The 144179-nt window shown below is 36.7% G+C and overlaps 4 protein-coding genes across 5 annotated transcripts; 1 reads left to right on the top strand and 3 right to left on the bottom strand.

Annotated features, from left to right (window-relative positions):
- The first annotated feature begins 761 nt into the window (after positions 1-761).
- LOC149792465 (amine oxidase [copper-containing] 3-like) lies at positions 762-27677 on the top strand. Its single transcript, XM_089971047.1, has 4 exons — positions 762-982; positions 6714-7468; positions 23867-25110; positions 27019-27677. Exons 2-4 carry the CDS (start codon positions 6744-6746, stop codon positions 27438-27440), a joined length of 2391 nt encoding a protein of 796 aa, XP_089827173.1. The 5' UTR covers positions 762-982; positions 6714-6743; the 3' UTR covers positions 27441-27677.
- Positions 27678-44979: 17302 nt separating this feature from the next.
- Positions 44980-62434, bottom strand: LOC149792466 (sulfotransferase 1C2-like). Of its 2 annotated transcripts, none has more exons than XM_089971048.1 (6): positions 62340-62434; positions 55055-55252; positions 52859-53188; positions 47428-47531; positions 47115-47289; positions 44980-45659 (listed from the first exon to the last, which is right to left on the bottom strand). In XM_089971048.1, the coding sequence occupies exons 2-6, from the start codon at positions 55239-55241 to the stop codon at positions 45547-45549; spliced, it is 909 nt and encodes a 302-aa protein (XP_089827174.1). In that variant the 5' UTR covers positions 55242-55252; positions 62340-62434; the 3' UTR covers positions 44980-45546. The 2 variants fall into 2 exon arrangements, with proteins under 2 accessions (XP_089827174.1, XP_089827175.1); XM_089971049.1 differs by lacking the exon at positions 62340-62434 and adding an exon at positions 56873-57036.
- A 6679-nt stretch (positions 62435-69113) lies between these two features.
- LOC149792467 (sulfotransferase 1A2-like) lies at positions 69114-79378 on the bottom strand. The gene is made up of 6 exons (XM_089969398.1): positions 79357-79378; positions 72837-73039; positions 72027-72347; positions 71400-71503; positions 70669-70849; positions 69114-69638 (listed from the first exon to the last, which is right to left on the bottom strand). Exons 2-6 carry the CDS (start codon positions 73036-73038, stop codon positions 69526-69528), a joined length of 921 nt encoding a protein of 306 aa, XP_089825524.1. The 5' UTR covers position 73039; positions 79357-79378; the 3' UTR covers positions 69114-69525.
- A 12009-nt stretch (positions 79379-91387) lies between these two features.
- Positions 91388-116269, bottom strand: LOC149792468 (hsp70-binding protein 1-like). Its single transcript, XM_089971050.1, has 6 exons — positions 115993-116269; positions 109954-110128; positions 105385-105609; positions 102875-103030; positions 95502-95710; positions 91388-94735 (listed from the first exon to the last, which is right to left on the bottom strand). The coding sequence occupies exons 1-6, from the start codon at positions 116122-116124 to the stop codon at positions 94658-94660; spliced, it is 975 nt and encodes a 324-aa protein (XP_089827176.1). The 5' UTR covers positions 116125-116269; the 3' UTR covers positions 91388-94657.
- Between the last annotated feature and the right edge of the window lie 27910 nt (positions 116270-144179).

Below are 144179 nucleotides of genomic sequence, written 5' to 3' on the forward strand. Positions count from 1 at the left end.
GTTGTCGTTAATAATGATATGTTTCGAATGACGCTTTTCACATTTGCTTTTTTTTTTTTTTTCTTGATTGGGGAATCAGAACCTGGCCTTGTATAAGTGTCCATTAAATCTATCTGATTTTATTCAAACTATTATCAGATCAACTTCTGGTGCTTCTGTGATCAATAACATGCTTCCATTGCTGTTCTTGTAAAATATGATACCAACACTAGAAATTATTCCACTCACTAACTTTATTTCTTAGGTCAGTACGTGGGGCCCCGAGTGGCCGAGTGGTCTAAAGCGCGCACCGTTACGGATCACTGCCATCTCACCTCTGTCTGCGTCGGTTCGAGTCTCGGATTCGGCTAATGTGGTTATGTGAGAAAGCTTGCCAGTAGCTTCTCGTGGGTCGGTGGTTCTTTCCGAGGGTTTCCGGTTTCTTCCTCCACCATTAATACTGGCCGCCATGTATAGCCTATCTTGTGCTGAAAAATGGCGTTAAGCCCTACAACAACAACAACAACGAAGTTCAGTACGTCTTATCCCGCCGCGGAGATGAACGATACTGGTGTTTATACAAATGTGTGGGAGAAATAGGACATAGCTGGCATCAAATACTGTATGTGTAGTCAACTGTGCACTCACTTTTATTACGCGTCACATTCCGTACAGATGGGAAGTTATAGTATTTTAAAATGAAACTTCAGCTCCGCTATAACAAATACTTAGGTTATACAATCTACCATACACCAAGAACATTTATATATATGCCCTTTCAAAAATTGCGAAATGGATCGGAGTTGTTTCTGGTACGCATATGTATGGATGAACGTCACCCTGGAAAATCCTGAGAATCGGCTGGCTTGACCTTTCAGCATGCGTCGGGAGCAATCCCTGCACGTTAAACTTTACAAATGAGTTGATACATCTGCCCGATTTCATTACATTCTACAAGGAACAGAGATGTTAGGAATCTCGATGGAGTAATAACTGCTTCAAGGTAGGTTTTGTCCTTATGTAAATTTTTCTTAGGCTATATTCTCAACATAGCATGTTAACTTTCTCATTGTTGTGAACATTTTTATATTTTTTATTCATGAGAGGTGATTTAACAGATTATGCATTTATATTCCTTCAGAACATAATATTTTGTGTGCGTGTGTGTGTGTGACTTTGGATTTTTAACGTAGCTTTAACAATGTTTCAGTCATATCGCTACGATGTCTGCAGTGTGTCAGTTTATAGTGATGTCTGGCACCGGGGCATCATGCCGCAGACATGTAGCATCATGTCCCACTCAGTCACATTATCCTGACATAAGGCCAACCATTCCTAACACTAACCTCTTAATGCTGAGCGCCATGCGAGGCAGCTGTTAGTACCATTTTTCTAAGTCTTTGGTAGAACATATTATTTTAAAGTCACCATTAAATGTTTTAAATGCTTTTTAAATAGCAGCAAAATGATTATAAAGTAGGGATAACAGGGAAAATTTAAAATATCATCTCAGGTTAATAAATATGGTATTTTTGAGAATTTCGAAGCATCACAAATAACAAATTAGCAAATAAAGTATACTCCTTTTCATGGCTTTTGCTCATAGCAAGTGCAAACAACTTATTGTATTGCCTGCAAAAAAGAATTCTGACAAAAGTGAGCATTTGTTGTACAGTGTATATATTGAAAACAAATCCAGTACTGGAAAGATTTTTGGGATTAATTAATGAAGCAATCACTAGAGAATATAATCAGACTCTTCTTGAGGCATATTTTACAAACGTATGTGGTATATAAAAGTAAATTTTGGGGAAATGTGCCTCGGTCAATCCAGAATTTGCAGCTTTAATTGCTCAGAATTTACAATTATGAGTGTATGTCCAATCGAAAAGCCTTCTTATGTGTAAAGCTTGTTTTTATTCATGTTTTATTCGTGTGAAAGTGAAAAACAAAAGGGATTGGTAACATATGCCTCCTTTCTTTTCAAAAGAAATATATAAGGACACTATAACAGGACAATCCAGGTATTTATTCCTTTTAAATGCCTACCTGTATACGAAAATATTTAGACTAATTCAATTAAATATTATTTCTATGACTGAAAGTTTACATAAAATATTTATATTTCTCTAATAGTTCCTGTAAAAAGTTAAACATTACTCTATACACTTTAAAATTTTTATTTATTTTGGTATTTATTTATTTTGCAGTTGCTTTATTGCACAGTTGGATTGTGCTGGCATTTTTTGTCATAACAACATTAACTTATTTTTTTAAAGAGTGTAAAATAACAATAAAATCACAGACAAATGAAAATATGTATGCTACAACAGCCTGAGCTGTGAATAACCTTAATGACTTCAAAAGTTTATTTAAATTATTACAGGGTGGGGGTAATATTCTTCAAACAAAAAAAGCCAATCACATCTCATCTGTGAAGATACAATTATATATTTTTATTAATCATTTTTACTACTACATTAATTTCATGTCCAAAGGTATCAGGCAGGCTTTATACTATTTTGTTGCAGTAATAATAAAAAGAAACTGCTGGTTACTGCTAGCGGTAGCAACGATATTTATATTCATTTAAGTATACCAAAGGAGTCTGACGTTTTGTCAGTAAAGTACCTTACAATAAATATCCTTAATGTATTATAAATATATGTATATTTATTATACTGAAAAGATGCTTTCGTGTTGTCGCAAAGTTCATTTTACTTAATTGATAAAACGTCAGACTGGTTGCTACCTCTTCCAGGTGTTCAAGGGAGAGAACTGACACAATTCTGGTTAAAGATGAGAAGGAGGGTATGTTATAATACAACCCTATTTCCATGAAACGAAGATAATTATGACAACATTTTTCTCACATTCTATATTTAGATACATAAATAAAACCTCTCCCGAATGAAACCCTCCAAGAAACTCGTTTTGTGGATTTTTCATGAAAATATTCTCTGAGCCGTATCAAATTCTTCCCAATAACGTATAGTTTAAAAGAAAAGCCAAATGGTTTCCTTTGCGCAGGTTATCGTGTAAAATGTTCCCTCTATTCATGAAATTATCCAATCAAAAATAAACGAATGATAGCCCCGTAAAGAGGGGTACATCTCTGTACAAAAATAGAAAGATGGTGGCACTTGGCCCAACTGAAGCGCCCTCTAGCACTTTGTTATCGCTATATACTGTTGATATTTTATTGTTTTAGTCGATATATTGAAAACCAATCATTATTATAGACAATGAGGGTCCTCCAACCCCTCATTACAGGGTCCTTTGCCAGTAAAAAGAAAGTTGGTAGATGGTAATTTTGAGAACCCACAAGGCCTGCTTCTAACTCTTCTCAAAGTTACTTGGGTGGCTTTTGAAACTGAAATATTTTATAAAATGACTGTACATGATATTTTCTAAAAACGTTTCACAACACACACACACACAGACACACACACACACACACACACACACACACACAACATGCATATATGTGTATAATATATTAAACCTAGGTATTTATTCATGATCCACGCTTCTAGCCCTACAAACATCACATAAGCTGGCTTTAATAGTATGGGGATTGAATACAACATTTTAAAACCGTTACACGTACTCACAAACATGTCCATATACATACATACATACATACATACATACATACATACATACATACATACATACATAAATCTATTTATGGCAATCACCTTCCATATTTAGAAAAACGCGTGTTCAAATAAAACGTAAGTGAAATCTCTCTCTCTCTCTCTCTCTCTCTCTCTCTCTCTCAAATGAGATAGATATAGGGATACAGATTGTGCCTTCAATTGGACAAAGATGAACACCGATGCGTTAACAGAATTATTGTTCAATCCAATCGGTGATTTTTAGTCAAAAGGAATGTCTAATAAAATTAATTCATGCCTTTGATTCATAAGACTGGTCCCTAAAACAAATTCCGTAAAAATAAATGTTCTGCCAAGACACACCTCTCATACTGCGACGATAGAAGAGTACTACGTAGATAACAATATCAGGGATAATAAAATCATTGGCCTTTTTTTAAGATAACGAGTTTGTACAATATGACAGACGTGTATGATGTGACAGACTTGTTCCATGTAACAGATATGGAAGAAGCAACGCATTAGAAAATCAAGGAGCTAAAGCAATGGCATAATGCAGATTGGTATTGATCACAAAACCAAAGGGGAAAAAGAAAGTACATACAGAAACATCGCATTTTACCATCCAAATGGTACAAATGACGTTCACGAAAAGGAAACTATATGCTCTGTCCTACATGGGTTATAATTTGTATCACGAATCATTAAGATCAAAGAGACCACATTAACAGATTTGAAGTTCTTGTTCACGATCTTTAGAATTTGCTGCAAAAGATACAACGTAAAAGATAACAAGCTGGTCTAGGAGGTCTTAAACACACAAAAGGTCATGAGAATTAAATAGACTTTGGTACAGTCAGCGAAACATTTAGACTGCTTTCAAATTTTCAATCGAAGAATTATATCAGCGATTCACACAGCAGCTCAGTTAAATATGCATTTTCGTTGTCAAAGTACGTGCCATGTTCAATTTAATTGCATCCATAGTTCCTTCAATGAAGAAGAATTAGCAAAATATGAACCAAACTCAGTTGATTTGGGAAGAATTGATTTACCTCATCTTGTTGCAGAAGAAAGTTATACACCTTTCTCAGTGCGTGAATGTGCATGTGTTAAAATTCGCTTTTCACAGACTCTTAGTTTAATGCTAAAGAGCAAGAATGGTTCATTTATAGGCGCCAATTACGATTGTGTTGTGTAAATGCTTTAGTTTATACATTTGTTTCAATGTGTTCAATTAAAATGAAGGTCCACCAGGAGCGACTTATATTTAGTCCTTTTATTGCTTCGATGATAACCATAACAGCTCTGGAAAATGTACACACACACACACACACACACACACACACACACACACACGCACACACACACACGTATATACGAATGTTTTTGACATTTAAATTCTATGGGTGTATGTATGTATGTTTGTGGGTGTATGTATGTATGTATATTTCAATCGTCAATTCATTGTTCCACGCTCTCTTAGTTTGTATTTCTTTATTTCTTTATTTCCTTCCTTCGTTCTTTCTTTATTTAACATTTTGTCTGCTGGTTACTTTAGCGACACTTTAAACACATTATTGGCTATAACGTGCAGAGGATTTGGGAGCCCGTGCCTCTCTCAAAGATACACCGAATCATCCCACCGGAGCTGGCTTAAGCTATTTATAGTAAGATAGTTGGATGAATATTGCGGATATGGCTTTCATCAATGTAGTTCGAACATTAATCGTTTGAATATAAAATGTCGTTGTGCTGTTGAAAACTTCTTGCCTTGGATTTCAACCCTGAAGAAGTAATTTACTTTTTAAAACTGCACGCTTACATAATCTGATGCCCTTTAGGTTAAATTTGAAAAGATGTGCACTGACATTTGTCTCGGATTATCACGATATACCAGCACGTTCTTGCGGTCATTATCGCGATATGCAAGCAAGTTCTTGCTGTCATTATCACTGTATAAAAACAAGTTCTTGTTGACATTGTCTCGTTATACCAGCAAGTTCTTGTTGACGTTATCAAGGTATACCAACAGGTTATTGATGTCATTTTAACTGTATAACAGCAAGATATTGTTGACATTATCACGGTTTACCAGCACGTTCTTGTTGACATTGTCACGGTATACCAGCAAGTTATGGTTGACGTTTTCATGGTATACCAACAAGTTCTTGTTGACAGTATCACGGTATACCAACAAGTTATTGATGTCATTTTAACTGTATAACAGCAAGATATTGTTGATATTATCACGGTATACCAGTAAGGTATGGTTGACGTTATCAAGGTATACCAGCAAGTTAATGTTGACAATATCAAGGTATACCAACAAGTTATTGCTGTCATTGTAACTGTATAACAGCAAGTTCTTGTTGACATTATCACGGTATAACAACAAGTTCTTGCTGTCGTTATCACTGTATACCAACAAATTCTTGTTGACATTATCACTGTATAACAAAAAGTTCATGCTGTCGTTATCATTGTATACCAACAAATTCTTGTTGACATTATCACTGTATAACAAAAAGTTCATGCTGTCGTTATCACTGTATACCAACAAGTTCTTGTTGACATTATCACGTTATACCAGCAAGTCTTTGTTGACATTATGAAGATATACAAACAATTTCTTGCTGTCATTATAAATGTATACCAACAAGTTCTTGCTTTCATTATCACGGTATACCAGCAAATTCTTGCTGTCATTATCACGGTATACCAACAAGTTCTTGTCGACATTATCACGGTATACCAGCAAGTTCTTGCTGTCATTTCAATGATATAATGTCTTGCAGATCAGCAAAATGTACATTGCTGTCGATAAACTAACCTTGTGTATGGCTGACATTTTCGTTTTCCGAGGAAGCCAAAGACTGCATTTATCTTTTGGTGTTGTTGTTGTTGTTTGTGTTTTTTTTTTAAACTAATCCAATGATCTGTTAAATATCAGAAGCACTTCATCCATGATTTTATTTGAGAAAAATCTAAAGATCTTATGTTGCGACGGAAACCTTTCTTACGACCGATCCCTTTTGATCAAGCCTTTCTTATATGTATGTAGGATATCATTTTCAACACGATAATAATATCTACACTTGATTTTAATTTTAGGTAATTGTAGATTGATTGCACGTACTCACCATGGTTGCGGATACAAATAAGAAGACGGCCAACTCTGACAGAATGAAAAGGACCTGCTGCTGTCAGTTTCTAGGTGCCCTCATCTTTGCAATCGGACTTGTAGTTGGTCTAATAATAGGCATATTTGTCTATCATGGAAACAAGAGAGAATCCCAGTCCTTTAGCTTGGAGCGGCAAACGCCACAGTGTCCAACTAAAAATCCGATCATTGATTCAGATTATGAATCGAGCGTCTTTGCCCCGCTCACAACGAGAGAGATGATGAAAGCAGCGCACTCACTTTTAAATCAATCCATTATTACCTCCCTCGATCCAGCAATCCATCTAACACAAAATTTTATCATCTGCATGTTTCTTAATCCACCAGAAAAAGTAAAAGTCCTAAATTATCTTGACAACGGCGGACCGAAAGTTGGACGTTACGCTACGGTGTACGTTCAGCGAGGAGCAGCGCATCCACCTGACGTCATGGAGTACAAAGTGGGTCCTCTTGGGAGTGATACACCTACTGTTACTCCCCTTACGAGGGATGGAGAAGTTCATTTTAACGCGAGGTCCTATGACACAGTCGAGTTAACACACTATGAGAAACTTGTGAAAAAGGACATGGACATTCTAGCACCCTTGATGGCCGAGAGCTTTGATGGGGCCGTTTATCCCAGTGATCTTTACGTTTTCTACTTCAACGGTCCACCTGGATTCAGGGCGGAAGAAAGAGAGACAAGGTATTAATTTTTCGAACTGTTTTCTCTTCGGTTTGTCACAATATTTTGTTTCATCATTAACCTGGTATGTATCCTAATCTAGTATGTATCACAACAATATCCATTGCTGTTCAGTCTACTGATAATCTTGAATATGTAGCTGAAAATAGCAGGCATTCTTTTCTTGCATGTATTAGTTTCATCTGACGAGTTTACCGGGACTTTGAAACGTATCCTTTTGCAGTTGTTGACTTTTTTAAAGTTTATTTTAAACTGATTCCATGGTAAGATAAAATATAAAACTGAGGCCAGGATGAAAAGATTAAAGGTAAACTATTCATCAAAAACTGAAGACACGTATGAGCTTTAATGTATATTACACGTTTTTAAGTTTTTTCAATGCGACTTTTGAGATGGTCTGCCAAAACGTACATATTTTAGTGTATTTATCTGTTTGAAATTATGTTTCATCATAATAATGTATGCTTTCATAAGAGATGAAATACATACAAACCGCCTAGACTCGCTTATAAGACAAGTCCAGCTACAATCTGTGTAGTTTGTTATGAATAACCAAAAAAACAAGTAGCATAAACCCTAATCTGCAGGGCATAATGCTACAGTAGATCAGGAACTTCGTTGCTTGCAGTGTTTGCTTTGACTTATAAGTGACAATATACGGTATTCAAATTAGACGGTTTGCTCTTGCTGCATGTGTCACCAGTTGCCACACGGCGTACACTTCTTCTTGAGCCTCTTGGCTGTTATCAGTGGTCGCACAAAAATAAAATGCATACAAGTCATGATTATTGATATTTGGCCAAAACAGAATATTTCAAAGAGTTAGATAAGTATGTATTATGTGATAATTGTCTCCGTGCAACAAATAGAACACATACATGTATTGAAAAGGACGCATAGCACGCAGACTTTTGACCAAGTATAAGAATATCACACAGTTTAAGCAGCAGGGAGGGCGAATCCTACAAGGGTCTAGAGACCACCAAATGATAAAATAAGCCTTAAAAAAAGCTAATCCTACAACAGCAACGAGACAAAAAAACGCGACCCCCCCCCCTCAACTTGTTGTCGCCGCCCGGGCTGCTCTCTTCGAGTTTCTCACGTTAACCATACAATGTATCAAGGCCGACGCGGTATCGTGTCCGCGGGTCGTGTAAATTTATTGTTACAAATCCGTGCGGGGAAATTAAATCATTGACAAATAAATAATGGCAAATATTGGAGAAGCACTTACTACTAGATTAGCTCGAGAACGTCTCGAAGCAATTCAGAAATTTCTTCCTGTCCGTGATAGTGTCAGACAAAAATTACAACTAAGACAGCAAGCGCGGGAAGTCTTTGCAGAATCCGCGGAGGAATTATTTAAACCCGTCACTGCAGCTACTGAGAAAGTTACAACTGTCATCAAAGAAGATCTTCTTCCGGTATCAAAACAAACTGCGACGCAGGCTGAAAAAATAGCAAGAAGAACTAAACAGACAAAGAAGATTTTACGAACACTTCCAGCTGATATCGCTGCGGCTCAACCTCCACCTGTCGGTGAAGAAATACCTGAGGGTACTGACGTCGCCGCCGGGGAAGAAAAACCAAAACCAGTAAAAGAAAACGTAGAATTAGCTGCAAGATTTAAGAAAGGTGTTGTCGAAGATATTAAAAATTCTAAACCAGAAGAATTAGTTAAAAAAATATTATCTAGTATATTTAATAAATCTAAAATTTTAAACCCCCCCCATGATAAAGTAACTGATGATAATCTTATCAAATGGATATATCGAATACGCGCAGACAAACCGCAGGCTAGAGATGATGATTTAGAGTATAGAATTCTTGATGAAGAAGTAAAAAAACTTTATAACGAGCAAATGAAACAACTAAAACAAAAACAACCCGTCGGGCATCAACTTCCTCCACCTCTGCAACAAATAGAACAACAGCAACCTTCTTCTCGGCAGCAGAAACAAACTCGGCAGCAGAAAAAACAACCTCCACCGCCGCAGCCACAACTTCGGCCGCAATCTCCAGAGGAAGAATTTCACGACGCACCAGCCGCTACTGGTAGTGGTCTTGGTGGTCACATTATTTGCCCTGATAATATCGTCAATGACGTATCACGGTTGGAAGTTCTCATCGGAGGAAGACGTGCCGGAAACAACTCTCCGGAAATTATAAATGAAGCCGCAGATATCTGTCAGAGACTATTTCAGCGTGGCATCATGGATATCGGCATCTACCGGGGACTCATTGATGAACTCGCGGATGGTTACTACAGCGACTAGTAAATTTAGTTAGAGAAACAATAATTAAATAAAATGATACTACACGATTCTTTTCGCAGACCAAGAAGTGTCAGAGTAGTAAACTCACGATTACCAGTATACGAGGTTGTTTACGGAGATGGAGTCGGTGATGTTGTTAGGGATTTAGTCACAAGAATCGCTCCGAAAGCTGGACCGTTAGTAAAACAATTCGCGATGAAAGCCGCTGATGTTGTCAAGGATAAAGCCATTGGCACTGTTGGTAGTCTTGCCGGAAAAGCATTTCAATCAATCAAGGATCGACTAGCACAGCTGATACAAAAAAAACCCCCAGTCAAGAAGTCCGCGCCAGTAAAACTACCATCCACTGAAGCTATGCCGGCAAATGTTAGTAGCGTAGTAAATAAGGCCGTAAATCAGAAATTAGCTGAGATCGCAACAGCAGGAATTACCTCCAAAGCGTTGCAAGATAGTGTAACTGCTAATTTGATAGCTGGTAGTGGTTTCCGGTGACGATAACATTTTAATTAGATCATCACGAATAATAATAATGTTTGTGCGAAAATCCAATGATGCATTTGATATGTCTAAACCAATACTTAAAGATGATTCTGTACGTGATTTTCAATATTATTCTTATGAAGCACGTGATCCTAACCAACGCGGAAGAATTGAACTACAGGTCCAGGATACAAGTAGATACTTCTTGCCCGCTGAGGCCTTCATCGAAGTTGAAGGTAGGCTTTTAAAGAATGATAACACTAACTACGGAATCGGCGACCGAGTTGGATTTGTTAACAACGGCATCATGGCGTTATTTAAATCCGCTATTTATATGATAGATGGAAAAGAAATTGAAACAATTCATGATAACGTCGATGTTGCCACAACAATTCTCGGGTTGGCGAGATACTCGGATGATTACACCAGATCAGCCGGACCATCAATGATGTTTGCAAAGGATATAACCGACAGCCCCGAGAACAGGAATGTAACAATGAATGCTGGTGGTACCGAAGTTGCATCGATGAACGAAAATTTTAATTTGGGTTTTGCAACACGTAGATCGATGTTAAGTGGAGATGAAGAGTTCTCAGGTGTGATTCCATTGTCTCACATCTTTGGATTCTGCAGAGATGTTCAAAAGGTTATATTCGGTGCCAAACACACAGTTATACTTGTGCGAAAACCTGATGATAATGACGCTATCTGGCGAGATGCTGCTGTTGCCGCTGGTCAGGTAATACTAACTAAACTGTGGTTGTGGATGCCAGTGTTGTCTCCGTCAATCACCGAAGAACAACAACTGTTGTCTTTTATGGACACGGGCGGTAAATCACTGCTATCCTGGAAAACAACAACCACAGACGTTATTCAGGGTGATCACGGCGGTTTGTTTACATGGCATATATCATCGCAACAAGGAGTATCAGCACCACGACATATTTTCATTGCATTTCAATACCGTGCTAGAACAGATAGCCAGGAAAGAAATCCAATGGTATTTGATACACTTGGAGTTTCTGAAGTTTCGTTGAGAATAAATGGGCATCAGGAGCCATCTGAGGATATATTAATAGATTTCGAACATCATCGTGTCGCACGCGCGTATCATCGTCTGATGTCATTTATGGGGCGCGACCTTAATGTAGACACTGGCCTGCAAATATCACAGCGAGACTTTATGAGTTTATATCCGATTTATTACTTTTCGCTGGAACATCTTGATCTGGTTAAACAATCTGTTGTCGACCTACATTTCCGAGCTCGTGTAGGTGCTCCTGCTGGTGGTTACAGAGCGATTGCTGTCATACTCTCCGATAAGGCAATGCTGCTTGAAGGTGTTGGCGGACGAATGAGGGTCATCGACGCTCCAATCGAGAATATGTAACGCAATTAAAATCAAACTTAGGATATAATGTCATACAGTCATGTTAATGTCACCTTGACTTCCGGTCAAACGAAGAAATTGCAATCAAAGAACGCAAGCACGTGCGGGACATCAATAACACTAAAACGAGATCAGATTACTGGTGGTCCAAACAAGCTGTCGTTGACGGCCACTCAGATTAAACATTTTAATAAGGCACTAACAGCAAAAACCGGTATCCGCCTTGATTTCTCTGCTGCAGCTATCAAGGACATGACTAAAACCGGTGGAATATTTCCCCTCATCCCAATACTAGCTGCTGCAATTCCAGGATTACTTGGCGCAGCGGCAAAAGCTGCAGCGTTAGGTGCAGTTGGAACCGCAGCTGGAATGGCACTAAAGAAGGCAACGGGAAAGGGATACAAGAAAAAAAAGGGGAGATCCACTCGCGGATCAGGTCTAAGACTACCGGGAACTCCACCATCATGGTATCCAAAAAAATTCTAACGCCGTTGAGCAATTTTGATTTATTAGATGCTGTTAAAAAATTGCGTATAAAACATTTCAGAGGAGTATTTATGCGAGATCAATTACCGACGCGGCCGCGAAATCCGGAAACTGGAATTATCAATCTCGACAACAAAGATGGTCCGGGAACTCACTGGGTTGCTTACGCGATCGATCCACGTGGAATTATCTATTTCGATTCGTACGGTTTAGCACCGCCAGTTGAGTTTCTCAAGTATGTCCGCGGAGTGCCTCGCACTCTCAACAGCAGATTTTATAATGTTCCAGTGTGGCAGTCGACGTTACCAACACAAACATTAATTGATCCGCCCATTTGTGGAAACGAGGTTTTAAATGTTCTTGATGCAATCTCAAGAAATCCAGCAACTCCTCCGCATCGAGCAGTGTATGAATATACCGCATCGAGAAATGCTAGGCATTTTCATGCTCGCATTTGAAAAACAGCAATAAGAATAATGGTGGATATTTACGGAAGACCTTTCACACGAGGAGGTAAACCAAGCACAGATGTTGATCTCTCAAAATATGCGACCCGAAATGAAGTCGATAATCTTTTGAATATAGCTGGAGTTGACCCAGATGAAGTTGCTATTTTCCAAGACAAGCAAGGAAAACTAAGAACGAGCAACATTAAGTGGAATGATATAATTCGCAGAGTTCTTGGAGCTACCAAGGATAACTTCGTTGCATTTAGTGATGGCGGCCGGATCAAGGACTCGAATATATCAATCGCAAGCATCAAAGACAGTATTGATAAAGGTGTTGATAAATGTGTGAAAAAAGCCGGTGACACGATGACAGGCGAACTCAGCATGAATGGAAACAAAATAACCGTACTCAGAGATCCAGCCTCGAACGACGATGCAGCAAACAAACAATACGTCGACGCGCAGTACAAACTCGTTGTTGACCTAGTCAGCGACAAAGTAACAAAATCCGGCGACGTAATGACCGGCGGACTTGACATGAGCGGCAACAAAATAACCGCGTTAGCAAATCCCGAATCCGACCAGGATGCGTCAAACAAACAATACGTGGACATCGTCAACGGTAAACTAAATACGCTGCGTGCAGAGTATGATGTTCACGTGGGCGCGTTTACAAGACTTCGAAGAAACTTCTCAAAAACTGATGAGACCGTGGATAAGTTCTTTGGGGATCCTCCAGTCGTCGACACGAAACTTTCTGAAATCATACCAAATCTTACTAATAACGCCAACGATATCAATAAGATTAATACCCGGTTAGGTGTAGTCAGAACGGAAAAAAGTTTTTCAGATCAAGTTCAGATAATAGAAAATAACATTAACACGATCAAACAAACACAGCAGAATATAGTATCGGGTATTCCTGAGATCGTTAACAAAACCAGTTTGTTTAAAGTTCCCACTGGAGTTACTCCCGGGCATATCACCAACATCGTATTCACGGTATCATCGGGATTCGCAACATGGTCACGACAAAATAGCACTATCAAATATACAGCAACAGCCACCGGTGTTTACAGGTTGTCTGTGTTTTCAGCCGCTAAATTTGAAATCTTCACAACATATCCTTGGAGACATTCCACCGATAAGTATTCCGGGGTTTGCACTGTAATACTAAACAGCGGAACCGAGGAAACATTTATGCTTGAAGCCGCCGACGATACTTTAACAGCAACATCTTACTGGTTTTGTTTGGAATTCGTCGCTGCAACGCCTCAATTGGTTACCGCGTAATTGAAAATCGCCAGCGATTTTAAATAATAATGTCAACGTTGAAATCCGAAACATTTCCAGATGCTCAACAATATCGATATAATCAAGTCCGTGAGTGGCAATCTGAGTTAAAAACTGTCATCGAAGTAACCAGTCAAAAAGTAAAAAAATACCGCAGACGCATAACAGTGTTAGACGTTATGGTTTATTCAGTATCCGCCGTTGTTGCATCCGCGGGAGTAATACTATCAGCGGTCACTCCAGTGACTGCAGTAGTCGCTGCCACGATTTCTGTTTCCGCTGCTACAGCAACAGCAGGAGTTTTCGGCATCATAGCAAAAAAAATATCCTCGTGCGCGGTCACAAAATTACACGATTACACGACAAAATTAAATACAGCCACGACCGCATATCAGAAATTATCATCGCTGATATCATCATCGTTAGACGCGCAATCCAGCGACGCTGCGTTGATATCAGATTCTGAATTCAAACTAATGTCAGATGTGTACAATGACTATTTGAAAACTAAACAAATAAATAATGTCACTGATGGCAACGCCACAAGAACTGCTTCAGCAAATAGTCACAAACACAACACCGGTAAGGACCACAATGATCTCAGTGTCCTCGACGACACCAGAATTCAGCATTAATTTTCGAACTCCAATTGCCGTGAATGAAATCGCGTTGTCGAAGCTCAGTGCGTATCACAGCTGGCCTAATGTCAGAGCGGAATCATTTTCCGGTCAGCAGCCGAATAATTCGTTTGTGTTTTCGTGGAAAACCAAAGCCGACTCTGACGAATTCGACTGGGATACAATTACGCTACCCACTGGGAGTTATCAGATCGAAGAAATCAACGCGGAGATACAACGCCAAATAAAACGAATCACCGGCAAGGAAGCCAAAATATCTGTGACCGCGCACGAACCAACGCTGTCTGCGGTCATTGAAATCTCAACACCGGGATACGCCGTGGATATTTATAGCAGCTCAATCCGAACAGTATTAGGATGGCCACGAGAACGACCCAAGGTCGAACCGGGTCCACCGCCACCATCGAAGTCGGATTTCGAGACCACCAAGGAAGAACTACACGACCTCGCGTACAGCAATTATTTTTCCCTTGCAGATAAATTACTATCAAAAGGAAAAGGAGATCTTTGGTCGCCAAATGATATGTTTAATTTTTGGAAGATCACGGTTCCACGTGATGATGGAACTCCCATTGCAGATAATTACAAACTCGACGACTTAAATTCTAAATTTTTTATTCCGATATCGACTGAACATCAGCAACAGCTACAATTGTTGCGGGGATATTTTCAGGATTATATTTCCGATACGTCAACGGGAACTAGAAACGCTAGCGTTTCTGCAAGCAGTTCTCGCGATAAAATTATCACCACCATAGAAAAACTAAACAAACTTGCATCCGCGATGGAAATCATAAATCTAAAAATAATTCAGTTGTTGTTGGATCTCGTGGATCCGGATTCGCTTAAGGAGGATCCTCGGAATGTCTTGGGGGAATATGGACAGCAAACTAGATTAAAATTTGCAACCCGATATGGTATTTCCGTGAAGGATATTCCAGATTTTAAATTTCCTGGATATAACGCACCTGCGCTACGAAAATCAGTCCAGGATCTCATCGCGGAATCTTTCGAAGATATTCTTGCCGCGTACACGAAAATAAAACCGCAGCCGGTTATTCTCAAGCACGACAACAGTACAGCATCCGATGGCAGACACGTATCTCCGGGGATCGTAAATATCACAGATGTGGTCGCGGTCAATCTTGTATGTGACGTCATCGACGGTAGCTACAGCGCATCAGATAATACGACGGCGACGCAGGGGTTTATCCTGTATACGTTCACACCAAGAGACCCCCCTGGTTTTCTGATTGTGCAAGAACCAATCAATGTGGTCTATCTGCGGTGTAATAATCCGTGGTTGTCAACGATAAATTTCAAACTCGTCGACCAACGCGGGAATCTGTTGGATTTGCGTGGCGAGACTGTGAGTATAAACTTACTGGTGAAGTCCTGAAACTCTTCGAGTTTCCACGCTCACGCATTTAAAAAATTACAGTTGTGTATAATGCGCGAGTATATCCATGTCCGAGTTCGCATACATGACAAACAAATTCTCAACGCGGCAGTAAAAACCGCATTTGATTTCCCGGAACAGTATTCGGATGTCGAAATAGTCGTTGACGACCACGGCAACGAAGACTTCTTGTTGACACGGCCGCAACAGGAACAGTTACAGAAGTATCACACGATCACAGTTTTTTGTGACCAAGAACACATCATGAACTATTCTCATTCGTGTATTGATGCTGAAACACTCAAGCAAATCTTAAAAATCTAAGGACTTCCTGAGAAATGCTTGCATATTTCCAGAAACGCTAGCGTTTCCATAGTAGAATTTCAAAGACAAAAAAAAAATAATACTTTTTTTTTACCCTTGTAAACTCACAATGGTGTTTCTGAAAACGCTAGCGTTTTTACGTTAGACTTCCAGGGAAGTCTCTGACTTCTCAGAAATGCTTAATGTATCCAGAAGTCCTTGCATTTCTGGAAATGCTTGCATTTCAGAGCAATCGGAGATTGACGCGTCTGAATTCTTTATTTGATTTTTTAACAATCTCACTCGGGAATTAATTAATTTTCGAGTCTCATACTCGTGTGATAGTGTGCGACGAATACTTTCAACTGCACGCGTCAGTGGAATAAATTCGGATATTTGTTCATTGGTGATCTCGGCAAGTGATCTATAAATGCAATTTTGCAGCATTTTAATAAACCTGTATCTGGAAGGAAGAGTATTCTTCTTCGTTGATAGCTCATTCAAGGATTCAAAATCCGACATAATTGTTTCAGGGTCTGTTAAAATATTAAAACCTCGATGTTTCAATTTTTGAATTTCATCAATTACGATTCTTATGTTTTCGTAATTCATATTATTATACCATTTTTTTTATCTAATATGGAAAAATGTAAACATTTTACACGTGTGAAATCAAAGATTTTTGAAATCAGAGATTTTCAATGTAGTTTTTGCATATCCGAGTTATCGTCAATGATAAGAGGGATATAACAAAATGTGATTTTTTGATTTAATTTTTTGGACAATGCTGTTTTGTTGATCCCGTCTGCGACATGCTGTACAACAGGTGGACAAATACCGAAATACCTACTGGCTGCGGCCATTGACTGGAATACAATTTCTTCACGAGTCTGTATATTTCGAGACCTAACAGCTCGTTTCCCAACTGTTTTACAACGCCCTGTGTTACCCAGTAGGCAGTTCTTGCTCTGAGTGACCACGCGAAGATTGTTTATAGAGTTATCAAGTATATTACCGTTAATGTGATCAATGACAAAACCCGGCTCGATTACTCCATGGAAACATTCATAGACGAAACGATGACATAAATACCTCCCTTTGGTAACAGTAAATCTTAAATAACCATTATTATCAACTGTACCAACTGGTCGTCTTCGCGTGCAGTGTCGCACCGTGCCATCTCGGTTTGCCTCATAATTTGGAATAGTTGGATGTGCAACAAATTCTTGTTCGGGAACAAATTCTTGTTCGGGGACGAATTCTTGATTCATTATACTATAAGCAAATCATTTGTCTAATTCATAATTTGTCTGAAAACTTATTTATGTAATCACGCTCATGAAAATCAACCGCGGAAATATTATTTTTTTTAGTATAATATCGTTTAAGCTCGCGGTATCGTTTCCCACCGCAACGTGCACATAATTGTGTTTTTCCTTTAACTCCAACGTGGCATCGGATACACGGTATTGGTCCTAAACTTCCATTTCTTACTTGTTGGGCGTGTTGTCCGCAGTATTCGCCCCTGCAGGGTTTGTTACACGGAGTTGATGAATTAAGTCGAAGCCAGCAACAATGGTTCATTATATAATATATTTGTCTATTTAAATACTTGTCGTAATTATAATAATGAGTTTTGAAAGACTATCCAGAATAAAACCCGTATCAGGTTCTCGATTCGATCTTGACCGGTTAACCGGCGATGTACGACGAAGAGAGTTAAAGGAACTGCTTGGTGTTATCAAGAATGCCAAGGAAGAGTTTCGTCGTGATGGTGCCGCACATGTGTGGTCGACATATAAAATTATCCCCGAAACTCGAAGAGTTTTTGGCGATGCTAGCATCGCTCACGCGAGCGTTATCATTGATGCTACCATGAACGATACAATCGCGCGTAACATAATTGGGTATCTCGACGATAGAAGATATTTCATACAGATAAAATTTATTGTCAAAGTGGTCAACGAAAACGACGATGACACGTGGATTATCCGTGATAAAAATGATCCTATCCTTGACATTAAAAGGAAAACTATTTTGTTGAGCAATAATTCTAGACCAGGAATGTTGACGGGGGTTGATATACCGTATTACGCCAGATCGTATCCAGTAACTGCAGTCGTTTACGGAATATATCCGATAAAGAAACCAAGTGTAGATAAACTCACGCCAATGAAAACATCAGTGGTGTTAAATTGTGTAGCTGAGCGAGTAATGGAACATTTTAAAAACGCAGCACGTGGAAATGGTCTAACTGAGATCAGAAAAAATAAAATAACAACATGGGCTAATCGAGTCAAAGATGTAGGGGCGTCAATTAAGGATGTTGCCGCGCTAGAAAAATTATTAAGATTTCCTATAACGGTATTATCGCTAACAGGCGAGGAATTGTATAAATCGAAATACAACCGTAGTGGAGCTTCAATAACAATTATTGATCATAACAGCCACGCCTGGACGGAATCAGTTAAAATATTTCCACGCGATCGTGTTATAAGGTATTATTCCGCGGGTATGTTTGATTGTATTTATCAAATGAGTAAAACCGATCCGGTATCGGTATGGTTGTTTAGAAGTTCTGAAGTTGGTGATTATGACCAGTTCGTGACCCCGAACGGAGAAATATATAGAACTGCGGAGTTACAAAATGAAATGAAAGCGCTCACAGAAAAATATTCAACTGAGCAAGTTGATCAATTACTAACTAATTGTTTTACTGTTCCAAGTGTTGCCGCACATATAGCACGACAAAAAAATAATTGGAAACCAACCATGAAGAGTTTTCTCGAGAATGTTCAGCAGAGTTGCATCGAATACGGACACGGCGGTTTATGGAATAGTGTATTTGTTAGTGATAATATGGTATCGGTGGATATGATTGAGTGCTATCCAGGAAGTTTTCTTGGCCGTGGTGAATGCGCTGAATACTTTGCGCGGTTTGGACATCCCACAAATTTAATGACAAGAGTAGCTATTAACGGACCTTTACCTGATTTTGACCTGACTGGATTTGCTCACGTGGAATCGTTCGAATTTGCAACACGGTTACATCCTATTAATTATGCTTGGTTTGGCAGACATTTCCACGAAAAGAAATGGGTACCGTTTTCGCTGTTGCGATTTATGGTTGATAAAGGAATATTAAAATCTATTACTGTCAGTACGGGGATTATTTGTTACTCAAAACAAACCTCAGTTTGGTTACCAACTGCGGACACGTCCGAGGAAGAGCGCAACTGTAAAGATCTCGGCCGAAGATTGATAGGTAAATTTACTCAAGGCGGAGCATATGATCATAAACGACATCACAGTCGATTAATTATGGATGAGGAAGAATTAAATTTCATTATCGCTGATACTACTGCGAAAGATACATTCTGCTCCCGCGAGGACATAATAATACCAGACGGAAAACGATTAGGAACAGTTGTTAGCTATATTGACGGTGATTCAGCTCAGTATACTCATTTGAGATCCTCTATGCTGGCTTATGTTTCTATAAATTTACTGTCGATGGTGAATAGAGTTCCCTTCGTGGCAAGAGTTGCGACAGATTCGTTTTATATTCACGAAGACGATTTGACTGTGTTAGATTTGCCAGAATCTGATGGTCAATGGGGAACATGGCGAGTAAAAAAAGAAGAATTACACTCGTACTGCGCATCAGCTGATGTCGAAATTAAAGATGAATATCGGAAATCAACAGGGATGTCATGGACACCTTCATCGGGACCTTCTGTGCACGATCCAATTGCTAGACACAGAACAGTTTATTTGAACGGACCTGGAGGCTGTGGTAAGACAACTCGTGCAATCGAACTATTCCGCGGTTCTGATTTGATCGTGCTAACACCAACACACAGACTTGCCAGAGAAATGATACAACGGGGAGTAAAGGCCTGCACTTATCACGGCTTTTTCAAATACAGCGGCGGTACATGGACTCCTACGCGAATGGGAACGAAGTATATCCCGGAGAAAATCATCTGGGATGAAATAGACACTGTGCCGCTGGATACATTACAACGGTTCCTGACGTGGTTGTTAACGAAAAATACCGCAGTTGTGATGTGCGGCGATCATGGTCAACCACCACCATTTGTCGGCGAATCTCCCCACGAGTGGTTACGAGGGTTTGTTGATTATTACGAGGAAATGCGTGATGACATCAGAGCGCTTGATGACACATTAAAGGAGTTTAAAAAACTAATTAGGCTACAAACCAATAAAGTCCAATGTGAAATAATGCGTGAAATAATTCCAGAGACTTCATTTGATAACTTTTTAACGGCGTGGAAACCAGATGATTTAATTGTTGCAAGTAGAAAATCAGTCAGAGATACACTTCAGCGGCGACTATTTCAGTTACAGCGGCAGAAATTTCCAACGTTGGAAGTGCCGTTATGTTATAGACCAGATGATACACGATTGCAGAATACTGATGTTGATATTCCCGGAAAACCAGAGAAACAAAATTTAGTATTGAATGATATAGTAACAGTTAACGTCGATGCGGTCGAAGATGCATTAGCAATAAATAAATCACCGTGGACACTAGGATATGCTATGACGATTCATTCAGCACAAGGATTAACTATTTCTGATACAACTGTTTGGATCGTTGATGACCGCATCGAATGGTCAAATTTAGTTTATTTAGCCGTGTCCAGAGTAAGAAAGATGGCTCAGTTACGAAGAATTGCATTAGATACGTCAACGAAGTCAGCCGTTGTTGAGTTAACGCAAAAAGATCAAATAAGAAAAAAATTAGACAGTTACCGACAAAGCGACAAGAAAAATAATAGAGAGTTTAACCTGGATATCAACGCTGTGTTGTCGTTACGTGAGCGTCAGAATAATCACTGTGCGAGTTGTAATTGTTTATTGCTGTGGCAGTATTCGAAAAACGACCCAAGACAATTTACCGTGGATAGAATAGACAGCAATCGCGGTCATACGCGTGAAAATGTAATGCTGACCTGTCTTGAGTGTAATCGACGCAGAGGTGTTGCTGCAGTTATTTAAGCGATCGAGGTGGTAATTGTGTATCCGTGGGAATCACCTGAAGTTGCTCGCGTGTGAATCCACGCTGAGGAGCAGTCGAATCTAATCTGTAGATTGCGTTTCTCCCAGTTGATCTGGTTATGCTGGATATCTTGTGTGTGGTAACACTCCATGTTGGATCGGTTGCTCTTTTTTTTCCTCCTTCGAGTTCGCCGGGTTCGTATAAATACCTAACGGTGACATTACCCAGCAACGGGGACGCTAGCGTCGTTGGCTGCGTTGAAACACGTTCACTGACGCGGGGTATATATTTTTTTGTGATTGCATTTACAGGCCTCATGTTTGTTGTTCTGGTAATTTCATTATTCAGTGCGGCTATCACGTTTGGCAGTCTTGCAACCCATTCACGAGATCTCGTATCGTAAATGAATTCCCTCGCGTACTGGTATCCGAATAATCTCTCAGCGAGTGTTCTATTAAATCGCTCAACAATTGCCTGATCGTGATGAATTTCAGTATGTCCTCGTCGTATGGTAACGTTATGCTGCTTTGTCAGTGATGATACCGCGCCCTGAAATTCCTTGCCAGGATCAACTTGTAATAATCGTGGCCAGCTTAGAGGTCCTCGCTGATAAATTCGCGAAAACGCAGAGGCGACTTCGGACGCTGTTTTAGTCGCTAACGGTTCTGCTTCTTTGTATCTACTAGCAACATCAACTACTGTTAGCGCGTATTTATATGTTTTTCTGCGGACAGTATCATGAGGCAGGAATAGTATGTCAGCCTGATGAACTTCATTGGGGACACTAACATCAAAATGTGCAAAGTTGATTTGTCGAGGTGGTGGTAAGTAGATTTGCCATATTGCTTGTTTTGACAGCCATTTTTTGGCAACCTCGCGTGTTACTGATGCCGCGTTGGCGAGTTTATTAATTGCTGAGTTACCTCTCCAATATCCGATTGGGGAATAATAAATCGCTTGCATGGAAACACTAGCGTTGGAAGTCCTTGGACTTGTCTGCATCGTTATTAATTATCCAGCGCCTAATGCTAATTTAGATTTCATCGCTGATCTTACTAACCAATTAGCGAGTGACTCCCTAAATGATTTATTTTTTATGGCGCTTAGTGCATGAATTAATTTCACATCCGCGATATGCCTGTCTTGTAGATCTTTACTTCGATAAGCAATATCATGTATGTGACACGCTGCGTCGATAGCGTTTATCGGATACTCGCCGGGTTTGGGCTGATCGTTGCTGTCAAGCCTGATATCTAGTCGTGTTCCCGGACCGCAGTAATTGTATCCTGGGAGATGTTTTTCTCCGGGATACTTTCCCCAAGGGGTACCTGGAAGTCGTCCGAGGGCGGCTGCAATGTCACCACCTCGTTTTTTTTTTGAAATTTAAATTTTTTTGTGCCACATCGCGTACACGTACCAGAAAGTGCTAGTCTGTTATTTTTTGTTGTAACCGTTGTTAGATCATTCGTAGGGGTTCGTGCCCGACACTTCACACAATATAGATCCATAATTATTATTCTTTGTATACAAATGGAAATTACAGACTTTTCTGCGACGCGGCGAAGGGAGCCAATCAAGCATAATTCGGTGTTGCCAAATTCTATCAGAATGATTATCATTGGACCGTCAGGATCGGGTAAAACGCAGTTGTTGCTGAACCTGATTATGAAGTGGATGAAGTGGGATAAGCTGTATTTGGTAGCACCATCTGTAGACGATCAGCGATGCTATAATGTTATAAAAGATTTTAATGAGAGTGCAAAAGCGCTGAGTGACGAGGATGTAGTTGAATTTATCACTGATATCGAAGAAGCTCCCAGCGTTGAGGACCTCGACGGGGAAAAAAATAACCTAGTAGTGTATGATGATGTGATGCTGGACAAGCAAAAAAATCCTGCAAGAATATTTTCCCGGGGTCGTCATAAAAACACCGATGTCATTTATGTTACTCAACGTTACACACAAATACCAAAAGTAATCAGGGATAACTGTAATCTTCTTGCGATATTCAATGGAGTTGATGTTCATACGCTGAGAAATATTCATCAAACCTGGTGTGGTGGCGATATGGATTTAAATAAATTTAAAAATTTCTTTAGTCGCGCTCAAAGAAAGCCTCACGGATTTGTAACAATAAATTTACACGACCCGCGGACACGATACCGCGTCGGCCTTGATACATTGTATGGTTAACGTGAGAAACTCGAAGAGAGCAGCCCGGGCGGCGACAACAAGTTGAGGGGGGGGGGGTCGCGTTTTTTTGTCTCGTTGCTGTTGTAGGATTAGCTTTTTTTAAGGCTTATTTTATCATTTGGTGGTCTCTAGACCCTTGTAGGATTCGCCCTCCCTGCTGCTGTTTAAGACTATGCATTAAGTCCAACTTTTTCCGAGTATTCCGAGCCGGAGAATTATTATTATTATTATTATTATTATTATTAGAGAATTCTTTTTAAGATTTGTGTAGTTTGCTTATAAACTTATAATTTTGTGTAATAAGATTTTCTCTCATAAATGACTCGACTTAATTAATATACAGGTTAATGAGAACTGCTCTGGCTACACACACACACACACACACACACAAATACGCGCACGCACACATGTATTTATTGTTATATTCCAGTTATGTTTCATCATATCATCCCGATTTAATTTTAGATTTGTCGTTGGATTTGCGGGATTTGATGACAGAAATGACCTGGACCTTTTCCATTTGCTTCCACTCTCTGGAACCATTCACTGCCCCGGAACTGATTCATCAGAATGGTACACCTACTCGTTTTATTATTTAAACCAGGGTCCTTACCAGAATGCCTCTGAATTAATGGAAATGTACAGTCACGGTATAATGAAAAAAGTCAAACTGTCCAAGGGATTCCGAAAAACGATCAGAAGTCGAGTATTTCCGATAAGAGACGAGCGGAAACCGTTCCGCAACTTTGCGCACCAACCTGGAAGTAGAAGCTACCAACCAGATGGTCCCCGATACACTGTGGCGGGAACTAAAGTCCGGTGGATGGACTGGCAATTTGAGATAGGGGCTGGTCAGATGAGAGGACCATCGTTATTTGATGTACGATTTAAAGGAGAGCGTATCGTCTATGAGCTTTCTTCGAGCGAAATAGTCGTTACTTATGCAAACGATGCCTCAGCGCAAAATGGGATTATTTATACTGATGCGGCTTACGGTTTATTAAGCGGCGATTTTCCCACATTGATTTTAAGGGACGTTGATTGTCCCCGTTATGCGACTGTATTAAATACATCTTACTGGTCGTCAGGCACGCAAACTCCAGGACAATTACAGTCTATATGTATATTCGAGGCTGATGGACAAGAACCTCTGTGGCGACACAATTCCTTCTCGTTTGCTGGGGCACTAAGAAATCGTTTTCTTATGGTGCGCGTTCCAACTGTGGTTGGTAACTATGACTACATATACGAATTTAAGTTTCAACTGGATGGAAAATTGTTCACAACTGTTTCGGCTACTGGATATATCCAGGCAGCTTTTTGGGATGCGGATAATCCTCATGTTGGATCAGATAAGACAAAAACTCCTTTCGGATATAGGATATCGGATTATGCCATGGGCCCAATCCATGACCACACCTTCGGATTTAAGGTTGACGTGGACATAATCAACAGTTCAAACACGTTCAAACTGATCAGTTGGAAGGCCGGAAGTATATTGGAAGCTTTGAGCACGCAGGTAAATATACAGGAAGTTCCGCCATACTTTGTATACAATCAGACAAGATTTATTAAATGGGAAACGTTACAGAGGGAAAAAGGACTGAAGCTTAACTACGACGACCAGAAGTTCTGGACTGTTGTGAATGAAAAGGAAAAGAACAAATGGGGAGTTGAAAGAGGAATCCAGATTGTACCTCTACAAACAGGTGCGTTACACCAAATGTCATATCGACACAATGGTAATAAACACATTTCAATAAGAACATTTGAAACAAAAATTAAATTCTTCCAAATACACGAAATCTTTGGAACAAATGTGATGTGACAAATTATAGCGCCTAATGGCACTACTTGTATATTACACAAGGTTGTAAAATTTGCATAGTCATATCTTACATCGAGAGCAATTTATCTTTATAAATATAGCACGAGTAAAAGAGTTAAATTAAATTTAAAACACCAATTCCGGCTCTAAATTTTTCCAGCCAATGATCCAGCATGTGCTCTAGTCTGATGATGACTTGTTGAAACAAATATACAAAAGAATGGGATATGCACAGTTTGGAAAACGTGGCTTATTGCTAATATATTTTAAATATTTAATTGCGCATGTCAACAACATTGTATCAGGTTACCAAACCTACATGAATAGCTTTGTTTCAGTGACAAATACATTTCTCATTTGCAGTACATATATTAAAGTTTCTCTTCTTCATTTGGCAATTAAATCTGAGAATATTTTGTCCAACTCAAATTTTGAAATCTAGTGGGTAATATATGCTCTTCTTCTTCTTTTGCTCACATGGTAGTTCTCATCATCCTCGTCACCTTTTTTTGTAATCATTATTTTATTTTATTATTCCGTTTTAAGTAAAACTTGTAATGTTTTAAAAAAACAAAATGATGGCCACATAAAAGAGTAGTTATTGACTAGGTATCGTTTGTGAACAGTAACTGTAGCGGAAATAGGAGTTTTCAATCACATAAGGGGATATTATTTCATACGATTTTATGACAATTCTAATTACTTTAACCTTGGCAAAATGATGATTTTAAATAATGCCTCTTTGTAACTGGGAACTTCAATGTATAATACTTCTTCCTGACTTCAAGGTTGCTGGTTTTGTTTGTAGTAACGTTTGAATAAACCAACAACAAAAACTAAGAATACAGTACTGGATCTGATATCCAAAACCTCACACATACAACACATTGTTCGTCCTCTGCAACTCTACTAAACGCTGCAATGAATTCTGGTTTTTCACTATTATTTAAAACGATACAAAATCTTCTATTGGTTTTATAGTCACTCTAAGATACTAACTCTGTTGTGTCCAGTTTCCTCGCCGGACCTGATACTTGAATTTCTGTATCCTTTTCAGTCATAAAATTTGCTAGGATTAAAACAAAGTTTGCTGCTATCATTACCTTTAGCTGTACAATTCGTGGTAATTGTTACAAACTTGGAACAGGTGGTTCTAACCTCTCGCCTAACTTTTGTAACTTTAAAATTTCCTCCATCAAACAAAGAACGCACCGTCGAGACTGAATGGTAGAACTGTGGGAGCTTGTAAAATCTGATAGAAAATTAAGTTTAAACTGTTAAAAAGGAGTTTTTCTTAAGAGCAAACGCCAATCCAATGGAGCACAAATCACAACGCCATCTATCAGCAAAGGTGAGGTGAGTTTGTATTGGTCAATGTATACATGTCCCCCATTCAGAATTGTCCTCAGCTTCAGTGTTTTCCTAATCCTCAATTTTGTTTTATTCAAAATTTAAACAAGAAGGAGCAAGATTTACGCATCAAACATTTCCAGACTACAACTGATTCAGGTCCATAATATTGGTTTATAAAGAGTCTTTATTTCAAGCAACATGAGCGATTTAATGTTTAGGAATCACGCCATAATTGTTAGGGTATGATGTTGAGGAGGTTTGTGAATCTAGGAGTTATGTCGAGGTTTGTGAATCTAGGAGTTTGTCGAGGAGGCTTGTGGCCATGTCTGTTTTCGGCTGATGAATGATGATACCGATAGATGCGTATTAATAATTTTACATGATAACCAATACTGTATCTATCATGCCCTATTTCTTGTCTAATGTATATTTGCAGCCGCTCAGACACTGACGGAAGCACATCCGGCAATGAGAGCGTTGTCTTTCACCAAATATCATTGCGCTGTCACGAAACGCAAGGAGGAAGAGCAGCATTTGACGTCAATGCACGATATCAATAGAATGTCTGACCCGAAGGGGCACTTGGACTTGATGCTGGACAAGGAAGGTATCGTGAACGAAGATTTGGTCACGTGGATCACCGTCGGGTTTCTTCACGTTCCATCATCTGAAGATGTGCCGATGACGACGAAAGTTCAGACTGGGTTTCTTTTGAAGCCCTTCAATTTTTTCGACAGGACGGCTAGTTTCGACATGCCGCAATATTTCGAATCAAGTAATCATGAGAAAGATGACCACGAACCAGCACCAGAAACGTGCTATGAGGAGAAATATAAGAAATTTTGTAAATACTGTTAATTATAAAATAACAGTATAAACGAATGGAACAAGCAGAGACAATACAAACTAATAGAACGAGTACGCAATATAATCATGCGAAATGTGTAGTTATCAGATAAATGCCTCAGAAAAGGGGATTTCCTGTGTACTAAATGATTTGGACCAGGTGTACAGCATAAATACGTACCTATATCTTGTAAATAAAATTTTCGATTCTTATTCAAATATTTTTCCTTAATAAAGGAAATAACTCGATTTCGTTTTTTTTTTTTTTTTTCCCCACCGCAGTAAATAACATCATCACTAAATCCACTGTATAGGAACGTTTCCACACAGGCGAATCCATCTACAACAGAGAGCCAATCTGTGATTTCCACAGTGCTGTAAAGTCATGCCAACCAGAGACAGATAAAGGCAAACATATGAGTTTTAAAACTGGTTATATTACAGAAGTTAGGCGCAAACGACATCAATTTAGAATGTTATATCAGTTAGAAACCAAACACTGGTCATATTAAAGTCTGGGCTGTAAATACGTTGATACGTTAATAAGCTTTGTACGTCTTTGCCCGTGGGAAACACGTTTTTCTCGTCTTACCAAGATGCAGACTTCTCTGGTATTCTATTTAGATTTCTGAAAAATTACATTTTTCTTCGAAACTAGTTTTTAAAGTCTGCGATGTTTAGATAATAAGTAAACATTTGATACATTTCACGATGATTGCATTTTTTGTTTTAATTATAGGACATTTATTTTCGTTAGTTGTTGCCTTTAAGTCATATTGATGATTATTATCGGTTGAAACATGCATTCTGTTATTCAAATTTAAATAAGATGCATCCATTATGTTATCAGGTTTTCATAGGTAATTAAAGAAAACGGTTAGATTGAATGTTATCAAAGAAATATTTTCCAGAAAAGAACGTGAAATATAAGCTTGTTGTACCTCACAGAGAGAGAGAGTGTTGTTGTTGTTGTTGTGGGTATTAACGCCATTTTTCAGCACACGATATGCTTGCAATACATGGCGGCCAGTATTAATGGTGGAGGAAGAACCCTGGAAAACACCGGAAAGAACCACCGACCCACGGGAAGCTACTGGCAAGCTTTCTCACATACTGACATTGGCTGAATACGAGATAGATTTCTCTCAAATCAATTTAATTTGTTTTCAGTAATATTGATGAACACTTCGAATTTCTGGCAGTAATAAAAAAAGAACCACCTGCCTGACAGTGATAACTGATAAGAACTATGTTGGATTCCAGGCTTAACAAATATTTATTTATTACCCATGTGGCTTGGCAGTTTGTGGAAGTTAATTGGCTATAACCGGTTGTGTTAGATTCACTTAGGCTGATGAGTGTTTACTTATTCCGAACATAGAACGCATATCCTCGCCCCATCCCTCCTTTCTTGTATATTACTTTGCACCTGTAACGGAAGTAATATTTGCTATTACAAATATTCCCATGTACATTGATGTATGTATGTATGTATGTATGTATGTATGTATGTATGTATGTATGTATGTATGTATGTATGTATGTATGTATGTGTGTGTCATTTAAATTTTTAACTTAGCCTTAACAATAGCAGCAGAGAGAGTGAACAGACCCACTTGCTGGAAGGTCCAGTTTTGAAAAATAAAGATTCCTACGAAAAATGAAAGTTAAAGGTCAATATCGTCAGACCGAAGCCTCTAACAAAAACCGAGAGTTTCTCTAATTGGGTTAATTTATTTGATCACGCTATTCTTGTCGTTTGTATTTTTAAAAATTTGAATGCATGTTTTGTTTACCCACCTTGACACTCATTTGTGGTCGCACCCTATTTACTGTTGTACTGTGTTAGTAATTAAATCATTATTATATCAGTCGAACAACCAAACATTTAGTCAAGACCTTTATGATATTGTTTTCGAGGATCATGTAAATTTCTTGTTATAAATCCGTGTGGAGTAGAGTGTGCTTTTGAAAAGAAGTTTTTGAACTTAATTATGTCCATATCCCTTGAACACCAAGCCTCATGAACATTTGGCCGAATACTTGTATCGACTCCGCTAAACACAACTAAAATATTACAGTGATCTCTGATCACTTTATGTATTGTGTATATCGCCGAGTAACATACATCACGTCTGTGTTTTATGCCTGCCTCGAGAAAATATTCTAGCTGGATTTGATTGTCGAACATTACATCATCTTATACTAAGAGATTATGAATAAATCTACAGATGGGGCTTCATCAATATCGGTAATATAATCAATAATATCAATGCCGTCCTCGTCCAACAATTTTGCATTTTTATTAAAATATGTAAGTACATCGTACCATCTCTGATCATCAACTGACGGAGCTACTAAATAGAACTTATCCCATTTGAGCCATCTCATTATCTTATTAAGTAATAATTGCGTATTACCAGGCCCAGATGGACCTATGATAATTACTCTAATAGAATTTGGTAGCGCTGGGTGATGTTTTACTGGCTCTTGCTTTCGTGTTGCTGAGAAATCAATGACATCCATGTTATACAAATATAATAAATAATATGGATTTATATTGTGTTCGATGTAGATCATCCACCCCCCGCATGTGGATTATCAACAATAATAACAAAAAATAAAAAGAGCGCACTTACAGGCAAGTGTTTATGATATGTGGTACAAATAAATACTTTTTTTTCCGTCTCTTATGAAGACAGGTGGTGAAATCGCTGCTTCATTAGGAAAATTACCAGGAGCTCCATGAGCTAAATACCCAGGAGAAAAACACCCTCAAGAATATAATTATTGTGTCCTGGAACCAGACTTGATATCCGACTTCACGAGAAAGATCTACAAATACATGGAGAGTATCCAGTAAATATAATTGGTCAAGCATGTCTCGTTCATGATGTAGCATATAAAATTAAAGATTTGCAACAACGACATATTGCAGATGTGAAGTTGATTCATTCGTTAAATTCCATAAATAAAAAAGAATCTTTCAGATAATCTCTCGCTAATTGGTTGATAAGATCTGCGATGAAAATTAAACTAGTATTGGGAGCCGGTAATTAATCTACCGATCATTATAAAATAATGGAATCGTTTAATTATAGCATAAGATGATATTGGAGGCAAAGAGCTGCGATTAGTAAACTTGCTCATGCAGCAAATGTTACACGTTCTGTTACTGCAAATTGTTTAGCACGACAGACAAATTTATCTACCACATTTTGAGTCAGCACGCCTAACGAATTTCATCAAGCAGATATTTTGTTTACACCACACAATACTGTTAAAATTGGAGACGTCAATCACGTACATGCAAACACACTATAACTGTCGTTGACGTTGCAAGTAGATATAAAGAAGCAGAACCACTAAAATAGCAGCTGAAGTTATATCTGCTTTTGAACGAATTTATCAACGAGGACTCATTCGATGGCCACAGTTGCTACATGTGAAGATATACCGCAATTCATCGCAATCAGGCAATTGTTGAACGATTTAATCGAACACTTGCTGCGCGGTTATTTGGATATCTATATTCAAAGGAAATAAGTCAGAAAGATATGAGATCTCGCGAATGGGTTGCAAGATTACCAAGTGTGATAGCTGCGTTAAATAATGAAATTACTCGTGCGATTTCTATGAAACCCATTAATGCGATTACCAAATAAACAAGCATATACCAATACAACGACATGACTTTTCAAAACAACCAGTACTAACTAATGCGACTGTAAGATATTTATATGAATCTGGTGAACTTGAAGGTGGTAAAAAGGGCGACTGATAGTATTTGGATTATTATAACACATACAATTTCCAGCGTGGTAAGATCTACGGGTAGACCTGCAATCTACAGATTAGATTCAACTGCTCCTCAACGTGGATTTGTAAGAGAGCAATTACAAGTAATTCCTGAAGACACACAATTACCATCTCATTCAATTTTGTAAACTAGCACCCCGACGTCGATTACATTCAAGACAGGTCAACATCACATTTTTTTGCGTGTAAGACCAAAATTACTAAAATTTCTGTTTACGGTAAATCGTCTTGGATTATTATTTGAATACTGCCACAACATTACTGTGTTACAGCTCGCACAATAATTATTCTGGTATTGTTTTAATGTCATGATAAATTCAGAACTGTGTTTAAAGTCAAGTTTATTTTTTTGTCACACTGTTTATAACTATCCAATGTTTTTCTTTAAAATTACTACATGATTATCAACTGATTCGTTATTGCCGGCTTCCTGAGGTGTAAAAGTTATAATAGCCCTCCGCAACTGAGATATTCTTCTGATTCTAGACACTGCGATATAAATTTAGTTTGACCATTCGATACGATCATCGACGATCCATATATTTGTATTAGAGATGGTTAATTCTTGTGATGAATGAATTGTCATTGCGTATCCTAGCCTCCATGGAGTTTTGTCCATAGTTAACGCGCTCTCAGCAACACTGACATGAACTAAAACAATATCATTTAACACAAGATTTTGTTTCTCTGACGATCCTGGTGTATCAACTTCAATATTTTGTCGTCGTATATCTGCTGAACGATAACACAATGGTACGGGTAGATTTGAAAATTTATCTTTATGTAACAAAAAAAAGATTGTTGTTGAAGTGTATCACGAACTATCTTTCTACTTGCCACTATCAAATCAGCTGGTCTCCATAAATTCCAAAACTTGTTTTAGGAGACTCTAAAATTATTTCACGCATTATTTCACGTTTTAATTCTATTCTGTTTTAGTCTCAATACTTTTTTAACTCTCAAGCGCTCAATGATCATCAGTTATTTCTTCTTAATAATCCACAAGTTTTTTTAGACATTCATGTGGAGATAATCCAACAAACGGCGGTGGTTGACCATGATCGCCACACATTATTACAGCAGGATGTTTTGTCAATAACCAATCAAGAAATATTTTAACGTTTCTAATGAAACGGTGCATATTTTATCCCAAACAATAATCCTTGGAATATATTTCTCTCCCATTCGTTCATGAATCCATTTATCTCCCTTCCATCGAAAGAATTTGTGATAAGTACATAAATATAATATTTGTTTCTTTCATTTCTCGAGTATGTGTGTAGGTATTAATACAACTATATAAAAATTCCGAAATAATTCAATCACACGAGCTGTTTTGCCAGAACCCCAGGCTCATTGAGAAAAAACATCTTATTTCCGTTCATAGGATCATATACCGATGGCGCAGATGACAATTTTAATATTTGATGTTTTGGGTAATAAATATCTTTAATTTTAACTTAGGTGGATTGAGAATAATTAAGTATATTTTTTTGTTTTATTCTTATTTCACCTCACGATGCATAAGTGCAGATATGGAGTTGTTCTAGCAATCCTGCATTTTTGTATTGCTATAAGATAAATCCGTAGCGACTCTGACAGCAAACTCAGAAACTCTTTTAATCATCGATAATAGACTTATCGAAACGTACGTGAGCATTGAAGATCTTAAATGAGTAAACTGCGGTGACTCACGATCAATATAACTCACAATTATACCTAATTTAGTTCCGTCTGATAAATTAACATTACTTCGACTTATAAATGTGTTTATTTTCATTGTATCAGCAATTATAAAATCGAGTTTAGCATCATCTATGATTATTCTTGTACAATGTCGCTTATGATCATATGATTTTCCTTGGGTAAATTTACCGATTATTTTTCCGCCAAGATCTTTTGCGATTTTACTATCAAAATTAGTCATATCGGAATATTTCTTGTGTTGTGGTAACCAAACTTGTTTCTGCGAACTATATGATATGACTGCTTCATTTACAAGCAACGATATCAGTATTTTTACATCGAGCATATATCGTAATAATATGGTTGGTGCCCACATTTTTTCTGACAAAGGTTTGCCAAGCCACACATAAAAAATCGGATGAAGATCTTCGGCAAACTTAAATGAGCCGATATAAGCGAATCTAGTCAGGTCAAAATCTGGTAATGGTCCATTTATAGATATTCTGGTCTCGTGTATTTGATGTCCAAATCGCTCAAAATACTTAGCACACTTTTCCATTCCAAGAAAACTTCCGAGATAACATGCAACCATATCAACCGAGATAACATCCTTATAATCGTATCTGATATTCCACAATCCACCGTGTCCGCATTTGACTCAGATCGATATTATATTATTGAGAAAATCAAACCTCGTAAGCTTCCACGAATTTTTCTCTCTAGCGAAATAAACCGCGACTGATGGAATCGTACAACAATTACTGTGCGATACATATCTCTATTAGGTCGTACAAACTGATCATAGTTTCCATCATCGAAACTCTGAAATAACCCTATTAATACTGTTAATAAAATCAAATATATATCCTTGGTAAAGTTTAACAATTCGATTTCGTGGAAATATTGTTACTGCATTAGTCAACGCATGCCCATTATGATCAGTAGTTTCAATCAAAGCTCCTTTCAATTTATACCTTAATTCGTACAATCTATCCGGTTATCGTTTCACCATTATTGGTTATTTTAATTTCTTTCATAGCTCAGCGACGTCTTTGATATACGATCCGGTATCTTTAACTATTTCTGCCAATCGTTTATTATTTTAAGCCTTATATCCGTTTAACCATTTCCACGAGTCAAAATTATAAAAGGTTACTCGTTCGGCTACACAATTTCGCTTTGACAATTTCATCGGTTTCAGATCATGAACGCTGGGTTTATCATTTATCGGATATATTGCATAAATAACCGCGGTTACAGGATATGCTCTTACATAATGGGGTTTGTCAATACCAGTCAACATTCCTGGTTTGGAATTTTTACATAATACGGTGATTTTTTTCAGTATGAAGTAAGATGAATAGACATTATTTCAGTCATAGGTTGGTCTAAGAATGTTTTCGGGGGACAAACGAAGACGGTCTTATGTTCGATCATATTAATGGCAAAAATCTCGATAACTCTTTAAATAACTTACGAACCATTACAAAAAGTCAGAAAAGCTTATTTGTAAAAAGCGGTAAACATTCAAAAATTGCTAAAATTATTAAGTCTGTAAGTGCAGAAACTGGCAGAGAAATAATATTTCATTCAATAAATGAAGCTGGAAAATGTTTTGATAATAATTCACGTTCGGTACAAAATATTACCAGATCGGCCTTTTCAAAGAAATATAAACAAAAAAATAATATTTTGTTATTGCTGAAGGGATATAATTCTGTCAAAATAAGCTCTCTGCGATAGAGTAATTAAGCAGTTTTCTCCCTTGTTACTACATAATTGACCGTATTATTTATCATCGTAACTGATTATATTCGAATATACACTAATTTAACCATCTGTGTGATAATTGATATCAGTGAAGTAATATCATTTTGTAATAGTTCAAATTAGTGAAAGGATATTTACATCTTTATTTCGTCACCCTTGGAAAAGCGGGAATCCACCCGAAGACCGAACTTCAACATAAGACATACACCCTCCCCACCATGTCACGAAATGGTGGGTGCTCTTTTGAACACCCCAGGGTTGATTATTGGGTCTGTTTGCAGAAACAATGTTTAGCGTAGTGAATGCCCTGTATATGCATTGTGCCGTCCTTAGAATTAATATTATATGCATTGTGCCGTTCATATAATTAACATAATTAAGTTAATGTTGTGACGTCCTTAGAATTAAGATTGTATAAAGTGCTGTAAATAGCTTAATACAATGCTGTCTTTATACTACTGTATGCATTGTGCTGTACTTAGAAATAAGATTGTATATGCGATGTAAATACCTTAAAATAATGCTGTAAATATGCTCCTATACTACTATTATTAAGATTATATATCGTTCCTTTCTTAGAAATAAGATTGTATATAATAATATATAATAATACAATAATGTTGTAAATGTGTTTTAAAATATATATATTTATTATATAATGAACAACGAAAATATTAATGTTATAATTCTGCAATTAAAAATTAAAATATGATAGTATAAAAATTCAACTTGCTCCGGAAAAAAGTTATTTGTTTTTTATCAATACAAACAAGAAAAGTCGAGGATTAATATAGACTACCAGCAGAGTATAAATTTATTAAGCTCATCCAGCAGTCTATGTGCCAATCCTTGGCTACGGTTAAAGATACAGAAGTTACAAATTCGTATCTCTCTTTCGCGCGATTGAAAAATTTAGATCAGAATTAGATGACGAATAGGAAACGAAAAAGATTATTAACACGTGCTTAAAAATGATTTTGTCTGATCGTGAAAATGAAAGTAATTGTGAAAGTGAAAGTACTGTTTATGGCTGTTGTAAAAACGTCACTAAGGGGAATTGTGAAAGTCAAAGTAGTGACACTGAAAGTTATGGCAACTTGAGTCCCTCTCTTGGATAGTAATTGTGAAAGTGAAATTTAATATTTATTCCAGACTTTGTCAAGAGATTCAGATTTATTTTTGTATTCTATTTGATAATTATTATGTAATTTTTTATATTTTCTGTTTTTGATGAGATTTTCATTATTTATAGTACCTATTACCCCATCAAATCACAAAATCTGACTGATTTTCATTATTTTGTCTATCCATTTTCATTATTTCGACTACCTATTACCCAATCAAATTACAAAGTCTGACTGATTTTCATTATTTATAATACCTATTACCCCATCAAATTACAAAATCTGACTAATTTTCATTACTTTTACTATCTATTACCCCATCAAACTTTCCTTATTTCGAGTACCTATTACCCCATCAAATTACAAAATCTAACTGATGTTCATTATTGTATGTACTATTTACGTGAAATCTGGAAGAAAATCAGTAAAAAATAAATTCTGTTAGAATATCTAAATATAAATGTATACTAAGTTTATCTTGTCTCAAATCAAGAAGGTGTCCGGTCTGGTCAGTAAGTTTCAAATGTATTCTTGACAATAACGGTATATGACAACATAGATAAACCGGATTAATGGGTTCTTGTACGACCAAATATCCAGGAGGTACTTGAGGTGTAAATGTGTACAAAATATATCCTTGCTGAGCCTAATTGGATGCATCACATGCAAGATTAACTGCAAGTGTTGCTGTGATATTAACAATTCCAGGTGAAATATAACGGCCTTCACCATGCTGATTATTATGTTTGAGAATATTTGCTGGCGGGTTAAGTGTTTTCCATGACTCAACAATTTTACAAAAATGTTCATTGACAATGTCATTAACACGTATTTTTTATTTCGTCAGTTTCAAAAATTCTGGTATTATAAATATTGCTTGATCTGCTTCAGTTATTTTATGATGATCGAGAAATCTTTCTTTATAAATAATAATTTTATTATCTTGCGGTACAACGTTTGTATAACATTTTTTATATATAATATCAATAGTTTTTTATTAATATATTCAAGATCTGATGTAATTTTATTTAAATGTTGTATTGTTTCAATGCTTTTTCTTTTCAGATTATTATTAGACTAATCCAGAATATAATTTTTAAATAACTGTTCTAATGCTGCAGATATAATTGCATGTACATTTTTCATTTTATCAGTCAGGGATTTGAGTAGGTTTTAAAACAATTTACGTATTATTATCCTTTATGACGATAGCAGAAGGACAGAGATGCTGAAAAACAGGGTGTAATGAAGATTTTCATTCTCGATATTATGAAGTTGTTGTTAAAAAAAGAATTTTCGTTAATAGAGAAGTCATCTCGTTTTGGTTCTGGCAGTTCTTTATACTCTGGTGCTATTACAGGACAGCCTAATATTGAATGATAGATAATTATCTACAGTATAATCTAGCGAATTTATGTCTATCACAGCTGATAATGTTGGCTCGTGAACAGTAATAACTATATTTGATTCTCTTCGATAGACTTAATTCTGCGCTGGAATTCATCGTTGATTTGTTCAATTTGATATTTACCTGTGGGAATTCTGACAATTTGCCAATCAGGAGTTACATAATCATTATTTTATATGAAAATAGAAGTAAATTATTTGCTGGCCATCCATCGAATGATTTTGATCTGATATTTGGCCAACTGTAATATATTCGTGATTGTGCTAGCGCTATTCTTTCGCTGGAATTGCAGTTGGAAAATTAACGCTAAATTTGGGATTAGTTGAGCTTACTGATAGCATCGTTGTTTTTGAGGGATTCGTGTTAATGACAATTTGCTGAAGTAGCTCGTTCGGAGTTGACATTATTATTATTATTATACTCTAAATCCTGATATTCTAAATCAGGCGTAGATTCAATCACAGTCATTACTTTCTTGTAAATTTTAATCATCTCCGTCAATTCTAAATCTGATATGTTTCCATCACTAAAGCTTGATGATAATAACGAGGATAATTTGGAGTATGTTAACGTCGCTGTGTGTCATTTTATTATATTCTCATGCAATTTTCCATTTGTGCATGTACATAATTTTTGCGATGATATTAAGAAGGCAAGAAAATTGTTGTTGCTGCTGCAACACAAATAGTTACAACTGTTGGTGATATCATTGTTATTTTTGATAATAATACGCCGGTTCCAGCAATAACAGCAGACGCCGAATATAAAATTATGTCAACAACAACTACACGTCTGCGATATTGTTTTACTTTTAATGTATATTCGTCAACAATATCTTTTAGATTTGTTTGCCATTCACGTGTCTGATTGTATCTAAAACGTTGAACGTTTATCGGAAAGCTCATTATATTTTAAGTAGGTGGGGATTTAGCTACTAATTCAAAACACCAATAATAAATCAAGCCGCGTTTTTTCTATGGGTGCCACAGTAAACGTTTCCTCATCGTTTTGCTCCAACATCAATAACATAGATTCAGAGGATCTAGTTAGTGGATGACGCCGTGAAATTGTAGTAGATACTGTAAATATTGTAACGCTAAGTACTGAAAACCTGTATATACCTGTAACCTCAGCGTGATGTTTAATGGATTTATTGAGTGGTGACCATAATGCTGGTCCAGACGCTACTGTATATATACACTGTCGGTAAAAAAAAAAAATATGTCGGAGAGTTTAATATCGATGGTTGGCGGACTTCCAAAAAATTCATTAATGAATCTATGCATGTTTCTACGAAAAGTCATAAGCAATTGTACTTGATTGAAATAATCAGTTCTAAATGAGGTCATTTCATTATTAGCTGAAACTAACAAGTTCATCATTGGAAGGATGTGTTTCTTCGTTACAGCGTCATTCTCTGATTCTGGTTCTCCAAGATCAGTAATTTTATCATTAGACATATTGAGAGAACAGAATTTTGTACAAATAGTATCAATATCGATTACATAATAACATCAGGCTTAATATTTCCATTACTATCAAACGCAGCCATGATATTTTCAGTTATATCATTAATGTTAACGATACTATCTTTCAATGAATTGCTTGTATTTAAATTTCCTTGCTTGTCTTGAAATACAACCACTTCGTTTGGACCTACATTTGCAATATTTACTAATTCAGATATTTCATCACTAATCTGTGTACTGACATTTTCATGGGTTATTCCGTCGGAGTTTTTTTCTGTATTAAACGTCGCGTCTACTTGTATAATCGTGCACGACTTTATGAGGTGCATCGGAAGATTATGATATAGCGTCGAGTACAGAAATTACTTCACGGCCACTGTAAGAGCCCCTATTCTATGTAAAGGGCGTGGGTTGATTGGCGGATTATAGCTTCTTTTAAGGTATCGGCTTTATTCGGTTGTCGTTATCTAGGAGATGATCGTCCTCAGTGTTATTTCCCGGATCGAGTAAACTTTTAGGCAGAATAAATAGAGATCATAGAATACATTAGGAAGATACACTTCTTTTGGAATAAATCTTTCACCGGATTAAAACACAAATATATTTATAAAAATAGCCGATCTGTTTTACTGATTTAATTAGTTCATCATACGATCAAGTGAACAATCGAAGTCGTTGCCTTGTACAATTGCATAACCTGCTTAGCTCTTGTTCACTATACTTCACTGTAGCTCTTCTCTGTTCTTTCGCCTTTCTTTTTCCTTCCTTTCCCTGTTTCTCTCCAACCTTCCTATTGTTTCGCCTTCCTTTAGCCCTCAAACTTTGTGTAGAAAGGTGGAGATGCAAGCATGCATATAGACAAATACTTGGACACATCAGTGCGTAGGTACATCTGAGGATACATCAGCGGATACGTTTCAAGAGCTATTTTCCCCTTTTGTGCTTTCAAGCGTTGTTCGTTTATACTGGCAAAATTGTGTCCGTCGACCTTCCAGACATCCGGTCCCTTGGACAAATGTCTGACGAGAGAATTTCTTCCAAACTGACTCCCGGAGTCCCCTGTACCTTTACTCATGCAGCAAAGCTTAGACTAATTAGATTTTTCTATGGGGAGAATGTTAACAACTATAAAATTTAGTGTGGGAAACACGCCCGTATTTAGCATAACCAATCCGGATAAAATATAGTTAACGTATTTCCTCTTAGCGCATAAGATTGGGGTCAACTTGATCTTGGTCTTCGAATAACTGTTTCTGGAATTTTTCAAGTTTGAAAATTCCACTATGAAATCGAAGTTAACCGTATCCCTAATAGTCCGTGTCGTGGTTAAGTAAACGAATCCTTAATTTAAAAATCTCTACCTGTACCTACCAGTCATTTGAATCATTGCAGTATAGCGATTAAACAAGCGCCTGTCCCGATAATTCTAATTAATGGTTCTCTGGTCCCATGCTAATGTGTTTTTCGTAGATCGACAGAAATTTGCTCCTTCAAACCGTCATATTGGCGGATCGGCTGTTTGTGTTGGTAATGTTGAATACCAAATTGGAGTTTTATTGTGTTTACCTAATTTAAAAATTCTTTTTGTGGAGCTGACCCATACTTATCAAATTAAGTAATTAGACGTGGATCCATTTCGTATGCCACCCAATGAGCACCAGAACCGGAACTTTTATCAACATTAATGATACCAGTTTCAATATTTTTTGGTTGTTTTGGTAATTGATCGCGCTTAAAAACACCTCTGAATGTTTTATATTTAATTTTGGACAGGATCAGGTACATCAATATTTGACATAGGAAGAATCAGTGAAGTGTCCCAGGAAGTATCAGACCTTTACCTTAACAATGAGGGGTTCCTGGTAATCTTAGACCTCTTACCCTTTTGTAAATACTTTTCCATGTTATTAATTCTTTTGTTGATAATCAACCAGCAGCTTCAGCATCACCAAGTGCAGCCGCATTAGCAACAGTGGCGACTGCACCGGTTAATAAAGCGGGTATAGCTGCAAGAAGAGGGAATATTCCACCAGTCTTTAATGAATCTTTAATGGCGCTCGCAGAAACATTAAGTCTAACGCCGGGTTTTGATTGTTTGGCATCATTGAAATGCCTGAGTTGACGTTCTGACGATGATAGTTTAATTTGGGCACCTGTGATCTGGTCTTATTTTTTAGTGCTATGCTTATTCCACAGTTCTTTGCTGAATTTGATTGAAGTTTTTAATCTGACCACGAGTCGGACTGACACTAATATGATGATGTGACATTATAAATATCGGGAGCGATTTAATTACACGTTTCCTACTGGAACGTCAATAACTCTCATTCGTTGACCAGTACCTTCAACAAACATTGCTTTATCTTTCAGTTTAACTGCAATTGGTCTGTACTTAACACCAGCTTGGTTTACACCAGCTTGAACATGAATATCAACGACAGGTTGTTTAAATAAATATATATGCTCCAGTGGAAAGTAATAAATCGGATACAGATTTCTAAAATCTAATGTGATATTTGTAAACCAGTGTCTATATTTCGATCACGTCCCAAAAACGTCATTAAACGACGATATACACGCGTTACATGATTATTCTCAAAATTTAACACTATATCTTCAGATGGTTCTTGGTGTCCATTTATCCTTTTAAAAAAACCTTCACTAACTTCATGGTCGTAAAATATCATATGACTATGTGTTTGTGAATTTAGTCGTACAACATCTTGTAAAGCAATAAATATGTCTTGGTGCTGAAACTCCTTGTTCTGATGCTATATGCCATGTAATAACCCAACAACATTACTTTTAATGCAAACTGTTGTCATTGGCAATCATGAGTGGAATGATTATTTTTCCATGAATTCATACACAAATTAACGTTACTTCTTCAACAATTGATGGAGTTATTATTGGCATCCACAACGAAAGTTTTGTTAATATTACTTCACCGTCATCATCAGAAGTAGCGGCCAGTCAGTAGATTGCATCATTATCATTGCCCTTTATCACAAGTACAACTGTATGATTCGCTCTAGTGGAATTGAACATGAAATTCTTCTATTTCCATCTGTCAACATTGATCGACGTGTAGCAAATCCTAAGTTATATTCGTGATTGTAATATTGGAAAATTATCGGAGGGTTGTCATACTTTCTGGTTGAAAAGCAACCAAAGTACCTCGTGTCTCTTGTACCTTAAGATATGGTCTATTACCTGGACTGTTAAAATTGTCTTTAACAAACATCATTGACGGGCCAGAAGATCTTGTATAATCATCTGAACATCTTGCTAGATTTAATAAGAGTGTGGCAGCATCAACGTCTTTTTGAATTGATTCAATATTTCTTCCATCAATCATGTACGTATCACGGTTAAACAACACCAATATACCATTATTAACAAAAACAACTATGGCACCAGCTACATATGGTACATTAGTGACGGCATCTGTTACAATTTCTCCTTCTACTTCAATAAATGCTTTAGCAGGTAAAAATATATGCTTGTATCTTGAACTTGTAGTTCTATTCGACTACGCTGCTTTGGTACACGTGCGTCATAAGAATGATATTGATAATAGCGTGTAGATTCATTTTTAAGAACTGGTGCGTACATATCAAACACTGGACCGGATATACGCTTAAACATTTTTATTATAATTGCTATTGTCTAACACGAAGACCACGTCCTGAAATAAAACTCATATCTACCGGTATAATTACATTAGTCAATTTTGAAGGAACGACTTCATTAACAGCCAACTCTGCTAGTTTTTGACTTGCAGCTTGATTCATTATTTTCTTGACATTTGCGGGCATAGCTTCAGTGCTGGGTAATTTTACTGGAAATATCACCAACAGCACCAATACTTTTATTGCAAACAGCATAAATAGCTTTCATTCCTAATTGTTTTGCAATCGGTATTGCTTTTGGAGCTATTCTCTTTAAAAAACCTTGAACAACATCACCAAGTCTATCTAAGTAAATCGTTTTGTACGTTAGTAATTGCGAATTTATTATTCTGACCATTACAGGTCCACGTTGAGCAATCATCTTTATTTTATTGTCACTGATTTAATTATTCTCAATCGCTGTAATAATCTTCAGCATTTCATTAATGAAAGATCAATAAACATTAATATCCATGATACCGCCTGTAAATGATCTTCGGCAAATATCAGATAGTTCGTTAATAATTTCTGGAGAATTATTTATAGCTCGTTTTTCTCTGATCAGAGTTTCTAATCGTTCAAGATCAGAAAGAACACTGTTAAGACAAATAATAAGGTCGCTTAATTGAGTAGCAAAATCACTTCCAGTAGTACCAGGGGGTGTGCCAGATTCTCTTTGTCTTAAATCCTTTTTAAATTGATTAAAATTCGTGTCGCCATCTTCAGCAAAAGTATATATATATATATATATATATATATATATATATATATATATATATATATATATATATATATATATATATATCTTTTACCCAATTATCTTTTGTCTTCCAAGATCCAACATATTTAGCTTTTGCATATTTTTCTATTTGATTGTATCCCTGTGAGGCAATATCTACTGCGCGTATGTATTCTGAATTTGTGATATTGTCTAAACCACTAGTTGTAAATATATTCCTAATATCAATTAGTAGAAATTGTGATTTAGGAGACTGTAGATTAAAAGATTGTTGTTGAGGTTATTTTTGAACTTTTTTGCTTTAAAAATTTGTGGCTCAGGTTGATAAATTTGTGGCTCAGGAATGTTTGGTTTTGTAGCTCAGGTTGAGAAAGTTGTGGCTCTGAAATGTTTGGTTTCTGTGGCTCAGGTTGATGAACGTGTGGCTCAGGTTAAGATTGTCGTTTACGTAAATCCGCATAAAAATTATTTACATTTTCAATATATTCTCTATATTTTGGATCATCATTTCCATCCTTTTTTTTTTTTTTTTTTTTGTTGTTTGTTGTAATATATACGATATACCCATTTTAAAAAAAGTATCAACATTTACGCCAGCACATTCAGGCTTTAAAATTTCAGACTTTCTAAGAATACCAAACGCTGAAGTACTAGGTAATTCCTCCTCTGTAATAATTTCTTTATTAGTAAGTTCTTTAATAAAATCTTCTCTAAATGTATTGATGCAATATTTTCATTTCTTACTTTAGGTTTTGGTGTAAGATCACCAATACCTTCAAGTATTTATTCATCTATACCAGGAAGCTGAGCAGCAGCTATTTTAGTTCGAAGATCTCTTAAAATCCCTTTTGTTTGTATATTTCTGCCTGCTCTTTTCAGTTTGCTCAGCCATTTGTTTCAATGCGGGAATAAGACATTAAGTATCTTCTACAACTCTTTCAGTAACCCAGATTCGGAGTCATGTAGTCAGATAACGCAAAACTGCATATTTTTCGTAAGCAAAACGCACAGTTTTAAATAGCTATATTATAATGGCATGGGGCTTTGTGGGTGGGTTGTTGGTACGGTTAACGTAGCAAGACATAAGTACAGGAAACGATGATAACTCAGGCGGAGACAAATCGTACCACTCATCCTCAACATTCGCTCTGTCTTCATTACAATGCAACTTTTCGAAGCTTTCCGCTTTTATATATATATATATATATATATATATATATATATATATATATATATATATATATATATATATATATATATATATATATACAGGCTGACACACACATGGGGATAAAGGCAATGAATATATACTGCTGAAACAGTAAACTTAAATATTACAATGCCAATGAAAATGTGAGATCCGAAATCTGTATGCAATTGTCCAAGTTATGCGTCAAGTGTTATCGCCGGTCACGGGGTAGCAAATGCGCTGTCATTAGGTTCGATCTTGCACATCGTTAAATACCCATACAGTCTTTAAGACTCCTCCTTCATATGAATTTATCATACCCAGAAATATGTATATCACACCCAAATTCCCATCCATTTCTGTCATTGTGTGGCACGAAGAATTGTGACTTTTTTAAAATAAAAAATTGTAGCCATGAAGGTCGGCACTGTATCACTTGACCGGCTGCACATATTAAATTTGTCGAATTTCACATTTTTCACGTGTTCTTTGTAAATGCTGGCCTTTTTATATAAGTAGCAATATATTTTGAACTTTAATATTTAATTCTTAATTTTCATGATAGTCACTGTATTTACAATTTTGTTAGCGTCCACTGGTACTTGTTTACTCTTCAGCCATGCTAGAGTCCTTGCTTTGGACTTAATAGGCTTTCATGTTGGATAGACAAGAGATAGTTAAAAAAAAATGTTTATTTATTTTGGTATTGATTGAATGTAAACGAACAAGCAATGATTGGTCTGAATTACGTCAATTGATTATTGTGCGAAGAGTATAAATAGGAGAAACAATCACAACACTCATAGCCACAAATCTGAATCAAAAGAGAAGATAACTCTCTTAACGTATACTTCTTTCTCATTAAAGTATTTTATGATAATTGCATACAGTCAAAAATAAAATGGTACTGAATTGAAACAAATCTTTCAATTTATCATATTTATATGAATTAGCACACACTTTGACTTTATAAATATAGATATATAGATGGATAGATAGATAGATAGATAGATAGATAGATAGATAGATAGATAGATAGAAAGACATATATATTAACATCTTTGCCACCTTGGTTACAAAATCAGAAAAATAAACATCAAACTGAAACAAATGTTAGCAAACTGTGTAAACAAATTAATTAGACTGAGATTTGATTGCTTAATATAGCAGTGATTCCAACCTGCCTTTTCATAATTACTAATACTCTATTGTGATAATTAGTTTTAAATATAATTATGTGATGTCAAATTGTAAATGTAAACTTCAAATTTGTATTGGTCATGTTTTCTGCATAGAGAGTGTCTATGTATTCATTCTCTGCAACCGTGAACCAGTTCTTCCAGTCTCCAACCTGGCCTGAGAAATACAGAAAGAAACAGAGAATATATTGAAGTAATTTTTAAGGAAAACTGTACCTTTCACGAATAACTAATGGATGACATCAATGTCACAACAATGCAAGATCCGTAATATATCCCAGCCTGTCTTTAGCAGCCACGTCTAGAAATTGTGTTAAATGGTCTCTGAAGACAGGTGGCTGTTTATTTGGGATTTGTTTCAACACAAATGTGACGTATACATGGTTATAAAAGACAAGTTATTGTTTAATTCAAGTGTTAAGATACTTTAGGTTATATCTCTCTGACACTGATAATGCACGTTCATCATAAAACATAGCGCTCCATCAAATATGTAATACAATCTATATTTTTTTTTTAAAGTCATACTGATATTTGCTTAAGATATAAAATGGTGTATTTTTATTGCAGACAGCGGTAAGATATGACAAGCAGAAATCGACGAACGTTAATTTATATTGAATAAAAATGTGATGTCGGATATAAGTTTATTTCAACTGTTATGAGCTTTGATTCAAGATTTGATGTAGAAACTAGTGAAAATGAAAGAAAAAATGTGTCCATACGCTAAACGTGCCGCCTCCCCAATATGATATAACTATAGGTCAGAGTTCAAAGTCAAATAGGGACTATAAGTTTATACCATGTTGCTGGATGATGATACAACTAACTTGACCTAGGTCTAGTCAATATATAGCCTATTACAAGATTTGGTTTGAATCCATGAAGTTGTTCAAACATTTCAAAACGAAAATTAAAGGGCAAAATTCTAAGTCAAACAGGAAACAGAACTCCATCAGCTTCGCTGGAAAACGTTTAAAATAGTATTAAACCAATGTATTTTTAAAGTAAAGCATTAAACCAGATCTCGAATAAAGTCCACAAAATCCTTCGAAATTTATTTCCTGGAAACAGAATTGAAGAGCAAAGTTCTATATCGAAAAGGGGCCATAACTCCGCAAATTGTGTTGAAAAATGTTCAGAACTGTGTCTTATTAAAGTAAATCCTCTTGTTTTATACTCATTCTTTTTATCCATTAACTTTACATTTTCAGAATCTGCAGTCTTTAGATCAGATACAACTCTGTGCAAAGATATCATCTTCGCTAGCCATGGTTCCGATATGTTAACCCTATTTACACTTGATGGATCAAGTAGATATTTTAGTGCTTTGTCCTAGCGACATCTATTTAATTTCGTGAGTTGTCTCCCTTGAAACTCACAGACCCGAAGCACATAATTATCTGCCCGATCGGCAAGGTGTAGATCGGGTTAACATATCGGAACATTCGCTAGCGAAGATGCAAAGATATATAAGTTAATATTTTTTTGAGCTATAGTTAAATTATTGACACCGGCATCCAAAACGTATCGATTATCAGCGTACACAGAAAGTCCTATACTGCTGAGTGTTACCGTGTGCAGAACAATCTCTTATAAGATAAAAATGTACCTTTTCTGTACATTACTGAGGTTCCTGATTTCCGTTTTGTGGGGTCCTGCTTTAAGTCTGTGTTTGCCTTCTGTAGTTTACGGAAACTACACTTGTCAGCTACTTCTTCTAGAAAACTATCTGGGTAGTAATAGCCGAGGAACTTTGAAAGCTTTCTTACTTCTCCTACCGAATCCTGAAGAAGAAATTTTAAAAAAAAAATCATGATTAATGTTTGCTCAAGGATGAACGGTTACCTAGTTATGCGTGCGGTCTCGCACTCCGACTTTCTGCAATATATCCATTCATCATCGAGACACATTTTAATACTGACCATGTGCATGTCCTCATAGTACAAATTCAGAATGTCCAGTTCCAGATGGTCTCTAGTATATATCTCCCATTCTTTGACGTAGTCAAACCATGAATAGTGGATATCTGCAAAAAAAATAAACGGTAAATGTCAGCAAGTCAGTAAGAACTTTTCTTATGAAACGACATTTATGATTGGCTTTAAGAGAAAACTCAGTCTCGAAGTCAGTCTCACAGCCATGTCTTTAACAAGCCAGGGTTCTTAAAACTGTAACATGAGATCGAATCCACGGCCGTCTGTTCAGAGATATGTCTTCTAGACCAAAGCTGTCACCAACTCCGTCACACTCAATAGGGTCGTGAATTATGTTTTGATCACGTGATACCATCACACCGCTATTACGCTTAACTAAATATTATCATACAAACTAAACATTTAACGCAGTATTAGGAAAATAATTTAGCTATTATTACAGACTGACCTAAACATATCACCTCTCCTATAAATTTACATGACAAATCAAACGAAGGTTATCCAATAACTTTTCAGATGGAAATATTACTTAATTAAATTTCACTCTTCTACTACACTGGGAAAATATGAACGAGTTTTTTTGAGTGGAAATACTGCACGACCTTAGGAGTGCAGTATATCCATCCGACAAAACGATTTCATATTTTCCCATACAAATGCAGTAACCTTTTTATTATATGCTAAAACAAATATTCTACCTAATACTTAATTATATTAACAAAATACACTACACGAAACAAAGTAACTGAATATATGCCGCATTCCAAACTAAATACACAAGCGCATATTCATCATTACACAACAGCAACATTATTACTGCGTACATAACTCCGCCGAGATAAATTTGAACTTAGTCGCGCATTCGACATAACTTTCTAAAGTAAATGTCGTGTCTAGTTAAAATTGAAATTTGGAGTAATATTATAAATGAATGCGCATTGTAACAACTTTTCCATTCTGGAATGAATAGATTTTGGTATTTTGTTCTTCGATTCTACGAAATTTCGTGATTATGGACTAGATTTCTATGGGACAATTCCACATCAAATACATGGGATTTAAGAAGTGAGAGAGAAGCGTGTTGCAAATGTGTTTCTGTTATCGAATGTTTTAAATCATAATGTACGCAAAATATGAAGTCTTTCAATTGCAATTATCAAAAGGACGCTATGGAATTTAATGCTTATATCATTTTGAGTGCAGTAAGGAGGATGTAATTGCACTTATCATCGAAATTACAGCACAATTTCGAAATGTGTAATCCAGAATGAGAACCTATGACATGGCTCATGTAATTCGGATTTGCAGACCTAAGAAAGAACATTTAGAGGAAATTCAGGATGTAAAACTTTACGTATATTTCTTTGCCATTCTTATCACCAGCTAAAGAAGACAGTATATGCCTTGTCACTTGTATGTTATTTGTAAGGACCTTATCTTCCGTCTTTTATATAATGTAGCTAGCCTAAATCCGTAACATTGTATCAAAGCGGAATGTGCCAAAACAGTTTTTTTTTGCAGTCCATGAAACATGTTTTAGTTCATTCAGAAACAAATTTAAACAACCACAACGTAAAGAGCCTCTTACGTGAGTGTACATGATGTGTGCACATATCAAAAGTGCTGGCGTCTGCGTCCATTGCTTGTTTACAATAGAAAGTAGTTCCTTTATGCACGTGAATGCTATATGTGTATTATCGCGCGCATTCAGTTTTGGGGAATACTGAACGATTCTGACAATGTAAAGTCAACGGGGAAAACAATGAGCATATAATAATATATAGATATCATTCATCGAGCTTTGTAAAAATTGGTAGAAATGTAAGATTCCATTTAATACAGGACGAAACCAACGGTTCTTTTTTCCACAATTGTTCTAAAATTGTATTAATTCATCTATTAATTCAGCTGGACGCTGCTAACCATGCTTCTCACAGTGGTTACGTTACATGAGTAAATAGTCTAACCAAAAAACACCGTAAATGTGGTGGTAAAATCCAACCTAGAAGAAAACGTACACTTTGGTAACTGCATCACTTTCAGGTTAGATTGCATTCCTTAAGAATTTTTCTCAGTTATGACTTTAGGGTACAATGGGAAGATTTACCAAATACTGAGGAGAACGAAGTCAGGAATTGCTTACTTGCAGTGATGGAGCACGGGTCTGGGGATGTTAACAATACAGTATGCAGCAGACATCATAATATATGGATAACGTCATCACAATATAAGGATACCGTCATCACAATATACGGATACCGTCATCACAATATACGGATAACGTCATCATATTATACGGATACCGTCATTACAATATACGAATAACGTCATCATATTATACGGATATATAGAATCTATGTTGGGGTTTGGGCCGAGACAAGGAAATTTCAGTCAAGGGTTTCTATTATTTGTCTCCCCACGAGGCTTTCCCGAGTGGGGAGACATATAATATAAACCCGCGACTGAGATTTCCTTGTCTCGGTCCAAACCTCAACGTAGATTATTTTTCTCACCCAATATTTTCCTTTAAAAAGTAAAAAGAATTCTACACTAGTGTTCACGTCCAATGTTTACATGCGGGGCATTAATATAAATATGTTAATGAGGGCTGTGGTGTGACCGTTGCGTCCGAAGTACACAGTTTATACGCGTGAGCAAAGAAAAATAAAAACATAAAACGTCGCATAATAATGACTTATTATCACGTTTAATATATGGATGTTATATGAAATTGACAATAAATAATTAAATTTTATTACAAGAAACTGTTTTATTTTCATCAGTTCCAATTTTGAAAAGTTATATTGTAAATAATAAAACGATATTGGCTACTCAGCTCTACTCTAGCTATACTTGGTACAAGCTGTAACGAAGAGTAACATCTTTCTTTAGATTATTCATGGGAAACTATCGTATATAACTATTCTTTTCTTTGGAGTAGGTGAAACTGTGTGTGACATACTTGTGTTGTCCTAAATATTGATTGTAAAATTACCTCTGTGTATAATAATAGACCCTCCAAAAACGGGCTCTAGCGGATAACCATGTGCTAAACTTTCAAGTTCACGGATTCTTTGAAGATTTATTTTTCTGTCCTGGAAATATGGCAAGTGCTACAGTGAAATTTGCTTATGGAATTATGTGCTGACGGATAAATGATTCCTTCTGGCTGGTAAGTGTATTATTTGTCATTAAATATTGTAGGTATCTTTTTGATTCAACCGGGGCACAATGGAGATGCCTAATAAAATTAGAAGAAAAAAAAAACATGTTTTATATAACACTTTTCTGGCTGTAACTAAGTTTTCTGCAGTTGTTAAGAGAGTTGGGAGGCAATGAAGTGTATAGATCTATAGTCAATATGCATGGAGCAGTGTTTCCTATTATATTGTTTATTTCACACAGCATTGAGAATTTTATCCTATCTGTAGCACAGTCATTTTCATTTTAAATATAGCTAACAGTCTATACTTTGTTTCACACGAAGTATTTAAAATTAGTTAGGTAGCTTTAGCTACATTTAATGACGCTGATTTAAAACTGTACTGAGCTAGGACTGCATATAGGATAGGATTGACCATGCTGTGTGGAACGAACAAGAATAATACCAAAAAAGCTAGACATCATATGCGTTAGTCTTTGTCTCTCTCTAAATGTTTTTGTAAGGTGTGTTCTCAAACATGGATTTAAATTAAGTTAATATATTTTTGTTATATATTTGTTGCTGTTGTTGTTGTTGTTTGATTTTAGTAGAACTACGTCAGGCACAGCAGAAAACAAGGGATTCTTTTTTAAAAGTACTTCTGAGTGCGTGGACACCTTGACGGAGACGATTGGTCTGAGATGACTAGACTGAGACAGGAAAAGTAAGGTTAGCAAAACAAGCAGATTTCTCTGTCGCATGGGTGAGAAAATGTCATAACAATATACAGATAACGACATCATATTATACGGATACCGTCATCACAATATATGGATACCGTCATCACAAAATACGGATACCGTCATCACAATATAAGGATACCGTCATCACAATATACGGATACCGCCATCACAATATACAGATAACGATATCATATTATACGGATACCGTCATCACAATATACGGATACCGTCATCACAATATAAAGATAACGACATCATATTATACGGATAATGTCACAGTGAAGCACACATCAGCCTCCATACAGTCTGTTTCTTTTTCCCTTCTTTTCGATTGACTTTCAAAGTGTGAAAATGGATGTAAAAGATGGTCACATCATTTTGCTTGTGTACTAGTGTACTGAGACTATGTACTCAGGTTTAGATCACCCAGGGTTCAAAACAGCTTTACCGCAGCGATATATTCTAAAAGAGTATGCGCGGTGAGGAGTGTTGCTTCAGACGTTACACTATCACCTAAAGTGACGTCACCTTATGACGGACTTAGTATGACATATATTGAGGATCTCAAATTGGTAATGATTTAATATTGAATTTATGAAACTTTTTCAATAATGTCCAGCTATGCGAGCCTTGGAGAGCAAAAGCTGGCCATTGTTCATTCATCGAGTTTCATAAATTTAATATTGAGTCATCCCCCATACTAGATGAAGTTTTATCACAGTTTTTATTTTAATGGAAGTAGTTCACAGAAAAAGAAGCGAAAATTATTTCGTTCACTCAGACTCTAATGATGCACCTTTCATTCAGTTCTATTATAATTAACATTTAAAAGTAGATTTTGTAGGTTTTCTAAAAATAATAATTCGAAGAGCAATTGTCCTCACCAATAAATAGAACATTAGGCACAAACAAAACCATTTTTCGTCACAGAATGTACAACAGAAATTCCGTGTAATGTTACAGTTTGAATCGTGTTATAGAGTAGACGATCAATGTTCATACTAAAAGTGTCTAAGTTTCACCGCTAAGCCTTTCAAGTTGTTGGGATTTTCGTGTGAATGGATGATTACTGGATGAAGAGATTCCAGATTTACTATAATGTATTTGTGACCAGAGTTTTTGCATTTTTTATTTGGAACAATAGACTACAGTAAAAAAAAAAATAAACAAGTTTTATCTACCCGGAACTACATCATATATTTCACCGCCTGAAAAATGATGTGGTGTGATAAATTTAATATGTTTATTTGCACCAATCGTGTCATAAAAATGATATGTTAACGTGTTATAATAAAAACACTAAACTGCACACACTATAAGTAAAGTGTACGGAATATGTGATAATAATGTAAGAGGTGAGGAGTGTGGCTGCCACCGTTGCACTCTCTCATAATGTGACGTCACCATATGACGCAATTAGTATGATATATTATTCGACATTTTAACGTTTAAACACCGCAGATATCTGACATGGATACAAGAGGATTCATATCGATTGCGTCATGTGATAAATATTCATATTTCCAGGACTTACGCTTTCCATTGTTGTCCTTCCCAGTGACCAGAGGTAGAAAATCACGAAAAGTCATATCTTCTGGAACATAGAACTCCTTACAATGATGATAGTACGACACAGCTGCGTCCTTGATATTCCTCTGTACATGAATAATCTTGCAGCGTTTTTCAACGATCCCCTTAGGTATCAGCCTGCTTGGATAGTGGGTGTTAAGAACCCTTGGGGACTGAATGGCTTCAATCTCTTCAACTGATCTATAGTCTAACATGGCGGACTCCTTGGCTTTTATTTCATACTCTGCCTGACCTTTGACTAGCATGGAGACGATCTCCCACGTCCAGTGTGTGCCTGCAAGAACAATCAATAAGTAACTCGGTTAAATTGTAAACGACAAAATAATATGCAATTTTTATCAATTAGATTTGATTAAATTTATTCGATTTAATTTGTCTGTTTGGATGCTTCATTTCAGGATCTGCAAGAGGAAGTCAGAACAGCGCAATCAAATTGTGTCCAGACAATAAACAATATACACACGTTAAGACCAGTGGTTGGCAAACTACGGTGCTATCAAGAGGTTGTTGTTGTTGTTGTTGTTTAACGCCATTTTTCAGCGCACGATAGGCTATACATGGCGGTCAGTGTTAATGGTGGAGGAAGAACCCGAGAAAATCACGGAAAGAATCACCGACCCACGAGAAGCTATTGGAGAGCTTTCTCACATACCCACATTGGCCGAATCCGAGACTCGAACTCACGCAGATAGAGGGAGGTGAGATGGCAGTGATCCGTAACGGAGAGCGCTTTAGACCACTCAGCCACTCGGAGCCCGGCACGTCAATAGGTTATGTGTGGCACGCAAAGGGCAGCCAAAAAATCTCGATTTTAACAGTGTTACTCTCTTACTGGTGGCACGCGCTCTTTCATTTTGTAATTAACCTGGAAAAAAGTGGCATACTGTATGTAAAATAGGTTGCGAACCCCTGGTTTAGACGCACTTGCATAGTGCCATCAGAAGACATGACTGCTCATGATTTACACACACACACACACACACACACACACACACACACACACACACATTGGATATCGAAAACCTGGCCAGACACGACAGACACCTGGTAAAGTGAATTGAAGTTGCCGGCTACCCCAACGAGGATGACGACGAGGACGATATTCCCTTGGATCGATTGGCTCGTGAATTATGACTAGACATTGTCCCCGAGTACTTACATACTTGTGACAATTGAGTTCCATGACAGTAAGAGTGAATATGTATCGCGGTGCCGTGAAAGCAATCAATCTGATGATGCAAGCGATGAATACGGAGATGAGAATGTATATTCGGAGCCATTTGGCAGTGATATGACATACTCTGAAGTTATAAAGCTTATAAAAGAATTTATATTTTTTTAAAAAAACTTCTAAGTCAATAAATATGACCTTTATGTGGCTACCGCATAAGAAATGGAGTCCTTCACACAAGCCACATTAAAGATCGATTTAAGAAACAACAACCAAAGCACCATGTCTCCTTCACACAAGCCACATTAAAGATCGATGTAAGAAACAACAACCAAAGCACCATGTCTCCTTCAAGCCAAGCTCTTGAACTGTGCAGATTATGAATCGTACAACTTATTTAAACATTCTGGAGTATCTTCCTAATTCCAAAGGATTTTCTATTATAAAAGTACTGCATCTCGTTCCTCAAATGTTTTTTTGTGACGAGGACTGTATTTATTTTATTTATTTGTGTGACATGATACGGTTTTCTGTAGCATTGTATACTGTTCAGCTATTTCTTCATTAAACATAAGCGTTCAGAAATAATTTTTCCCATCTGCAACATCTCTGTAAATCGACCCCTCCCTCCCCCTCTCTCTCTCTCTCTCTCCTTATATATATATATATATATATATATATATATATATATATATATATATATATATATATATATATATATATATATATAAGCTAAAGTCACGCCCACCCACCAACTGACCGGATAAACCAGCGGTTTGTCTCAACGGCGAACTACATTATATTTAAACGTTTGGTTTTACCAGCTGACCAGACATTAGTTGGATTTCAATATAGTCAGTACTTTAAACATTCGTATATGAGCATCTCAGCAAAAGTGTTCATTTATAAAAATAAAAAAAAAGCTTTTTTTTAAAAAAATAACGTGTTCAGGCTAATAATACACTTTACCAGCTTTGGGGTAGGCTGCTATTAAAATATCGTCGTCCCGGACAGTCATGTTTAGAACCCCGTCTATCTGTTTCCGAAGCGAACGTCCAGACAGGCGAAACATTTGAGTCTTGAAGTAGGCAATCCCATCTTCCTCGACTACGGGCACTTCTTTTCCCCTGCCGTCTCGTATGTTGTATTCCGTCATGTATGATTGTCCTAAAATTGATGAAGGTGACAGCATCAAATAAAATAAACGGTAAATGTTCAGAAAACACACACACACACACACACATATATATATATATATATATATATATATATATATATATATATATATATATATATATATATATATATATATATATATATATATATATATAAGGGTCATTCTAATGGAAAAGTCTAGCTAATCGTAAACAAGTTCATAAACAAGTTATATATAATCTACAATCATGGATAAAAGTCAGCTTTGGAACTAAGTTGATTACAAATGACCATTATCTTAAAGTATAATCTACAATCATGGATAAAAGTTAGCTTTGGAAACGTGTTGATTACAAAAGACCATTATTTTAAGGTATTATCTACAATCATGAACAATCATTTTAAAACAGTACTAAGGTAGTTTATTAACATTGCCAGACATATTGAAATTATACTCACTAAAAGGTAATGCTATTTAATGTGTAGAGCGTTTGTCTTTTTGAAACTGATTTAAATAGTTGGAAGTATCTGGGAACTTTAAAACGTTTGTCTAGTGTCCGCTAAAGTTCAAACGCCGACTGAACCAGGTTACGTATTAGACAAAGTATTATCGAGGCCCCTCCCCCGCCCCCGTTTCCTATGCGTACGTACATTATCAGTAGACCCTACTATATGCCAGCGTAGTCATTTGGGTTAACCCCCTCCCCCCTCCATGCGTCCTTGCTAAATGGACGGCCCCTTATGGTATTTAGGGCCCTCTATCACTCGTCTCGTCTGCAGAGAAAAACACCTGAGTTATACTTGCAAAAGACGTGCTATGTCACATCACAGTAATCATTCAGAAAAACAAACAACCACTGAAACTGCGGATAGAAGGCATGGTATATGTAATTTGTGGTCCACCCGTCGGCGGTTGTTGTTGTTCTAACGTTTAACGCCATTTTTCAGCACAAGATAGGCTATACATGGCGGCCAGTATAACTGTGGAGGAATAACCCTGGAAAACCCAGGGAAGTACCACCGACCCACGAGAAGCTACTGGCAGGCTTTCCCACGCACCTACGCTAGCCGAGCCTTGGACTCGAACCCACGCAGACAGAGGTGAGATTGTAGTGATCCGGAACGGTGAGCGCTTTAGATTTAGACCACTTGGCCACACACCCCACCCCCGTCGGCGGGCTTGATGAAGATTATGTAATTTCTTAATCTAAAGATAATAATGAAACCGATATTCTGTTTGGCATCATTACACTTTTGCCAGTAAGCCACGAAGACAGATTAGAGGTAGCTTTCCGCAGAGGAACTACCAGCCCCTCCCCCCCCCCCTTCCCGGTCTAGATCAATTAAACTTTCAAATCACTTTGCACATAGAAAAATTAAAATATAATTTCTCTATACGCAGTTAGGGATTTGCAAGACTGAACCCTCTTTACGGGCAGAGACTGAACAGCAGCTCGCTCTGTACAAAACGTACAAGCGCATAGAAAAACGGTGGATAGTGTTCGCACGACACTGATGGCCGTTTCTCTCTGCTCAAATGGTGAACGCAGGAACTAGGCTATTGTCAAAAATCATTTCTGCCCCCATTGCGATTTCTGATTACTGTACCTGTGCGTCGTCTGATTACTTTACCTGGCAATTTTATCAACTGGCAACTATCGATAAAACCAGAAAGCACACTGAAATTGGCGTCTTGGTCGAAACCAAATTCGACACATTCACATTCCGCAAATATAAAGCGCTATGCGACAACGCCATCACCGATGAAAAGTTCAAGTTTGTCCGGATAAAGTAGCCAAACACACCCATGACAAAATTAAATATGAGCTACGTCGCACTTTTCATATACTTCTGTTGTAGGAAACAGATGACGCAAGTTTAGGCTTGTCAGAAGATACTGTAACGCTCTACAAAAAAATAATTCATCTTGATGACCTTCATACGTAGGGCCTTTAACTCTTCGTGATGCAACAAATGACAGCTCCATCTTCGAGATAAAGTTCGAATGAACCTTAACTGAATGCAGAAGATTGTAAAATTTTTCTCAGAGTAAAATGTCATTGATTTGTTACTTGAGCAAAGCAGTAAATCATCTCGTGTCACCAAGTTTCAAGTGGCATAGAACGAGGGAGGAAGGGCTCGGGTGGGCTAATCCTCTCTTTGTTACAAATCCCTGTCATCTAGACTATTCTAGAGCTAATGCAGTGACTTCGTTACTGCGTATGCGAGCAAATGTTAATTGTTATTTTCAAGCATTTGTTAGTAAACATTCGACCCATGCAATCAATAAACGTTTTATGTATATATATTATCAATATTCGATATATGTGTATATACCATCAATATTCGATATATGTGTATATACCATCAATATTCGATAAATGTGTATATACTATCAATATTCGATAAATGTGTATATACCATCAATATTCGATATATGTGTATATACCATCAATATTCGATATATGTGTATATACCATCAATATTCGATATATGTGTATATACTATCAATATTCGATAAATGTGTATATACCATCAATATTCGATAAATGTGTATATACCATCAATATTCGATAAATGTGTATATACCATCAATATTCGATATATGTGTATATACCATCAATATTCGATAAATGTGTATATACTATCAATATTCGATAAATGTGTATATACTATCAATATTCGATAAATGTGTATATACTATCAATATTCGATATATGTGTATATACCATCAATATTCGATATATGTGTATATACCATCAATATTCGATATATGTGTATATACCATCAATATTCGATATATGTGTATATACCATCAATATTCGATAAATGTGTATATACTATCAATATTCGATAAATGTATATACCATCAATATTCGATAAATGTGTATATACCATCAATATTCGATAAATGTGTATATACTATCAATATTCGATATATGTGTATATACTATCAATATTCGATAAATGTGTATATACTATCAATATTCGATATATGTGTATATACCATCAATATTCGATATATGTGTATATACCATCAACATTCGATATATGTGTATATACCATCAATATTCGATATATGTGTATATACCATCAATATTCGATAAATATGTATATACTATCAATATTCGATAAATGTGTATATACTATCAATATTCGATAAATGTGTATATACCATCAATATTCGATAAATGTGTATATACTATCAATATTCGATATATGTGTATATACCATCAATATTCGATAAATGTGTATATACTATCAATATTCGATAAATGTGTATATACTATCAATATTCGATAAATGTGTATATACCATCAATATTCGATATATGTGTATATACCATCAATATTCGATAAATGTGTATATACTATCAATATTCGATAAATGTGTATATACTATCAATATTCGATAAATGTGTATATACTATCAATATTCGATAAATGTGTATATACTATCAATATTCGATAAATGTGTATATACTATCAATATTCGATATATGTGTATATACCATCAATATTCGATATATGTGTATATACCATCAATATTCGATAAATATGTATATACTATCAATATTCGATAAATGTGTATATACTATCAATATTCGATAAATGTGTATATACCATCAATATTCGATAAATATGTATATACTATCAATATTCGATAAATGTGTATATACCATCAATATTCGATATATGTGTATATACCATCAATATTCGATATATGTGTATATACCATCAATATTCGATATATGTGTATATACCATCAATATTCGATAAATATGTATATACTATCAATATTCGATAAATGTGTATATACCATCAATATTCGATATATGTGTATATACCATCAATATTCGATAAATATGTATATACTATCAATATTCGATAAATGTGTATATACTATCAATATTCGATAAATGTGTATATACTATCAATATTCGATATATGTGTATATACCATCAATATTCGATATATGTGTATATACCATCAATATTCGATAAATATGTATATACTATCAATATTCGATAAATGTGTATATACTATCAATATTCGATAAATGTGTATATACCATCAATATTCGATAAATATGTATATACTATCAATATTCGATAAATGTGTATATACCATCAATATTCGATATATGTGTATATACCATCAATATTCGATATATGTGTATATACCATCAATATTCGATATATGTGTATATACCATCAATATTCGATAAATATGTATATACTATCAATATTCGATAAATGTGTATATACCATCAATATTCGATATATGTGTATATACCATCAATATTCGATAAATATGTATATACTATCAATATTCGATAAATGTGTATATACTATCAATATTCGATAAATGTGTATATACTATCAATATTCGATATATGTGTATATACCATCAATATTCGATATATGTGTATATACCATCAATATTCGATAAATATGTATATACTATCAATATTCGATAAATGTGTATATACTATCAATATTCGATATATGTGTATATACCATCAATATTCGATATATGTGTATATACCATCAATATTCGATATATGTGTATATACCATCAATATTCGATATATGTGTATATACCATCAATATTCGATAAATATGTATATACTATCAATATTCGATAAATGTGTATATACCATCAATATTCGATATATGTGTATATACCATCAATATTCGATATATGTGTATATACCATCAATATTCGATATATGTGTATATACCATCAATATTCGATAAATATGTATATGCTATCAATATTCGATAAATGTGTATATACCATCAATATTCGATATATGTGTATATACCATCAATATTCGATAAATATGTACATACTATCAATATTCGATAAATGTGTATATACTATCAATATTCGATAAATGTGTATATACCATCAATATTCGATAAATATGTATATACTATCAATATGCGACAAAATTTGTATATAATATACATATTCGATATATGTGTACCTACTATTAATAGACAATATATGCGAATATGCTATTATTTTATTTCCGTGACATGTATTTTCAAGCGTCTTGCTGCGAAAAGTACGATCGATACGCGATTGAAAAGACGGTAACGTGACTATAGAGATAGAAAGGCGAATAACTGCAAGATAATCATCCACCTCATCCCACACCACACTCACAGAGCTGTCCATCCATTCTTTAACACGACTCAGTCTCAGTTACACACCAACGCGTGTGGTAGAACTTTCTTGTAAAACCAGGTTTTAGCCGACCTTAAGGGAGTGGAGCAATACTGAGGGGGAAAAAAGGGCAATTATCTAGAGACCAGGACCCTGTTGGGGGACAGTCACTATGTCTAAGGAGTCGACCCAAAAGATGTACTTTCTTCGAACTTGAGTAGCTTTTATGTTGCCCTGAATCGCGGAGGGCCGTTTGGAGGCAAAACGTTGCTTCTCCCCAAATCAGGTGCAATCACTAACTCTGCTACCAAACCTACAGTTTGACCATCTCCAATGTATCGGTCTGCATGGCTAGTTGTAAGTACACACACAATTTTCATTACTTTCCCCTATGAATGGAATGCTTGGGGTAGGTTTAGGGTTACCATATTTGAACTTTCAAAAAGAGGACACTACTGTGAGTGAATATGTCTGTATCAGTATCTACCAACTCACTCTGTGTGTGTGTGTGTGTGAGAGAGAGTATGTGTGTGTCCCATCATAAGCACATACAACCAGTATCCTACGAGAATATATATATATATATATATATATATATATATATATATATATATATATATATATATATATATATATATATATATATATATACCGTGACGATTTCCTGTCCTTCTTCACTCTTTGAAAGTGCAAAAGCAGTACATGACTGCTACATGGGTCTATATAAACAGGGCCGGCGCTACCATATAGGCAAACTAGGCAGCCGCCTAGGACGCTGATTTCAGGGGGCGCATTTTTTAAATTATTTTATTATTGATTAATTTTGAATTGATATTTTCCGGGGGGGGGGGCAGAATCTAACCTTGCCTAGGGCGCCAGATAGTCTGGCCGGGTCTGGCGCCGGCCCTCTATATAAACATATATAAATTTGTTTAATAAAGAACAAACAGGACAAAATCGCGGACATTTTTGGATATTTAAACAAAACCCTGACCTGCCGGAGATTTACCGACGAAAAAAGAAGGACACATCAGGGAAAAATAGACGTATGACAACCGTCACATGCCAAAATTGCAAAGCATTGCATGTTCCACCTCATACCGGAAGTCTCCGCTTGTAAATTATTTGTCTTTATCATAATGCTATGAAATCAAAAGTTGTTGTTGTTGTTTGTGCTTTTTTCACTTCAAATCATCGCAAAAATAGTTTTCAAGTTTTTATGGGAATCGAACATTTTGTACGATCCCGCCTCCCTATCCATTTGAAAAACTAGACGTTTGGTCCCACACCATCAAGATGCCCATAATGATAAGCAAAGTATGCGTATGGAAATTTCATGCACGACATTGTGACCTCTAATAACCTACAAATGCTCGATAGAAATCAAAGAAATGATGGAATACTGAATGGGATTGATTTACTATGGATCATAGATGACGTAATTGAACTGGTGAACACGCACTATTGTATGACGAAGTTAGACAGGTGACGTATGAAATATTTGTCTACGATGACGTCGGAGCAAGAAACAGTCGCCATTATAGCTGGCGTATGTTTTCCTGATAACAAAATAATCAAACAACAACAACAAACAGAATCTCTTAATTAATGAAATGGCACAAGTAAATTTGTTATTTACGAGGCCTCATCAAAGATGGTTCCTATCACGAGCGCACGAATTGATGACATTGTACGTCAGTCCATCTATGAAAAAGGTATACTTGCACCTTACTGTGACCTCTGCAACGTTCGCAAGCAGACGACCTTCAGCACATATGTTGTTAAAATAAGCCACGGAAGGCTGGATTTGTGACGAATTAGATGCAGTGTGTGGGTGTGAGAGAGAGAGGGAGGCAGAGACAGAGAAAGAGAGAGAATACTTGTTCCACTAATCAACTAATCACATTATGTGCATATTTACGTACCTATGTAACACTCCTTTCACAGTAAATACTAAGATCCGATATAAGTTGATATACTTGAGAGTATAAAAGCACTCCTGACCTAGATTCGTTGGCACGCCCCTAGGTAAACTCCTCTTAATCAGTGCGCGAGTTCGAACAAAAATTCTGCGTGAACTGTCTTATAAATGTTGGTAAATGAACGCAGAAAACACACGACTTGTATGTATACTCTTGAAGAGTTTCACTTTTCTGATCGTTGAAGCAAATATTGAATTTAAGGTTTCATTTAATTAATTACTGTAGTTTTGGACACTAATATTGCATTGTTGTATTAGGTTTTCAATGTTCCAATCGTTATTAAAGGTAAGGTTTTCACACAGAAAACAAACTTGAGTGAAAACAACGTGAGTAATATTTTGTTTACTACGGAGGCTGCATATTTAATTTCGCATGAAGGTATTCAAACAAAGTCAATATGAGACAAAACTTTGTTCTGCAATAATCTCTCTCTCTCTCTCTCTCTCTCTCTCTCTCTGTATATGTACATGAGGCACGTCAATATTTTGTGATAACCTAACCAATCTCATTAAATCATTGCTCCAAACTGAGAAAACAATTTTGAAGATAAATATAAGCCAAAGTGGTTTGACCTGCTGGTAGAAAGACAATAACATGTTATTGCTTAATTGTGGTTTTCTATGTGGAGACAGACAACAGCAATAATACGGATAATAGAACACACAAGCAAACAGACAAAAACGAACAAAAAAGACGCACACACACACACACACACACACACACACACACACACACACACATATATATATATATATATATATATATATATATATATATATATATATATATATATATATATATATATATATATATAATATCATCATAATAAACTGAACAAACGATCATAATGATGACCCTTATCCTCCTCATCGTCACTATTAACATCATCATCATTTTCACCACTCTCATGATCATCATCAGCACGGTTGTCAGGATCGCAATCATTATCATCTTCATTCATTCATTCATTCATTCATTCATTCATTCATTCGTTCGTTCGTTCATTCATTCATTGTATTGTAATATTCTTATCTTTTTTGAAGCTGTGGGAAGGCTGTATTAAGTTTTGCTCAAGACATGTTTATCTATGTAAAGTTATTAGTTTGATTTAGAACCATGGAGAAACTGTATGGAGTACATGTTAAGGAATGGCGTCTTTTGAAGCTTTGATAAATTTCCTCCAAGCAAATAATTGTAAGAAACGTACTTGGCTTCAAAAATAGTTAACTCATTGACTAGATTTTGTTTTGAATCAAGAATAATTGTGTTATACCTTGTTATTTAAATATCCATTTAATATTTCCTGGCTAATATGGAGTTTCATAAAGCAGCTCAATCCGTGATTTCGTATCGCACACCTGTAAATTTTATATACCCTACTTTTACAACTTTAGATACTCAATAATAGTCCACTTTGAAATATCGGGAATGATTTATTACCATTCATCTTAAACTATTTAAAAAAAAAAAACACAACGTCAACACAGATGTGTAAGTTTAGTAAATGCACTCATATTATTTGAAATTGGCCGCTTTGGCCGCTTAGGATACGGGGGAGGGGGTACGGTAAGTAGCGGAGAGCATATCATGGAGATATCATGGCCTCTACTGTCTAGAAATGACACATACTTGAGCTCGACTAAGGTATTGTAGACAGGAATTTGACAATTGGTACAACGTGACACAGTGACACAAAACATGAGAGAGAGAGAGAGAGAGAGAGAGAGAGAAACTCTAAAATCTTGTATTGAAAGTTTGAATAATCCAGACAAGGTAAGAAAGATTAAGAGAAGTACTTTAAGATTTAAGGCATGGTTATAAATACTCCTACGTTTAGAGAAAACTTTATCCCTGTTTAATTAGACACTTAAATTGGTGCATAACTGGTTCGTTTAATAAACCGAATGGTTTTTAACATGATCGGGATTATCTTAATGGTTACAACACATCTATAGACAGATAATTTGGGGACAGTAACTATGGCTACAGCATTTGAATTTCAATGCTGCTTGCTATATGCCATAGTACTGGCTTCTGGGTGCAATGACTTTAAACAAAATGATATAATAAACCGAAGAACAAAACTTCTGAACCGTACAGCCGTGGAGCTCCTTCCCAATTGCAGTAATGATGAAAAAGAAAACAGAAAGTCCACAATGAAAGTGCCAATGTAAGTACCAAGGTAAGTACCATCATAAGTACCAATGTAAGTACCAAAACACTCATTTTAGCTTCCGAGTTTGAAAAATATAGTCCGCGGAATTATTTTAATGCGCAAGTTTAAGTGGAGGAAATTTTAGTTTGTCTATTAACATTACTGAGGAATCATATTTTCTTAGAAAATCTATGGATAAAGCTGATAAACTTTTGCAATGTACAGGTAGACGTATCAGAGTGAGGACTATCTGTTTTGTATATGAAACATTTAGAATAATTACATCTTGTTACGTTGCTTTAATCACCACTCCGTCGACGTCAGGATGACGTTGACCCAGGTGATTAATGTAGATGCAACTGTCCGTGTTAAAGTACAGGACGAGATCTCCGAACAGTTCTAAAGCTTCGTACAATTTTAAGCTAGCATGGGCTGTCACATAAGCCGCAATGATGACATTTGCAAATTCGTCGGCTTCTACAAAGTCCAGTTATTCTTCGTAATTCACTAAGATCAAGTCCTCACGAACGACGTCCACGTGTATCATGTATTTGGTTTTTGTCGTGAATCATATGAAAGTAACGGGAAAGTTATGTCAAATACTCTGTCTTGGGTAAACACGGTCATTGAGCCATTTTACCCCACAAACAATTTAACATCACTTTGGCAAACGATCGCCTTCCTTCGTTTTTCTCCACGTGGTCTAAAATGATGCTCTCCTGCTCCCGGTATTTCTCTTTGGATTTCAATTGGTCGACTGCTGATTCGGAAATGATTTAACCGAGTTCGTTACCTCTGTATATATATATATATATATATATATATATATATATATATATATATATATATATATCCTTCTCTACCTCTTGTTGTGACAATGACTTGGTATATTTTACAAGGGCAAATGAAAGTCCAACAGTTAGGAACACTGGCTGACTTATGCGACCGACAATGATGCGTCTTAAACACCTCATGCACCTTGACGAACCTTCGGTTCAAACCCTACCACGAAAAAAAAAGTTGCAAGAAAAAATAAAAACCAGAAAGTTGGTGTCATCAAAGGAACTAGAGACGGTACTGTGCCGTCCGGACACATACGATCTCCAGAAAATCCCGCTGCTCGGCAACGACGTCTCCGTCTCTCTGTCACTTCTACTTTGTCGTTGACTAAGATATCTACCAACCCTGATTTAACACTCTTGTTTCCTCATTTGGTATATTTAAAAAATTACTAAATCCAATTTTAATAGAACTACCCATTTTCAGTAGCAGTGATGACGTTTCCTACTGCTTCTACCACTATTGTTGCCCCTACACAGGTGATATTTCCTAAGACCAAATTACAAGACAAGGCAGTTACGTTGTGTAAGTTGACTGGAGGTATCCACACAACAACTGTCAAACCCCTTATGTTCTACCTCTTGTTGTGACAATGACTTGTGATACTTTACATTATCTAAAGCAGAAATGTTTACAAACAGTACAAAGCTAACTGACTTTAATTTTTAACACTTGCACAGGATCCCCACTTTACAAGTGTCACGAGAAAGATATCTATCCAATTTATGCCATTTTCCAAACAAGCACACACTTGGAACGTGACGAGAAAGCTGTACTTCTTTACTGGTGGACAGACCCGTCCCAGCATATACAGCTGATGAAGAACTTTAGGAATATCCACTCATTTATTTTGAAATATCAAAGCTTTTATGTGGCTACATTACTTGTCCGACAATGGATTCAACATGCCTGAAACAGAAGAACCAAAAAGACCATCGTGACGTATTCGGTGGATGGTTGGTACGTAAGAAACCCCCAAGATTGTGTACTAGTTTAACGGATGTTTATTTCACGGATGTTACATCTGCTACCCTCAACGCGACACTAAAAATCAGTTTTTACAACGTGCCATGGAAGACTTGTACGAGGCCACTTGTCAGCGGCGCTCGAAGTTAGAACAGCAAGGATACCAAGTGGTGGAAATGTGGGAAGATGAGTAAGATCACCGTTTGAAAACCGATCCCGAGTTTAAACGCATCGTGAAAAGTTACAAGCTGGTGGACCCACTGATTCCGAGGGATAATTTGTATGGAGGATGGACAAATGCCACCTGGTTGCTGAACAAAGCCGACGAGGAGAAAGGAGAAGAAATCAAATACTTTGACGTGTATTCGCTGTGTCCTTACGTGTGCAAATATCGTCACTTTCCCGCGGTTAACCCGCAATTGCTGACGGAACACATCGACCTGGACAACATTCGACAATACGAAGGATTGATCAAGTGCAAAGTCTTACCTCCCACGGACTTGTACCATCCCTTTCCCTTGTGCTGTACTTGTGCCGAAACGTGCAACCAAGACCGATCTTGCCAGCACAACTAGGAAGAACGCGCCTTGACGGGAAAGTGGGTCAGCGTGGAATTGATCAAAGCTATGGACCTGGGACACCAACTGTTAGCAGTGTAAGAAATTTACCACTTTCCCAAGACAGAACAGTACCACAAGGGCGAGGAGACTCAGGAAGGCATTTTTCGCAGACTACGTGGGTGCCTTTTTGAAACTAAAACAAGAAGACAGCGGCTATCCTTCCATTTGTCATACTACCGAAGACCAAATGCATTTCAAATGGAACTATTGGGAGCAGGAAGGCATCACTTGAGACCACGTGGAGAAAAACAAAGGAAGGCGATCGTTTGCCAAAGTGATGTTAAATTGCTTGTGGGGTAACATGGCACAATGAACTGTGTTTACCCAAGACAGAGTATTCGACATAACGTTCCCGTTACTTTCAGATGATTCACGACAAAACCATATACATAAAACACGTAGACGTCGTTTATGAGGACTTGATCTTAGTCAATTACGAAGAGTAATTGGACTTTGTAGAAGCCGATGAATTTGGAAAAGTCGTCATTGCGGCTTGCGCGACAGCCCATGCGCGCTTAAAATTGTACGACACTTTAGAACTGTTAGAATATCGCGTCCTTTACTTTGACACGGACAGTTGCATCTACGTCAATCGCCTGGGTCACCGTCACCCTGAAATCGATGGAGACCCTTTGGGAGCCTGGAGGGACGAGCACCTCCGACGAAACGTTTCTAAGTTTCGCTAGAGGTGGTCCAAAAATTACGGCTACGAATACCGGGACCCACAAGGAAAAATGCACACGGAGTGTAAAGTGAAAGGATTGCCTCTCAATTAGCGCAATAATCGACTGGTGAAATTTGGAGTATTGAAAGAAGCCTTGCAGTCTGGACAGGATGAAAACCTTAAGGTGACCACCCGTGAACAGAACAAGACTGTACGTTTACGTACACACCAGATCTTCTGTAGAGCCTTGGAAAAAGTCTATCAAATCGTGTACCAGAAGAGAGTTCGGCTTCCCAGCCACTTCACTTTACCGTACGGTCATGTCGATATTGGTCATCATATAAACAGGGACAACGTCCAAGACCGATAGTTCATTTTAAGTGCCAACGTCAATCGAGAAAGTTGAATCCTTTCAAACAGCAAGTATCGAGCATAAGACTCAAGTCCAACGAGAAACGTAGGTGTGATGCTCTGCCTCACGATCACACCATGAATGCAGTACCACATCTTAGTTGTTTATGTACTACGCCGTGACAAACTACGTGCAACCAGTGCAACTTCCAGACCACAAGACTTTACCTTATGAACATATTGATATCGCCCAGTATAAAAAAGGGACGACTTCCAAAAACGACACTTCATTACAAGGACAAGCGACAAGAAAGATGAATCACTCTTATGAATGAAAATTTAATGTAAATCCGTTGTATATGAAGTGATTTTTTTTAGAAAGGAGTGAGCTTTAATTTAAAAAGTAGTTTACTAGAACCAAGAACTAGATAACTAGTAAAAAAATGGTTTGTTTCATGTCTAAATGTTTATGTATTAAATGGATAGTGCTTAGACCAATGCACAGGCCAGAGAGCTCATGTATATACTTGAATAAATGTTTTGTACAAAACAATAAACTGTTTTTATTCGAGTCTCTATTCTATCTGTGAGTCTTTCTTAATGACATTTATATCCTCTTTTCTGTGTGTTTTCATCTTCTTTGTTTGAATGTGATTTGTTTGTTTCTGTATGTCTATGTTTGTCCTTATCAACGTTTGTCCCTATAAATGCATTTCACATTATAAACTGCTTTGACCCTATAAACAATATGAGGCCACCCTTGTTCGATTCCCCAAGTGTCATGCCCATGTTAAATTCCCATTGTCCCTAGACATGCCCACCCACATGAAATTCCCATAGACCCCATAGTGCCGGGACACGTTTTTGACTGAGACTTCTATAGACCCTAAACAGCCCCCATATACTACTTATATATATAATAAGTATGTGATGAGTTATCCTCCCTGAACAATCTTCCGATGCTCAATTTCCAAAACCTTAGCCACCGCTTTTGACTCGATTTTCAACGTTGTTTATTTTTAGATGTCCTCTTTAGTCTTGTCCTGTTTTTCCTAAACTTGAGTGTCACTTAATTATTCAAATCTTGTGCCATGTTTTTGCAAGAAAAGAAAAGCCATTGCCAAATGTTTACATATTTATTTTTTCGGCAAGTTAGATTAAATCAGAGAAACATATATTTGTTTTTTCTTCTATCCTTAATAACCAACCTGAAGAAATGATATGTTCTAATTTCACGTCTGAATGATGTTGTATCATGAATGATGTTGTATCATGAATGATGTCGTAACATGAATGATGTTGTATCATGAATGATATTGTATCAATAATGATGTTGTATCATAAATGATCTCGTATCATAAATGATCTCGTATCATGAATGATGTTGTATCATGAATGATCTTGTATCATGAATGATGTTATATCATGAATGATCTCATATCATGAATGATGTTGTATCATGAATGATATTGTATCATGAATGATCTCGTATCATAAATGATGTTGTGTCATGAATGATATCGTATCATGAAATTATATGCTGTATTTAAATGTCAATGTGCTGTTTTTCATTCTCTCGTTATAGATTTTATCAAATTCTTCGCTCTGATTAACTGTAAACCAATTCTTCCAATCACCAACTTCTCCTGCAACAGAAAAGTATGAAATGTAAGTTTCAAACTACATTGCCACAACAGAATATTTTTAAAAACTTTTAATCGGTACTGCACAGCCAGTAGTATGCTGACTTGACGTTAAACTCTATACATAAATACATACATACGTACGTACATACATACATACATACATACATACATACATACATACATACATACATACATACGTACGTACGTACGTACGTACGTACGTACATACATACATACATACATACATACATACATACATACATACATACATATTTCACGAGAGTTATTTTAGTTCTTAAAAAATTCTGAGGAAAGAACCAAAATATTTCTACAACTCAAATGTCAGAAGTAGTTCACAAAGCGGAAAGTGTCCAAAAAAGTAATTAGATCAAAGTTTTAGAGTACGATATAACCTTTGTTTTGGAGAGATATTCTCAGTAGTAGCTGGGTTTTTTCCTTACACTGGAAGTTGTATGTTGTGCCATTTGGAGTTATTTAAAATTACATGGATTTCAAATTCTTTTTTCCTGGAGAATAAGTGTGCTCATATGAAATTCCAGAGCAAAGACATCTCTTACACAAATCTATTTGGATTTCCAAAACCGGAGTGATATTTCTTGTTTCTACAAAGAACTATAGACTTTAATACTACAAATTACAGCATACATTATTGTCTTCCATCCTGGATTCTTCGTTGGGACTCGAACTCGAAATCATCAGAACATTTTTGTTATTAGGACCACTAAAATTTTATTCGTGGATTATTCTTGGATTATTTTTGGATTTGATTCTTAAAACCGTAAGTTCGTATTTTTTCATTTTTTACAGAATTTTTCCAGGGAAATAAATTATTATGATTTCTTCAAAGTATGTAGTTTTCACTCTTTCTTGTGTTATTGTTTATTGGAGCCTAAACACTTAACATAAAAGTATTTATACAGGCAATACTAAAAGTGAAGTCGGGTGTGATACACAATTGCAAAACGTAATTGCATTGGAAAAAAATAATAGTGAATTGTGTTCAAGTTACCTTTTCGATAAATAAAGGATTTCCCAGTTTGACTAAATTTTCTTGATGTGTCCATTTTTATATTTTCGTTAGCTTCCTTAAGATTAGAAAATTCACACTTTTCTGCTACAGTTTCGATAAAACTAGGGTCCATGTTCGCTCCCAGAAATTCGGCCAGCCTTGAAATCTCTCTCGTTGGGTCCTGCAATGATAACCAGATGAACATGCATTTTCTGATATACATGTCACAGCACTTCATGTATCTTCTTCCACTATGCCTATATAACATGGTAGACACTATACAATGTCCCTCTCTTAAAAGCAGATGAAAAAATGTTTCCTTAACATCTGTAATTCTCCAGGTGTAACATTGTATAGGATTGCATCAATGTGGTAAATTATCATTTTTTCGACAATTGTTTAAGAAATATCCCCTAAAATGGGTCAGATCTGTATCAATCGAACACATAGACTGCAACAGCTTCAGTAATAGAATGGGAAGAACACTTTCGAAATACCGCCTGTTGGATAATTTTCAAGAAAATTCCAAAGCCATAAGAAGCAGGAAAACGTGTAAAGATGGAATCAGTATTTACCGGAATTTCCGTTGCATGGGCCCTCGTCTGCTATAAGTCAAACTTATTTCCATATAAATACTGGAATCACAAGATATACTATGTTTGGGCCGTTTCAATATTTTCGTTATATATGACATGAAAAGAAACATCGAGTCTAAAGTGCAAACACATTACCTGTTTTATGTCCTCGTAATGTAAAGTGATGATAGGAAATTCCGGATGGTCTCTCAAAAATTGTTCAAATTCCTGAACAAACTCAAACCAGGGATAATGGAAATCTGAAAAATATACGGTTGTCCTGTATTCAAGAAACATTAGTGATTATTACAGTGAACGGCGATCTGCAACTAACACTCAATGCCTGATAGTTAAAATATCACATCGCAGGTAATAATATTGCCATCCATTAACCGTGTGGTCCACTAGTAATAGGCCGTAGTGCCATTGAATTGTAGTGTCTGAACGTCAGTTAACGGCTGTTAATTGCGATTTTATAGGACTGATTCTAAGTTTGTATCGATCAGTACGTGAGAGCTACGAAAGCTAGAGTTTCTTTATTTCACATTCATAATTAGAATTAAGATGCGAAGACTTAAATTCTACGTCGTGTGTTATCTGGATATTCCGTGCTTATGATACACAATGACTTCGGTTTGTTCTTACTTTGAATAATGATATGATGGGGTGCGTGGGTGATGGGTACCCTACAAGTTTCGCATTTGCAATAGTGGAAACAATTAGTTCGTGAAGTCTAAAATTGTAGTTTGAAGACCAATATGGTTTTGATAAACTAAACCTTACGATTGTTTTCTTTAATCATGAGCGGGAGAAAATCCATAAATTCTCCTGGGTAGGCACTCTCCGCCGATTTGAAATGGTTATAGTGGGAGACAGCGACATCCTTTGGGTTTCTAACGGCAAAAATGACTTTGATACGCCTTTGGAACACTTCCAGCGGAAGTGCTTGAAGAGGTAGATGGGTGTTGAGTACACGTGGTGAGGGTAGCGAATCTAGACTGGCTTTACCATTGAATTCAAACATGCCTACATTTTTTGTTCTGACATCATATTCCGCCTTCCCTTTGGTTAGCATTGTCGTTATTTCCCACAGCCAATGAGTTCCTGTAAAGAGCAGATATAAGCATTTCAAATTAAAAGTTCTTCAATTACCCATAACTCTGAATGAATTACCAAATATAAAAAATGTTTAGAAAACTTATCGGTTCTTTATGTAACAATTTACCTCGAAATCCAGAGAGTGAAAATGACTAAGCAGAGCTAGCAGTTTGTTTTATAAGTGCACATCTGAAGTAAAGCTAAGCTGTATACTAGATAACCCGTACTACAAACAGCAATCATACAACAAAATAAAAAGAACTTAACGTTAGTGTAACAATTCCTAGGACATACAAAGCCACTTTTAAATAGCCAATATAATCGGTGATGAAAACGGGAAATTCTTTCTTTTTAAAAAATCTAACCCAATGCAAAAATAAGAAACTTTACAGCACCACCATGACGTAGAGACTATTAACTAAATTCTTCCATCCGGTACCTATAAACACTTTTCCAACATTTTAATCCTCACAATATTCGGATAAGCGCACTCACCTGACTTTGGGAAGGCACATATAAGAACGTCATCATCTCTCATTTGCAAATTTCGGATCGTATCAAGGTGGCTGGCCAGTTCTCCTTGAGGAAATTTAGTTTTCACCATCGTAGCCGGAAGCTGAATTTTTCCACATCCGATAAATGTTAGTGATCGCCCTGCACCATCCGTCAAGGTACGCTCTTCTTCATTACCAGCCATGCTAATAAAATGGGATTTTTATTCAATTACGTATCTAATAAATGAAAAATGATGAATATTGCATAAAGCAATAAAAGGTGTTATGTACCATAATCTCTGGAATCGTTCAAATAACGTTGTGTCTGTCAGTTAAGAAAACGTGCTATTGATTCTGTGAGCGAATCTTGCCGATTATTTGTACACTTTTGTACGGTTCGCCTTTAAACGTATCTAGCATTACTACACTTTTGTTTCTCCAAAATATCATATCGTAATAACAATGTCTTCAAACAATGGAAATAAGGATATACTATTATCGTCACTGTGTCCTTCATCTTAAAATAGTCTATTCCAATATTATTACGTCTTATAAATCGTGCTCTCTCTCTCTCTCTCTCTCACACACACACACACACACAGACAGATGATGATGACAACAAAACGAATATATCACTACATTAACTGAGACAATGAGCAATTGTTTTAACCTATTGTTGTCCCTAAGAAAAAACATGAAATATATTTCTTTGGGATTTCCTGGCGATTTGCCAAACAGGGAAGAATGTTGTATGCATCGTGTAGAAAGGTGCATTTCAGCCTAAATTATATATATATATATATATATATATATATATATATATATATATATATATATATATATATCGGTAAAAGAGCAAACAAGTGCGCCCTTTCCCTCAAGGTCAATACAGATTCCATTCATTTATTTAACATAGAACAAGTTCAAAGGACAAAAATGTTACATTGTCATAACATTTGCAATTACAGGCCTATTTAAAAGCAAATATTGTGCAATTGCTGTGTAAATATTATAAGCATGAAATATAAGTAAAAATGCCTTGCAACATATTTTTTTTGTTGTAATTTCTTTACATATTAAAAGCAATCTTGATTACTTGTATCAAAAATCCATCATGAGGGGAACTGTGCCACCTTCGATATTACTCTTTACCATGTCACAACTCCTTTACCGTCTGATTCCCTTATCATATGACACAACTGTCCGTCGCCTAGGTGTCTGAGATGTGTTAAGTGTTTGTGATTTGCATTTGGAAAAATATCGACAATGTATACCACCTAGTAATGGATTTCTTCCCTTGACGCAAATACTAACGCAGGAGAAGCCAACGGTGACTGGAAGTTTTTGTTTTCTTTAGCTTCATTGTAAACCGTGGAAACTTCGTGCCTGTATTTGCATTGTATTCCCATGGGAAATGGATGTTTTTAGTTTTATTATATTCCATTGGGAAATTTCTGTCTTTAGTTTATTTGCATTCTCCTGGGAACTTCTTGTTTGTAGCGTCATTGTATTCCCGTGGAAACTTTGTGCTTGTAGTTTCTTTGAATTATTATATAGAGGATATTTGCTTGAATCGAGTAAATAACGGATATATTTCGTCAAGTGGATGAAATACTCAGTATTTGCACGAGTGGCAAAGCCACGAGTGAAATTACTAGAGTTTTTCACCCATGAGATGAAATGTATCTGTTATTCACTCGTTTCAAGCAAATATTTGTTTTATTTTATGCTCACATACGTTGGCTACCTAAAGTTTGTGACAGTAAATTAGCAGATTTCTTACGGTAATGTCAGCTGTTTACCGTACATGTTCTGCTGTGCTATGTGTACCTGCGCACATCACTTGTCACCTCTGACAGTAATAGTTCTACTGCAGTTTCATCAGTACTCAGTTTTTCCATTTTAATTTTGGTTGCACACGCCACAAGATGACAATGACATGTACATAAGGAAAAAGTAGTTCACTGACAGAAAATCAAAGGGAGGTAAGTATGTTCTGACCCCAAAAAGTAGTTCCTGTATTTAAAAATATTGTTATTTTTTCACTACAGTGAAATATCAATATTATTTTACTTAGAAAATCAAGTAATTCACTGCTTAGTATAAAATAAAAAGTTGTATTATATTCCCGTGGGAAATTTCTTTCTTTAGTTTATTTCTATTCCCCTGGGAACTTCGTGTCTGTAGCTTCATTGTATTCTCCCGGGAACTTCGTGTATGTAGCTTCATTGTATTCCCGTGGGAAATTTGTGTCTTTAGTTTCATTGTATTCGATTTGAAAATTCGTGTCTTTGGTTTCATTATATTTATGTATAACATTCACGAGGAAAGGTGAAAACATATATTATTTGAAAGCGTTTGTATTAAGAGATCGGAAAAACAATATTGTCTTCTTAACCTTAAAGTTCAATTAAGGTCGTATTTTCAAGGTCAAATAGTAAACTCCAAAATTAATATAAAATCTACATATATTTCGATACATATCCAACCATTCTTTGAATTTCCATAAAAGCAAAACTTCTACTGCCTTCATTTTATCATTTGATGGCTGTTCAAAGATTGACGGGCCTTCTGAAATGCATGAATGGTAAGAAAAGGTCAAGGTCAGCAAGTTTGGTCTCATGAGTAAAATATTAACTGTCTAAAAGGTTTAGCATGTTGCAAGTTATACGCCTGTCATAGATCCTTTAATGTAAACTGTAATCAAATTATGCTGCTGTCATAGATCCTTCAATGAAAACTGTAATCAAGTTATACTGCTGTCATAGATCCTTTAATGAAAACTGTAATCAAGTTATACGGCTGTCATAGATCCTTTAATGAAAACTGTAATCAAGTTATACGGCTGTCATATATCCTTTAATGAAAACTGTAATCAAATTATACGGCTGTCATAGATCCTTTAATGAAAATTGTAATCAAATTATACGGCTGTCATAGATCCTTTAATGAAAACTGTAATCAGGTTATACTGCTGTCATAGATCCTTCAATGAAAACTGTATTCAAGTTATAGTGCTGTCATAGATCCTTTAATTAAAAATGTAATCAAATTATACACACAGCTGGGAATAAAATAACTTAAAATGTGCGTAGATGAATTAAAATGGAAGTAGGTTTACTGGTATGAAAAGTTCGAGTTAGTGGCGAATATATTGCAATGCTTTTTGGATTTAAAAAAAAAACTAAACTGTTATGCATGGATTAATGCCTGATGTCTTTTAAGAAGGAAATTAATTGGATGGTAGGATTATGGTAGTATCTCTCTTATAATGATGCCATATGTATCACTTCAGAGATTGAAACCTGCGCGGAAAATGAAAAGTGAAGTAGAAAACAGCCATGCAGTTCTTTATCATTCAAACAATGGTGTTCTTATCTTCATGACATCCTTATCTTCATGGCAGCATTATCTTTATTACACCATATACTGATGACATCATTATCTTTGTGGCATCGTTATCTTTATAAAATCATTTTTTTTTTGTTTTTGCATCATTATCTTCTTGCTGTCATAATCTTCATGGAATCCTTATTGTAATGTTACCCTCTTAGTAAGAGGGGTGGTTAATTGGACTTGGTTGGCGTTATCTAGAGGATGACCTCCCTCGATAGTATAGCCCGGTGGGAACGGAAAGATACCATTTCAACAGAGAACTTGGCGATACTATTGGGAAGAAATAATACAATACAAGCCCCCTTAGACAAGAAAAATAACAAAATTTAGTCAATAGCAATTAATAGCAGCAACTCCAATTCAACCTAAGTTATGTCAACAGAATTTAATAGAAGTGTCTAATTTGGATTTATTTCTACATAATAACGAGTGGTGAAAAGAGTGCAATGTCCACGACTGATTGCATCACCTTCCTCCATTCACCCTGTATCAACGTCTTCCTTTTCCCTCGAACCTTCCTATGTATTTATATCATTGTCAAAAGTGTTCTGTTGGGAATCCGAAAATCCCCCCTCCCCGTTATCTTGTTACAGAGGGAGAGAAATGACTTACGACCAAAATACACGAAGGACAGGGTCTCAGAAGAACTTGTTTAAATTGTATTTAAATTTGATGGCAGTTGTCAGTATGTACTGTTTTTGACTCAGAGATTACAATCTAATGGTGGCAAAGACAAAATGAAATCTGAGAACATAAAAGTATTTACTTTTAAGATACTACCATTGATGTGGAGACCAGAAGGTGAGAGGTCCACGTTACAGTGGTCAGCTTGTATCATGGGCTAATATTAGAATTTCAACCAGATTCACCAGCGTAAATGGCTCATGCTGTGGATGATGGATCCAGGCATCAAAGGTCAAGGTCACATTATCAATTTGGGGGCTGGGGATTGGCAGGGGGAAGTGTTACTTTCTTTTCAGATTTACATATTTTAAAGGTCAGGGTTGAATACTCGTATGTTATTGCGCCTGCAAGCACTTGGTCACATGCGAGACGATACATTTACGAAGTTAAGTTATTGTATTCAACAAATTTAAATGCTTTTAAAAGATTTACTTGTTTAGATTCGCATAAGAGCTACTGAAATAGAGTATATATCTTTCGCATTGACCTTTCTCATTGACTTGTGTCCACGACCATGATCAAGATGGGAGAAAAAACTACCAAACTTGTTTATTTTAACCGTACTCACGAAATTGCAACGGAAGTCAGATAATTGACAACTGGCCTAAATTGCCTCATTTTATTGCATGACGAATGCAGTGTCGAGGATTACTATTTATGGAGGTGACACACCTCCTATCTACGAGACTTCTACTGGTATTTAGCAGTTGTTCTCATTAGAAAAATAAAAGTACGACAATATAAAGAAAGAACAAATGAATACATGAATGATATCAGATTAGAAGATGGTAATAGTCGATTTTTATGTTACCATAAAGGAACAGAAATAGCACACTGTTGAAATGTATAAATAGCTTATCCACGTTGGCCACCCCTTGAATCGTGTGATGCAGATGCGGCTAAAGTAGTCGATATTTGTTGGGGTTTTTTCTTCTTCAAGCCACGTGCTTTCAAAAGTATTTTTTTTTCCCTTGTTTTAATTCATCAAGTTATTGGAATTTTTCTGCGAATCCTCATTTGTAAATATTCAAATCACAGATCGCTGCTGCCATGGAAGGAAATGTAAAGGGTATGAAAGGGGGTCTTTTTTTATTCATTTGATGATAAGAAAAATACAACACCTACAGCCGGGTACGCTCCAGTATCAAAGAGCGGACATATAACATCAGAATGTTTCCTATCTAATCAAGGCTCACCTTTTCACGGTTAATTTTTCTGGAACTTGAATTTACAAAAGGGTATGTGTCTTTTATAAAGTTCTGTTCGACTCCCTATAAATACGTAAATGTGATTCAGGAAACTGGTTGGAATTCAAGGGTCATCATTGGAACAGCAGTGTACCTATTCCCTACGACTGTTACCTGGATCTGTATTACTTTTGGGAGAGGTTTCGAAGGGTTAAATTTAGTATTAGTATCGAGAAAATATTTCCTTTTCATCCTCATCTAAATGTTGAAGTTTATATATTATTTGAATCATGAAAATTAATTAAGCTTTATACTGTACATTTTAATATAATTGTTAACACTTTGTTTTTTTTAAATATAAACAAAACGTATTCAGTGAAATCAAATGGTGTCAGAATTATGCCCCAAATAGAGTTGTTACACAAAACTAGACGCTAGACTAAGATTCGTGAACAATCGAGAAAACTAGATAAACGATGTACATGTCGTATTATCACCACGTGGTGGTTACCTTTAAGTAAACACATCAAGGTCAAGGACAGCTACGAGATGTCACTAATCTTGCCCCCATGATTTTATTTTTATCATTTACCTACTTCAAAGCGATAAACCCAATCAAAAACCTATTATTGTATGAGAATCAAAGACAACAACCAACTCATGCACCTGAAATGTATTGAAAATACATCTGCAAAAGTGAAAAGCCAGAAAAATGCAACAATCGTCCTTATTGGCACAATAATAAAGTGGTGTTGATTGCGGTGGAGTTGGGTAGAGGTAGGATGGGGTGGGGTGGGTGATTAAGTAAAGGTTATTCAGATTCAACAAATTTCAACTATAATCTTAGACACTAAAATCTGGCAACACTACGATGGTTAAAGTCATGAGTCTGTCTTTTAAATTTAAAGACTGGAATTTCTTGCCCAGTGATCTACGAACAATCCACATTTTCAAAGAATTCAGTATGCTGTTTCGGTCATGGCCTGGGCCTCTGTGTAAAATGTGCCTTGTTCCATTTTATTTTTGGGGTCAGCGTCAATTCTTCTTTAAGACTTAACGACCAGTAAAATGAACTTGCTGAAATCTCATAGCGACAGCTACGTTGATAAAAATATAAATAAAATAAAATATTAAATGCCTGACATGCGTGAAAAAGAAGTACATGGCTACAAGATATCAATTTGCATAGTAGTGGTTATAAATCATTCGAACAACCAGCGTGTGTCTCTTACGGAACTGTAGAAGATAACTTACCTCAGCCCTTGTCGATGTAAAATCTGTCAACAAGTTAGTTACCTTAGCCTATATATACCTCCTTTACCTGTCAGGTATCTATATCTACCTGACATTACCATATTTTATCTAAAAACAAAGTAGTTCATTTCGTTGCTGGGTTGCATGAATTGCATTATAAATTGTTTCTTGTTAATTTACGCTAATTAAAACCAAACGAAATTTGAAAATATATTGCGGTAATTCTCACCTCAGATTGTTCAGCAAGCACCTGTGCTAGATAAAATAGGTAAAAACCTTGCACCCAAGCGTAATGAGAATTCATTGACGGTCATTCCGTTCTCCCAGGTTGAAACGGGCGCAAAAATATACGCGTTTATTATTTTGGGAAAATAAAAGGTTTTTGTTGGGTTTAACGCCATTTATCTGCAAGAAAGGCTTTACATGGCGGCCAGTATAAATGGTGAAGGCAGACCCGGAGAAACCCCAGGAATAACCACCGACACACGTGAAGCTAATGGAAGCTTTCTCACCTCCCAACACTGGTTGAATCCGTGACTCGAACCCACGCGGAAGGAGTCGAGATGGCAATGATCGGTAAAGGCAAGTGCTATAGACCGCCCAGGGCATTGTGCAATGCTAGTGAAATTTCACATAATTCTTTATATTCATTACACATTCAACACGTATGGATGCTTCCCGATAAAGTCACTAGCAGATGATATTCTGCCTATTTTACCTGCTCATCAATGTGATTAAAAAATATATTAGAACATGAATGCCACGGATAGTACATAATCTTTGTCTCGTGTGACCTTAACCTAATAATAACCTTGACCTTTGAGCTAGGGACTTAATTTCAGAAGATAGTGTGACTAACCAGGTCAAATTCTTTTATTAAATCTCATAGCAATAAATTTATAAGATTTCCTTTAACTGTTTCCTGATAACAAGAATTAGAAATGCCTTTTTAAACTAATGTTAAACCTGAGTGAAGGTTTTCAAACACTTACTGATAGATTTTTAGACAGCAAATAATCTTGATAGAGGTGAAAAATTTGAAATCTAGTCATGAATTATATACTTTTGACAATATGGAAAAAGCACGTTAAAATACAACTTAAAATATCACATCTTGCCCCTTATCATAAAAAAGTATAAAAGGAGCTGTCCTTTTAATTTTCGGGGACAGGAGGCGCACTTTTCTTTGAACAAGAACATTTCTTTTTATTTAACATCAAGATATATTTTTCAACCTCTACAATGAATATAATTAGCCCATTTTCTACAAATCAGAGCTAGATTTCTTTCAAGCTTCTGTGATTGGGAATTTTATTTCAAAAGATCATAGGTAATGCTTCAAATGTTTTCAAATTTCTATCTAACTTAGATGATTATTCAGATCAGTTAATATCGGAAATAAAAACTCAACTTTTAGTCAGTAAATTGTACATCTGGAAATTTTCGACATGCAAAATTACTGTTTCAGTTGGGATTGTTAAATACTTTACTGTATATGGTAGCAACATTAGTAAAGAAGTCATTAAAACTATTTCCTATTTCTTTGCTATTTTCATTTTCTGAACAACTTTTTTATGCCATTAAAATAAGTACAAATATGGTACATTGTTATAAATATTTCCAAAACTCATTTGTATGACATCATGGTCTAGGATATTGTTAAATAATTCTTTCCTCTTTTCAAATAAAGTTAGTTAGTCTTCTTTTATGTTTAGTTGAGCTTTTTATTTTTTTTATCTCTGATTTCGATTATAATATTTATATCTTCATTCGACCATCCGATATTCTTTTGTGTTTTATTGCTTTGAGTGGTGCATCCTTATTTAAGACCTGCGAAATATATTTTGTTGTGCGAGTCAGCCATTAACAGCACCAGTATCAAATCCATGTAACAAATAACAAGGAAACAGTGTCAAATCCATGTAACAACTAACAAGGAAACAGTGTCAAATTCATGTGTCAAAGGAAACGGTGTCAAATTCATGTGTCAAAGGAAACAGTGTCAAATCCATGTGTCAAAGGAAACAGTGTCAAATCCATGTGTCTAAGGAAACTGTGTCAAATCCATGTATCTAAGGAAACTGTGTCAAATCCATGTGTGAAAGGAAACTGTGTCAAATCCATGTGTCAAAGAAAACTGTGTCAAATCCATGTGTCAAAGGAAACGGTGTCAAATCCATGTGTCAAAGGAAACTGTGTCAAATCCATGTGTCAAAGGAAACTCTGTCAAATCCATGTGTCAAATAACATGGAACCTCGTTTGACTTTGCAGAATAACATATAAACTCACTTATAAAATCCAATTGCACACACATATCTGCCATGACATAATGTACCAGAAAATATGTCGTTTGTTAGGAGTAATCAGTCGAATAAACAACACAGACTCTGATCTGCAAGTACATTATGGAAAATTCTGCTTTTGAGTTAGTCACATGTGTCATGTTGTGTGCCAAAATTTGCTAACAATTAATGCCTCATGTTTAACAATGTCTTCTGACAGAATTTGTAATTCAAAGTACTTTGGGTAATTTCAATGCGTGTTATATAATATTACGACTTTAGACCGATTCTGAAACAGTGAAACAACCTGTCAGTGAATTAGCCATTGTGTTTCTGTTAAATTCGCGGTTACTTCATAGATAACCTTGCCACGGTGGTTAGAAACTCTGTTTTGCAATTAGCGGTTTTGTCACCGGTCGGCTTAGACATAGAGACTGGAAACCCGACACTATAACATATCAGTGATGCTACCCCAGACAGTTTTCAAAGAGACCACCAGTATCCAATCAAAACTAGGATAGTCAAATTTTGGGGAGGGCTTTTCACGCAGCCAGACCTTATTCTGTTATATTTATTGTGAACAAATCAGTGCATGTCTGGACATTGGCAAGAGCAGATCATAGGAAAGTTGGAGACACTAGACTGCGCTCCGAGTGCCAAAGTTGTGCGCTCGTTAAAAGGGGGAGGGGGGAGGGAGTTCTAGGAACTTCAGACGAGAAGGAAGCTTTCCGGGTGGGATAGGACGCCACCTTATGATTAGAGAAGAGACGAGGAGAGCAAGTGGAATTAGGCAGCTGGAGATGGAAACAAAGGTATCGGAAGTACCGGCAATGATGCAGGTAGAACGGAAAATAAGGTACCCGAACTACAGATATGGAGACCGGGATGGAAACAATGATACCGGAAATACCGACAAGGACAGCCGGGAGAACGGAAACAAGGGTAACAAAAGTACCAACAAAGGAATACAAGGAGAAAGTTGCACACGAGTAACACAGAAGGGACATGGGAAGGAAACACTCACCTTTAATTTAGAATGAAGAAATAATTGGCAATTTGAATAGGTCTGGTATTGATTGGAAGCAATTGCATTGTTAATTGTCCTGTAATTGTTGAATACCGAGATACAGTTTATTAAAATGTTATACCTTTCACCTTTTTATATTTTATACACCTAGACCATCGGCTTTGCTGACTGGGGGCTCTGAGCTATTTAAAACTTTTAATTGTCCGTCCTTCTCCGGGGTTAGTTATAATTGCGCAGGGGGGCAAGTGACAACAGGGTACTATTGAATAAGACCTTTCATGACGCTTCAGAGGACGTTCTCTTATTCGGATGTGTAATCCATATATGGCTTTTACTCAAATTTGACAATTCCAAAAAGTCACAAATTCATCTCCATTTTTGACTTTTCCATATTCTTTTGTATGCACATGTCAGTCTCATAATTACATTTATCCATTCTGTAACCATGACAATCGCATATTCCAATATTCAAATTTTACTTTAAAAAATTAATGGGCTTAGTCTGACTTTCATTTGGTTTGTATAAATTATTTTGTAATACACAGGTATCTTACATGACAATTTTATTTATAAATTTCTTTAGTGAGCAAAATAATTTATATTTAAGTTATGTTATTACAATGATAATCCAATGATGTACGTGTCTACCAATAACACACAACTTTTATTAATTGCTTCACAAACTTATTAATTTTTTTCTGATCTAATAACTCCATGTTAACGATAATTTCAGTGTTTTTACATGACAAATTGTATCGTCCTTCAAGCAGATGACGGCGTATGTGCTAAAAAAAACAGTACTATAATTCTCCAGACATAAGCTTATGCTTAATGCTAAACTGAGAGTAATAAGGGTTAGACAATACTAATGTCTACACGTTTGCAGAAACATCAGAACAGCTAGTCTGGGTATGTAATATGGAAATAAATACTGATGGAACATCCATGTCGAACACAAAATCAACGAAGCAAAATTAAATGGGTATGTGATAAAACAAATTCTCAATGACTCAGTCTGATGCTGGAATTTGAGAACGAAACCACGAAACCTGAAGAAAGCCTATTACTTTGGATGGACAACTATTTACCCTTGCATGTACGAGAACAAGAATCACATCTAAAACTGCCTAGGTGCAAAACACGAATATTACTGATATGCTCCAGTGATTTGCTTAGAGTTTCTCAGATGCTGATAAAACCTTTATAGCTCTTGATTATTTTAGCACGTACTAAAACTTCATTTAGAGAAAAATAAATAAGCACAAAATTGATTAAAATAAAGTAAATTTGCACATCAGCTAGAATTTAGAATGGTCAAATCTGAATGTGAATATAGAAAAGCAGCATCTCCACAGTTACAAATGCGAGGCCGTGCAGAAAATAGTTTCGCAGCAACTTTCATAATTATGGCAAATTTAAAGCCAACAAGATAGAAAAGTTTTTGCTGATTCATAAAACAAAAATGTACAAAGTCCGTGAGAGGGAGAAGTATGTAGCGTATACAAACTACCACATTTCAACCAACAAAATTTTCTGTGGGAAAAATGAACTTGACTTGCTTTCCACGAGTTTTGCTCCATTACAAAAATAACTGCTGAACTGGGATTATTCCTTAAAATTACAATTTCTTGTGATGAACAGTCTCAAAGAAGTAATGTCACGATTCTTGCATAAAAGTAATGTCTAAAGTCATGTTTAAAGTTTATAGGCTTACTATTCTGGTCATGCTTATGTGATGTGATGTGATTTTGATTTTTAACGTAGCTTTAACAATTTTTCAGTCATAACACTACGATGTCTGCAATGTGGCCGTTTACAGTGATGTCTAGTACTGGGACGTCATGCCGCAGACATGTAGCATGATGTCCCACCCGGTCACATTATCCTGACACCAGCCCGACCAGTCATAACACTAACCTCTTAATGCTGAATGCCAAGCGAGGCAGCTGTTAGTACCATTTTTGTAAGTCTTTGGTATGACTCGGCCGGGGATCAAACCCACGATCTCCCGCATCCGAAGCGGACGCTTTAACCACTAAGCCACCGGAGAGGTGGTTATGCTTATGAGATTCAGAGTTAACAAGCGTACCATGTATATGCCTACATGTCTTTAACAGTCTTCGACGAAGGCAATAATTACGGTGGCTTGGGAGATTGTTGATTAGTGGGCCTCTATGACCCTGACTATTGGTCGTGATAAGTGGTCTTGAAATAAACATCCCATGCAGAAAAAAATTATTTCTTATTAGACTTATCATGATAATGACCTTCAAATACACAATTGCATGGGTATTTTTAAAACCCTAAGTGCAAACCATTCACAAAGTTGGTTATGGATTTTTTGCTCCAAGTATAATAAAAGTTATTCTGCAAAGCTGAATCTTTCTTTGTGTCACAATGATATTGACCTTCATCTTTTGACAGAAAAACCACTGACCTCTTCCATACCTGAAGAGCAAGCTCTCTACATATTTTGCTCAAGGTACATGGTTTAGAACTAATCATGGAAAAGCTGTTTTCTTCATTCAGTCCTAGTGACCTTGTCCTTAAACCTTTTAAACCCAAAAGCAGTAGGTTTGGATCTTACCCAACATGCAAGTCATCCACAAACTTAGGTTTGAAAGGCTTCTTTCATGTCCCAAAAGCAAGCCATCCAGTTTGGTCCAGGTAGGTGATGTTGAATATTATTGCGCATAAACCATTTTTCCTTTCTTTAAGTGATCTTTGCCTCTGACCCCAAAATGTATAGCTTTCTTTCTTTTGTGATAAAAAAAACAACCTTTAAAGTTTGTCATAAGTACATGTAGGTGTTGTAGACTGCAAGTTATTATGAAGAAAAGTTAGTGGAAAGATGTATAGTTTCTAACATTCTGCCAAAATTTGGGCATATAAAAAGCAAAACAAAAGTGATTCCATAATATAGCATCCCCATAACCAGATCTACAGTAAAAAAATCTTTCACGTAAAATGCCCTTTACTATATCCTGTAAAAAAAATGTAGATGCTGTCCAATATTTTGTGGTAATCAAGCAACTAAATAATATTTCCATGTGCTTCTATCACATTTTTGTCCTTTGTATTACATTTTTTTTACCCAAGTTCATAATTTTTCATTCTCACTTAAATATCTTTTTTTTTTAGAATTAACACACTCCCTCATGGCATCCCCCAATTTTTAGTACGTGATGGACCATGTGTGCTCGTTTACATAAAGCATACATGCCACCCCCATCCCTCCAAGAGACATAAGCATAATTATTGCTATTATAAGCGTCAAAAAGAGAAATTTGAGCATACGATGTGTACTCAATATATTACATGCCAGAATTATAATTCAAAGCAATGTTTTGAAGTTTAAAAAGATCCATCTGCTCAGGCATATAACATCCACAACTCACACCGTAACATCATATAACATCCACAATTCACACCGTAACATCATATAACATCCACAATTCACACTGTATCATCATATAACATCCACAACTCACACTGTAACATAATATAACATCCCCAACTCACACCGTAACATCATATAACATCCACAAATCACACCGTAACATCATAAAACATCCACAACTCACACCGTATCATATAACCTCCACAACTCACACTGTAACATCATGTAACATCCACAACTCACACCGTAACATCATATAACATCCACAACTCACACCGTAACATCATATAACAGCCACAATTCACACCGTAACATCATATAACATCCACAAGTCACACTGTAACATAATATAACATCCCCAACTCACACCGTAACATCATATAACATCCACAAATCACACTGTAACATCATAAAACATCCACAGCTCACACCGTATCATATAACCTCCACAACTCACACTGTAACATCATGTAACATCCACAACTCACACCGTAACATTATATAACAGCCACAACTCACACCGTAACATCATATAACAGCCACAAATCACATCAGAATCATCACATAACATCCACAACTCACACTGTATCATCATATAACATCCACACCTCACATCATAACATCAGATGACATCCACAACTCACATCGTAACATCATATAACATCCACAACTCACACCGTAACATCATATAACATCCACAAGTCACACCATAACATCATATAACATCTACAACTCACACTGTAACATCATAAAACATCCACAACTCACACCGTAACATCATATAACATCCACAACTGACACTGTAACATCATATAACAACCACAAATCACATCGGAATCATCATATAACATCCACAACTCACATCGTAACATCATATAACATCCACAACTCACACTGTATCATCATATAACATCCACAATTCACACCGTAACATCATATAACATCCACAACTCACACCATAACAGCATATAACATCCACAACTCACACCGTAACATCAGATAACATCCACAACTCACACCGTAATATCATATAACATCCACAACTCACAACATAAGGCATTTCAGTTAACATCTTGCGTAATTTTCTTTAAAAGTACAGACTCGTTCACTAGCTAACAAGTTCATCAATAAAATGAAGGCTGTGAGGCAAAGGTCACATATGAAGAAACCTAATTGTTTTTTTAGAAATGGGTCAGACAAAGGTGCTATAAATAGCAAATAAGGAACGTACTCGTATGCTATTCTTACGCAGCTGTCACCTTTTTTAAGAATATTATCAAATTTATGATTGATGTTAAAGAGATGATAAAAAATTACAAATATGTTTTATTATTTAAATTTTATTTTTAATGCAAGAAAAATGTGTCATCCACATACAATCTATTGTAAGATGTAATTGGGTTTTTAAAAAATGTAATGATTATGCCAAAAGCATAATCATTGGCATGTATGATAAAGTAAAGAGCAAATTAAAAACAACAATTACCAAATCAACATGATATGGCCCTGTATTCTCTTAACTTACTGAGCAAGGAAGTCAAGCTCCTATATGAAGTGTCAACATGTTGACAGTCTGTAACATGAAGCGTCAACATGTTGACAGTCTGTAACATGAAGTGTCAACATGTTGACAGTCTGTAACATGAAGTGTCAACATGATGACAGTCTGTAACATGAAGTATCAACATGATGACAGTCTGTAACATGAAGTGTCAACATGTTGACAGTCTGTAACATGAAGTGTCAACATGTTGACAGTCTGTAACACGAAGTGTCAACATGTTGACAGTCTGTAATATGAAGTGTCAACATGTCGACCATCTGCAACTTTAACTAGAACTGAGACAGAACCACAACTTAGATTTTTGTTGTGTTGCTTTGCTAGACCAATAGATTTACCATGATGTATGTGCACCTTTATTAACCTTATCTGATTAATAGATTTTATGCTTTAGCTAGAGTGTCTTACTAAAATGTTTCAAGAATAATGGACCTGATCATTTGGAAATAATGATAGGCAATTCTAAGGTCAAGAAAATTATACAACTCTTATTTTTTGTGTCTATTAATACTAACAACAATTTTGTCTACAGTATACAGGCAGTAGAAGACCTATTTGTAAAGCGAGGTAAATTATTAACAGGGTTAGGTATGACACTTTCGACTTGCATACTAATTAACTTTTCCACTTGCATATTAAATGATTTCCACTCACATACTAAAATGAGTTTATCAATGACAGACTAAATGAAGTTTTCCAAATTCATATTAAATGAAGTTTTCCAATTTCATACTAAATGAAGTTTTCTGTTTCATATTAAATTAAGTTTTCCACTTTCATACTTAATGAAGCTTTCCACTTTCGTACTAAACAAAGTTTTCCAATGTCATCCTAAATGACGTTTTCCACTTCCATACTAAATGAAGTTTTCCACTTCAATACTAAATGAAGTTTTCCACTTTCATACTAAATGAAGTTTTCCACTTTCATCCTAAATGAAGTTTTCCACTTGCATCCTAAATGAAGTTTTCCGTTTCATATAAAATGAAGTTTTCCACTTTCATATTAAATAAAGCTTTCCACTTTCATACTAAATTAAGCTTTCCACTTTCATACATCCTAAATGAAGTTTCCACTTGCATCCTAAATGAAGTTTTCCACTTTCATACTAAATGAAGCTTTCCACTTGCATCCTAAATGAAGTTTTCCGTTTCATATAAAATGAAGTTTTCCACTTTCATATTAAATAAAGTTTTCCACTTTCATACTAAATTAAGCTTTCCACTTTCATACATCCTAAATGAAGTTTCCACTTGCATCCTAAATGAAGTTTTCCACTTTCACAGTAAATGAAGTTTTCCACTTGCATCCTAAATGTTTTCCACTTTCATACTAAACGAAGTTTTCCACTTTCATATTAAATGAAGTTTCCACTTTCATACTAAATGAAGTGTTCCACTTCCATCCTAAATGAAGGTTTCCAATTTCATATTTAATGAAGTTTTCCACTTTCATATTAAATTAAGCTTTCCACTTTCGTCCTAAATTAACGTTTCCACTTTCATATTAAATGAAGTTTTCCACATTAAATGAAGTTTTCCACTTTCATATTAAATTAAGTTTTCCACTTTCATCCTAAATTAAGTTTTCCACTTTCATACTAAATGAAGTTTTCCACTTTCATATTAAATGAAGTTTTCCACTTTCATATTAAATTAAGCTTTCCACTTTCATCCTAAATGAAGTTTTCCATTTTCATACTAAATGAAGTTTTTCACTTTCATATTAAATTATGTTTTCCACTTTCATAGTAAATGAAGTTTTCCAATTTCATCTTAAATGAAGTTTTCCACTTTCATAGTAAATGAAGTTTTCCACTTTCATCCTAAATGAATTCATATTAAATGAAGTTTTCCACTTTCAAATTAAATGAACTTTTCCACTTTCATCCTAAATTAACTTTTCCACTTCATACTAAATGAAGTTTTCCACTTTCATATTAAATTAAATTTTCCACTTTCATAGTAAATGAAGTTTTCCAATTTCATCCTAAATGAAGTTTTCCACTTTCATACTAAATGAAGTGTTCCACTTTCATCCTAAATGAAGGTTTCCAATTTCATATTTAATGAAGTTTTCCACTTTCATATTAAATTAAGCTTTCCACTTTCGTCCTAAATTAACGTTTCCACTTTCATATTAAATGAAGTTTTCCACATTAAATTAAGTTTTCCTCTTTCATATTAAATTAAGTTTTCCACTTTCATCCTAAATTAAGTTTTCCACTTTCATACTAAATGAAGTTTTCCACTTTCATATTAAATGAAGTTTTCCACTTTCATATTAAATTAAGCTTTCCACTTTCATCCTAAATGAAGTTTTCCACTTTCATACTAAATGAAGTTTTTCACTTTCATATTAAATTATGTTTTCCACTTTCATAGTAAATGAAGTTTTCCAATTTCATCTTAAATGAAGTTTTCCACTTTCATAGTAAATGAAGTTTTCCACTTTCATCCTAAATGAAGTTTTCCAATTTCATATTAAATGAAGTTTTCCACTTTCAAATTAAATGAACTTTTCCACTTTCGTCCCAAATTAACTTTTCCACTTCATACTAAATGAAGTTTTCCACTTTCATATTAAATTAAGTTTTCCACTTTCATAGTAAATGAAGTTTTCCAATTTCATCCTAAATGAAGTTTTCCACTTTCATACTAAATGAAGTTTTCCACTTTCATCCAAAATGAAGTTTTCCAATCTCATATTAAATGAAGTTTTCCACTTTCATATTAAATGAACTTTTCCATTTTCGTCCTAAATTAACTTTTCCACTTCATACTAAATGAAGTTTTCCACTTTCATATTAAATTAAGTTTTCCACTTTCACTTTCAAAAATAAATGAACTTTTCCACTTTTGTCCTAAATTAACTTTTCCACTTTCATACTAAATGAAGTTTTCCACATCCCAAATGAAGCATGTTTCAAGTTTGCTTAAGATCAAGCACATAATGATCCACAGTCATGGTATTCTAATTCTTATTTACATTTAAAATTGATTGTGCAAGTTTATTAATAGGTTGTTTCGTCTTTGTATGACACATATTCCCCCACTGCAGACAAGAGTCTGAAAACTTCATGTATCTTCAAAAATTTCACCTTAAGTGGTTTTGCATAATTGTAACTGTGCCAAGAATGTTCACAGCCCTTAAAAATCTAACATCCAGAAAGTTCGAAATCATATAAAATCAATAAAAATGTCTTTAAGGGCATGGAAGTCTAGTTTGTACATCTACATGTGCATACAAACATTCCTACAACACTGTTCCAGTCAGAACAGACAGGTTTTGCACAAATGTGCCAACAAACTTTCCAGTACAACCATATAGGATAAAGTCATGAGGCTTCCTCCATGACAGACCAGAGAGACTAAAATCAAGAGGAACTGTAAGCAACGGTGGAGGGGTGGAGACAGGGATGTGAAATAAATCAGTGAAACAATAAAAACGCAAATGTAATATCAACAAAGGCATCCAAATAGTCTCTAGTTTAGAACAACTATATACTAAAATATGACACAAGCGTAAATTTGATGTCTTTATTTTTAATGTGCATGGGTTCCATATACTGTCTCTTGATTTGGTAATACTAGCAACACAATAGAAAATGGTGTGTGTGTGTGTGTGTGTGTGTGTGAGAGAGAGAGACAGAGAAAGAAAGCACATTTTCTAATAGATACATATCAAAAATCCCAGTTCTTCCCTGGTCACAAGCTACAGGATAATAGGATCTTTTATGAAATACATAAAAAACAAGTAGTCTTTCATTTGCCGATGAATTTATTAAATTTATTGATCCTACTGCCAAGAAACATGTTTTTTGAAGGTAGCTTATTAACAGAATTATACCTGAATGTAACCTGTACTGACTTTCCTCAATTTAACCAGATGTACAATCTAATACTGTTGTCAGTACTTGGACGATGAATACAACACACAAAGTCAATGAAAAAAGATGAAGCATAATGTGATACTTGAAAAAAATTTCATTTCAACAGATAACTGCATTACTGTAACTCTTAAATAAACAAGAGTGTCTGCAGGTTCAATCTTCCGAAATGTTCCAGCAAAAATGTACATGCAAAAGTGATTTAACCATTAGATTTTGTGATAAAATGATGTAGCAAATCTATGAGATAATTTTCTTACATCATATGCAAGTAACTAAATCATTAGATATTGTTGATATTGATCTAAATATGATCTAAATGTGAAGGACAAAAAATGCTTCGAATGAAAAAGTGAAAATGAAAAAGATGACATGCACATAGAGAATTTTTGACAGTGCAAAGTAACAAAGGAAATGATTACTAAAAATGTACAGGTAAAGGGAAATAATTCCTACTTTTCAATTAGCTGTCAAAAAACATAGCTAACGGACACCCAACACAAATGAATAAACAAGACTCCAACAGAAGCAAGCAAGGAGAAAAACATCAAAAAGCAATGTGGATAATGCTATCTGGCTACCTGACAACACATTCGTTCATATCGTAATGTAAGGTAAGTAATCAGATTATCTCTATCATTGATTCATGTCTCCCAGTGTCAAGTTTCCGTTACTGAAAGAAGTGTTGACTAAAGTATATGTAACAGTAAGATTAATATTATATCATTGCTTACAAAAGCCGACATTTACAGGAAATGGGCTTAACAATGTTATGATAAGAGTTTTGGGCTTCACAAATCTATCAAGTTAGTTCGTCTCTTTGATGATTACATACGTAATTGTCAAGATCATGACAGGGTCAGAATAGGCTAAAAATAAATTTTGTGCATTAACACACACACACATATAAAGAAATTAACCTTGACCTTGAACAAAACAGGGTACCAGAAAAAGATAGAAAAATCACGTGACAACACATTACTGCTTTCTTTATGAAGAAGGCATTTTGTCCACTTGAAAAAAGTTTTGACTGCGTAATTAAATTGCATACAATAATAATTAATGTTACTTTAAAATGAAAATATTAAAAGCTTTGAAGCATGTAGCATTCTTACTACGTACATTACATATACTTGTAATAACAAATTTAGAAAGGGGTGGCCATATAAGAGTGGGACCACATTCTGATAACTAAACTGATGTATGGTAAAAGTTACATGTATCTGGTATACTGAATCATTTAACAGCTGAAAACCAACTCAAAATATCACACTATAAAATATGTACAGTTGATTCAGCATATGTGTGAACTGATATGACAAACTCTTTGAATTAACACTTGATAGAAGTGTAAATGTCCTCATTATTGCATAACATCAATGTGATTTTTATTACCTTCCATCTTGTTCAAAATTTAGCATAAACCAGCCTGTAGGCTTTTACATTGCATTTGTTTCCTCAGCTTTTTTAAAATTTGTAGTTTAAATCAACTTCATAATTCTGAATGTTACCTCCTTTCACTGTTAATTTGACATAATTTATTATCAAGATCGGATACTGCCTAGACTGTCGTCATATCATCACATTTGTAATGTATATTGATTTCTTGGTGTAACAGTGACATTTTTGGATGTACTTTCTTCTTTCCTCTAAATTTCTGAATGAGTGCCTACTTGTTTGATGTCTATATTTGAACTCTTTCATTTCCTAACGTGCTGTTTTTACCACATCTGTAACATTCCAGAAAATACTAGCAAAAATTTTCAAGCTTCTTAATACTCTGATTTACGTATTATGCTTCAATATTTTATTCTAACAGAATACAGTTCTCGGCAGGTGCCAAAGTTTTTAATGATCAACAATATCTTTTCAAGTGAATACCATTTACCAGTCTTCAAAATCACTTTAATATTGTGTATGTCATCACGTTTATCATAAATACATAACTCTTCATAAAACATACTTTCAAAAATCTTACCATATGTTATATTATATCCTTTCACTGAGTTTACAGTTTTCTTGAATTTAAATTTTTCTGACTGATTCAATAATAAATATTGCCACATTATATGCTATTTAAAACTGCAACCACTGTGGAACAATAATAGTTTTGTTAATATTGGCCATTTTTAATCCAAACATGGATAGCTCACAGTATTTGAAATTAACTTTCTGAAGCTTCTGGTATTTGAGCCAGCAACTACTGAAACAGTAAAATTCTTTAACAAGTTCATCATAAAGGTTTCCAGTCTTGACCTGCCAGGCAGGTGGCAGTTTCAAAACACAGGTTGCTCGTTCATTTAAATCCTGTTGTTGTTGTTGTAGGGTTTAACACCATTATTCAGCACACGGCAGCCAGTATTAATGGTGGAGGAAGAACCTGGGAAATCCCGGGAAAGAACCACCAACCCTCAAGAAGCTACTGGCAAGCTTTCTCACATACCCACATTGGCCAAATCCGAGACTCGAACCCACACAGACAAAGGCGAGATGGCAGTGATCCATAACGGAGAGCGCTTTAGACCAATCGGCCACTCAGGGCCCCTTTATAACATCATGATAAAACTGGGCCAAAGCAGGAAGTATGTGATGACCACAAGTTCAGTGCGAATAGTGGGGTTCCAAAAAACCCATACCTACATGAACTGAGATTGGATTTGAATGAATTTGTAAGCATTATGATTTTTATGAGAAACAGACTTTGATTTCTGACTACATGTATGGTATCTTTAAATTCTGGTAACCCATGACGTAATTCCCATTATCAATGGTTCAACAGTTTTCAAACAAGACTGTAAGAACCTTTCACAAAAGAAGAATAATAACTCACTAAAAGAAAATAGCGTGGTCTGTAACAGGTTAATATCAGAGCACCTTCTCTGGATAAATAAGCTTAAGATGGACTATCTGTTTCTTCTGGTAGCAGATGGACTACCATTTTATTTTCAAATTTACTGGATCTACCACAGGCTGTCAGATTCTGTATGGAAAATTTTATCTGATTTGAAAGCATGCACCATCACTTCATTTTAGAAGACAATAACCTGTCTTGTGGTTTCAATCCCATGATACTGCACATGTAGGGCCAAAATGCTTTCCGTTCATCATGCTTGTCCGTCTAAAATGTGCTGACTGGTTCACCTATCTAGCCACATCCTGGTTTTCTGACTGGTCTTCTTGTATTAATCTCAGCAACTCCTTGGCATACTGAAGTTCCTCCTAAGAAACAGCAAATGTCAAATACATGTGACAATTAGGTAAATAGACTGGGACAAATATATCTGACAATTAGGTCAATAAATAAGGACAAATACATTACCATTAGACAACTAAATAATGATACAACTTTGTAATCTTTAGTATGCCTGTAAATTTCTGACATTTTTTTTTTCTTCAGATAAATTTGAATTTTACTTCTGATAGAACTGTAAAGCTGTAATAAGATTCATTATTGACATGAATTCAAATCCTGAAATTGTAGAATACAGTTTTGTGGATGGCATTTCAAATAGAGAACAAAATGATAGATATGTACATATACTACATACACATGGGAAATGTTTCTCTTTTTTTTCTCCCTTTAAATTATTGCAGTCATATGATACAATTTTGTTTAATCCATTATTTATAGGATTTACTAGTCTTTACCTTGAACATACATGCTCGTATATGTACATCTATTTTGACTAAAATTAATATAAAATCTCCTGTATATATATCAAAACTATCAGTTTCTAAAACCTCTGTGTACAAATATAAAAAATATCACAGTAGCTATAACTTCTCTGTTAAGAAATATCAAAACCATAAGAGATTCTATGAAGTAATATAAAAAGTATTAGTTCCTCTCTTTCAATAAATATCAGCCCTATTACAGTTTCGATAACTTGTCTCTATTTTTGTAATCCATACAGTGTTAGGGTTTTGTGTAAATATTATTTGCAAATTCAAGGCCATATCATGAAATAAATCACAAAATGTATACCATAAATTCCTCTTTCCCTTCCAGATCTCTTTGTTTCTGCAAAAGAGTTTGCTCCAGGGCTAGTTCTGGTCGTCGGAATTCCATGATCCCACGAGGAAAGTTTTGCACAATTGTTAAAATGGCAGAAAGCAAGTGTTCGTGGAATGATGAGTGCTCCTCACCTAAATGTCCTATAAGTTGATCGATCATACCCATATCACAGAGAACATCTGAAAACAGACAAGACTAGCACCCTGAACAATTCTGGATTGATGAAAACTTTGTAAAGCTCTCAATAGGTTTCAAAAACTGGCATCATGATAAGTTTAAATTTAAAGTCTAACTAACACCTGAACCAGTTACATTGCAGCAGTCTAGATTTCAGTTTACAAATTAGGAACTGCTGGGAAAATCAAGGCCGGCCTGTGTTACAGTATGTTTTAAATATAAAATTTCATTCCATAGTCCTAGAAATTGATTTTCAATTTATTTTACTTTATTTGTTGTACTTTGCTAGAATCATAATAATCTCAGAATGAGCTTAATATTGTTTGTTCTGTGTCGACCTATCTTACTAATAACGAGTGATATTTAATGTGGTTTCTAGTCACAGAATATTGAGACTGAGTTTAATTTATGTATTTGGTTTATTTTTTTTATAGTGGCTCCCGAATCCAATTTTCACTGTATACCAGGTAATTTTGAAAGTCATGTCCCAAAATTCATGTAACTGAACACAGAGTTTAACTCATAAAAAAAGTTTCCCAAATTAAAATTCAAACAGTCTCAATATCATTCAAATTTTGAGACAGCTGGAATGAGACAAGCACACACGCAATTCCAAATTTTTTTATTCTAACTTTGCTTTTGAGAAAACTTGTTGAAGATAGAAGGTTGCCAGGGTCTGCATGTCAAGGTCATGATGAAAGCATTGCTGTAAAACATGTAACCTTGACCCCACGGTGAATATTCTTCTTGTGTGGAAGCTTTAATGCCATTTTTCAGCACAGACTGTACATGACAACCAGCATACATGGTGGAGGAAGAACTTAGGAAATGCCCGGGAAGAACCACCAACCCACAATAAAGCTACTGACTCCAAGGTCGAAGAGGTTGAACAAGCATGTTGCAGAATGAACCATCATCCAACATATGGAGTAAATTCATCAGGGGGTTAGAAAATATAATCAAATGAAAATACTTTAACCAAAATCCTAACATAAATGTTCTGTTACCATGACAATGACCCCAAAGGTCTAAGAGGCAAACTACTGTCCTCTGCAATAAATTTTCTTTGCTTCATAATAATTCGTACCAAGTATCAAGAAATTTACACCATACACCCACCCCTACTTAACAGTCCTATATGCAGGCACTAGTAGGGCATGGTTCACTGAAGCATACTGACCAATGACCATGTCTCAGTTTCACTGATAGTTGAAACAATTTACCTCAGAGATTTTACATTATCTTGTTAAAGTAATTTCTAACAACATTTGGATTCTTATGCAAGGTAAATATAACACACTGTATGAAAAATAAATCTTTGTGTTTTAAATTGTACACATGGGTGACCTTTTATACTTTAAAAATAAGTCGACAAACTCCTCAATTTTAAAGAAATTCTCTTTTTTTCCCATCTGAGATAGAATGAGTCTAATTTCAGTAATATGCAGAATATCATGACTGTATTTTCTCAATGCCCATTTATTTTCAGTGAAAAACTAGACACTCCACATAAAAAAATAAGATAGTACACAATTTCTATTTGGAGAAGAAAATTTTAGATGTAAAATGAAACCTGGCAATGGACCTTTCATGAAGTTATGCAGTCTTGAATATAACACAACTTGCAAAACCACTATCTTTTTAAGAGACTTACTATGACCATCAAAACTGGCCTTTAGATCCCAAAATCTATTAGATTTTTTTACCACCATAAGTGCAAACCAACCACAATGTTTGGTCATGTAACTTATTCTAGAACAAAAATTATTAGACAAAACCCATTTTTCTTTGGGTCACAATAGCATTGCCTTATTACCTGCCGACCCCAAAATCAACAAGTTTCTTCCATACCTCAGGCAGAAACCTTCCATAAACTCTAATCATGGTACACTGCCTATATAAATAAAATATTAAAAAAAATTCCCCTTAAGTCAGTGAATATGGCCTTTGACCTCTAGAGCCAAAAATCAATCGACTTAATTTTTACCCAGCATGCAAGTCCTCCGTAACTTTGGTGACTGTACATGGTTGAGAACTTTGATTTATATGCAGAAATCATTTTTCACTTTCAGTGACCTTGACCTCTGAGACCAAAATCATTAGACTTCTACCTTACTCAAAGTGCAAGCCATCGGCAAAGTCAAATCCAGGTCTCTTAAGTAGAACTAGAGTTATTGTACAAAATTATTTTTCTTCTTTTAGTGTCAAAAACCTTGCCTTTATACCCTATAACCCCCAAAATGAAAGTCTTCATCATTAAGCCATCACAAAGTTTGGTCCAGAATTATGTTACTGTGCCGAAACCATTTTTTTTGACTCTAACCTTTTATTCTAAAATTAACGAGCTTCTTCCTCAAACCATGTACCAGGGGTCATGCTACAGGGCGAAGTGGGCAACTAAATCACCTAAAAAATGTAAAATTAGCCTTCTTCTGTTAGGAAAGCAAAAACAACTTTGCCCTGTGAATTTTTTTTTTGAGGAACATTGAATGACCATTCTTTTTGAGATGCTCCCTTGCCTTGGCCAGGTTAGTTCCTGTGTTATGTTATATACAGCTCAAGGTGAAATGTACGCTTCAAGCTGTCAAACAGTTGGTGTTGATATCAATTATGCCGACAAAGAAATTCTAGCATAGGCATGTGTTTGATAGTGACTGACCATGAACCATTTCCCGAGTAAGTTAGCAACTATTACTGTCCGATTTCCACAAGTTATCCTTTGATGATAAAAACCAACAAATTTGTCTTTGAAAACTAAAAACTTATGTAAATAGCAATTCGAGTTTTAAGAATAGAATCAGTAACATGAATAATTTAAATGCCACGTGTACATTATTTTCACGATAAAAATCAGTCTGGAGCCATAATTGGTCGGCATCATTGTTCTGGGAAGTACCATTTTATTAGATTGTCTCTTTTCGTAAACCACTGGACAAATATAATTACCAAAATATACAATTCATAGAAAGCAGAGGCTAAATATTAAGTTACTAAAGATTTATCTTTAAAATGCAATTATATAGGTCAGAAATATAAAGAACAATGCTAGGCCTATGTTGCAGAATTCAAGAGACTATGTAAGGTAAGGGCTGTATACAGAAATATAAAGAACAATGCTAGACCTATGTTGTGGAATTCAAGAAACTATGTAAGGTAAGGGCTGTATACAGAAATATAAAGAACAATGCTAGGCCTATGTTGTGGAATTCGAGAGACGATGCAAGGTAAGGGCTGTATACAGAAATATAACGAACAATGCTAGGCCTATGTTGTGGAATTCGAGAGACGATGTAAGGTAAGGGCTGTATACAGAAATATAAAGAACAATGCTAGGCCTATGTTGTGGAATTCGAGAGACGATGTAAAGTAAGGGCTGTATACAGAAATATAAGGAACAATGCTAGGCCTATGTTGTGGAATTCAAGAGACAATGTAAGGTAAGGGCTGTATACAGAAATATAAGGAACAATGCTAGGCCTATGTTGTGGAATTCGAGAGACGATGTAAGGTAAGGGCTGTATGCAGAAATATAAGGAACAATGCTAGGCCTATGTTGTGGAATTCAAGAAACTATGTAAGGTAAGGGCTGTATACAAAAATATAAAGAACAATGCTAGGCCTATGTTGTGGAATTCGAGAGACAATGTAAGGTAAGGGCTGTATACAGAAATAAAAGGAACAATGCTAGGCCTATGTTGTGGAATTCGAGAGACGATGTAAAGTAAGGGCTGTATACAGAAATATAAGGAACAATGCTAGGCCTATGTTGTGGAATTCGAGAGACGATGTAAGGTAAGGGCTGTATACAGAAATATAAAGAACAATGCTAGGCCTATGTTGTGGAATTCGAGAGATGACGTAAGGTAAGGGCTGTACACAGAAATATAAGGAGCAATGTTAGGCCTATGTTGTGGAATTCGAGAGACGATGTAAGGTAAGGGCTGTATACAGAAATATAAAGAATAATGCTAGGCCTATGTTGTGGAATTCGAGAGACGATGTAAGGTAAGGGCTGTATACAGAAATATAAGGAACAATGCTAGGCCTATGTTGTGGAATTCAAGAAACTAAGTAAGGTAAGGGCTGTATACAGAAATATAAAGAACAATGCTAGGCCTATGTTGTGGAATTTGAGAGACAATGTAAGGTAAGGGCTGTATACATAAATAAAAGGAACAATGCTAGGCCTATGTTGTGGAATTCGAGAGACGATGTAAAGTAAGGGCTGTATACAGAAATATAAGGAACAATGCTAGGCCTATGTTGTGGAATTCGAGAGACGATGTAAGGTAAGGGCTGTATACAGAAATATAAAGAACAATGCTAGGCCTATGTTGTGGAATTCGAGAGATGATATAAGGTAAGGGCTGTACACTGAAATATAAGGAGCAATGTTAGGCCTATGTTGTCGAATTCGAGAGACGATGTAAGGTAAGGGCTGTATACAGAAATATAAAGAATAATGCTAGGCCTATGTTGTGGAATTCGAGAGACGATGTAAGGTAAGGGCTGTATACAGAAATATAAGAAGCAATGTTAGGCCTATAATATGGAATTCAAGAGACGATGTAAGGTAAGGGCTGTATACAGAAATATAAGGAACAATGCTAGGCCTATGTTGTGGAATTCGAGAGACGATGTAAGGTAAGGGCTGTATGCAGAAATATGAGGAGCAATGTTAGGCCTTTGTTGTGGAATCCAAGAGATGATGCAAGGTAAGGACTGTATACAGAAATATAAGGAACAGTGCTAGGTCTATGTTGTAGAATTCGAGAGACGATGTAAGGTAAGGGCTGTATACAGAAATATAAGGAACAATGCTAGGCCTATGTTGTGGAATTCGAGAGACGATGTAAGGTAAGGGCTGTATACAGAAATATAAGGAGCAATGTTAGGTCTTTGTTGTGGAATTCGAGAGACGATGTAAGGTAAGGGCGATATACAGAAATATAAGGAACAATGCTAGGCCTATGTTGTGGAATTCGAGAGACTATATCAGGTAAGGGCTGTATAATGAGTTTACTCATTTTTGTGAAAATACAAAAAGAAAAAAAAAAACAGCAAAGCAAATACTATTTACCCAATGTCTAATGTTACACCAAGTACGCAGACAGATAATAAAACCTTATATTTGTAATCCTATCAATGGACTGCTGTAATACAGCTTTAAAGTGAGTAGTTACATTAAGAAAACCCTTCTTTCTAAAAACAGATGCACCTGCATGTTGGCGGTGTTGATTCGTTTGAAAAAAGGATTCGTTCATTCATATACCAACTTTAATTCTTCACTGTGTTGATTCGGTCAAAAAAAGGATTTGTTCATTCATATATGGACTTTAACTCTTCATTGTTTCGTTTATGAACATTTAAGGTAAAGTTTTATCGGCAACAAGAAAATTAGGACAAACAGCATGATCTGAAAGACGTGTACAAATGTTGCTCTAATGTACAGGGGTTTGTTTCTAACAAGTTAAGAAATCTAATGCCATTTTATAGCGAACTTTCAGAAAGTAAAAAGAAGAACTCTTAAGGGTAGTTGATTAAGCATTTGTACTGACATGCAATTACAATACTGTAATCTAGTTACTCAGTTAAAATTCATTACAATGTATAGCTTCTGTTGTTCTGTTTTTAAGTCATATTGCCAAAATACATTAAATATGAATATGATAGATACACCAAATGTGATTAGAATATAAACAGAATACAAAGTATTGCTTAAAACCAATACTAAATGCAAATATGTATACTGGGAAATAGAGGGCATAATTCAAATAAGAGAATGAAAACAACGCACACACACACATTGTGTGTCGCACTTTGCTCCCACTTCTCCCCGTTCAGGTCCAATTTTTCCCAGTTCAGCTCTCACTTCTCCCTGATCTCTCCAAAATTAAGTCACTTCTTCCAAAAATTAAAGTCTAGCTTGACCCCTGATGTACACAAAATTTTGTAATGGTAAATGGTGGAGAGCTAGTGTTGCTGTGTGAAAACAAAACAGAGAACAGACAGATGGATGGATGAATGGATGGATGAACATCATGGGCAAAAAACCTTCATGCAACTTTACAGTGACAGAGACTTGACTTCAAGTTAAATGGGACAAGGAAAGAATGAACAGTCTTTGCTTCACAATGCCAAGTATGATGAGAGCCTATAAAAACAAAGGTTTATGAAATATATCCAGATGCTAAACTTAAAGTGTGATTGTCATATCCTGCTTCTTACCATTGTGCTCAACAATACATACTTAAATCTGAGCACGTCATTTAAAGTTATGCTACGTTTTTGTTGTCCAGCAGTTGTTTAGAAACAATATTAAAACGAGAAATACCAACTTCATTTTTTCTATTCTCGCTGCTCTCCTATTTTATTTTCCTCATTAACCAAACAGAAAATTGACAAGTGAGAATCCTGACTTCAAGCTAAATTATGCACACTGACTCCCCATGCTAATGAAAAAGATACCTTCTTAAAAAAATGGGAGAAAGTACGTTCATAGAATACAATATTATAAATATTTATAATCTTACAGATGATCTGTCTTCATATTAAAATGCACCTGTGGGAATTATGAAAAATTACAACATTAAGAATGGGTATTTATCTATTGAAATATATTTACCTGCCACTAGGAAAAAATAAATGTAAGAGTAAACATTAGGAAACGATCCATTCGGAACCTTCTATCATAGAATCACACTCTGGGTTTACTATATATTTCAAGGAACATAATGTTAAAAAAGAAAATCTTTGATCATATAACAATGTACAAAGTTAAGCACTCAAACCAATTCACCTTTATATAATCATGCCTGTGGTTCAATAAATACAGTGGATTATGGAAGTGATATATTCTTCAATGAAATCTAGTTTTGGACTGAACTTTCTGCAAACTCTTCTAAACAAACAACATTTACTGTACCAAGAAAAGAATTGGACTTCAAGGAGAAATATGTTCATGGAACACAAACGCCAGTTCGGACTAAAAGTAGAAATATGTTCATGACCTAAGCATAACTCTTAAGCCATGTATAATGGATGGGTGGACAGATGGGTATATAAATGTATGGATCAGGTTAATAACACATGCCCCTATGAATCTTGTAGCAAGGCATACAAATTTTGTCTGAGAACATTAATACAATCATCTTCCATCAGCTTACTTTTGTACTCTGGTTTGTCTGTAACAAAACTAGACAACATGAATGCTGCTTTGGTCTTTAGTTTTTCCACATTCGACTGCATTGCTCTCAGAATAATTGAAAACCCATCACTGTCCACAAAGACTTTCTGTGCCTCAGGGAAATCTCGTGTGAGACCTGTGTAAGAAATGAACAGTACTAGGTACATTCTGATGTCATCAAAAATTTCAGGGCTGGAATTAATTGACAATTTTACAAACAATAGATCACTTGAAAATTAAATTGATGATAACCAAGCTGTTGGCCAAGATTGCTCATAGATCCATATTTAAGGACAGAAAAGAAAATGGCTGACCATACAAAGATTCATTTGTGTGACACATGAAATATAGCCTTGTTTAGAAAAAGTGGATTTAGCTGATAATTTCATCAGGATTTAGCTGATAATTTCATCAAATTTTAGCTGATAATGAAATCGGAATTTAGTTGATAATTAAATCTGGATTTAGCTAATAATGAAATCAGGATTTAGCTGATAATGAAATCATTTAGCTGATAATTTCATCAGGATTTAGCTGATAATTTCATCAGGATTTAGCTGATAATGAAATCTGGATTTAGCTGATATTTTCATCAGGGTTTAGCTGATAATGAAATTGGAATTTAGTTGATAATTAAATCTGGATTTAGCTGATAATGAAATCAGGATTTAGCTGATAAATAAATCTGGATTTAGTTGATAATTTCATCAGGATTTAGTTGATAATTTCATCAGGATTTAGCTGATAATTAAATCTGGATTTAGCTGATAATTAAATCTGGATTTAGCTGATAATGAAATCAGGATTTAGTTGATAATTTCATCAGGATTTAGCTGATAATTAAATCAGGATTTAGCTGATAATGAAATCAGGATTTAGCTCATAATTAAATCTGGATTTAGTTGATAATTTCATCAGGATTTAGCTGATAATTTCATCAGGATTTAGTTGACAATGAAATCAGGATTTAGCTGATAATTTCATCAGGATTTAGCTGACAATGAAATCAGGATTTAGCTGATAATGAAATCAGGATTTAGCTGATAATGAAATCACTAGTTCTTGATACTCTATTTTTCACGATGTTGAGAGTGTGAACATTTTTGTTTTTGCACAATCCTGAATTGTTCTTTTCACAATTGCAGCCTCAGTCATTTTTAACAAAGACAAAATAGGGGATACATCCCAAATGGGATGGATAAGGTTTTATTTTCTATTAAAAAAAATAAAACTTGTTTAATTTAAAACATAGCTGTTCTTATGATTAAGCTTACACACTTTTCAAGAAAATACACATTTTACAATATTGAAACAAGATATCTGGAGATTCAGCTTTTTCTTTATTTATTGAATACTTCCTTAAAATTTTATATCAGAGACTCCCACTGAGTGCCAATGCTATGTGAACTTGGGAGTTCAATGCAGATTTTCTCACATTTCTGCAAGTCACGAACTCTCCCAATAAGGTCAATGAGATACCCTGTTAAAGGTAATATGTTAGAAATATATGCAAAATGCCTTAATAATAATATTTTGTACCAATTTCTTAAAGGACACAACAGTGGACATCAGAAAAAAATGTCTTGAAAGGGTACAATAAAGACATAGGAGTTAAGAAAGAATACAATACAAATAATGAGCAGTAAACTGAACCCCATTTTTATTTTGAATCCCGGAAATTTTCTTATGCAATGGAATCAAAACCTACCTCCAGGGTGGCGGGGTAATCATGGCAAGGGGGGAAATATCAGCTGAAGAGTGGAGAGAGACGGCTTTGTTTCACTTGCTTAACAATATTAGTATAAAGTATATGCATATCTAACTTAAATCAAATACATTGTATCACTACTACGACAACAAAATTGAAAGGCATTTATCTCCATATCCTATTCAGATTGCTCAGCTGGTAAATATTCTTCTCATTTTCTTACCACTCCACTTCTTCAAAACCACGATCTACAAGGCTTATGATAAGTACAAGTTGCATATGTCATGTAAGCAAGGTGTATCTATTTCAGCCACAGGCGTCCTCCTTTTAAAATTTGATTATGCATATCTTTGTGTGGCGTTAATTCAGTTTATCTGATTTGCTCATAGATGATGATGGTATTATTATATGTATTGCTACTTCCATTGTCATATCTGGATTTCTTTTACTCTAAAAATCCTTACCTCATGGCTGATGACTGGATGAATTTGCTATACCAATCATGAAGACAATACAATTAGAACACCATTATCGATTCTGCATCACAACAGCAGATCACGATCATAAAGTTCATGGATTCAAACACTGATTGATATGGACAAGAAAGATCACAACTTCTGTGAAAACGTTTGCTCTTGGTATGACAAATTGCAGGAACTGCATGTTATTTGTGCCATCTCTCCCACCCCCCCAATCTGGTTTAATAGTTGCATGCCCGTTTTTATGCAAATCCTACCCAAGCCTGGCAGCATATGTTAATGCACTTTGACCGTGTTACTTACATGATGTAGCAAGTAAAGCTTTGGTTCTCACTGTCGCATCACTGTCTGTGTCAAGAATGAGTAAAACTTCTTTGAACATGTTCGGTTCTTCAAGTACTGCTTTCTGACAATATGGGTTGTTCTGGACCAAAGCAGCGATCAACTCTAAACCTTTCCATCTCATCTCTGGTTCATCGTGATGAAGGAGATAATGAAGTACACTAAACCCACCAATCTTGTGAAAATCTGTTTTAAAAGAAATTGTTTTAACTTATTATAAATATATAAAATCAAACCTGTCCAATTAGACACTTTTAAATAACATTCACCTGTTCTTAAAGACATTTTAATTTCTACTCCAGCAAATTTCATATAAAAAAATGTCTTGTATATAATGATTACCTATTTTCCATGATCAATGGTCAGATGTTTACTTTTAAAAAAATGCTTTTTCACTGCTTTAAGCCTTCATTAAAGCACATCAGAGGTGACAGCACAGTGTATGTAAACTGAACCTTTCCTTCGTGAGAAAAGCACATTTGAAATCAAAAGACGAACACTTCTTATTTTGTTGTACTCCCTTTTTTCAACTACTATCAATGTAACTAAAGGTCTCAAGTGAGGTGTTATTTTTCCTAGAGAAGAGGGTCAAAGCAATTCATGTGGTCTAGTGGTTAGAGCATTCGATTCAGATGCAGAAGGTTGCAGGTTTGAATCCCAGCCAAGTCATACGAAAGACTTATATTAATGGTGCTAACAGCTGCATTGCTAGGCGCTCAGCATTAAGAGGTTAATGTTAGGACTGGGCGGCCTGGTGTCAGGATAACGTGACTGGGTGGGACATCATTCTACATGTCTGCGACATGATGAACCGGTGCTAGACATCACTATAAACTGCCACACTGCTGACATTGTAGTGATGTGACTGATTTTTTTTTTTAAAGCCAGGTTAAAAATCTAAAAGACACACACACACTCCTTTGCTGGACACTGGGAAAAGCATTCATGCTGTTGCGGCAGAAATAAGTGCTGCCTTTAGTGCCAATGTTTGATAGTTCCGTATTTTCATCCTTCTGACAGTGAATTAAAGATATCTATCATTAAAATGAGTTCATCTTTGATGAGATATAAAACTTCAATTCCTTTTCATTAGGGTCAGGGGTTGTTCAAAATTTTTAACTTGTCTGTAAGAATGTGAATTTTTAGTGCATATATTACTAACAACAGCCATATTATGTTTTTTTTTTTCATACTTAATTTTCTTGACAGACATCTAACTAGAGTCGAATCCATGATCTCAGTGAGCTGAGCAACTGGCTAATCCAGATATTGTTTTAGGTGTGAACAGCTCTTTCTAAGTCTAATTATAAAAGATGGAGAAACAAAGGGTCAGTCCTCAATTTCACAGTCACTGGTCAGTAGTTAGATTTGTGTTGTTTCATGGTGCACAAAAACAATCAAAAGCTGGATTAAAGTGACCAGATTACAATAATCTTATATGGAACAATAGTTTGGGCGGAGTATGATACAACAAAGCACCGTCAAGATGGTCTGTCAATATGAACAAAGAACATTTTTATCAAACAATAATTAAATTCCAGTCATTTTGTATATTAAGTTTGTGGCTTCCATTCATGGTCCTTCTGAAGTTATTCACTCCAAACCCAAGGTCGTTATACAAGTTTTAACAGCCACCAAGGTCGGGGGTGGGTGGGTATATTTCTTCACTCCAAACCCAAGGTTGTTATACAAGTTTTCACAGCCAACAAGGTCAGGGGTGGGTGGGTATATTTCTTCACTCCAAACCCAAGGTTGTTATACAAGCTTTCACAGCCAACAAGGTCGGGGGTGGGTGGGTATATTTCTTGACTCCAAACACAAGGTTGTTATACAAGTTTTAACAGCCAACAAGGTCGGGGGGTGGGGGGGTATATTTCTTCACTCCAAACCCAAGGTTGGGATACAAGTTTCCACAGCCAAAAAGGTTAGTGGGGGATATATTTCTTCACTCCAAACCCAAGGTTGTTATACAAGTTTTAACAGCCGACAAGGTTGAGGTGGGGGAGTATATTTTGTTGCCAGTAAGGAAAATAAATTGCAATTTGCAACACTGACAAAGCCCAGAGTGATCCCTGGCTAAATATTTTACATACTTTACAGAAGAAAAAACTCATGTACAAGATAAATACATGTATATGAAATTGCAGGAGCCACACCAAGATATATATTAGAATTCATGAATATTCTCTTCCCCAAAAATGATAATAACATGGTTCCCACGATTTTCTAAAGATAAATTTCCAGGCCATTTCCAGGATATAAAATTACTCTTTTCAAGGTTCACATATGACCATTACTGAATGGAATTCAAGAACATTTTAGATTATAAAACATGCATTTTCTAAATTTAAAGATGTTTCTCTTTCAAGACATCTCAGTCAGAAAAGATGATGATGTACAAAACCATAAAATGAGTCACACGAAAGAAGTTTTATTATATTCCTACAAAATGGCATGTTGAGTCAATGAACAGAATAAAAATTCTGACTTTATTTTGCTACATTATGTTGCAAAGTGAGAACAAATTATGCTTTGTTTCCTTTCAAACATTTAATTCTAAAGAATTCTACAGCAATATATATATATATATATATATATATATATATATATATATATATATATATATATATATATATATATATATGCATCTATAGAAAGTATGAAGAAAAACAACATATAAATAAACGGAAAAAATTATAACCTTGCCTTGTAACGAAAAGAGTTTAACCCTGAATTTATCTGTGCCAATAAAATCCCCAAACAGATTTTTCAAACAACCTGATCTCCTTATGATGATCTGGTTAAAATTCCATCATTTAAAAAACATTTTCAAAAGGGTTGATTTAAATTTTGACAAAAGACCATCAAAATTATACTGTTGTATAAACAACAACTGAATTTTCTTTAAAATCAACTTGTCTTCTTGTAATTCATTAAACCAGTCCCCAAACATGTATTGATATAGGAGCTTGTATCATTTTTTTTACCATATACAATGGTGTCAGGTATTTCTGCACACCTAAGGTTTCAGTCTCCAATACTTAAGTAAAATGCATACTGAATTCAACCGACTGACGAAAATAAAATAAAATACTGTAATGCTTACCATTTTAAAAGAGGCAATTGTCACCATAATATTCTGTTCAAAGTAATATTAATTTTGGACACACCGGATACAACCAACGTGTTTTCATGACTCGCAATATGTCAGCCAATTCTGTGCACAGCTTTGAAAAGATGTAATGTTTATCCATCGGGCTATATAAATGAAATACATTACTTTGGACAGTTTATGTCAGCAGTTCCATCAAGTAATTTGATCAGGTTTATAGCTAGTTTTACAAATTCAACATAACAATGCCAACAAATGGCAAGCGATATTAAGCCAACCAAACTGATCTTGTAACAAAATTAGTAAAATTCAGTATTTTTTTTATATAAAAGAACTATTATGTGGAACAGAAGCAACAATCAATAGGGTGTAATGTGTTTATGGGGAAAAAATACTAAAGAATTTAGAATCAGACTATACGCTGGGAAATTTTCTGAGAATCCCATTCTAGTGGCAAGCTGACATGTTGCGCAGCAGGCGATACTGAACGTGTGGGACAACATTTAAAAAGGTGGGTTGTTAAATATGTGTACAGTACTCATGTGATTAGCAAATCATGAGCACCAGGTCACATTTCATCAATGACATTGTTTTATCTTGTCTTTTAGCAGATTAAAGACATAACGATTTTACTATACACAATTTCTGAGAAAATAAGTAATTTCCATATCAACTTCATGCATGTATCACTCGATCTAGCAACGTTTAAAGTTTGCAAGGCCATCCAGTAAGCAGCTACACTTTGCCACCACCATATTGGCATCTTGTGATACTAGACTGGTTTTCATGCCTTCCATGTAAGGAAAGATGCGGGTAAAGAGCTGACTTTAAAAATAAAAGTCTACTAGACAAATCTAATCCACTGGGCGTGTGGATTGACTCAGCATATATGTTCATTGCAAGCAACCAAATAACCCATACTGCATCCTCTGAATATTTTTGTTAGAATTTGAATAATTTAACTCAAGATCAGCTTAGTTACGACTCAATTATGTGAGTGTTTCGGGCATCAAGTGGTGCGGAAAATTTCCAGGTTTTTCCAGACTTTCATCAATATTTGCGAAATTCCAGGACTTTTCAGTCAGGAAAAAAATTATCAGTTCTCCTGTCTTTCCCAATTTCCAGGTAGTGTGGGAACCCTGTAATAAACTCTGTACACATTACTTTTCGTACTATGAAATAAGAAGAAAAATATTCATGGCTGAGAAAAGTACATGTATATGAAATTATGGGAGCCATGCACAATAGTGTTATATCCAAATAAGTTTTGTAATGGAACATGCTATAGTGGGGTCACACTGTACCTAAAGTAAAATCTATCAATTGACACCAATATCTATAACACATAATTAATAAATACCTATGGCAAAATCTATAAATTGACACCAATATCTAAAATACATATAACAAATAAATACCTATAGCGAAATCTATAAATTCACACCAATCATGTAGTTCATCAAGAGCTGCAATCTTTTTTTCGAGAAGATCTTCATCTGTATCTTCCACCCTTAATGTAGATAAGCAAGCCTTCATTCTTTCAACAGGGTTCACTGTCATATCATTCAGGGCCTCCTCTAACCATTTTCTCTTCTGAAGACAATTAAAAGGCTTTTATTTATCTTCCTTATTAATGTGAAGTATCAAGAAAGCACTGTATATTTATCTGTGCAAGAATATAGAAATTCCTTTCATCATGTTGCACCTTAGCAAAACCATACACCCTTGTATACTGTCTTGTACTGCAGTACTTTTACACCCGAGAACACCAATGTGTAAAAGATAGTGAATTATAGTGAAAAAGTGTACTGTAGTGTACATGACAGTGTATGTACTATAGTAAAACAAGGTATAGTCCTATGATGAAAAAGGGAGTGCACCAAAATTAATGGTTGTTGTTGTTGCAGGGTTTAATGCCATTTTTTAGCACATGATAGGCTATGCATGGCGGCCAGTATTAATGGTGGAGGAAGAACCCCGGGAAGAACCACCGACCCACGAGAAGCTACTGGTAAGCTTTCTCACATACCCACATTGGCCGAATCCTGGACTCAAACCCACACAGACAGAGGTGATCAAAATTACTGGTAGCACATGGCTTAGTTTGATGCAATGAACAAGGTAGTGCACATTTATCCGAAATGAATGACCTCACTGCATTTCAGTGTTGATAATTATTGCTGTGTTTTACGTCTATCATGGTGACCCAACACTGAAGCAATCAATACTGATTACATGCAGCATTTTGTACATCGGAGAAATTAAGATGACAATGACATCGATGATAATGTAGAAGCACTCTAACTCACCATAGCCTTTACCTTGACGACCCCCAAAAATACAGAAAAACGGAAGTTCAAGTAACCCTGTTGACCAGTAGTAGTAGTAGCAATATTAGAACTGGTTGTTGTTGCTGCTGATTTTGTTGGGTTTTGTTGTTATTATTAGTTAACTGCTATTTTGCTATAATATATTACTATATCATCAAATACAAAATAATTATTGACAGGATGGATGGAGGAAGGAATGGATGAATGTGTAGGTACATGGATGATGTGCAGCCATTTTGAGAAGGTGGATACATCTTTTAAAGTTATGAGAAAATGTAAGGAAGAGTGGAAAAGTGAATTTCTGTGGGTTAAAAATGTTGTGAAAGATGGAAATACAGTGACAATCTGGGACTGATCTAAGGACACTTATAAATCAAAAGCTGTTTGCCACTGACAGCAGTTACAAACTTCAAAAATAAAGTATAAAATAAACTTTTTTTTCATAATATACTAAAGATACAGTCATATACAATAAGAAACACTTGTACAGTGGCCATATCTGTCTATTTCTTACATGATAATCTTTATATTTGTTTCTCTTTGCTAACATGAGACAATGAATTGTAAGCTATGAACTCGTGACTGTCAAAAACTAACGACTACAGAGATTTCAGTGTTGACTCCTGAGATTTTCATTTTGACTCTTGAGATTATGTGGTCACAGGTCAAATGACTCTTCAGTTTTGAAATCTACTGAGAATGATATTCTCATGAAAACACTTAAGCCTTGCTAAAACACACCGTACTGTGAGTGATTCGGATGCTCCAAAGATATAAATCTAATATACTATATAGACCCAAGACTGGCAAAAAACCAGATATTTACTTTGAACCATTAGTCAGCACAGAATTCCAGTAAATACAGTTTTATCGATTTGAACAAAACTTTCACTTGTTCATGCATATGTATATTTATCTAACATGTATCTAATGTTTCCCCTATAATTTTATGTATATTTATCTAACATGTATCTAATGTTTCATCTATAATTAAATGTATATCTAACATGTATCTAATGTTTCCCCTATAATTTTATGTATATTTATCTAACATGTATCTAATGTTTCATCTATAATTAAATGTATATCTAACATGTATCTAATGTTTCCCCTATAATTTTATGTATATTTATCTAACATGTATCTAATGTTTCATCTATAATTAAATGTATATTTATCTAACATGCATCTAATGTTTCATCTATAATTAAATGTATATTTATCTAATATGTATCTAACGTTTTCCCTATAATTATATTTATCAAACATGTATCTAAATTTTTCCCTATAATTAAAAAAGGGCATGGTAATCATCCAACATAACAGACACAGGAACAAAAAAAGGGCACGATACACATATACTATCATTCTCAAATCTGTCGCTTTATTTCATCATGAATTATTATTGTCATTATTTTTGCAATCAATAAAAAAATAACCATAACGTTATTATTATTAATAACAAGAACAACACTTAATGATGATGTAAGGTACCCATTGAGAATGATATGTTTAAAATGCCCTTAATCAAATGTACTATTATTATTAAAAATACTATCATTAGCATTTTTATTATTATTAATATCATCATTATCAATATTATTATTATCATTAGTGTTATCATTATTATTATTAAATTAGGATATTAAGAGAGCATATGACTTATAAAGTTAAACAAAATTCCTGTTTCATATTTATTTCACCAAAAAAGCAAGAGTAAAATCCTTGATGTCGTCCTCGATAACGTCTTTAAGCATCAATGGATAGTGTTAATCAGCACCGACCTAATAGACAGTATAAGCTTCAGACAACTGTATACTGCTGCTTAGGCTCATAAAAATAATTAACTTAAACTTGAGTACATAAATGACTATTATGTTTGCAGGAAATGAAAAGGGATACAATCAAATTAAATCAAGCATATAAGTGACCATTTGTGTTACAGAGACATGAACGAGTATTTTGCAAACAAAGAAAAGGAAAAGTTCTTGGGAAAAAGGTCTGGTGAGTTATAATAAACAGGATGGCTGCCCAAAAAAATCATGGAATGGGAATAAAAGAGAATGGTCACTAAAATACCTTGTGGAAAAGAGCAATATCTCACAATTAAATTGAACCTACTCCAAGAAAAAACACAACTGGTTTACTATAGACACCACCAATGTTATATAGGATGACATAAGTAAACTGAACAGAAATGGCACCGTAAAAGTGGGTTTGCTATGTGATCTCAATAACAGTGTTAATACTGTTGAAAATTATTCTATACTTCACAATATGGATGAAAATTTGTATTTAATGTGACCAGAAATTATGTCCCTGACAGAATGTACAATGCAAGAAAATCAAAAGATAGTTTAAAACTAATTAGCAAGAAATAAACATTTTAAATCTTTTCAAATCAAATGGCTTTAACATGATTACAAAATAACTTCTGGTGAAGCCAGTGGTCATAAATACAATGTATTGTAGATTGTTGTTATAAGTAATCTTCTGTTAGCAAAATTCATTGGTACCACAGATCACTTCAACCACAGTGACGGGATAAACTTTTTCAGTTAATAACACCTTGGATGAGTTGTCTCCCTTGCCTTATAAAATGAAGAAGAGTGGCCTAATTGTGCTCACTTCAAATTATATTCAGAAAAATATACTGCCGTTTAATATTAAATTGAATGATATTAAAAACCTAACATAGGAGTTTATGACTATTATCCATCATGGTTTATCCAAAATCCAATCTGAAAAAAATGGATGTACAATGAAAACTAGTACTTTTACATGAAAAAATACACGAAAAAGTTTTCATTTTTTCAGAGAGTAAAACTGTCCATAATGTCACAGTATACTGTTGTTGCTGTCCTAAAATATTCTGGCAATGTATAAAGCACCATTGCAGTGTAAGCCAATACATGCTGAAGCTGTGAGAAATTTTCCCGAGTACAATCAGAACCCTTGCTTCTCTTAAAGTACAATGAATACAGGCCTATGGTACCCACTCTTTCAGCAATAGGTGTGAATTTTATTTAATTTGATCTTTTATACCTTTAAATGTCAATTATTCACAGTTCTCTAATCAATATTCCTGATATAACCACACTAAAAAAACATTTAACTGAGTTTTAAATCAAGTGGAATTTTGAAATGAGGCTAACCAAGAGAAATGAAATGAAAAGCAAAGCAGAAAAATGTATTATTGTAAGATACTGCATTCACTATTCATGATTCAGCTGCCATTGTTAAAGCTCATACTGATCGATAGATTTTTCGTGATAAGGTTTTGTGACGATGACAAATGTGCAGATCACTGAACAGTCAGGAATAAACACTTTTGTAAAACTACTTTAGCATCAAATTTAAGAATAAGAATTATAAGAGTCAATAAACATGACCACGATTACCAAAACTAGAGGAGTACTTCAGCCCATTATACCGTACATACGGCACATATTTTTTTACTCAAATGTAACAATGAGATGTATGGAAAGAGGTATACTTGTATATGTACAAAAATTTGATACCAGATTTAATTTGACAAATACACTCATCGTTATATGATCGCTGAAACCACTGGGATACGTTACAAAGGAAATGTGGAGTATCTGTCCATGAATCATGGGACTAGGGTAGTCCGAGTTTCCTCGGACCCTTGCCACCCCATTTTTTGATATCTGGACATCTATGTTGGGGTGTAGGGTCAGAGCGCATTCCCTATTGAAAAGTTGGAATTCGCCGACACCATTTGGTGTCGGCATGGGGTAGCCGCTTTCTAGCCGACCCAGCACACTTTAACGACCTTTTATCGAGATATACCTGCATGAAATCGATAGGAATATGATTTATTTTCTCAAAAATCGTGAGCATAGCAGTCATCATGTCTTTAATCCGCTGACAGACTAGTCGAAAGTACGTCGTTGCTGAAATTTGACCTGGATCTGGTCATTTGCATTCCGAGTCACATGACTATACAAATCTCGGAACCTACATGTCAATGACATCAGAGGTCATATAGTCACGTGATATTGAAATAAACAAATTTCCCAAGTTGTTGTACATAGAATTTGGACATATTATATAGAAGTCACTTAATATTTGTAAATAAATATAATGCACACTTAATTCTCAACATATTTATTCTGAGAGCAACGAACAGAAACCTGTCGGTATCGCAGCAGGGTGGAGAAAACCGTTTTCAAGAAGTACCCAACACGTGTCAGCGATGTTTTTGTCGGTGTCACGTGACTATCACATTGACACGTGCTCTTCATAGTGAATCTGGTTTTCTTCAAAATTTATGCAACATTTACAGATTTTCGTCGTTGTTTTCACAATAAATATTTTGAGAAGTTTGTTTTTTAATTTTTCTATAAAAATTACATTACTTTTATTTATATGTTCGATTTGTTTTCCTACAGCAACACTAGAAAAGATCTGTTGTTGATATCACATGACTGATGACCTCTGATGTCATTCAGATGTCGGCTGCGAGAGTTGTGTAGTCATGTGACTAGGAATACAAATGGCCAGATCCAGGTCAAATTTTAGCAATGACGTGCTTTCGTCTCGTGTATCAGGGGATTAAAGACATGACGAATGCTAGGCTCACGATTTTTGAGAAAATAAATCATATTCCTATCGATTTCATGCAGGTATATCTCGATGAAAGGTCGTTAAAGTGTGCTGGGTCGGCTAGAAAGCGGCTACCCCATGCCGACACCAAATGGTGTCGGCGAATTCCAACTTTTTGATAGGGAATGCGCTCTGACCCTACACCCCAACATAAATGTCCAAATATAAAAAAATGGGGTGGCAAGGGTCAGAGGAAACTCGGACTAGGGACTAGGGGTGGGAATTCTAAGCTGTAACAATATAACACATATTGTTACAGGTTACAACCACCATCCCTTGATTCCTGGACGGATATTCCATATTTTCTTTGTAACGAACCCCTGTGACTAAAACAATGAAAGTGACAAATTTTTATTATTATTTGGATTAATAATACGTCACTAAAATAATTGTTAAATACACGAGTAACACAATATGAATTTAATTATTCTAAATAGTGTAAGAGTGTATTTGAGTATATCTGAGTAGCTTGTTTTTTATCATCGCTTAATCTCACACCTCTTCTGGCATTTTTTCAAAGCTACTCTCCGTAGTACGGTCTTCATTTTTGGTTGCCTCCGCGCAAAACCGAAGCAAACCTTGCAGATCTTTTGGAACCCTTTCTCCACGCGGTGGATTCGATGATGACATCTCTAGCCGCACTTACTCCCTTGTACGAATAAATTAAACTAACTTGAAGTTTTCTATTATCCTGCAGAACTGATCGAGCTACTTCGAGATGAATAGTGATATCAACAGTTCGTAGATTATTCTGGAAAATATATTTCAGACAAATTACGGCAAGTCGTGAGTTATAATGCCATTATAGACGATCTAGACTATTTGTGATATTCTCAAAGTCACGTTATTTGCAGGTCAACGTATGTCTGCTTTTTACATTTTAACTCTTATTTTGCCAAATTTAAAATAACGTCGGATAATTATGCGGGTGAAAGATGTCGTAAACCATTTGACGATGGTTAGGGTTAAGTACAGGATTCACAGTACTAAGTCAGTTCCCATAGTAAAGCGAAGCAAACACCATGCAGTGCCGGATCACCAGATAGGCAGAATAGGCACCCGCCTATGGGTCACACGCCTTTTAGTGGCTCCGCGACAATAATTATTTAATAATTTGTATTTAATAATATAAAATGTTATTTGTTTAACAACATTAGTAATTGTTAATATTTGTTTTGTACAATAAAATTGTGTTTTTTTTTAAATTGTTGGTTGGTAACGTTAAAACCTTTTAGGAAATAATTTGCGAGGGGGGGGGGGCAAGATTTCGACTGTTTAAGGGCCTCCACAGGGTTTAATCCGGCACTGACACCATGATATTAAAAAATCACAAAGTTTAAATTTCTGAGTGCTCATGATCAAACCTATATTATCAGCATAGATGAAACCTGGGGGTCAGCCTCTGAGTAGAAAAAAAAAAAAGAGATGAGCCGCGGCATTTTCTGGACCTATATGTGTTTGAAATATGTGTTTTCATTTCCGCACCAAAGAGTGCCAGGTGCTAATTTCAGTAATGAGTATTATGAGTGATCCAAACTCAGGTCTGTTACAGGACTGAAATTCCATCAATAAAACACTGTCTTAGTTACAAATAGGATAAGCTCTCAGAAGATTAAATATGTTTACAGTTAACACTCAGTTTAATATTTCACACATCTGAATCAGTTTAATACCTGCTATAAAATAATTTTGACCATGGTGTTTTCATATTAAGAATATTAGTACTCCGACCTCCTATTTTAAACGGTTATATGTATTGCATTTTAGCTAAGTCACTAGTTAGTAATAAGTGATTACTTGTATGTAATGACTTGAATGTAATTGTTGTATCATCCACGAAGACTCTTGTGTGAGGCTGATGAAACCCAGATGGCATATCGGGTCCTCTGCTCACCTTCTCTGCTGACTTCACAAGGACATTGGTTGAAGCTGAACATAGTACCACCGAAATGGAACAGCCAGTTATGATGCCAGCTTCTAATCTCAGCCATGGTGTTGTGCAGTCCAACACGGGGAAGCACATTCTTAGGTTATCGAGGTAGTTTTGAAACATGTCTCTGAACTTCTTTGATATATGATATTTTTTTAAAGTCATGTTCACCAACTTGTTTAGAATGCTACCATATGCGTTGGCGAGGTCTAACCTGAACAGTGTTAGATCGCCTGTGTTTCTTTGGCATCCTGGATGATATTAGTTAAGACACTTGTGTGCTTAAGGCAACCAGGTACTCGTGGAACTCCATCTTTCTCAACTGAAATATCGATGTACTTGTTTTCAAGCATGTATTTCATCAACTGTCAGGCAAGGATGGTTATGATTATCTTCCCCTCTACGTTAAGAATGAATATTGTTCTGAAATTATTTGTTTCCTTGACAGTTCCCTTTCTTCTGCAATAAAGCATCCCTCTGAAGGCGTCCATCTGTCATCTTGCATTTTCTCCTTTATTAACTTCCAAAGCTTTCTGGTTAGTCTTGGACAGTATTGTAAACGTTGTAATGTTTTCAATCCCCTGAAGTCTTCGGTTTTCTTTGATCAATGTATTTATTTGTTTCTTTTTTCTATCCCAACCCGATCTTTTCCAATACTGTAGATGATAGTAGACATGGCTTCTGTCTTTCTGTCAGCATTTCCTGCTGATGTTACCTCCAATAGTTGGTCTACGTCATTAAACTGTCTCCCATGCTATTTTGTTTGAACTCACAGGCCAGTTCACTCTTTGTTTCTGTTGACTAATACTCTCATCTACCATTGCAGCCCTTTCCTGAGAATCCAGCTCCTGCCTCCCTATCAAATCTACCGAAGAATCTGTATTCTCTCCGTCATTGCTGAATTCGTTTTCATCCTCTAGCACTTGGAGGTGTTGAACACTATGGTGTGCATTCTGGTAAATCTCCTCCGTCTCACCAGGTTGTCCTCTGTGTTGTACTAGAGTTTAGGATCGAAGAACAGCCCATCTTGGTACGGTGAACTTTAAGCCCCCATCTCGTTTTCACATGTTTTGCCACAACTGCAGACACCAGATGTGTTTGTAGTTTGTTTCTTTGTCGGTTGATCAAGAGTGTTTGTATCCGTTATCTTGCCATTTGGTCGACCATCCTCTCTTGCTCGCGCACAACCTTAGGGATATGTCACAACATATATATCGATAGCGGAGCTGTAGGTTTCTCACTCATAGAAGTTGTACTCTGGCTTGTTAGGCCATCATAGACCTGTTCACCCGACTTTCCCTAGTTTCCCCACAGTCTCTCCTTGCAGTCATCCTTCTTTACGGTTGCCAATTAGTCTTTCCTAATAGTCACTGTCTCAAGAGGCGGAAATATGCGAATGCAGTTTTGAAGTTCAACTGGTTCCATCATCAAGTAGGGTCCCCCTTCATAAAGCTTTTCGGCTGTGACCCACAACAATCTCCAGGGGTGCGTCGACAGAGCTGATCAGAAACTCAGTCCGGAACCATTTAGCTTTTTCACTGGTCTATCCTCGTCCGACTAATCCAATGTGAGGCTTCCCCGGCTTGTTTGCCAAACTTAGTGACTAACTTTCTGTGGCTAAGTCCTGTAATCCTGATGACTCATATGACAAGCCAGAAGATTTGTATTGCAAAGCTACGGACATTCTATTTCTCACGGTAGATTCATGCATTCGATCCATTGTGTTGGCAGTCAGGAATGAGTGGCTGCTACTTGGCTCCATCCTAGCTTTCGATGGCGCTGTCAGTTTCAACAAAATCACGTATTGGCACCTCCTGACCACAGTAAAATATCAACAGCCACTAGAAAGCAAGGAACATAAGAATTAGGGGAGCTGGATTTGTCCGAATCAAATATCTGTTTCCAGGATTTTTAGAACTTTTGGTTGGTATAGCTTTCGATCGCTCTTAATACTTCCGATAAAAAGACTACTCTTCCAGGAGATAGTCTGCAAAATGTTGACGTGGATGTGGCCGTAGATAGATTCATCACATGGGCAAGAAAGTCGCGTATAGCAAGGGTTATGGCTCCCACAACAAGCTTGTTTGGCCCTTTATCTTCGGTTTTACATAGTGTCTTCTAAAGGTTGTTTGCTTGTATCTCATCTAAATTCAAATAGTCTTTTTAGCAATGTACAATCTGCATATCGCCCTTGCCACAGTACTGAAACTAATCTTCTAAAAGTAGTTAATGCCATTCTCTCTGCGTTGGATAGCGGAAAGATTACAGTCCTCACCCTCCTTGATTTGTCTGCAGCATTTGACACAATAGACCATGAAATATTACTTCACAGTCTCCAGCATGTATTTGGCATTCATGATACAACTTTACTGTGGTTCAAGTCCTACTTGATCAACAGGACACAAATTGTATCTGCAAATGGAATACACTCCAGCCCAGTTGATCCACACGGGTCTGTTCTTGGACCTGTTCTCTTCATTCTGTACACTCATTCGCTCTCAAGTGTCATAGATCATCATCCAGTGTCTCACCAATTGTACGCTGATGACACCCAAATATACAAATCTAGCCACCCAACTGAAGTTGATGCCACCATCCAAGGTGTAGAGAGGTGCATTTCTGATGTGAAATCATGTATGACATGTAACAAGCTGCAGATGAATGATGATAAAACTGAGGCCATTTTGATCACAACACAAAGACTTTCTCATTCACATCCTTTACCTCAAACAATAAATATCAGCAACGTCAACATTAAATTCACACAATCAGTACGAAACCTAGGTGTTACTCTGGACAGTACTCTCACATTGAACCAACATGTCATGAACATATGCAAGGCTGCATATCTTGAGCTGAGACGCATCGTTTTTGTTTTGGGCTTAGCGCCATTTTTTAGCGGACGATAAGCTAAACATTGTGTCCAGTAAAACTGATGGAGGAATAACCCGGGAAAATTCCATTAAGAACCAACCACCCACGAACTTTTCACATACCCACACTGGCGGAGCCCTAGACTCAAATCCGCCGAGACATAGGTGAGATGGCTGTAATCGGTTATGGTGAGCGCATTAGACCACTCAACCACCCAGTGCCTAATTCGACAGGTTTAACAGAACTTTAAAGACTAGAATGTGAACGCAGTTTATTCAAAATGAAACCACAAAATGGGTTGACGTATTATCAAAGCTAAGTAATGCTCACAATAACACTCATTCTAAATTATGAAAATTACTCCAGCTGAAGCAAGCAAGGCGAAATACATATCAAAATTTGGATAAGATATTTGGTTAACGGACAATACATAATATGGAAAGCCCAATATATAATCAGTGAAATACGCAGATTTTCGAACTACATACAATTTTTAAAAGGACTATCTTTCGAACTTGACTTAAACAAATATTTAAAATTAGGCAAGACATACTAGATGATCCAGTCATTTGCAAAGTGGAAGACATAAATAAAGATGAAGCTGGTGACGTGCATTATGAAAAAGAGTTATCTCCGTAAGACAAATAAGACGACTTATACAAATCTGAAAATTCTTTGAGGACCCATATAATGACTGGTTGAAAGTGCATGTGTGTATCTGTGAAATGAGAGAGATATGATGAATCTTTTATCAGTTTGAACCAGCTCAAAATATTGAAAAGTACACATCTCCTTCTGAGATGAGTGCAAAAAAGAGTACATAGATAAACGCATCAAAGAACATACAAACTCGAATTTTCGAAAGAATGCATTTCTAGAATTTGACCGATGAAGAAAATAGCGGGTTAGACAATGATGGAATTAAAACATGCCCGGCACACCAATTTATGCTGATCACAAAATGGGGAAGTACGTCCAAAATATCACCACTAAATAGAACATTAGAACACGTGACACCTGTGATCAGATGATTTCAATATAGACAATGTCCTGGCATGATAAGCAATAACAAATGAGGCCAAATGAAAATAGATGACATAAAAAGTATTTGATTTTGATTCAGACTTTATCTAAAATAGGTGAAAGCAGGCACGATGTAAAAGTGTACTCGCTAATTTTACGATGCCTACGATTAAAATTTAAAAAAGGTAAAGATAATTTCATAAATGTTGCCACTTTTCTCCTATTATATACTAAGTAGGTACAACAAACATGCCATGAACACCATGCCATTTCAACTTTAACACATCCATAAACCTTCTTTTAAAAGGAATTGCCACCAGTTAGATAAAATCAGTTGCTATATTGTGATTTTGTGCACAAAATTGATGAATTAAAATCCAGGGCTTCATTAAATATGTATAGACATACTGTAAAAATTTGAAGATAAAATTGTTCCTGTTGATGACGCTTCCTTTCGCAAGATTTTTTCAGACTTTCACCTGAAAATAGTAGTAATGTAAATTAGGGAGCATACGTAATTGGTACAATGAGTTATACAAGTTTCAAGTGCGGGATGAAACGAAATTGAAAGTACCAGAGATGGAAATATTGGTCAAAATCAACATATATAAAACGGTAATGCATAAAAGGCCTCCAAACAAACCAAGATTGGAAAGAGAAATCAACAAACTGTTACATGTGAGTATGGAACAGAAGTAAATAAAGTCTCAGTATATTTGCACAAGAAAATTATATATATCATATGAGATCGTGTCATAATTAACTTTATTATATACTCCTTTTTTCGTCCGTCAACTTTACATTGTCAGAATAGTGCAGTATTATAAGATAATGAATGCCTTCATATTGTACGTTCGTGCATGACACGTGTGCCTAAAATAGTATAGTGTATTGGGAACTACTTTGTAAACAACAATATCCACTCATGTAGTGGACTTTAGGTTTCAGTTTATTAGATTTGTTTGTGATGAACTAAAACAGCCGTTTAGTCTCTTTGAAAGTTGAGATGATAAGTGAAAAATGTGAAAGAGATTACTGAGTCAAAAATGAAATATCCAAACAAGCAAATAAATGATCATGATATTCGCAAGGTCCACAACAAATATGAGAGACGCAGCATTGAAACTACCATTCTGATCATTTAAACAGTTATTCAGGAGAAAGGTTCGTACATTTTTTGTTAATTGAATGGTTCAGACTGTGACCAATGCTCTCTTAAGTATATACAAATAGCATCGAAAAGCATACTGAGGGTAAGGGCTATCACGTATATATCACATTAATACCATTTTATATGTCAAGGTACTAAACTGGTGGGAAAAATGCTCCGGAAGGTTTTCGTGGAAAGGTAAGGGCCTCAGAGCCGATAGGAGAAGACAAAAACGAATACTTAGTTCCACCGGCTGAATGGATTGTCACACACCAGCTGCTTTGCAATTTTCCGCGTTAACTTTGTTGATATAATGTTTCGGATTTAGGCTTGCGATAGATGCCATAACAATCATAACATAGCTAGGGGAGCATGCAAGTTACCAGACGTAAACATATCTTCTGTCTGGTAATAAGAATGGCACACATATACTTGCAGTTCTGGAATTACCTCAAAATGTATTTTCTTAGTTCTATTAATCTAAATTGCATGAGGTATTTTATGGGTTAGAAAGTTTGATTACACATTTCGAAATTGTACTGTAATTTCGACTTCATTTCAGTCCAAAAATATTCAACTTACTGCACTCAAAATGAAATGAACATGATATTCCGTAGTGTCTTTTTGATGATCATAATTGAAAGAGTTCATAATTTGCCCATATTATGATTCCGAACATTTATTAATATAACACAAACATACATCTAGATGAGCCAGGACGCGTCCCTTCCAGCGCAAATCACAGACACGTGTATTTTGTGTGGAACTGACATATTTGATATATCCAGGTCCAAAATATGTGAAATTGAGTAGAATCGAGAAACGAAAACAAAAAGGCAATAACAAACAAAAATATACAAAATCAAAAACAAAAAAAAACTAAACACAAAATCCATTCAACTGGAAAAACTGTTGCAATGCGCATTCATTCACAAGATGGTTCTAAATTTCAATTTTAAGTAGACCAAAACGACAATTATTTTTGAATGTGATGTCGAAAACGACTAAGTTCAAATTTCACCGGGCGGAGTTCTGTGCGCATTAATATTTTTATTGTGTCTTGATGAATCTGCGCTTGTATATTTATTTTGGCATGCAGCATAAATTAAATTACTTTGTTTCTTGTGGCGTTTTGGTAGTATAATTAATCCTAAAGTATAATAAGAAAAGGAGTATATAATAAAAAGGGTACTGCTTTTGTTTGGGAAAATAAGAACTGATTTGTCGGATGGACACTTCACTCACACAGGTCATGCAGTATCTAGACGAAAAAAACGAGTTCATATTTTCACATACAAATCCAGTAACCTATACATATTTGATACCGTGGATCTCAGCATCTATTTATGGGATATCCCAGTGGCAGTTAACTGATAAAACAATTTAATTTGTCCTGTAACATTGTTAAAACTTTACTACAGTATAAGGGGGAAAAATCCGTGAATGCTAGCAGTTGATTGATAATAGACCAGATGAACAGAAAATGGAATAAAATGGATTTTTTTTTAGCCGACAGATGCTGTTTTGGTGCACCATGCGAACGTATATAATGCTTTGGAGCTGGTACTGTACAATACTGGAGGACATTGTCAGCTACTAAAATTGATTCTGCGGCAGTCAAAGATGAACCTTTTGGTTCAATCACCTACTTCTTTCTGCAAGATAGCAACTGATTAAAATAGATGAGGGATTTTCAATGTTAGTTCAATGGATCAGATATGTGATTTATATTTTAGGTGTATATGTAAAAACCACAGCATGTGTTGCATTGTCTGTTTTGACAGCAACACTGTTCTAACGTTAATGCGCTATTAATTTAAAGATAGCAAGGTTAGACTACAGATGAAAACAATATAACAAGATATTGCAAGTATATATCAGTTACGAATGTGAAAAAAGGACTATGCTGTTGGCACCTATCGTTGCATAAAACAATTTAAAGAAATTCAAAATCTTGTTAAACTTAGATTTAAACCCTATCAATAATGCTAAATAAGTAAAGAATAGTAATCCAAAAAGGCTGACACACAATTTGTTACAGTATGGCATGACAATGAGGAAGACAAAAAGGAAGACAAATTGACTAAACGTTATATAAAGAACAACCATATTAGTGACGCGTATTACCAGTTTCCAGTGCGAATGAACATCCGGTTAAGCAGCTGTATTTTAACGTTGTTGTTTTGGATTATGGTCATTTATCAATTCATGATAGACACTATATGACTGTCAGAATAACTGGTGGATGAAGAATTATGGAAAACCAGGTAATAACCGCCTACCCAGGGGAAGTTACTCGCAAGCTTTCTCACATGCCCTTATTGGCCGAGCTACAGACTTGAACGCACGTAGAAAGAGCTGAAACGGCAGTGATTAGACAAACTAGCAATTCAGGGCCCCGCTATCTTTTAATAAGTCAAACAAGAAAATAAAAAGACAAAAGAAACCCCTCAAACAGTCCTTATTGTAAATGATGATCATTATCGTCAGCAACATCAGTAGTAAAGGGGGCCACTATAGCCTCAATGGAAATTTAACATGGAGAAAAGTCTTGGGCCACTCTAGCCTCAAGGGGATTGAACATGGGGAAAAAAGCATGGGCAACTCTAGCGACAAGGGAAATTGAACATGGGGAATTGTAACAGGGTCCAGACCTGATGGGTCTATGGAAAGGGAACAGGGGGAGAGGGACATAACACACACACACACACACACACACACACACACACAACGTACGCGCGAAGACATACACACACACACACACACACACACACACACACACACACACATAAAATAATAATTCGGGGTTAGGCAATTGAAAGTCAATCTCTTTTCGAGAAATAGGAGTGGCCCTGAAAAGGGCCTTTGGATTTATGTTAATATGCCTTTAACATAAAGGGCATCTGTGGCATCTTCTTGTCCTCAAGCTGCGTCTTACAGCAGGGCCATACATCAGAGTCCTCTTGAGGCAACCTTGTCTCTCTATGTAGACTCTTCGTATCCACAGACTGCTGGTGGTCCTGTGGACAACGGTCCACTTGGATCGGACATACATGAGCATGTCCGTCCTGAACATCATTGAAGACACGAGGGTGGAAGATTCAACGTCAGTCCACATATTGCGGCTACGAGAATAGGTGAGTGAGTGATTGCACTGAACTGCGCTTATTTATAGGGAGAGGAAGGATTGAAACGGATTGAGTTCGTTGACCAATCCAAACACGCGTGACGAAATTCAGTCAGTCCGCATCCAATCGGAAGAGAGCAGTCTGTGACGTCACGTAGCCTATATACATTCGCTAGCGCCTGTGCGCTGTCAATCTATGCGACAGTGATTCAACATGACGGAAACTCAGAAAACGATCCATGGGGGTGCACCGACGGTGGATACTACCCAAGGGAACCCGGACTTACTTTCAGAAGCCGTAAACTGGGATTTTGTGGATTTTCTGACCTCGCAAGAATTTGTTCCAGAACCTTCGTTACCATCTTTACCGCACGTGGAGAATTTTCGACAGAGACAGAAAGAAGAATTGGAGAAATTTATACAGAGACAAAAGGAAGCAGAACAAGCTTTTCTGCTACAGCAACAGCAGCAAGAAGAAGAGGTAAGAAGAAAAAAACAGCAAGAAGAAGAAGAAGCAGCAAAGAAACAAGAGGGTGAAAGTCAAACGGTCAGGGTACTGTTGGACATTTTAGCGGAGTTAAGAAGTCTGAAACAAATGTATCAGACTTCTTTATCACGACCGAAGAGAATACGACCTTCCCGAGCTAAACACGCCAACCCTGAGACTAAGCCTACCTTACCACCCTTAGTGATTTCAACCCAATCATCATCATCAAAAGTAGGCCTCGGATGTGGCAAAGGCTTAAGACAGTTAAAGTTGATTGCTTAAACTCACCCCTACACCAAGAAAATAACGGCCCTTTTCAGGGCCACCCACTTCTCTCGAAAAGAGATACCATTTCAATTGCCAATAACTCAAAATAACAACCCATTTTACCCCCTATAGTACGTGTCTGTGTATGAGTGCGTGAGTGTAGGTTCTTATTTTAAAATCATAACCCAAAGTCACTTACCTTTTATCATTAATGTATTCTGTTATCCATAGTTACAATTCAATTCACAACATAAACACTCTTAAAAAAGTTCATTCACTTCTTTTGTGTCATTATTTACTCTCTCTGTTTTTTAGATTTCTTCACAGGCTTTTCCTCTTCTTCCTCCTCACTTTCTTCCCTTCTTCTTTTCTTCTCCTGTTTCTTTTTCTTCACCTGTCTGCTTTCTTCCTCTTCTTCTTCCTCTTCTTTCTCTGAAGAATCCCTCTCTTCTTCTGACTCCTCTTGTTTCTTTTTGGGGCAATCTGGAGACCAATGTCCTTTTTCTTTACAATAATAACAGGTATCTTGACTTTTGTCTCTTTTAACCCCTGTTTTTCTTTTTTGACGGTCTGGACACTCTGAAGACCAATGCCCTTTCTTTTGACAGATATAGCAAGTATCTTCACTTTTATCTCGAAAGGAAGGAGAGTAGTCCGAAGGCTGGTCTGAAGAGAATTTTCTAATGACCCCTCGCAACGCTCTGATGAAACGTTCCATCTGGCTAGTCTCTTCCATCGTTGTGATCAGGTAGAGAGTGAAATGAATAGTGAAAGGACAAGACACGTACACTTTTATATACGCTGGTCTGCCAGGACTATAAAGTAGCTCATGGTGTTTAAACTTGAGTCATTTGACTTTTTGCTTTCAAGATGAAACGATCTAATTCATTTGAGAAGAAAGAAGAAGAAGAAAGTAAGAGGCAGAAACGTGATCTATCGCCTCGTACCAGAGCTGAAGTCTTGGCACAAATTCATGCCAGTGATTTTGAAGACGACATGAGTGAACCAGAATCCAAGCCCTCTCAACCAAGTTCACCGCCTTTAGTTAACCCTGACAAATACTATTCCATTCGAGAGACAGAAAAACGCTCCTCTAGAAAATTTAGAACCACGGCTTACACCTACACGGTGAAGTTTAAAGATTTCAAGTCCGAAGTACCCTTAGAGAAAGCAGAAGGGTTCATCACCGAGATGTGGGATTCTTTACTCACCGCACTCAAGCGACAATGTCAATCCAAAGAAGACGATCGCTTGACACTATCCATACAACACGATGGTTTGAAGTCCCCTGTTTGGATCGAGTTTAGCAGACCCACAGAACTGACCCCTTCCAAAGTCATGGACAAGATACAACAGGTGCAACAAACCAATGACCAGTTTGACATCACCGATGGAAAAGCCACACTGAAAATGGCTCACGTTTCTCTTCCTCAAGGGACTGGACGCAAAAAGATGTTATTGGTGAACGATCTTCGCAGCATTAAGCGTAGCCTCGTCCAAATTTACAACCCTCATGACCAGATGTATTTGGCCCGGGCTATCGTGGTGGGGCGAACCTATGCCAACAAGAACGACACGGCAGAATGGAAAAGAGCCTGGAAAACTATTCGACAATCGGACCAAGCCAAACAACGAAACGAAGCAGAACTCCTGTTACAACAAGCGGGCCTGTCCAAAGACACACCCTGTGGCATTCCTGAAATGCAAACATTGCAAGATGTCCTAGCTCCACGCTACACCTTGAAAGTGCACCCTCAAGAAGTGCGCGGACCTCTGTTGTTTCGAGGCCAAGATTTTAAGGATGGAAAATACATTCACCTTTATCATCACGATGACCATTTCGATACCATTACCAATATCACTGGATTCCTGGGATACAGATATTACTGTGAGAAATGTGACCGTGGTTATAATAATCGAGAGCAACACAAACATTGCGGATGGAAATGCTCAGGATGTTTGGCCTCTCAACCCTGTCTGAGCGAAGGACCAGTGCCTTGTTCAACTTGTCTGCGCACGTTTGTCAGCCCTACCTGTTACCAACAACATTTGAAGACGCAAGGTTCACAGAAGAAATGTGTTTGTCAACTGCTGAGATTGTGCCCTACGTGTGGACAAGGCATACGTACCAATAATGCCAAGGCACACGTATGTTCAGGAAAGAAAAAATGTCACATTTGTCACCACATCGTGGACTTGGAACATCAATGCTACGTGTAAAAATACCAACCAGAGAAAGAGGATGGTCACAAAAATGAAAAAGGCGATTTCATCTTTTTCGATTTCGAATGCATGCAAGAGACCGGCATTCACATTCCTAATTTCTGCGTGGCTCATCGAGCGTGCGACAAGTGCATTCAAGAACCTATTTTCAGTCATTGCCCTCACTGCAGCAAGATTCCTGGAGGGCGTGAAAAAATCTTTCGGCGACCGAACACGCTGGCCGATTTTGCCCAATGGGTCTTAGACCCCATCGACAAGACGTGGAACCAAGAGGACATCGAACGTTACGGAGATTGTCATCGTCATGCCACGGTGATGGCTCACAATTTCTCCGGATACGATGGACAGTTTCTTTTGAGATACTATACGGAACAAGGCACCGAACGTCCTAAAGTCAATTTGAACGGAGTCAAAATCATTTCCATGCAAGTGGGACAAGTACAGTTTAAAGATTCCATGAGTTACTTGGCCATGCCTTTGAGTCGAATGTCCAAAACGTTTGGAATGACAGAAATGGCTAAAGGGTATTTTCCACACTTTTTCAATACGGAAGCCAATCAACACCCCGTTCTACCCCATTTGCCTGAGACCCACTATTACGACCCCGACAACATGGGTACCGAACAACGAGAATCTTTCTACTCTTGGTACCAGGCTCACGCCTCGGACCCATTCGACTTTCAGGAAGAAATGCTAAAGTATTGTCGTTCCGACGTGGACATTTGACGACGTTGCTGTGGAAAATTTCGAGAACTGTTCATGGAACACGGAGGGGTCGATCCTTTGAAAGAAGCTTGCACCATTGCCAAAGCGTGTTCCTTAGTGTACAGACAAAGATTCATGCCTGAAAACACCGTGGCGGTCATCAGTCCTCAAACGACCAACTATGTCAAACGTCAATACTCGGTCAAAGCCCTACGTTGGTTACATTACTTGTGCGACAAGGAAGACAAATGGATTCAGCATGCCCGCAACGGAGGGGGCTAAAAGACCATTGGAACGCATTCGGTCGATGGCTGGGACTTAGAAAACCCCAAGATTGTGTACGAGTTTAACGGCTGCTTATTTCATGGATGTCCCGTCTGTTACCCTGACCGTAAAACTAAAAATCAGTTTCTACAACGAACCATGGAAGACTTGTACCAGGCCACTTGTCAGCGACGCCTAAAGTTAGAACAGGAAGGATACCAAGTGCTGGAAATGTGGGAACACGAGTACGATCACCGTTTGAAAACCGATCCCGAGTTTAAATGTCTCGTGGAAAGTTACAAGCTGGTGGACCCCCTGAACCCGAGAGATAGTTTGTACGGAGGAAGGACCAATGCCACCTGTTTGATGTACCAAGCCGACGAAGAGAAAGGAGAAGAAATGAAATACTTGGACGTGTGTTCGCTGTATCCCCACGTGTGCAAATATTGTCGCTTTCCTGCAGGGCACCCACAATTGTTCACGGAACACATCGACCTGAAAAACATTCGACAATACGAAGGCTTGATCAAATGCAAAGTTTTGCCTCCCACGGACTTGTACCATCCCGTCTTACCTCACCATTGTCAAGGCAAACTGATGTTTCCTTTGTGCCGTACTTGTGCCGAAACGTGCAACCAAGACCAGCCTTGTCAGCACACCCAGGAAGAACGGGCCGTGACGGGAACCTGGGTCAGCGTAGAATTGTTCAAAGCTCTGGACATGGGATACCAACTGTTAGAAGTGTACGAAATTTGCCACTTTCCCAAGACACAACAATACCGCAAGGGTGACCCCACGCAGAAAGGGATTTTCGCAGACTACGTGGATGCTTTTTTAAAACTGAAACAAGAAGCCAGTGGCTATCCTTCCTGGTGTCACACTCCCGAAGACCAAAAGACATTCAAAGAGAAATACTATGCACAAGAAGGCATCTCTTTAGACCACATCGAGAAAAACGAAGGCAGGAGATCGTTTGCCAAAGTGATGTTAAATTGTTTGTGGGGTAAAATGGCACAACGTCCGTGTTTACCCAAGACGGAGTATTTGACTGAACCTTCCCGCTACTTTCAGATGATTCACGACAAAACCAAATACATGAAACACGTGGACGTCGTTCGCGAGGATTTGATCTTGGTCAATTACGAAGAAGATCTGGACTTTGTACAAGACGACCCTTTTGGAAATGACAGCTCATGCTCGCTTAAAACTGTACGAAGCTTTAGAACTGTTAGGGGAACGCGTCCTGTACTTTGACACGGACAGTTGCATTTACATCCATCACCCGAGTCAACAGCACCCTGACATCGAAGGAGACCGTTTAGGAGCCTGGACACACGAGCATCCCGACGACAAGATTCTAAGTTTCGCCAGTGATGGTCCTAAAAATTACGGTTACGAATATCGGGACAAACAAGGAGAAGTGCACACGCAGTGCAAAGTGAAAGGATTGACTCTGAATTATCGTACTAGTCGAGTGGTGAACTTTGGGGTATTGAAAGAAGCCTTGCAGTCTGGAGAGGACGAACGCTTTAAAGTGACCACCTATCAACCCAACAAGATTGTACGTTTACCCACTCACCACATCGTCAGTCGACCCTTGCAAAAAGTCTATCAAATCGTGTACCAGAAGCGAGTGCGACTTCCCAATCATTTCACCTTACCGTATGGACACGTCGGTATTGGTCTGTATATAAAACGGAACCCTAGGCAAGATCGATAGTTCATTGTGACTACCAGGACCAAGTGAACAAGATGAATACTTTCAGAGAAACACAAAACAAGTTTAGAAAGGCACAATTCAAGTGTGGGGTTTCTGAAGTGGAATGCGCTTGTGAGCCTTGCAACTTTTCAACCTGTGTTAGTGACAGTACCAGAAGAACCCGTCACCCAGGACAGGACTGTCGTGGACATTCCTGAAAGGTCATTCCGGGAGGACACTTGTGTGACCGTACCTCATGTAGAGACTGTAAGAACATTACACACTGTCCCTAGGACATCTTGCTTACCCAGAACATGTTGCACAGAGATTTGTTTATATTCCACTTTGATCGTTTTGATGTGTTTTTTATTCCTGTACATCACTATTTGGCTTTTATGTATTTTTGTCTTTCGTGTTGTTCATATTTGAAACATGCAATAAACGTGTCCTGAAAAAAGTATATAAACTCTCGTCTTGTTTTTTTTCGTGTCACAAGTGACATTCCTAACACTATGGCTACTTCTACTGTCTCTGACCCCTCTTCCTCCACTGTCAAAGTCATCGACGAACACTTAGATCGTACCAGTTGGGAGGCTTTGTATCTTCGTCATCCCTTTAACATGCTCATTGCTGGACCTAGCGGTTCAGGCAAAACCGAATTTGTCAAACGTTTGATCGAACATAAACATCATTTGATCGATCGACCACCTCAATGCATCGTGTGGTGTTACAAAGAGTGGCAATCGGCGTACAGCCTCTTGCGAGAAAGTCAAGGCGATTCCATCGTGTTTGTGGAAGGCATTCCTAAAGAAGACGATGGCATCGTCTCTGACTCCCGTCAAACCCATTTGGTCATTTTTGACGACATGTTAGGAGAAGACGAAGAAGAAATTAAACTGTGGTTCACGCGCAAAGGGCATTACCGTAATGCCAGTGTCGTTTACATCACTCAAAATTTGTTTCAACAAAGTAAAGCCCATCGTACCATCAGTCTCAATGCTCATTACGTGGTCTTGTTTAAAAGCCCTCGAGATAAATCGCAAGTGCAAGTCTTAGCCAAACAGTTAGGAACGCCTTGGCTGACTCAGGCGTACGACGATGCCACCTACACTCCACACGCCTATTTACTCGTCGATTTGAAACCTACGACCCCCGAGGATTTGTGATTTCGTACCCACTTGTTTCACCACTGGTGCCAAGACGGAGGGCCTGTCCTGTACACGTCTCCGTCCTCGACTTAACTTCATTCCACAAAAAATCTATAAAAACCTCAGACCCTTTTCGTCTGTCTCACACACAGTGTGAACATGACGTCCCTTCAGTCGCATCTTCCCGTCAAATTGATTCGTGCCTTGTACGGCATCAGTCGAGAAAAAAATCCACAAATACGAGCTCGTGTCTTAGAAGCTAGTCTCAAAGAAGTCTTACGATGGTTCACGGTGACGGCACGTCAATTACTCCAAGGGATCATTCAGATTCCTCATCAAACCAAACGCTTTTTCGATCGAAACAAAGTCGCTTGAAACCAACTGTCCGATCCCCGCATTGACACTCAAACCAAAAAACAAATCATTTTGAAACCTGGAGGGAGCGGTACTCTAGGAGGGGTCATCATTCGCTCTCTCTTAAGATGGGATCCTAATGCTCCCAAAATTTTCCCCAAGACAAAAAAAGCAGTCAAACAAAGCTCCAGGAAGAAAAAGAAAAAGAGCAGGTCCCCAAAAAGACCCTTGTCTGCAAGAACTTCTCCAGTGGCGAGACCCTCCTCTTACCAGACACCACCCCGGAAAAAGAAAAGAAGCCCTCAGAAAAAGAAACAGAGAAAAAGTCCCCAGAAAAAGAGAAGCCCACAGAAGAAAACTAGTTGCAAGAGAGGCACTTCGGCCAGGACTCAACCTTACACTCGCAAACCACGACCTGCCACGGCAGTGACTGCGTCTCCGGTAGCCTCAGGTTCCATCACTTCTCCGTTGATGTCACCAAGAACCGAACAGTACTTGGAGACGTTGATCACACCAAGAACTTCTCCGTTGATGACCCCAAGAACTTCCCCAGTGGCAGGACCCTCCAGTTTCGCAACAGTGGCTGCGGCTCACAAAGTACCTGCTCCCAAAGTCAAAGTCCAAGAAAGATCAGGCATGTTACAAAGTTTACTGGATTTGTCCAAGCAAGAACTGGCTCGATTTAGTCCGTTGCGTACCCCTCCACGACGTGTCATGCCTGTCCTCAAGTTGATACGACGTCAAGACAATCAGTGGCGACGCGTTCCAGTATAAAAAAGGTCTGTGACTAAGTAGGGGTATCAGTGTTTTTGGTGCTGAAGACTCAAAGATGTCACCCTCCAGAAAGCATCCCTCTTCTAAACCCCAAGGAAAGAAAAGGAAAGGACTGCCTCCTCGTTTAGTCAAACATGGGGACATGTTATCTGTCCTGTCCAAAGCTTCTCCACCCCTACGAAAAAAACTCATTCAAACAGCCTCCAAAGAGGTCATCGATACCGTGTGCGAATGTTGTTTGAACGTCTTGAAAGGCACGATCCCTTTGTCCAAACACCAGAAACAATGCTTAGGTAAACATCGTCACGTTCTTCGCCAAATGGTTCAAAAGAAAATTCCCATTCGTCAAAAGAAGATGTTGGTCCAACGTGGAGGCATTTTACCCCTCTTGTTAGGTCCCTTGCTGAAAGGAGTCTTGGGAACCATGTTGGGAGGACTGGTGGGAGCAAGATAAAAAGGCCCTCGGAAGTCCCAAGATCTCAGAATTGACCCCTGACAACCCCATGGAAGGACGAAAACTAGCTTTAGTGCCTTACAAACGATGGATGGAATACCATCGTTGGCAAGAACAACGCACTCCGCATTTACCTCCCAATCCCCATTTGAGCGAGATGTCCCAGTTGCAACACGAATTGCAGTCCTTGATGGATCCGATTTGTCCGAAACAAAAATCGCAAAAGTACGGTCAACTCTTGCAACGACTGCAACTCTTTCACCAGAAAGCTTTAGACGAAACAGCTCTACCCACTCTGAAAGATTTTAAGACCTTGATGAAAATTCAAGCACCATCACCAGTACCAGTACCAGTACCACCACTACCAGTGACCAAGACAGAAAAAGGAGAAGAAGAAGAAGAAGGGTTTCAAACTCCACCAGAAAAAGTACGCAAGTTAACAACACCACCTACCTCCAGAATTGGATGGATTAAAAAGATGATGGCCACCCCTTCTTCATCACAAGAGAAAAAGAAAGTGAAGACAGAAGTGAAGACAGAAGTGAAACAAGAACCGATATCCCCCGCTCAGACATTCTCCTCTTCAACACCTATTGCCGGTCGCACACGCAAAGCATTGCAATCCAAGAAAGTACCCCAAGAGAAAAAGAGTAGCATCCTCCAAGAGTGGGTGTCTTATTAACACACAAACACAAAAAAAATGGAAAAAGTCTTAGCCAGCATTTACTACGATCCCTCTCATCCTGCAGGTTACGGAGGAGTTCAAAAATTGTATCGTGCTGCCAAAACTCGATTGAAAAGTCTCCGTTTACCTCAAGTGCAACGATGGTTACAAGAACAAGCTACCTACACTTTACACAAACCCATTCGACGCAAGTTTACCAGAAGTCGTACCCGAGTGGAAGGCATCGATCATCAATGGCAAGCCGATTTAGCCGATGTCTCTCATTTGGCCAGCTACAATCGTGTCTACAAATATTTGTTTTGTGTCATCGACGTCTTTTCCAAATTTGCCTGGGTCGTGCCCTTGACTTCCAAATCGAGCAGCGAGTTAGTGCGAGCCCTGCAACGGGTGTTGAAACAAAGTGGTCGTCACCCTCTTCGATGGCAAACGGACAAAGGCACCGAATTTCTGAACCAAGCTTTCCAAAAAGAATTAAAGAAACGTGACATTCATTTTTTTACCACCGAGAATCCCGAAACCAAAGCCAGCATCGTGGAACGTTTTCAACGCACTTTGAAAGAACGCATGTGCAAATATTTTACGCATCACCACACTCTGAAGTACATCGACATCTTACCGCACCTGGTGCAAGCGTACAACCAATCTTACCATCGAAGCATCGGACGTGCCCTGCAAGAAGTGACTCCCGACAACGAAGTGTTGGTGTTTGAGCGCCTGTTTGGTACGTCCCCGACGAGGGCTGTCCACAAGAAAAGCGGAGAGTTGACCGTGGGAGATTGGGTGCGCATTGGCAAAACCAAACGCACTTTCGACAAAGGTTACTTACCTAACTGGACGACCGAATTGTTTCGTGTCACTGGACGAGTGCATGGTCGTCATCCTACCGTCTATAAATTGGTAGACATGAACGGAGAAGTGCTCAAAGGAACGTTTTATTTGCCCGAGTTACCACGTGTTACCAAAAAAGAAGACGACGTGTACGACATCGAACGCATTCTCGAACGCAGAACCCGTAAGGTAGGCAAACGACGTGTCAAAGAAGTCAAAGTACGTTGGAAAGAATATCCACCCAGTTTTGATTCTTGGATCGACGCTTCGCAAGTCATCGACTGTAAAAAGAAGTGACCATCATGCCCTTTCACACAGACGCAGCTACGGCGACCACTCCTTCACCCAGTTCTTCTCTGCAAGATTTACAAAAACAACCCTTGTGGGTGTGGTGCGGAGAACGAGTGCCTAAAACGCAAATCGTCTTTTTCTGACATAATATTCGTGGTGTATTGTGTCATCGGGGCAGCCATTGCCAATTTGAGTTTGCAACAAGGAGACAAACAATTGTGGACCATTTTATTGAGCAGTTGCATCGGTTACCTGCTTCCCAATCCCTCCCTGAAATTCACCTCGAACGGGAACCACGGAAACCTTGCGTCCAGTGCCAGTGCCAGCCACTACTCCAACAACAACCCCATTTTGAGCGGAGACACGCCTCTGACGTCCATTAACCCCTCGGACAGCCACAGAACTCTGGAATTATGAGTCACGAAAACCAATTTTACTTAACCTTACCCAGTGACAGTTCCATGGAGGTGTTTCCCAAGAACACGTTGTGCTGTTACACGGCCAAATTACCTCAGACCATCCCCTTAGATCACGAAGCCCATTGGGAAGTGGCTTTAGTAGAAATCATTCACCCGACCCAAGTCCTCAATGTCCTTCCCAATCAAAATTTTTTTGATTTATAAGTTCATGACGAACAATTGCAACAGTACTTGGATACCTATGGCAAATATGACAAGAAAACCCCTGGCACAAAAAATCAAAAGTACACCACCTATCACTTGTTCATTCCTCCAGGCTATTATTTTAGTGGTCAACATTTGGTGAGCACCATAACCTCCAGATTTAATGTCGTGTTTCTGAAAGCTTTGGAGAGTGTCAAAAAAAGTGTCACCATGGAATACCACAAAGCAGCTCGTCGCTTCTTGATGAAATTTGACGGGAGTAAAATCCTGTCCATTTTATTTTGTCCTGAATTTTTTGACATGTTGGGCGGAGACATGGACATGAGAATGGCCATGCTCAAGAAAAACGAATTACCAATCGTTTACGACAACGAGTCTTTCAGCAAGTTATTTCGTGTCACGGTAGAACTGAACCAAGGACTGAATTTGATGTTTGTGTACTCCGATGTGGTGGAGTACAGCGTGGTGGGACACACCTCCGCACCGTTACTACGTGTCATTCCTTTCAAAGTGGATTCTGCGACGGCCACTGACGAAGAAGGTGGAAACACTTACCACGTCCACCGCGAATTTGTACATCCTCACTATTTGCCTGTCAGCAAGTCTTATTTGGACACGGTCAACATTGCTATAAAAGGAGATTTGGGACAAAATATTCCATTCACCAAAGGAAAAGTCACGGTGAAACTCCATTTTCGAAAACGGTTCTCTCACGACTCGTAAGTCATGTATCCAGTGTACCGAGGGGTTGCTCGACAGCGAGGACACGGTTTAGGAGATATGTTGAAATCAGCCTTTCGTTCGGTGGCCCCGGTGTTGAAACCGATGGTGACACGCGGATTGCACGCCTTGAAAGATGCGGCACTGACACAAGGCAAAGAATTTCTCCAAAATGTCATCATCGACAAACAAAACCCTAAAGAAGCTTTCTTGAGGGCAGGCAAAAATGTCTTGCTGCAAACGGGCAAAGACCTTTTGGACCGACGAGACACACCTATAAATGTCCTGCACGCTACCGAGTCAGGCATTCAGCAAGGACAAGGCATAAAGAGACGAAGAAGAAAACACCCTTTCACCAGACTTCAAGCTAGAAAGGCGAAGAAAAGAAGAACCCTTCGAGACTTAGACGTTTTCGATTATTGAGAAACAGACAAAAAATTGATGCACCGAGAGTCTTGCGCTTGTTCCAAGTCGGAACTGGATCTCTTTGCCATGCCCCCTACCATGATGACCATGCAAGAATCCCAATGGGTGGAATTTCATCCCGTCTCCTCTTTGACGGATTCCGCTCCCATCGAGTTTGAAATCAAAGGACAACCCGAAGATTACATCGATCTGAATAGCAGTTACCTGTATTTGAAAGTGAAAGTGATCAAAACGGACAACTCCAATCCAGGAGGCGATGCTAGAGTAGCTCCTGTCAACAATTTCATGCATTCCTTGTTCAACGAAGTGGACTTGTACTTGAATAACGAACTGGTCAGCAGCAGCATGGATACTTACCCATATCGTGCCTACTTGGAAAATCTCTTGACGTACGGAAAAGAAGCCAAGAATACTCATCTGGATGCTTGCGTGGTATGGAAACCTGACACGGCAGGTGTAGACACGTTTAGCGACACAGTCCTGACAGAAGATGACAATCCTCACAATGTGGGGTTTAACGACCGTCGTAAGAAAATTCTGCAAGGGCGAAGTTTAGAACTGATGGATCGTTTGCATTTGGACATGTGGTTACAAGAAAAGTATTTGCTGAACGGGGTGGATATCCGTCTGAGACTGAATCGTAGCAGTGCCGCTTTCCATTTGATGGCCCATGCCAACGAATACAAAACTATCATTCAAGAAGCCCGACTTTACGTGCGTCGTGTGGAAGTGTTACCTAAAGTGGGAAACGTCGTCAGTCAGACGTTGAGCAGAACGACCGCCAAGTAATCGATACGACGCGTAGAAGTGAAAACGTTCACCATTCCCGCTGAACAGCGATCTATGATCGAAGATCATCTGTTCCAAGGACAGTTACCCAAGCGTTTGATTGTTGGTATCGTCAGGAATTCAGCCTTCAACGGAACCTACGATCAAAATCCTTTTGAGTTTCAACATTACAATGTGTCCAAGATCGAAGTCAGTCGCGACGGCAAGACCTTGTGTACCCGACCCTTTGAGCCCAACTTTGGTGTCGCAAAGAATTATTTGAGATCGTACTTGTCCCTGTACGAAGCCACGGGACCGTTAGGAACCAACACCAGTCACGGTATTTCGTACGACGATTATGCAGGAGGCTATGCTTTGTGGGGTTTTGATTTCACTCCAGACCAAGGCAGCGACGAGGGACATTTCCACCCTATAAAATCGGGCCAGATTCGTGTGGAACTTCAGTTTGCAAATCCACCTCCAGATCACACAGTGAACGTCCTCCTGTATGCAGAATTCGACAATACCATAGAAATCAACAGTTTGAGAGAAGTCATTCTAGACTATTAGAAGCCATGGAAGACTGTTATCCCTCTTTGCCTAGTGGAGAAACTTTAGACATGAAATGTGAGGAGACCGTGGAAGGAGAATCCCAAGACAAAGACGAAAAGGACATCATGATCAAGTCGAGATGTCCAGAACAAGAACCTGGCAGACACAGTTACGATATGGATGAAGCATGATTACTATGAATGTCAAAACATCAGTGAAGAAGAAAAATTCAAAGAATATCTGGACGAAGCTTGGAGTCTGTTTAAAAAAGATGTGTTACGTTGGTGGTATAAAGACTTGCGTGAACATTTCTGTCCTCCATTAACGACTCAAGAAATCCATTACATCAAAGCCCTCTTTGACAAATTCAAAGAGAAAGTCGAGATCGAAATTGATCACTTATTATCAGCAAAAGAACATTTAGTGACTTATTTTGATCATGGTTTTTCTAGAAACGATGAGAAAGTAAATCGTTGATTTTGTGACTAGTATGCTTATTTTGTTGTCTTCAGCTAGGAAACGTAGTGTCCATCCATGACTCAATGACTTGCAACAGTGGAAATCACAATTTCATTCACAACGTTGCCAACCCTGTTTAAAGTAGAGTGTAAATTGAAAAAATGTTTGTCATTTGAAAAAAATGTTTGATGTTATATTGTTGGATTATTGTTAAAAAATGTTAGAGTTGTTGGTTAGTGTTAAGTGATTTTGAATAAAAAATGTTGTGTTTTGAAAAAAAAATGCCTTTGTCTTTTGTTTGACTATAAGAATGTTGATTCATGCACTTTGACTTCTCTCTCTATCTTTCTCATGACACTCATTAAACGCTGCGGATCGAAAACCGTGGAGGGATGTTTTCCTTCACGTCCGCGCTTTGACTTTAAGAACCGGGGTAGCCTCCAGTCTAACCATCCATTGTTGACTCATCCTCCTACGAAGATGTGCTCCAAACTAGCTAAGCTAAACGAAGCCTACGTGAATTTGCATAGGGTCAGACACAGTCTGATACCGAAGCCAGAAGAAATAGAGAACGTGAGAATGCTAAAAGTCACTGAAGACCTGATCGAAGAGCTCTTCAGAGAAGAAGTGAACAGGGAGAAAGAAGAATGGACAGAGAAGTACAGACTTCAGAGACAGCAGCAACAGCAGCAGCAGCAGCAGCAGCAACCTGAACCTGACAAAGGCTTTGTCGATTGTCGTATCGACACCAAAGAGTTCTTCTTCTCTTTCCGAAGAAGCAGACCTATCGCCAGAAAGTCCATCCTGAGAGGACGTAGCATTCTTAGAAACTAAAAGATTGCCATAGCAAACAAAAAAAACAGCCCTTTTCAGGGCTACCCAATACTCTAGAAAAGAAATAACAATCCAATTGCCAATATGTGTAGGTAGAGTAGTGTGTATATAAACACTGACTCTTTTATAGTGTGAGTGTTTGTGTTTGTGTATATGACTGTGTGCTTGTAAGTGCTCAAGTACGTTGGTGTGGATAGTATATTAAGATCAAGTTTTGTTTTGTTTTTTTTTTGTTTTTTGTTTTTTTTTTTTTTTTGCTGCTTGACGTGTGGGGAGAGTAGATTTAGGGTTAGATTGCTTTGAGTATGTGGATAGTATATTGAAGTGATTAATGAACATTTTTAGAATAGTGGTGGGTAGTATAAAAAAGTGAGTGAGTGTTTCTTTTAGGTCCGTGCGTTGTTGGGTTATGATCTAGGTAATATCAATTTTGTGTCTTAGGGGGATGTTTTCCTTCACGTCCGCGCTTTTAGTATAACTTAAAAACTAATCGTCAGTTGGGCTACCCATCGTCGACCTGTTAACAGCAAGACAATGAATACAAGGATTGTGAAACTGCTAGAACTCCAGATGCACCTGGAATATGCCAGGCGTATAGTAAATGAACTGTCCGCGGAGGCTATCGTAGAAGAAGCAAGAATAAAGAAGGAAGAGGAGGAGAGAAGAGAGAGGGAAGAGGAGGAAAAGAAAATAGGAGAGAGGATGACTTACAAGATACCAGAGACAGAGGATTGGGGTGCTGAAACGAATCATCCCGCCTCTGCACTCTCAAGACAAAAAGTAAAAAGAGACTGGAGTCGAAGATGTGTGTGTTGTGCCAGACCAGGAAGGTGCCAGCATTAGATATGTGCATCTGAAGTTCTAAAACAAACAGCCCTTTTCAGGGCTACACAATACTCTAGAAAAGAAATAACCATCGATTTGCCAATGTGTGTAGGTAGAGTAGTGTGTATATAAACACTGACTCTTTGTGTGTGTGTGTGTGTGTGTGTGTGTGTGTGTGTTTGTTTGTAAGCGCTCAAGTACGTTTGTGGGGATAGTAAATTTGGGTTTAATTTTATTGCTTTGCGCGCGCGCGCGCGCGTGTGTGTGTGTGTGTGTGTGTGTGTGTGTATAGTAGATTTGGGGTTAGTTTATTGCTGATTTAACTTATGTGGATAGTATATTATATGAAATGAGAAAAGTAGGGGGATGTTTTCCTTCACGGCCGCGCGTTTTAAGTGATGATCTAGGTAATATCAATTTTAAGTCTTAGGGGGATGTTTTCCATCACGTCCGCGCTTTCAGTATAAGAACCCACAGAGTTTGATGTTCGAACCATTCTACGGAATAATAAAAACGAAGATGGTGGTTGCAAGTTAGTTGTTTAACAACTTGGTACATATATACTATTGGATAATGGATGGTATCTATGTAGTGGAGAGACTAGGAAAAGAATGGAAGATAGCAGAGTACCTGTACTACGCTAAATGCCTAAACGTAGCAAAAGAAGTGATAGCAGGAATGATAGAAGAGGAGGAAAGGAGATTGAGAGGTATGATAAATCCCACCTATGTCGGAGTGGGAAGCCTAAAGGAAGCACTTGACAATGCAAGCAAAGTCAGGTGCTTTCTTGAAAATATGTCACATGGGACAGAGTGCTCTTTTACGGAGAGAGGTCTGGACAGACTGAAGAAAGGAGAGGAGTTGATGAGAAAAGTGATGGAGGTAGAGGTCAAGAAGATTAAAGAGAGATGGAATAAAGAAAGAAAAGATCAGGAAAACAAAAAGAAAGAGGCAGAGTTTGAGCGGCTAAACAACAAATGGATCAAAATCCAGGAAAAGTTCAGAGCCATGGGTCATCCTGACTGGATAACAGAGAAGAAGAAGAAGAAGAAGAAGAAGAAGAAGAAGAAGAAGAAGAAGAAAGGAATAATGGAAAAAGTGAGATCTTGGTGGAAGAAGTGGAGGAAATAGAAGAAGAAGAAGAAACACAAAGGCCCTTTTCAGGGCCACTCCTATTTCTCGAAAAGAGAATGACTTTCAATTGCCTACCCCGAATTATTATTTTATATGTGTGTGTGTATGTGTGTGTGTGTGTGTGTGTGTGTGTGTGTGTGTGTGTTATGCCCCTCTCCCCCTGTTCCCTTTCCATAGACCCATCATGTCTGGACCCTGTTACAATTCCCCATGTTCAATTTCCCTTGTCGCTAGAGTTGCCCATGCTTTTTCCCCATGTTCAATCCCCTTGAGGCTAGAGTGGCCCAAGACTTTTCTCCATGTTAAATTTCCCTTGAGGCTATAGTGGCCCAGGGTTTTTCTCCATGTTAAATTTCCATTGAGGCTATAGTGGCCCAGGGGGGTCTTGTAATGCTAATTTCCATTGAGGCTATAGTGGCCCAGTGTTTTTCTCCATGTTAAATTTCCATTGAGGCTATAGTGGCCCAGGGGGGTCTTGTAATGCTAATTTCCATTGAGGCTTTAGTGGCCCCCTTTACTACTAACATCTTCATGATCACCCAAATCAGAGTGTCGTATCCTCAAAAAAAACTTGAATTAATGAGTGTATTAATAATTGCTAATATTAGGAATTCTTTCATTCAGAATCTGTGGTACATGATAAATAAAACGTGTCAGCTAAAACGATAAACTAATATTTGTGAAAAGGGATATCGTATTATTGAAGAATATTTCAAATGGAAGGTAACAAAAAATCTTGGTATTACCAAAGTGTATGCATAGCTACGATATCTTACAGTTTGTCTAAAGACCCCAAGGCACCCAAAATTAAACCACAACAACTCAAGGCAGGTAATGGGAATAAGTCAGAATTTCATTATCAACAATCGCTTACACTTAACCAACTGATAATCGATTATAATTGGTTACTACGAGCAAATATTAATTTTTGTTTCTTTTAAAAGTTCAAAATGTTAAGCATTGTACAGGAGTTAATTCTAATTGATGATGTCGACAGTTGCAGTGTAGAACTGTATTCATGTAATGTATCTGACATTTAACACCAAACCTTAAAACTGACAATGGTGCCTGTACAAGAACAGTGACACCAGTGCCTCACTATCTGCTAAACCCAAATCCTACAGAAAAGGCGGACCGACAAATTTGACCATTTGAGCCCTGAATATATTCAAATACAAGTATTAACTTTCCAAAATATTGAAGACATTGGTATATTTAATGTATTGTTTCGATAGAAAAGACGGTGTCTTATAAATACAACAAAAGGCGGCACGTGACAGTAAACATATTTCAGGTAATCTATTTAAGGCATGACAGTTCTTGCAAATGTTGATCAGATGTGGGATTTGGTTTGGTTAGCTTACTTATTGCTGTAGAGGTAATAAATAAGTGACCTACGTTTCAGGCTGTAGTAATCATGGATGCAACTTTCTGACTTGCTTGAATACCCAGGTGGACAGGTTAATACTGTTCCATGTTCACTCCAGTGCTGGATTAAGGTCTTCCAGGGCCCTAACTATTGAAAATAGTATGGCACAACCACCACCACCACCCCACAAAACGTGAAACTCAAAATAACAATATTAAAAGTTTGAGGGTGGGAAAACACCATTGATGACATCATTCCAAATCAAAATATTCGTACCTGCAGATCGCAATGGTAATATATAATACATTCAATTTAATTATCATCAATTATCCGGTTCCCAGTTGGGTTGTTGCCATAAGCACGTGCTTAGTGTACTTAATGGGTAAGCGGGCACTGGTCCCCGCCCAATCTCATCAGCTTAACATGTATGTGGATATAGTAAATCTTAATTAATGTTATTGCCAAAATTCCCAAGAAGCAGACCAATTGAATTTAATTCCATAATTATTCATGCTACATACGACTTGGTTAGATTATCGAATGAAAACATCGATTGATCATTTAGACTTTAAAATATGCACACCGAAATATAAAGCATATATTTGTGTGCATATTAGTAGTTATGTGGGGGAGTCTAGCCTCAATGGGAGTTTAACGTTAAAATAGTGTGACGGCACTCTAGCCTCAAAGGA

The sequence above is a fragment of the Sinohyriopsis cumingii genome, chromosome 9 (assembly GCF_028554795.1).
Source record: "Sinohyriopsis cumingii isolate HCF-2022 chromosome 9, ASM2855479v2, whole genome shotgun sequence".
In the NCBI taxonomy this organism is placed as follows: domain Eukaryota; kingdom Metazoa; phylum Mollusca; class Bivalvia; order Unionida; family Unionidae; genus Sinohyriopsis; species Sinohyriopsis cumingii.

What these genes read in the sequence shown, in the direction of transcription:
- LOC149792465 (XM_089971047.1), top strand. Translation starts at nt 6,744, where the DNA reads ATGGTTGCGGATACAAATAAGAAGACGGCCAACTCTGACAGAATGAAA. An exon ending in GCGGAAGAAAGAGAGACAAG is followed by an intron (nt 7,469 to 23,866) that starts GTATTAATTTTT and finishes ATTTAATTTTAG; the next exon opens with ATTTGTCGTTGGATTTGCGG. An exon ending in GATTGTACCTCTACAAACAG is followed by an intron (nt 25,111 to 27,018) that starts GTGCGTTACACC and finishes GTATATTTGCAG; the next exon opens with CCGCTCAGACACTGACGGAA.
- LOC149792466 (XM_089971048.1), bottom strand. Translation starts at nt 55,241, where the DNA reads ATGACGGAATACAACATACGAGACGGCAGGGGAAAAGAAGTGCCCGTA. An exon ending in AGCAGCCTACCCCAAAGCTG is followed by an intron (nt 53,189 to 55,054) that starts GTAAAGTGTATT and finishes TTGTTCTTGCAG; the next exon opens with GCACACACTGGACGTGGGAG. An exon ending in CTCAGTAATGTACAGAAAAG is followed by an intron (nt 45,660 to 47,114) that starts GTACATTTTTAT and finishes TGTATTTCTCAG; the next exon opens with GCCAGGTTGGAGACTGGAAG.
- LOC149792467 (XM_089969398.1), bottom strand. Translation starts at nt 73,038, where the DNA reads ATGGCTGGTAATGAAGAAGAGCGTACCTTGACGGATGGTGCAGGGCGA. An exon ending in CATGATTAAAGAAAACAATC is followed by an intron (nt 71,504 to 72,026) that starts GTAAGGTTTAGT and finishes TATATTTTTCAG; the next exon opens with ATTTCCATTATCCCTGGTTT. An exon ending in ATTACGAGGACATAAAACAG is followed by an intron (nt 70,850 to 71,399) that starts GTAATGTGTTTG and finishes TTATCATTGCAG; the next exon opens with GACCCAACGAGAGAGATTTC.
- LOC149792468 (XM_089971050.1), bottom strand. Translation starts at nt 116,124, where the DNA reads ATGTCATCATCGAATCCACCGCGTGGAGAAAGGGTTCCAAAAGATCTG. An exon ending in ATTTATAGATTTCGCTATAG is followed by an intron (nt 105,610 to 109,953) that starts GTATTTATTTGT and finishes CTTTTAAAACAG; the next exon opens with ATTTTCACAAGATTGGTGGG. An exon ending in AGCTTTACTTGCTACATCAT is followed by an intron (nt 103,031 to 105,384) that starts GTAAGTAACACG and finishes TTTCTTACACAG; the next exon opens with GTCTCACACGAGATTTCCCT.